This window comes from Seriola aureovittata, chromosome 6 (assembly GCF_021018895.1).
Source record: "Seriola aureovittata isolate HTS-2021-v1 ecotype China chromosome 6, ASM2101889v1, whole genome shotgun sequence".
NCBI classification, from domain to species: domain Eukaryota; kingdom Metazoa; phylum Chordata; class Actinopteri; order Carangiformes; family Carangidae; genus Seriola; species Seriola aureovittata.
In genome coordinates this window covers 12,855,737-12,994,693 of record NC_079369.1, presented here as the reverse complement: position 1 = coordinate 12,994,693, position 138,957 = coordinate 12,855,737, and the positions used below count along the sequence as shown (strand labels likewise).

The following is a 138,957-nucleotide window of genomic DNA, read 5'->3' as shown; positions in this document are numbered from 1 at the left end:
AGCACGTGCGCGCACACACACACACACACACACACACATTTCTGAACCTCCAGCACCTGGCCTAGCTGACAGAGCAGGGGTGAATATGTGACCTGGGTGGGCAGACACCATCATCATCTCATCTCTCTTGAGATGTGATCATGAGATGATAGGTGCCTGCACAGCTTCAAGTGAGACACAGGACAAGAAACACACAAAACGAAGGTGGTTGCTTCCCTCGAGCCTCAGCGGCGAACAGATGTAACAATGCGCCTCGTGTTGTCAGGGGTGTTTCTTTGCCTGGTGAAGTGGGTTATTGTGATTGGAATCCACTTTGCGATGCTTACCGTCTGACTGAGTTCTTAAGGTGATTTACATCGTTAGAGTAGGGCTTTCTTAGGTCTGATGAATCGCATTTGGAATATCCCATTTTGCAACACAAACACATGCAAAGGTGCGGACACATACACACACACACACACACACACACACACACACACACACGTTCTCCCCCAAGCAGTCTGATAAGGTTGTCTTATCAGAAAAGAAAGGGGAGGGAGGAAGGGGGGGGGGGTTGCTGTGTGATAATGGCTTTCACCAAATCCCTCCTCTGTCACAGATTAAAATGCCTGCTTGGAGAGCATTAGCAATCTTTCTTTTCATCTGTCTCCTCTTTTTTTTCCTCTGTCGGTGAGTGCCATCGGATTTCTGGGCCAATCTATTGTCACAGGCCTGCCACACATACAAGGAGAAGTCAACCTCAATCTGATAGGCCATTGTCTTATTCTCCCCATCGCTGATTCCTGCTCATGGTATTGATCGCAAAGCTGTCCCCCTCACATCTCATCACATCGCTCTGTGTGGGGGAGTGTGTTTTGGTGTGTGTGTGTGTGTGTGTGAGAGTTTGTGCCTGTGTCAGTCAGTCTGATGGAAGATGTGGTCAGTGTCCCATTGGAAGAATCTTCCCACTGGGAGAAAATGCCCAAATTAGAACTCTTTTCTGTAATTACACAGATCTATAGGTGGCGGGATCACATGCTGGAACTATGTAGAATTGAATCCAGTGGACTCCCACCTAATCGGGTCAGCTCAGGTATCAAGAGATCACATAAGTGGAGAGAAGAAGCAACTTGAAACTAACTGACAGCCACCTCAGCCACCTTCCCAGAAACCTCCCCCTCCCCCCATCGCCTCCTCCTCCTCCTCACTCTTGCGCCTCCTCCACCATGCCTCACAGGCCCGTCTGTCACCCCTCTATAATTATGAGGAGTGAGAGTAATGTGTTGCAGTATGAATAGGATTGTCGGCCTGATTGTGATGTATAGGCTTTCATTACCATGTCCAGGCCTGTGCCCTTCGCCATGTAGGAAATCCTATTTAGGCCCTAATTTGGGAGCCTCCCCGACCGTCCCGCCTGATAGCAATCACACACAGTAATTGTGTGCTGGGGCAACTGACAAGAGTGGAGGCTCAGACATGGAGAGAGGGAAAGAAAGAAGGATAGGAGGAGGAGGGAGGAGGAGGTCCTGACAATGATATATCTGCATAGTTTGGTACATTATTCAAGCCATCCTCTGCAGAATATGTATGTTTTTGTGTATGTCTTCTTATTTTAAGGTGGTTTGTTAGCATGACAATAAGTTAGAGGCAGTTACAGTAAAACTGGAGAAATTCATGTGTAGGATTTGATGTTATTTTTTAATGGGCAATTGGAGGGCTTCCCCCTTTCCCCTCTCTCATTCTACTTCAACAATGCTACATAGCTAATTGGGAGGAGAGATCGTGCTAACTCAATAATTATGATTTATGAGATAATCTCCGGTGGATATCGCACATTCTCCCTGATTTGACGACAACATGTAACCAGCCCTCTAGCAATAAATATTTGTACATTCTCCATGTCTAAGTTGTTAACTTTTTTAATATTTCATTAGTTCCTTCTTAGAGGGGAGTGATTCTCTGCACCAACATTTATGCAGATCTGACTCCACTTATAGGCTTGTAGATAATGAATGTCTAATTGACTCATTTAAATACTGTTTGCCTGCAGGAGAGCCTTGCATTAAATGTTTGATTGCCCTCATATTAACTGTCATTAATCCCCTCTGCTCTTAATAAGGACTTTATGAGGCTTTCTTAAAACTTCTCATCTACCTCACTATTCCCTTTGCATAATTAAGTAGAATATTCAAAAATATGGAAATGAAGGAGCTCTCAGGATTTGACTAATGGTCTTTGTGCCACATAATTCTAATTATAGGCAAACCTTTGCATTTTTTGCACTGCATTGGGTCATGGTTCATTAGCTTGGGTCAATGCGGGTCAATGCAGCTAACTCTTCTCTTTAATGTCCAACTTGAGTCAACACGCTGCATTTGACCGAACTGAAAGAAGCTCCTATACCTGCTGTGTTTGCCGCCACATGAGGTGTGGCACAAACAGGCAGTGCAGTGTCCTTTAAAGGAAGATGTACAACATAGAACGAACTTTTGACAGCCATTACAAACTGTCACTGCGCCAGAGTGGGTGAGAGACACAAACTTGTCTGTGTTTATAGCTTAACTGATCCTCTTATTCCTGCTACTCCTCCAGTCTCTCTGCTCTGCCCTAATCTCTCCGGGGGTCTTACTGGCCCAGGATGACAAATGGGAAGGAGAGGCCAGCCAAGCGTGGGCTCTGTGGAGAGGCTCAGGCCGGGGCCCTCACTAAGCCCCCTCAGCTCCGCCCTGGATCATCTCTGACATGGCCTGCACTAACCCCACGGATGGAGAGGCCACACACACCACACACAAACCCAGGTATGTATACAAGACATGCAACCACACATATATGGCTCCACAGATTTAAGATTACACACAGAGAAACACAAGAAGAGAGAAACCTCTGATCAGTACACTGCACCTGATTGATTTGTCCCACAGACCCTCTAGCTGCTAACTCATATCAAAGTGCCCACACACACACACCTACAACCTCTCACACTTCTCAGTTGCTCCAACAATCCATGTCAGATATGTGAGTTTCAGCTCAGAACTGTTGTCACCAGATAAAACCCAACCACCTCTATTTTAGTATATACAGTCCAGCTCAATAAGAGCATGTACTAAATGACTGCAATGTAATGAGTGGCTGTGTGGCTGTACTCAGAGCTGTGACACTGACAGCACATGAGAATGTAATGCGTTGAAGCCTCCTTCTCTTCCCCCCTTCTCTCGCTCGCTCTATGCTCCTCTGCGCCCCACTGCCTCTCAGCCGCGGGATCAGCTGCAGGCGCTAATGAAACGTCAGTCAGGTAATTGAGGCTCTGGTGGTGGCGGGCCAGCCAGGCAAGCAGTCAGCCTGTGTGGGTGATGACACCGGGACGCTAGCAGCTACAGGATCCCACCAACCCCCTATGGAGCATCGCAGGAACTGCTCCAGGACCCAGCAGGGTGGAAAACATTGCATTTATGCTGACATTTCCCCATGTCTTCCTGTTTGTGTTAGGGATAAAATTGAGCAATAAAATTGAGTAGTAAGGTGTGTGCTGGTAAGTTGAGTCATCAACTCAACCGGAGATTGTTAACTAGCTTGGTGAAAGCTGCTGTTGGTTTGGAGGATGATCTGCCAGCAGCCCAAGTGAAGGAGTCAGAGGTTAAAATCCTTTGTTATTGCACCCCAGAGTGATGTTACCATCCCTGCCATCCACTGACCTGCTCAGCACCCCCAGTGAGTTATGGGTAATGTTTAATTCCCCAGCTGTGACAGCTGTGGATCCGCATGGTAAATTGGATTTTTCCCTCTTTGTTAGAATTGTGCTTGGGCAGGTAAAGAGAGGGAGAAAGACATTCGCTGTACTGCTTTGGCGAGGTAACTCTGTCACATATTGTCCACAGGCGTCTCTATCTCTCATTGACAAATCAAATCAAACCGGTTTGTTTCTGAGGGCTGGTGGCAGAACAGAGTGAGGCTGATCTGTCCAACCTGCTCTTGTCAACATGCAATCACTGCTCTGACCTAAACAGGCCGCACTCTGCTCACCCCGATGTGCCTCCCTTTGTTCATCATGTACACTGAGACCAAATTTGCGAATACAGGTACAAGCTGAAGATAAAATTGAGTCCAGTAAACTCATACACAAGTGCTGTATACTGTACAATTATAAGGTCAGTGCTGTTCCATCATCTTCCAGTTGCCCATCACTTCACCACCACATCTTTCTTTGTTTTAATTGAATTTTGATAGTTTTGTTTTTAAATGAGTCCAAATAACATATTTTGTGATATCTTATCATCTTCTGGAGACCATGAATGTTTCTAATCCGTCCAACAGTGGCTGACATATTTCAATTTTGGACTGACCTACTGACAGACAGAGACAGACATCGCCATTTAACAACTCAAACAAAAATATATTTTTAAACAATGTGTTTGTTAAGCATCTTGTCTCATATGTCAATACAGGTACATTTAGTTTGCTACCATATGTGCTCTGTCTTAATAGATTGAATAAAATATGCAGGGGAAAAAATTGAAAAAATCGTTCACGTGAGGCTGTTTTGTAGGAAATTGTCTTTTGTACACTCTGTGTATATGAATACATATGGAAAGTTCTCCTCCTGAAATGACTTTCTTCTATTCCATCCCTACCATGTTCCTTCATTTCAAGGTATAGGACACCTTGAAAGACAACACCACCTGACCGGAGATGTTCCCGAGAGCAGCACAGTCCTGGGGAATAGGAAGTCTAGATTTAGTCCTACTCTCTCTGCTCTACTCCACTCCACTCTCTTCTGCCTCCCCGGGGCTTTAATGTGAAGAGTGGACAGTGGGGTTAATGCCTAGCTGTAAGCACTGCTTAGCACTAGTGATTGGGTTTGTGTTGTAGCAGGCCTTCCCCCACAAGCAAAAAATCCAGTGGAAATGACTTCCACTGTCCAGGCCTGTGGGCATTTGTGATTTTCCAACCTGCGGTTTTGAGTCCCTTCCTTTTTGTTGCGGCTCAGTGTCCCAGAGGGCACAGGTGAATTTGATGTGGAACAATGATTAAAAGTTTTCTCCCTCAAGGTGACCTAAATACTGGAAGGGGTGAAAGTCAAAGTGAGAGACATGGAGATGAGAGAGGGACATGGAGGTGAAACTCTGTTTTGGACATTTGTTATGGCCCATATAGAAAGCACTCACTCCTGAGCCCAGGAAGGAAATTATCCAAACCCTGTCCTTACACTCCTATTGCACCATCCCTGCCTCTTTTCCTTGTAGTAATCAGTGATTGTATGTGACATGATGGGTATAAAGCACTCTGCCACAAAAAGGAGGCGTCCACAATCTAATCATTGTCACATCAGCGATTACCTCAAGGTGTGATGTATTTGAAGAGGGTTCTATCACATCTGCTATTACCTGCCTCTTCCTGCCTTATGTCCCTCAGTACACATCTTTTCTCTTAACTGTGTGTTCAATCACCAACACCAGCTTCGCCTGCCGGTGCGGCCGGGCGACCCCTCGACAGTGACGTATGCCAGCGATTAGCCTGGATACAGTTCAATTATGATAAACAGCCAGTGCACCTCTTAGGCCGTGATTAAAGCCTCAGCCTGGCCTTGATAAAGAGATCCCATCTCAATGCCATCACAACCACATTATAAGACACTATAAGACGCTGGTGTTCTGCTTCATGCTTTTCACATCAGTGTTGCAGAACGTACACTATAGCCCGGATGGAGCTCATGGCAGACGGACCTAGATGGTGGCTGCTGGGGGTCTTTATCATTCACACATGGCTGGTGATGCATCCTTGCCGACCTCTTTTCAATTTGGACTATTATTTATTAATAACCTCCACCTTCTTGAAGCCCATCTTACAAGATACCTGCCATATAACTTAAGACTGGCTTAGATATTGAGAGATAGAGAGGAAGAGCGGAGCCCCAGTTTTGATAAATGGATGAGCAGTGATGAAAAGAAGATATCAGAGGAGCATGAAAGGAGAGAGGGGAAGAGAGCAAAGCATTAATCCAACACCAGGCTGGTGGAGAGGGAGCAAGAATGAGAGACAGAGAAAAAGGGGAGGAGAGAGGGGAGGAGGAAGCAAAAGAAAGATAGCCTTTCGGCTGTGTTCTGTCAAGGGAGAAATTACACATTTACGGAGGTTTTTTCAAGCAACGACGGGTTCCATAGATCAAACCACTGGATTTATGAGCCAATTTTCAACATGAAATATAGACACAGAGAATCCATTTTACCCATGTTTACTTGCCTTCTCTCACTCCTTTTCTTTCTCTCTCTCTCTCAATCAAACAGTCTACAGTGTGTGGATGGGTTTACTCCTGCAACTTTAGCAGCGCTGATTAGAGCTCATAATCAAGATGTTTGGTTGTGGTGATGTGATGGTGCAACTTTCAGTGGCTACGTTGTTGAGTGTTTTCACCAATGATAGTTAAGTAAGGAACCCTCTGAATTTGTTAGAGGACCAAGACTTTAAAAAAAAAGGTGAGATAGTTCGGTAAAGACTTGCTATTTTCTAGCTGTTGAGAATTGTTTCTTTTGCAATAACTAACAGTCAAATCAACAATAGAGCAAATAAGAAGATCCAACAAATGTTTGTCTGAATTATGTGTTTGTATGCAGATTGCAGGACTTGGAAGATTATATAATTTTGCAATGCATATATCTAGAGGTAGATATATTAATACGCACATTATGCCCAGATAACAGTGATCCCCTCTTCTGGGCAATCATATTCAAAATTTGCATAGAAATTAATGACTAAGTAGGCTAAACGACATAATTGACACGCAATTAGCAATATTATGGGGAGGAGACCTAATGAAGTTTCAGTGGCTGTGCCAACCGAAGAATGATCACTGCTTAATTATCATATTAATGAAGTCATTAGTTGTCACTTAACTTAAATGACAGGTAAGGTAAGAATGTCATGATCCTACAATTTCCTTGGCAAATGTGTATTCAACACTAATTACCTCCAAGTTAAGATCTCATCTGAGAAAGAGCTTGAAATATAAAGGGAATAACCACGGCATAAACATGCATGGAACAGAGTAAGAAAAAAATACAATGAGGTTTATTGAATCATTGACTAAAGCATCTTCAAGGTCACCTGAGGACAAACAACACAAATCAGTCCTGTGAGTCCAACATAAAACACGGGCAGCAGATGGAAGTGGCATCTCTTTCCTAGGTCGAGAGGGAGCCGGTACTACAGGCTAAAACAAAAACACATTTCCAGTAAACACTATGGCATGATTAGGCTACAAAAAACCCTCAGATGGGTCAAATGAACATTGCGGCTGGAGGTCCTCCCACTCACAGAGTCTCTTCCTTCATTCCAATTCATTTCAATTATCCAGTCATTCCCACCTTCTTCCCCATGTCCCGATTAGCTCAGCCCGGCAATTTACAGTTGATCTTTCCTCATCTAAAGCCGAGCAATGGTGGAGGCAGGAAGACAAGCAGTAATGGAATGAAATGTCACTCAGTTGTTGCCTTTGTCACAAAGATGCTGGGCGAGCCAAATGGGGAGGGGTTGGAGAGGTCTGGGTAGAAGGTGAAAAGTAGTGAGTGTGTTTGTATGTGTATGTGTGTGTGTGTGTGTAGTCAGTGGTGAACAGCGATATGATGTCCTGCTCCCGTCTCTCTTTTGTCCCCCCATAAAACTTGTGCATCTCCACTGTGACCAGAGTAGCTCCACCATGTACCAGCTGGCGCTTTCATCTTCATCAAGGCTTCTTCACCTTTTTCACTGAAGACGAACTCGATGCCGATTCTCTCCGCTTGCGCTGTAATGTGATGCACAAAATCACATAAGTGTGTATTTTTAAAAGGAATTTCCTCCTTCTTCTGCATGCAAACCAGTCACAAAGAGTCTAGTGCCTAGTCTAGTCTAGGTTAGATCGTCCTGTTATGACTTCTGTATTAATAAAACCGTTTTAAAACCCACATTAATTGTGAAATACATGTGAGTCATAAACTAGAATTGATTAAACATTTGCAGAAGGTAGATATCCTCACCCAACTGTTAGTGATGTTTGGAAGAGTTTGGGTCTAAGCTATATAGACTTACTGAGTTGGGGGTAAGCGGTGCTCCTACAACGTCGATGATCTGCTCCTTGGCTTCCACCTTGATGTCGTCTATACTGGGCCAGGACTGAATTTCACCCCCTGGGGTGGATGCTGAAGTGCTGTTGTTGGCATTGAGTTCCCCACCTGGTGCTGCGATAGCTAGTCCTGTCCCTGTAGTTCCACATCCACCTCCGCTGCCAGCCTTCAGTAGAGCCTCATAGCGGTGACGCAGCATCTGTTGCTCATATTCACAATTGCTGTGTGCCTGCTTCAGCTCATACAGCAGCACCAGGTCACTACGCAGCTCATTGAACATCTGTACAATCTCTTCTGTGGGCATGGGGTTAAGATCTGGATGCACAAACATACACAAAGGTAAAGCTGATTAAAAACTATACTTGCTTGGCAAAGCCTTTGTAGGTCATCCCAGCAGATATATAGCAGGAAGTATCCTTGGTATGATGAATGCAAATGACAGCCACATCTTTACGAGATTACTGACAACATGACGACACATTCTTTGAGATTCTGCATTCAACTACTGTGTCCAGGTGGAGATGGTGAATGAGAAGCTCTTAAGTGTAAACTTACTGCTGTTAACACACTCTGCTATTTATACACAATTCAAAAACGTTATTCGAAATAAAGAAATACATACATATTTCCCTGCTGTGCTGAAACTAAATGCATAATTTAGGATCATTATATTGTAAATCTGTTGCAGAGTTTAAACGCAAAACTTCGAAATGTTTATTCACACTCACCCACTCCTTGCTCTATGAGGATCTGTTCAATGGCCTTGATCTTCTTCTGGCCTACTGAGCTTGGCAGTTTCATCTGAATCACACACAGAGAGACACACACGGCAACACACACAAGGGTGTGATTTAAGGTGCTGGGGATATTAGGATAAACAGCTCCACCTCGGGGCTTTTAATTCGTATGAAATGCACTTCAGCAGGCCAGATCAAAATGTCTTTATCCACTGAACTCTGTCTGACTGATTAGCTAGAGGGGCACTCCACTTCTTTAGCCACACTAATGCATTTTCCATAGAGAGCTGCAGCTCCTCATCAGTCTTGAAGATGAATAAGAGCTCCCTTGCTAGATCTTACAGATATTAGCTAGTCACTACCAAAATTAATCATCACAGTGCTAATGAGAGATGGCAAGCCCATGTCAGACTCTCTGGTTTCTCACATACATCAACTGCAGGTTCAAGCTTCACTAAAATTCTTTTGACATTAGTAGTTGTTCAAACAAAACTCAGCTGATCTTCTAAAAAAAAAAAAAAAAAAAAGTTCCAGCTTTTTAATGTTTTTACATCAATTCCACAGCACAGTACAGACAAATACAATTTCTTGATACAGATCTATGGGATTATCTTGACAATTGTAGTTTCAGGTTCTTTCTTTCAGATTAGTAATCTACTTTCTTCACTAGTATTTGAGAACCAACGTAGTGAAGTTTTAAATTGAATGTGTGTTTCAGAATACTCTTTTTGTAGTTTTAATACCTCAGTAGGATCTAGCTATACTCACCCTCTGACTGCGCAGCGTGACTCCTGCTGATTTGAAGTCAGGGAACTTGATCCCTGCAGTCTCTGGAACAGCCTAAAGAAAAAAGTAATAACTGATGAAAGATGAGAAGCAATTTTTATGAAATAAATTGGGCCTTTACAGTGATTCACAAACTGAGACAAAGAGCTCATAGTTACTCTGAGACACAAAATATTGAGACTGAGCTTAATCTTGATTATTTCAGTGTACCACTGCACTGAATAACCACTACCATGTGCTTGACAGCTGTGCCATCTGATTAATTTTAATTTTTTTCCTTTTAATGGTGCTTTAATTAGTTGGTAAATATTTCTCAAATGCTTGTGCTCCTTTTGTATGGGTGAATGTCGTACCGGTTTTTCTGTTTCTCTTTTTTGTGGAAGCTTCTTCTTGGAAACCCTCTTCTCAGCTCGTCTCAACTCTGTGGTTGTATCAGCTGCTTTAATGAGTTTCTGCAGATCCTGGGCCTTCTTCTCACGCTCTTTCTTCCTAGTCTCAATCTTCCTTAGTTCCTGAATAAGATATTCCTCTTCTGCCACCTGTTGGAAAAAGGAGAGAAGTGCAATCTTAATGTCTAAAAGGCTGGTGAACATCTTACTGTGGTTTTAATTGGCTTGTGCTTGACATGTTCCTTCTCATCTTGACTGGTCAATTTTTATGTTATGAGAATTTAAAAACTGTATTAACCACCCTAATCACATGGCAAAATTACTTACTTGTTCAGGTGTGCGATTGAAGAGCTTCTCCAGTTGCTCTTTGCGACGCCTTTCATGGCCAGCATCAAAGATGTAGATCTTGGGCTCTGTCCCTGAGGGTGCGCGGACCTTTGTCAGCTTACCACAAATACTGTAATACCGTTCTTTCAGATCCTCCACAGAACGTTTCTGAAAACCATACATGGAAGAATGTTACGAGAAATATATGCTTTAACTTTCAGGATTATGATTTTTGCAATATATCCTCAGTGGGTACTGGAGGTTAGTAACTGATTACTCTGTATTGCTGATGGTCGTAACGGTCATGGACAACTATGAAGCGCAGGTCAAAGCGCTTGCACAGATCAAACAGATGGTCTGTCTCCGCTTTAGTCCAGCCATCGTCATGCAGATGCATCTGATACTCCTGCTCTGAGTACACTGGTACCTGCACTGTCTATGAAAGGAGACAGAGAAGAAGAACAGAGAAAATACATGCAACCGGGTTGAGAAACTGAAAAGAATAAATGAGTGAGCATGCCTGAAAAAAGAGATGACAGAGGATGGGTAGCTGAAAAAATCCATCAATTGTTTATGCTTGTATTGCGTGAGTGATTAGACTGAAAAGGAGACTATAGTCATCCCTACCTTGTTGAAGCGAGCAAAGGGGTAGTCCTTGCCCTCCTCTGCTACACGTCTCCAGTGGTGGAATATGGCCCCATCCCTGCGAGCAGGATTAGTGAAGGGCATCCACTTCCAGGGCCGCACCTTTTTACAACCCAGCTTGGCTTTCACTGTCCTGTAGCCTTGAGTAGTATCACTAGGCAGCAGAGGGGGTGCATCTCTGGAAATTAACAGGAAAAACAAGTCTTTGTTATAGAATATTCTAAACAGACAAATGATAGGCTCTCCCTTTCAGTGATACTTAAACGTGAACCCCTCCAATGCTTCACTGAACATGCCAATCACTTGTCTGTCTTTGGTCATAGCTTTTGATTTAGACACTAGATTTAGACTCTTTTTCTGAATTTATAATGAACAATTATTATTTATAAAAGAATGTAAAACACTGATCCAGTTTTCACTCTCATCCCGGTCCCTTCCTCATGCAACTGAAAAACTTTAAGAATAAAGCAGTGATTTCACACATGATTGAATCCAAACCTAAAGGGTAACTCAGTACATCAATTGAAGACAAACTCATAATCTCAAAACATGAGACCATACTTCTTATCTGAGTAGAGCAGAGCATAGACCTCTCGGTGCATTCCCTCTGGTCTCTTGAAGGTCAGCGTTTCAGTCGTCTTTTTGGTTTTTTTCTGAGACAAGATGGAAAAACAGATTATTTCAAAGAAATATTTTGGTAATACTGTCAACCACAAAATAACAAATATTCTAAAATAATCGTCTCAATTTCTTGCTGTAGAAATGGCATGATTTTGGGTTTGACTAACACAGTATGTTTAACTCTTCAAATACTGGATAAAAATTTTAGAAAAGACAAGTCAATTAGTTATTACATGTTTGAGGTGTAAACTGTGGTTTAAGGTTAGTGGTTGTTCAGAGATGTTTACAGTCCCTTCACGTCCTGAGATAACTTTGATCCACCTAGTCAACGTTATGAACTCCACAGCTAATGCAGTTTTAAGAGTAAGATCATTGGGGAAACTTGTGAATACTGGGACCGGTATCACTGTGGATATCTTTTCATATTATTACTCACCTTGTCTGAGTTAATGAGGTCTTTCTTGCTGATGGGGCCATCATTATCCCCTCCGGTCAACTCCAGAATATCCCTAACATCAGCTCCAGTAGCCATGGCTTAATATGTTTTTAATTACTTCTCGCACCCTGCAAATTGTAAATGCTGTTTGTTCATTCACAGGCGCTCATTCAGTTATGCGGTACTATCCAACGAATACGCTTCTAGCTAAAGGCTAACGCTAACGTTATCATTTCTAAACTACGCTGACTTAGCACAGAGCCGCAAACAGCCACTTAACGACTTTATAATATTTATTTTGTAGCATTACCGAGAACGTTTTTACTATAAATGAAAGCAAGAGATGTAGTTAATAAAGAATATTCACAAGCTATTGTTAAGGCTAGGTGAACACTAGCTGGCCAGCTGAACCGCCATTACTTCCGGTCGCCCTGTCGTCTTTGTGTCGCCCCCGTGAGGTCTGGCGGTGCACTGCAGAAATTATTTATTTCAAAGAGAAATTTATATTTAAAAATAATAATAAATGCATAGTTTACCCGTGCAACTGAACATGAAACTGTAAACACCAGCAGGGTTGAAAATTATAAAGTTATTGCTCCTGCTGGCATCTCTGAAACAGATGCTGTTCTCCCTGCAGACCATAATACATTGACACTCGCTCCCATAGGCTGGTTGAAGATCTCCAGCATCTTGCTGCATACATTGGAAGACGTAGTTCCTCAGAATGTAGAGTTTGCTCATTCTTGTGTATAGTATAGTATAGTATAGTATAGTATAGTATAGTATAGTATAGTATAGTATAGTAATGTCATACTACGAACAGTAGTGTATGATAAATCTATTATGTTAAAAATGAAAGAAAGTCACAAAGAGAGGTGAGACACAGAGAGATTCTGATACATTTATGGCTGTATGACATAAAACAGTTAAACAAGTTATTTCTTCAATGTGAAGAAAGACTATTGAAGGTACAGCTGCATGGCCTACCAGTGTAAATCCAAGATGTGTAAGCACTCTGTTTTCTGCATACAGCTGAGTATACTATAATGAGGGGCATGAAAACTAAAAACCTGCTGGCAACTTGCTGGTCTGGTTTTGTGAGCCATTACATCTGTATAAGTACTCAGTTATCATCATATGGAAACAGGCGAGCTTTTAAAGAGTAGATAGATAAATAACTAAATAAACTAAATACACATATTTCGTTTTTTCTGAAAAACACGAAAGCAAACACTCACAAAACATACATTTTACATTTAAGTTTTAATGTTTTAATATGTTTGTCTGGACTCGATGCACTTTTATTCTGAAAATCCCTTTATGGGCCACGATATTTTTTTTATACAGTCTATAGCCACAATGCGCTTTACTTTTGAAGGAGACACCGGATGTAGACCATTGTGTCACTACCTTTTTAAAATTCCCAGCATCCGTTAGTTTGGCCGGGACTGCACACTCCGCCATTTTCCCAAGCTGATGTCGCAGTAGTGGTCGGCGCAGTCATTCATCTAGCTGTTGTCTCTACTGTTAAGGTCAATTACTCGCAACTTAATTAATTTCAAGAATATACCATTTTCAATTTTTTGCAAGACACTAAACTGCGTAAGAAGATGTCTAACGAGCAGGCCGAAAACACTACCGAGCAACCAGGCCCGCAGCAGCAGCAGCAGCAGCCGCCGCCGCAGCAGCAGACGCAGCCGCCGCAGCAGCCGCAGCAGCAGGGGTAAGTCCATTCATCCCGGGTCCTTTGTTGGCTCCTACTTGCTAATTAATGATTCTGATACACGGGAATGTCGTACTTTGACCAATATTTAATGAAAAAGCTCAAATAATTGTATCCACTCGAGGCAGTCATATATTAACGACCACAATGTGTTTAAATTTCGTCGTTTTATGCGTCCAGGCGGCGGTGTATGGTGCCCGTCTTTTTACAAGGAGAATCGGCCCATTTTACGTAACGTAATTTTAAGTAGCCTAACGTTAGCTGTCCGCTTACTTAGCCACTTAATGCCAATTTACCGACCAAATATGTTCACTATTTGGTTGTATGCATGCAAATTATGAAACGATAGATTGCTAATGTAATAAAGGCCTAGTGCGCCTTTAGAGCGGCCTTGCCATGCGACTTCAGTTCAATCATCCCGATTGCAACCTTGCGTTGAAGGCTATTATTGCAAGTCAAACAATTGTTCTGGTTTTTAAATAAACCTGTTCTCAAAAATATAAATAACTGTTTGTATCAATAAAACAATCTATCTAGTGGAATAGGCTGCTAGCATTAACAGAACAAAGGAAACTCTTACTACTGGATTGAGTTACAACAGTGACCCCATTTTGGCCTCCTATAAAGTAGCAAAGATACCTTGATGGTATTATGTTTTAGTGTGATTTCATTGGTCCTAACCTGAATTAGCAGATGTGTGTCCACTGTCACCTTTTTTTCCTTTTTTATTAAGCCTTTTAGGAATTCACTTCTCAGAATCCAATTGTGCTTTTACTGGGTTCTAAAAGAAAGTTGACATGCTAACATGAAATGTGTTTTTGTTCCTTACATTTATCCAATGCATTAATTGATCTCTTTATACAGAGAATTGAATGGGAAAGCCAAGCATGAGTCCAATTCAAGCAGGAAGGAGAGACCCCAGAAGAGAGGTGGGGGCGGGCGCTACGAACCCTATGGAAATGCGAACAAAAGATACCGTGTCTTTGTCAGCAACATCCCCTATGATGTGAAATGGCAAGCCCTCAAAGACCTGATGAAAGAAAAAGGTAAGGTGTCTGGACATGGGACCGACTCAGTCAGCTTTGGACATAACAAAAAGATCCATGGTCATTTTGTTTGACCACTGCAGCTTTGAAGGGCTTTTGGGAATTTGTTCAGGTACTTAAGTTGTACAATGTTGCTTGAGATTTCGTGGGAGTTATTGGAAAAGGGTTTTGGATGAAGTCCCCCTTACTTGTCCGCCAACAAAAGAGTTGCTGCAGACTCGCACAAGTGCTGCGAACCTGGATGGTAGACTGAACACTTACTCTCCCTTGAGACTACTACAACCCTTTGTGGATTTTTTTGTGATGTGAAGGTTGTACATGTGCAAAGCTGGTGAACTAATGTGAAAGTCCAGTGGTGTGGGATCATAAGGGGCACAATGAGATGCTTTCCCCCAAGAAATGTATGAAAGAATATACAGTACTTTGCTGTAGTGTAATTATTTTGCCCAGGAGCAAGGAACAAGTTTCTCTGTTACAACATGTAACAAACAGTAAAACCTGGGCTCTCATGATTTATAATTTGGTCAAAATTTTGGAGACATGTCCAATGAAATCATTTGTATTTCAGCAACTTTGAATTACAGCAGGTATTAGTTTAAAGTTTTCTCTTAAAAGTACACTGTGGATTTTAATGTGCTGTTATTCATGTGAAAGTAGTTGTTTAGTGATCGGTTTTGGAAAGTTTCAGATGAATCATAAGCATTGCACAACATTGGCATTTTAAGTAAAAGCATGTGTCAAGATGGGTACAATCCTCTTTCAGAAGGAGTGCCTGGTGTTTGTTTTTTCAAAACTGACTGTGGAGTTAAATTGCATTTTCTTTTTTAGGTTTGACCTTGACAAGCAAATGTTTTCTCAGCAGATCTCCATGTTGTGCCAAACACAGCTATGCGTTGGGGATTTCTTTGGGGTACAGGTCTACAAAATGAAGCAGCTTCTTATGCACTGTCCTTGTCTCTAGAGGTTTGGTCACGGATGCCCATTCGTTGATCAGAAACGTGATCTGAAACGAAAGCGTGGCTGTGGTCGACGCTGAATCAAAATTCTGATATTGTGCGTTCCAGGAACAGGTCTAGAGAAGTTTCTGTCCCCTAAGAGCTTGTCATCATTAACATTATGGTTAGTTTTCTAGCTGTAGGTTTCCTCTTAGGCTCAGCTGATGGGCAAATGTAGTGATGCATTAGCCTGAGGTTTAAAATGGCGACATCTGACAAAGAATGCGCAGGTTTGCAATGAAATGGACTGAGGCATTGAATGGGTTTTGATGACTTGAAATTCTTTGGTTAATTCTCTTCATATAGAAGGTGGTGTGCGGCATTATATCCAAATAGGAAGGCTGATGGCCATTTCAATAGTTGTTGTCCTCAGTCTATTGCTTTTGGTGCTTCGGGAGAATTCCAACAAGGACAGGCTAAGAAGTCTTTATTCTTTCTTAAAAAAAATAAATAAATAAAAGACCCAAGCTTGCTTTTTGTAGACCTGTACCATATTGTGCTGCTGCGGTGCTGGGGGAAGACTCAGGACTGGCAGTCCGAGCTCACTGTCACCGGCCGCCCTACTTGTGTTTCTGCTCTAAACCCCCATTGTTCTCTCGGCTTCTCTCCCCTTGGTGTGTGTCGTCTCTGGAATCTGATTTGTAGTGGGTGAGGTAACGTACGTGGAACACTTAATGGACGCAGAAGGCAAATCGAGGGTAAGTGCAAATACATACAAATAAAAAAAATATGAATAATCCTAGACAAACCTGTGTTTGTCAGCTTTGGTTTCTTTATTTTCATTGTTGGGAATTGTTCAGATTCAGAAGCCTGGTGGAGTGTGTGTGAGATGGTGACATGCCAGAGGCGTGTTTTATTTGGTGTCGTCTGTGGCACTGTCTTGAGGCCATCCGGAGGGTTGATGCTCTTATAACAGGTCTTCAGCTTTCTTCGCAGCCAATCCTGTGGTATTGCAGTAGCTGACAGTCTCCCTTTTGGTTGCTGGATTTGCTCCTTATGAACTAAAGGGATCTAGTATGAAAGAGGTTGTTACAAGGCTGTTAGATGGTTGTTAAATAAAACTCATTCTGTAGAACTGCTTTACTGGAAAAGTCACCTCCAATGTCTTAGTAGTCGGGAATCCTATCTCACTGTGGATTTTCTGCCCTTTGGATGTTGGAAAAATACTTTGTATAGTCACCAGACATGCCTGCATTGTGTTAGAGATGGGGAAAATGTGACACTTTAATAATTTATTTGGAAGAACAGGGCTGTGGCCAAGGCTGTAGGCTTGTGTGGTGTTGAACTTTTGATTGTGCATGAAATTCTCTATTTTTGCTTAATTTTTGTGTCAGTTAAACATCTACTATAACTATTGCTTTTACTAATTTGAATTGTTCTTTACTCCTCTTGGTGCGGCCTCTTCTGACTTCAATCAACAAAGGGTTGTGCGTAAGTATTCTATTCATTTATCATTTACAATTGGTTATGTTGGCACCTCAGATTGACAAAATTGAAATGTTAAGAGCAGATCTTTGGACGGGCTCGTCAATAAAAAAATTTGTACTCACTGGATATATGTTTGTCAGTGTTGTTGAGTTTAGGACTGAAGAGCTAATGAAAAAAGCAGTGGAGAAGGTAAACAAACACAACCTCAATGGACGACCCCTAAAAGTGAAGGAGGTAGGCCACAGCAAGAATAATGAGAAACAACTTGTGAACTTTTCCCATCAGACTGATGTAAAATTTGTGAATTTGCTGAAGTCATATTTTCATGTGGTTTGTTAGGACCCAGATGGTGTGATTGCTCAGAGAGAAATCAACAAGGCTCAAGGTGGAGGACCTCCAGGAGGCCATGGCGGGATGGGAGGAATGGGAGGAATGGGGGGAATGGGTGGAATGGATCGCATGAACATGGATCGAATGGGCCCTGGACCAAATGGCCCCATCAACATTCCTCCCAGCCTGATGAACAACCCCAACATCCCCAACGAGATCATCCATGGTCTCCAGGCTGGCAGGATTGGCAGCACTGTCTTTGTGGCTAATGTGAGGCTTCCACATTTTTGTCATTGTTTGATTCTTGTTTGTTGTTTTATTATTTGAAAACTACCCAGTAAATAATTGGTATTTGTGCTTGATTAAAAAGTTACTTGATAAATTGGTTAAAACCTTTTTTCCTTGTAAGTCAACTAAGCACTTAGAATGACTAATGGTATCAGCAACTGTAATTTAACTATTATTTATGTGTAAACTGTGTAGTTTGCGTATGGACAAACAAGTAACCATTTCTTAAATTGTTCCCTGTGCATATAGCTTGACTACAAAGTGGGCTGGAAGAAGCTGAAAGAGGTGTTCAGCATGGCAGGCATGGTGGTGAGGGCTGACATTCTGGAGGACAAAGATGGGAAAAGCAGAGGCATGGGCACAGTAACTTTTGATATGCCCATTGAAGCAGTCCAAGCTGTCTGTATCCTTTTGAAAAATGTTGGCAGAATGTTTAGTCAGTATAACCACATTGCTTCAAGACGTCTGGTACGCTTTCCTTAATGATTTTACAGCTATGTTCAATGGGCAGCTGTTGTTCAACAGGGTCATGCATGTGAAACTGGTATGTTGCCTAAACCTCTTTGTATATTGGATCACATTATGATCTGAGAGCATAGTCTGAATATGTTTTTTATGGGTTTTTTTCAGGATGAGAAGTCCCTGCCCAAAGATTTTGGACCACCTGATAGAGCTGCTGCTCTTCCTCGTAAGTTTACTCTTCATTAGGATAAAAATATTGAAGCAAAGACAAGTGCACTGTAAATATTATGTAAAGTACTTAAGATTACTTTTGTGAAATCCAAGGTCTGTATTTACAGCCACTTTTGCTGGGGGACCAGATGGCACTTGTTGTTGTGGATAGTTTTCTTATAACCACAGCATCCCATGCCAATTGAAATGTATATCAAGTTACCTCAAATTTGTGCATAACGTTTTATATTGAATGAACATGTCTGAGATCCCCTTGATACTGAAGAATAGTAATACTGTGAATAAGTCAATTTCTGCAGACTAAAATACTGTACCCATTTTCTCCCAGGTGGTCTGAGTGGTGTCGGTTTGGGCCTGGGGCCTGGTGGCCAGCCCATTGATGCTACCCAACTCAACAGAGGAGGTGGTGGTGGAGGAGGAGGAGGAATGGGCAACATGGGCCCTGGAGGTAATTTGCTGCAGTGTTTTTGTTTAACTCTTGGGAAGAAAACCCCATTGGAATCTGACTAATCATCACTCCTCTCACTTGTAGGAATGGAAGGAATGGGCTTTGGCAACATGGGAGGACGTATGGGAGGAGGAGGAGGTACGTACCAGAATGTTGCAAGTGGCTGTGGCCCCTTACTGTATTTATGTCAACTGCCACTTTTGATGCGAGAGCAAACTCAATGCCTCTCCTAACTTGTCACATTTAAAACGTTAAAACAATTCATGACATAATCTCATTCAGATCCCTAAAGTAATTGGGAAGCATTTGCAGGAAGGTAATCTCCATTACAAGCATCTTAACTGTGGGAGCGCATGGGGAAAAAATGAAAATGTAAAACCATCAGTTTTATATTTTAAGCTCCCTGCCTCAGGCATCAGAATTCCATACCCGGCCTGTCCATGTATTTCTGGTGTCCCCTTGTATTAAGACTTTCTTCTCTTCTGTTGTAGGAATGGAAAACTTTGGAGGAATGAACAACATGGATCGTTTCGGTTCTTCAGGGATGGGCAGAATGAACGGTAAGGAGATGTTTGGAGCTGTGCTAAGTACTCCAAAGCAAGCGTGAATGACTTTCACGTTTTGCTGGACACTTCTAATGGTTTCATCTCTTGCATTGTCAGAGATGGACCGTGGGATTGGTGGTGCTTTTGACAGGGAGTTTGGGCGAAATGAAATGGGAATGTCTCGCAATAATTTTGGAGAGTCCTTTGAAAGAGGAATGGGTTCGTATTTTCAGGATTTTGTTTGAAATTCCTCTGACAAGTACTCCAATAAGCCTCATCAATGTAATGCCTATTTCAGCTGAGGTGGTCTACGTAACCTTTCTTTAAAACTTTTTTTTTTTTCTCCCCCCACAGGAAACTCCCTGGGTATGGACCGCATGAACTCTGGAATGGACCGGCTGGGAGGCAGCATGGAACGCATGGCAGGGATGGACCGGATGGGCATGGACAGGATGGACCGCGTGTCTGACCTGGACAGGCTGGGTTCTGGATTTGACCGGATGGGTTCGGGGATGGACCGGCTGGGGCCCAGTATGGACAGGCTAGGACCTGGCCTGGACCGTATGAGCTCCAGCATGGACCGCCTCGGCCCAGCTGGGTTTGATCGCTTAGGCCCGTCTGGTTTGGATCGCATGAGTTCTGGCCTGGACTTTGGTTCCCCAATGAATATGGATCGCATGGGCAACACTGGTCTTGACAGAATGGCCACCAGCTTCGACCGCATGGGCTCCACTGGAGGACTCGACCGCTTCCCCTCAGGTGGCCTCGACCGCATGAGCTCTGGCATGGACCGGATGGGATCTGGAGGCGTTGGCGGCCAGTTTGATCGCTCTGCTGACCTGGATCGAGGATTTGGTGGTAATTCCTTTGGAGGAGCTGGAGCTGGCGGGCCTGGAACCGGGGGAGGCAATGTCAGGAAGGGATGCCAAATCTTTGTCAGAAATGTAAGTGTTTATCTATAGGTTATTTGGGACTTAATTCATTTGACCAGTATCTTCTTGTGTATGATTTTAATCTGTTTTGAATTACTTTTGTTTTAGCTCCCATTTGACTTCACCTGGAAGATGCTGAAGGATACCTTCAATACATGTGGTAAGAGTAGTCATAGTTTGTATATAAAATTAACCATGAGTGTTAATTTCATATCGGAATATTTCTAACACTGGAATTCTTCCCTCTGCAGGCATGGTCCAGTATGCTGATATTAAGATGGAGAACGGCAAGTCCAAGGGCTGCGGTGTGGTCCGCTTTGACAACCCTGAAACTGCTGAGCGCGCCTGCAGGACAATGAACGGCTACCGGCTGAATGGAAGAGAGATTGATGTTAGGATTGATAGGAATGCATAAGTTACTTGTCTGTGTTACATCTGACTTCTCATTTAGTTCATGTCCAAATGCTCTGTATCATCTGAATTGTCCTTCAGCATATATACACTTGGATTGTTAGATATTTGTAACAGTGCAAATGTTATTTTAGTTAGTAATTTGTAACAGTGAAAGTTCATGTTTTAGTTCATGCCTAAATTTTACTTTCTTTCTTTTGTTTTTTTGTTTTGTTTTTTTTAGAGACCAAATTTTTAATTTTTTTTTTTTTTTTTTTTTTTTTTTTTTTTGTCATGCTTCACCTGTCATTGCCTTTGTTCTATAAGGTGTTTTGATAAATAAACCTCAATATTTGGAGTGCTTTGCTGGCTTTTTGTGTTATTGCACTGTGTCAGTATAGTGGACGGTTTGTCACATTTTCATAAAATGTGAGTACGCCTACACGCATATAATATTGCATAACATGCGAACGTAGTGAAATGGTGCCATGTGGAGGGAAATCGCACCGGGGAGATTATGCTTTAGTGGTGTCACATGACTCTGAAGACCCTCCCCTCGTGGACATGGAAGGTCACCACCGGAAGAAGGTCAGAGGCACTACATTCAAGATGGCGACCCCCTTGTGTCAGTGTTATCAGGTGAGTGCTTGGAACATTTTGTGTTGAATATCAACATTTAAAACACGACTAAATAATAAAGGGGAACTTAATCGGTAGTTTCGAAGTGTCATTTTTTATTACTGACAGTTAAATGTTACGAGTTTTGCTAGGCAGGCTACTAACGTGGCGTTAGCTAGCTGAGTTAGCTTTGAATGTTAAGATACCCAACCGGTGTTTGGACTCTGGCTCAGGACAACGACGGGAAACGTAACTTGCTAGTAAAAGTTCAACTTTGGTAGCTCACGTATTCACTCTCAGCTATGTCTTCTAAAGAGCCCGGTTTTTATGTTTCATACCTACAAACCTGCTTCTTCACAAGTGATACTATCATATTTTGATGCCGATATTTGATCGAAAATTATAAAAGTTCGTCGCATAAGTCATTTATCAGTGTGATGCACAGTTCAGGAGTTTGTCCTTGACCTGATTGTCACTACATGACCAGTCCACTGAAGTTTGAGGCTGTTTTTGCACCTGTCTCCAGATATGTGTGAGAAGAGGCTTGGTGGCATTCCCTTCCTCTTACCTGCTACATCACAACAGACCCAATGTCTTCAGGATACGTGGGTTCCTCACAAGCTCCTCACAGGTACAAACACCTGACGTAACCTATGGATTTTAGAGTAATAGATATGCAGCATAGACAATTCAGTTGATGTTTTTAGACCTGAAGAAGACAACATAAGCTCTTGTAATAAAGTCTACTATGCTGCATATTTGTCATTCAAAGGTGCTCCCATTCTTTGCATGTTATTACACTTGGTTTCTACATTTACTTCTACTCGTCCCAGAGCACATAAGCAACACTAAGGACATAAATCCAAGTTTAATTTAACTGCTCCAAACATGCTTTGAGAAATTGCCCTTAATGTGGTTTCTGCTTCATATCACCCAGGTGCTTCGGCCACCGCCTCTGCAAGTAAGGTATTTGTCAGGGGAGAGAGGTCGTGGCAGAAAAGGGTTCTTGGGGGAGTTTCTGGACAACCTGAAACAGGAGCTTAACAAAAACAAGGAAATGAAAGAAAGCATCCAGAAGTTCCGAGAAGAGGCCAAAAAACTGGAGGAGTCAGACGCTTTGAAACAAGCTCGAAGGAAATATGTTAGTATATGGCTACACTACAGACAAAGTTTTATTTGTGTTCTTCTGAAAAACTAGTGTTAGGTCTGCATTTGCATTTTTTTGCCAATGCTCCTCTCCCCTGTCTCTCTCCTAGAAAAATATAGAGTCTGAAACTGTGAAGACCTCTGAGGTTCTCAGGAAGAAGCTGGGAACCATCTCTGAGACAGTTAAAGAGGTAAAAGTGACATGTACCTCAATCAGATGCAGTCTTTCTTTTTCATTGTCATATGATAGATGCTGTTCAACTTGATACTTGACACATCCCCCCTTACAAGGTGTGTGTGTGTCTGTGTTTGTTTTACAGGGGATAGACGAGGTCACTCGAACAGAAATTGGGAAGAAAATCAAAGAGGGAATGGAGGAAGCGGCCAAAACAGCTAAGACTTCTGCAGAGTCTGTCTCTAAGAGTGGAGAGATGTTGGGGAAGACTGGTGCGTTCAGAGCAATATCTCAGGTATGGAGTCACTTTACTCTCTGTGGTGCGGATACAGAATATTTTACTGTTAACAGAACTTAAACTTGATTAATTGGTTTCTATGTCTGCTATATAAAGTAAAGATACATACGCATGAAAACATAATCCTCAGCCCTTTAATGTAAGACTGTGTTAACAAGGGTATCATTGTAAGAATGTAGTTAAATATTAAGTAAGTAATCCACTATTAAGAATAAGTTACAATAATGACAAACGAGTGTCCTGAAAATAATAAACCTGAATATTGTTTTCTTGTCTGTTACCTAATTTCAGGGCATGGAGAGTGTGAAGAAAGAGATTGATGACCTGGGTCACACTGGCCCTTATCGGCCTCCTGCCAGACTCAGGAAGAGGAGTGAGTTCTCCTCCAAGGGGGGAGGCGATGACAGCAAGGTCTTCGAGGCCAATGAGTACGTGAGTGCCCACTGCTTTGCCCTGTTAGTGAGAGGCGAACACTTCTTAGCTTCAGAGATAGCTAATAGCACACATATGGCCTCACACTGTCTAATCAGTCACTCCACACTCACATCTCGTCAGGTAACAAGAGACAGAAGTAACCATTTTGAGATTTTTGATACAGTATTTCTGAACCAGCAAATTCAAACTACTATTAGGAATCGCAGCTTGCAGAGATAAGAAATTGTGGTCTAATGTTTTTTGCCAGAAGCTGGTGAGTGGTTGTTCTGTGATTTAGGATAGCATCGATCGATACTTTTTAAGAAGTCAATCGAATAAGTCGGATGAAGTCCAGCGACAGGTAGAAAACCACAGTTCGAAGGATATCAATAACACAGCTACAGAGGGGGAAGATGAGAGTACAAGAGGGGATGCAGCTGAGACTGAGGTGAATAGGCCAGTCAAGGAGAGAAATATGGAGCAGAAAACTAGAGTAAAATGGCCGAGGGCAAATAGCAAGAAAGAATGGGAGTCAGTCAATAGAGATTTGTCAGCAATTTTAAGCAGACTAAGAGGAAATGCAAGCGATAGACTAGAGAAGATGGGGGATATAATTTACTCCTATGGTGCAGAAAGATTTGGGGTGCAAGACAGAAAGAGGGTTGAAAGAGCACAGTTAGTTAAGTCTAGACGGCAAAGGGAAATGGAGAAATTAGTTAAGGAAAGAAGACAATTAAGAAAGCAGTGGAAAAGGGCAACAGAGGAAGAGAGGGGGGGAATTAATGTGTTGCAAGAAGATTTGAGAGGCAGACTAGCAGTACTTAGAAGGGCTGAATATCTTAGGAAAAAGAGAAAGAATAAAGAGTATGTAAGGACAGCGTTTTACAGGGACCCTTTCAAGTTTGCTAAAGGATTGTTTAACCAGGAAAAGGGAGGGCAGCTTAAGGCAACAAAGTTAGAAGTAGAAAAATATCTAAGAAACACATATTCAGATTTTGAGCAGAATAGAGTAATAGGCCTTCCACCTGACATGCCGCCAGTAGGAAAGATAGATCATGAGATGGATGTTAGACCACCCAGGTGGAAGGAGGTTGAGGAGGTAGTCAGGAGTGCAAAGGCTTCTTCGGCCCCAGGGCCAAATGGAGTCCCCTACCGGGTTTATAAAAGCGCACCTGATATCCTAAAGTTTTTGTGGAGGCAATTAAGAATAGTTTGGGAGAAACAGGTTATTCCCAGAGCATGGCGTAGGGCAGGAGGTGTTTTTATCCCAAAGGAGAAGGAATCCTCAGACCTGAGTCAGTTTCGAATGATCTCTCTCCTAAATGTAGAGGGGAAGATCTTCTTTAGCGTAGTCGCACGGAGATTAACTAGTTATTTAGAAAGGAACAGCTTAATTGATACTGCAGTACAGAAGGCAGGAATACCAGGGTTCGCAGGATGTTTAGAGCACACTAACATGATTTGGCAGCAGATTCAGGCAGCCAAGACAGAGAAAAGAGACTTGAATGTCATATTTTTGGATTTAGCAAATGCGTTTGGTTCAGTGCCACATAGCCTTATTTGGGAGGCATTTGATTATTTTAAAGTGCCTGGAGTAGTGGTTAATTTAGTAAAATTGTATTTCCAAGATATTAGGCTGTGCTTAAGCACAGCAGGCTTCACAACAGGATGGCAGAGGCTAGAAATAGGCATTATGGCAGGGTGCACGATTTCTCCATTGGCATTCACAATGGCGATGGAGGTAATCATTAGAGCTTCTAAGTGGGTTGTAGGTGGAGAGAGGCGGCAGGATGGGATGCGCCTTACACCAATTAGGGCCTACATGGATGACATGACGTTGATAACTACAACGGTGCCATGTATGAAAAGAATACTTGAGAGACTTAATAAAAACTTAAAGTGGGCCAGTATGAAAATCAAGCCTAGTAAGTCTAGAAGTATCTCAATAAGCAGAGGGAAGTTAAGTGATAGGAAGTTTGTAATAGATGAAGAGGAAATTCCAATAATTAGGGAAAAATCAGTAAAGAGTCGAGGTAGGTGGTACAAGGCAGACTTGAATGATGGAGAACAGGTAGTGCAGTTTCGGAAGGATGTTGCTGAGGGACTGGATAGAATAGATAAATCAGGGCTTCCAGGAAAGTTGAAACTGTGGTGTCTGCAGTTTGGGTTATTTCCCAGGCTGATGTGGCCACTGTCTGTATATGAGATTCCAATATCCACTGCAGAAAAAATGGAAAAATTAGTTAGCTTTTACATTAGGAAGTGGCTAGGTGTTCCTAGATGTTTAAGCACAGTGGCACTGTATGGGAAAGACATACTTCAGCTCCCAGTAACTAGTCTAGTGGAGGAGTTTAAATGTACCAAGGTTAGGACAGAGCTCCTGTTATCTGGGAGCAAAGATGCGGTAGTTAGTAAGGTGGTTCCAAACCCAATCAAGGGGAGAAAGTGGAATCCAAGAATCGCAGTGCAGGAGGCAGAAGCAACGCTTAGGCATACAGAGATTGTGGGTAATGTCCAAATAGGCCGGGGAGGCTTGGGGCTTGGCCCAAGCAAACCGGTGTGGAGTAGAGCAGGTCCCAAGGAGAAGAGAAAGCTAGTCGTGGAGCAGGTTTGTAGACAGGAGGAATTATTAAGGGGTGCTAAGGCAGTGGCCCAGGCTAAGCAGGGACAGTGGGTGAATTAGGAAGGTGTAGACAAGAAAAAGCTTAGCTGGAAAGAACTCTGGAGTATGGAGGAAAGTAGTATTAGATTCTTGATAGGGGCAACTTATGATGTACTGCCAACTCCCCAGAACCTAAAACTCTGGGTAAATGGAGACCCACTATGTTCATTGTGTTCAGGTACTGCAACTTTAAAGCACATTCTGTCAGGGTGTAAGGTTAGTCTGTCGCAAGGCAGGTATACGTGGCGACATAACCAGGTTCTAAAAAGCTTAGCTGCAGGAATTGAAGAGTTACGGAGGCAGGCAAATTTAGGAGGACCTAAAACAAAGAAAGTTGCAATCAAGTTTGTTCAAGAGGGAGAGAAAGTTGATAAGACAACAAGAAGGCAAGGCAGCTTAGAAGGTGCTTGTGATTGGGAAATGCAGGTAGATTTAGGAGGAAAGCTTGTTGTTCCCCAGGAAATAGCCATTACAAAGCTAAGGCCTGATATAGTCTTGTGGTCTAGGAGTAGAATGAAAGTATATTTCATAGAGCTGACTGTTCCGTGGGAGGCCTTAGTTGAAGAAGCATATGAAAGGAAAAAGCTCAGGTATGCAGAGTTAGGGGCAGAAGCAGAGCAGCGAGGATGGAAAGTTAGGATTTGTCCAGTGGAAGTAGGATGTAGAGGATTTGTAGCAAGGTCTGTTGTCTCTTTGGTAAGGGAGTTAGGAGCAAGTGGACAGAGTGTGTGGAAAATTGTAAAGGACATGTCAGATGAGGCAGCAAGATCCAGTCAGTGGATTTGGATGAGAAGGAGTAATGGTAGCTGGGGGCCCAGCAGGGGGAGCACTTAGGATAGACAGACTCTTAGGAGAAGCAAGGAAGAAATCCAGGAAGAGGAAGTGTTTTTAAGTGGGGGTGTGGCCTGTGTGAGCCTCTTTGAGACCATGCGGTTAGTCCAGGTGAGGTGGCCTGTATTGTTTGCTTGTATTGAATTGGTTTGTAGTGTGTCTTTGGCTGTTTAGGTGAGTTTGATTGTTTGTTTGTTTGATGTCTTGGAGAGTGGGGGAGTAGGGGCGGGTAGAGCACAGCCTAACCTGGCGGGGGAGAGTTTAGCTCAAAAGGCATCTCTCCTTGACTCTACCTCCCTCATTCAAAATGGCCGCCACTTTCTCCAACTGTTTAGGGGAGTTTGTTTGCTGAATCTGCTTAATCTGCTAGTGTGTTTTGTCAGAGTTGATGATGGTGTTGTTTGTGGTAGCATAGGCAAGATAAAGAAAATAGTCGTGGTGTGAGGAGCAGTGATGGCTGGCATTAGGGGAGTGACTCTGGGACGCCAGTGATCACTGTCTAGCCTCCTGGAGGTGTCGTGGGACCAACTAGACGAAACACTGGTGAAAGGAGGTTCCCACCTGATGACCCCAAAGACATGTTAGTTATCACTCCTCATTAGTCTGTATAGCTAAATTAATAGTTATCATAGGACATGTTAAGCTTAGGGAGCTATTCACTGAGTCTGGTCCATTTTCTGTAGCACAAGCTTCTTGTGTTTATCTTAAATTAAATAGGAGTAGATTTTGTCGGAGCAGAACCTTGTTACTATTCCCAGAATTTCCTTTACATTTAGTTTATTGTTCTTGATGTAATATGTTTTCCTTTCTGTGTTGAAATATGATGGTCAGCATGAATGCAGCATGTCATCAGTGACATCCATGTTCCTTGGCCTGCTGTTCAAAACTTTTTACTTTGTGTGTTCTTCAGGGAAGCTATGGGTGTGGTGCTCCATAAGGACTCAAAATGGTACCAGCAGTGGAAGGACTTCAAAGACAACAATGTGGTGTTCAATAGTAAGGAATTACTCATCTCTGTATCTTTCTGTCTGTCTCTGCAACCATGGCTGCTTACTTACAGAAAGCTTTTAATGAGTATACCAGCATTTTCCATTGCTGATATGCCTAAAGTAGCATAAAGCCAAAGACTTAACTTATGGAAATTTTCATGGGAAAAGAGTCACAAATTGAATGGGGGACCCCTCTATTTAACTGCAGAGTGGGGACAAAGTTTAGCTATGCGGCAGGCCTTGTTTAACAGGTTGCAAAAGATTGGGTGAATCCACACCATTCGGCTTTCTCCTGCATGTGATTCTGCTATTGTTGGAGGTTACACAGTTCTGATGAGATAAATTAATCTTGCTGTAAAAGTTGTCGAAGTATTAAAACACATGCATCATATATTTGTATAAAGCTTATGAGGCTCTCCACTATTAATAATTTGCTGAAAGAGGCAATTAATAGAGTGCTCAGTGTGAGAGAGATGGAGAGTGTGTGGAATGAGCACTTTATAATCTTTCATCACAGGTTTGATTTAGATGATATTATGCACATTGGTTAGGGAAACAACATTGATGATTAATAATATTCAGACAGGGAAAAAAAATTGCCTGGGTTACAGTTAGGACATTTGTCAAAGTCAACAGATTTGCAGCTATGTAATTTTCTATTACAAGCATTGCAGTACCAGCACTTTTTACTGTAACTTAAATATTAGGGTCGGAAGGTGAACCAGTGATGATGAAATCTGTGGCAGATGACTTTTTTGGCTGATTTGAAATCAGCAAAATGATTACCCCTTGTCACTTCAACAGAACTGGCAATATGTGGCTTCATTCACTGATTACCTCTGTCTGAACAATATCCTGCACAGCATACACCAGCAGCACCCCGCTGTGGCTTTTTAGTGGCATCACATGGCCTATGTTCTGTTTAAAAGCGCTTTGTTTATTAATGCAAAATTCAGAGAGGCATGGAGTCCAGACACTGCCTCTTGAATCCCAGTGCATCAGCTGTTGTTGCAGGGGTGAAGGTGTCCATTGTGAAAGCTTTGCACCAAAACCCAGCTCTGCTAAATACATGTCCATGTTTTGTGTGTGAGTGGACTGAAGAGATTTGAGTGTGTGTTTATGTTTATTTATCAGGATATGTAGTGGATTACTATGATAATTCATCAGTCACCCAACAGTGATGCACAGCAGCCTTTTGCTGAGCCTCGGTTTTACCCCTTTCATTCCTCACGTTGTCTGGAGGGAATTCATATTTCTGACAAGAAAAATGATGCCTGACCTCTGTATATGAACTTACTATGAATTTTTTAGGATTTGCTGTTTTCTCCCGTCTCTCTCTGACTCCCCTTATTCTTATGCTCACTGCAGGGTTCTTTGAGATGAAGATGAAGTACGATGAGAGCGACAATGCCTTTATCAGAGCATCGCGTGCTGTCACCGACAAGATGACCAACGTCATAGGTGAGAGACCTTTGGTTTGATAACTGATAAAAATGAGACGTCTAATGCAAGGTATTTATGTTTCATGTCTTTATTAAAGGTTTTATGTCATTTATATTTCGCAGTTTATAGATATTTCTGGGTAGTAGTTTGTTTGTTTGTTTGTTTGTTTGTTTTTCATAAAGGTAGGTTTATTTAAAGGAGGAGGAAAATATTGACAGTTGAAGTCATTTGAGTCAGCTGATCACAAAATGTTTGCTTTAAAAAATACAGGTAATAGCTACAATAAAGTGTAAAAAATCTTTAACCTTTAAACTATGTGTCTCTTTCCACATGGGCATGTGCGTTTAGGTGGACTGTTTTCTAAGACAGAGATGTCTGAGGTGCTGACAGAGATTTTGAAGGCGGATCCTTCCTTTGACAAAGATTCCTTCCTCAAGCAGTGTGAACGAGACATCATCCCTAACATACTGGAGGTATGTTGGACTGTAAACAATGCTGATACCAGCTTCTTAAGAGTCAAGCCAGAGGCTGGATCAAGAAATGTTTTATTTTGGTCAACACTGAATTTCAGTGGATGCAGTTACATACTTTTACATATTTACCCAAATTAACTACATATAAAGCAGGTTGACCTACAGTTCTGTAAGTGATTAGTTCTTGATCCTTCCAAATGTATTTCGGAAGTTTTCATCTTATTTTTTCAAGGCTGGGTTTGTTCTGTCTCCATGCAGGCGATGATCAGAGGGGAGCTGGAGGTACTGAAGGACTGGTGTTATGAAGCGGTACGACCTTTCACACACTTGAAGTGTTGAAACACAGATGCCATATGCTTCTTTCAGTATTAACGTGTGCAGGCAGTAAGCCAAGTGCCCACATAGCAATGTGCAGTTAACAGTCATGCACATGTTGGCTGAAGTTGATTAGGTCTTCATTAAATGTGTAGTCATAATATCTAATCTTCTTTTTCACCTTTACTGGGTGTGTAGACATACAGTCAGCTGGCACACCCAATTCAGCAAGCTAAGGCCATGGGACTTCAGTTCCACTCTAAGATCCTGGACATTGACAATATTGATGTAAGTAACACCAGACTACACTATACAAGATTTATAATAAAGTTGCGAGTATTAGCACTCAAATTTGCAAATATGCAGAATCAAAGTATAGGCTGACAACCAAGTCAGGCAAATATCAGTGTTGTCAAACATCTTGAAAAGTTACAAGCAAGTTTCTTCGTTACTTTTTAACTTTCTGTATTTTGTGTTTGGCTGATACTATTCTCAGGCTGTATGTAAATCTTTGCATCAATTTCTGTATTTTTGAATATTCATGACTCCACTATAAACCTTTTTTATATTTGAATGAATGTAAAAATCTTTTTTGTTGGTTCAGTAAATTGTATGTGTATCTTCTTCTCTAGTTGGCCATGGGGAAGATGATGGACCAGGGTCCAGTATTGATTATCACCTTCCAGGCTCAGTTAGTCATGGTGATCCGAAACACCAAAGGAGAAGTTGTAGAGGGAGACCCTGTAAGTAACACATATTTGAACAAAAACAAAAATACCACTAAGAAAACAGTCTTTGAATTTTTTAGATCTGCCATATGATAACAGTAAAAACAACATCTTAAAATGCAGCAAATCCAAATTATTTGGCATTTTGCTGTGTAATGCTATAGAAGAATACAAAACCATAGGTGGCATTTGGTCATGATCACAAATTAGTTCTTACAAATGAAGCACCAGGAGAATGCTATGAGACAATGGAGCCACCTTTTACTATTTGGGCATTCATTTTATTTATTTAGACCCAGGACCCAGACTACAGCTTTATAGGCTGTAAAGCAGCCATGTTGTCCACTCAGGGCTCCTCAGGGACACCTGTAATTGGTAAAAAGGTGTCCACTCTGTACCATACAGTTGGCTCCTGCCCAGTGTTCAGATTAATATACTCCTGCCAGAGGATTAATAGTGGATACACTGGTCTTCTGAGTTTTGTAAGCTGAACCCTGAAGCCTGGGCATTAGATAATACACTCTGCTCTTATGGACTTCATACCCAGCTTCCCTTTGCTTGCCATTTGTTTTGTCACAGACTTTAAAATCCTTTTCTTCTTTCAAACTTTATTGGTTTTAGATACATATGGGACATCTGGGTATTGACTCGGCTAACTCTAAAATAAATGTTTATATTTGGTTTGTCTAAAAAACCTTTAATAATATAAAATTGTTAGTTTTTTTACAATGATTAAAACAAACTGAACACTTACAAATAAATGCACCCATCCGTTTTTCTTTCTCCAGGAAAAAGTGCTCAGGATGATGTATGTGTGGGCTCTGTGTCGAGACCAGGAGGAGCTCAACCCATATGCTGCCTGGAGACTACTTGACATCTCTGCATCTAGCACTGAACAGATCCTCTAAGACTCTTTGATGAGCACAAAACACACTCACCTAGGGAGAGAACATACTGTACCTGAACATGCCCTGGAGCTGGATGGGAAGAAAGGGAAGGGCTGGGGCTGGGGGAGAGGAAGGCATGTGGAGATGAGGGACAGACAAGTGGGGCAAGGGCTCACTTCACAACAGAAACATTGTGGGGGAAGTGCTGCTTAACACTTGCTTCTTCACTGTCTCTTTTTTTTTTTTTTTTTACTGCCCTGGCTTTGGGTTCAGTTTTCTTCGAATGCTTGACACTATTCCTCTGGCTCACACTAGGGGGCGGTAGCCTATCAACAACTGTCATCAACTGTACTTTCTGCAATGCCTTCATCGCAGTCCATTTATTGAATCTGTATGGTGCAGGACAGCTGTTGTTGGATAAATTAAGTTATTTAACTTAGGTTCAGCTCTTTTATTATAAGTATGAGAGAAGAAATTGTGAAAATGAAGGGAGTAAATTTCTACCTGAGCCCCTCAACTGCAGTCTGGTCTTGAAAATCTCAAACATCTATACCACCTTCCTCTGTTTAATCTGTACCTTGTACTCTATCTTCCTCTCTAAGGCGTTGTCATCTCGGTGGTGGTGGTTGGTGGTGCTGCAGCCAATCAGTGCTCTCCTCGACCCTTTTTGTATGATAATTGTCCAATATAATTGTTTAACTGTGATAAAGTCTATATTTATTATGAAAAGTAAAGATGACCCCTGTTTTTCACACCAGCAGATATTTTTGAAAATAAATTCCTATCAAAATATTTTTGCCTCTACCCAGCAAATGGTTAAGCTTGCTTCAGATCTGGAGGATATCATGGGATTCCTTCTAGGGCAATTCTTAATTATTTTTTTAAATTAAGTCCCAGAGTGTGATTTCCGTTTGCTATAATATTTCCTTTGGGGAAAAGGCTACTTTTGAGTGAATTTTTATAGTAAAATTCCAGAGCACTTTGAATGAAGTTTAACTGCCCATGTAAGGTAAACCTGATTGCAGTCAGGTACACACCAAATCACTGAGCCTGAACATGTTCATTTATATGGCTGTCCTGGTCGAGGGGATGCACAGTAACAAAAAGATCAGATTTTTCTGATGTTACCGAGACCGAAATGGACTCATTAGATTTAATGTTATCTCTGTGTACTTTCAAGTTTTGGGCTCATCAGTATCAATAATCAAATCAAATCAAGTTTACTGATATAGCACGTTTAAAACGACCGGAGTTGACCAGAGTGCTGCACACATTTTGGTTAAAGACACAACCATAGCACAGCGAGGGAAATGACATCAGTCTTAAATGCATAAGTAGTAGGAAAGACACAAATAACATCAATAATATGTGGTTATTTTCACTGTTTTCTGGTCCTTTGACCTTCTGTGTTGTGAATGGTCATAAGTCACTACTACATGTGTTCAATGTGCTGTGTCGTTGCACTGCACACCAGAGCCATAAGGCCTACATTCAGCAACCCCGACCTCCTCTCTTGGACATGTGGACAACAATGGGGGTTGCACCGACTGCACCAAATCTTGCCAGTAATCTCTCAGATGTGTCACATTAATCATCACATGTCCAGGATGATGATGCTGGGTAGAGTTTGAAACAGTTTGCATGTCTTCTGCTAGCTATGTGGCAAATATCCATGTATTTCAGTGCAACATATTTACTAGGAATGTGAACAACGACAAGATTTGTAACAGACAACGAGATGTCATTACAAGATTTTTTTTATTTTGTGTTGGAACATTATGGACCTTTTGATTTGTCAAAGAATGTAGTTTACACACAAAGCTGCGTGACATTGAGCCCTTGAGTCCTTCTCTTGTCAAGCCAAAGGAAATCATACAGTTTTCCTTCTCTGGATTTGGCCCATTTCCACTGTAAGATGTCACCAACTTAATTAAAATCTCTGAATTGCAATCAATACACTTATTTTTGTGTAAATGTGAAAATAACTCGATTGGTACATAATGTAACATGTCTGTTTTAGCTAGCCTTTTGCTAACTTCCTGTTACCAATTTAACAAATGTGTTTGGCAAATGTTGCAATGCTAGCGTGGGCTATTGGTTGTAGCTGGAGTGTTTTTTGGTGGCTCTCCTGTGCACAGGCTAACTTTATTCAGTTGTGCTTCTTGTGTGTTTAGTGGCCGCTTCCACTTCGCTTTGTAACACCTTGCTGACTGAGACTGAAGAAATGGGGGGGGGTTGTGGCCGACAAAGCATTTGTTTTGGTTTAGGATACTGAGGGTTTAGTGCGACATTTACTGGCAGTGACGATAGTTTACAGAACCTTCAATGTCCCCAAGGCTGTGTTCATCAAAGAGCAAATTAAATTTATCAGACACAGGGCTAGACCTTCATTCAGGACATGTACTTTACTTTTAATGTGTCTGAGATGCTTTTGGGTAGAGGGTGCAGATGAAAGGGTGTGATCGCACCACAGTAGCTGTTCACCATCTGTGGCAGCAGTCAGACAGCTCAGTACAGATGGTGGGATGCAGAGCATCATGCAGTGTCATGTGAATTTGGACTGGCCTGCTCTTGTACAGAAGGATTGATTGCAGCAGCCTTGGCTGAGAAGGTAGGGGGTGGCATATAAAACAAGCCTGCTTGTTGTGTGTGCTTGCATGTGTACTGTCTGTCTGTCTGTACATGTGGACCAGCAGCTCCACTGTTCCAGTGCTGTCCTAGATGATGGATCCTCTCTGTTGCTGAGCTGTGCTGAGGTTGCAGCTCCCCAATGTTGTGCTCATTGCTCATGACACACCCCTGCAACACACATACGCATCGTTCTCCACACAATTATTCAGAGGAGCCATCACAGAGAATTCACAGCTGGGAGCGGTGGTCAGCTGGATCCTGTCAGACACCTACTGACCGAGAGAAGATTTGACATGCATGTGAGTATACACCACGGTTTTTTACAGTGATTTGATTTTAGACAGATTTACATATCTCCAAAGCAGTGTGATAATGAGTTTGCGGAGTCCTTAAATGTGCTTGCTCAAAGTAATCCATCACACTAAGTATTCAGTCACCTTTAGTTTTTGTTACAGTTTATTATTGCCTGGCACGGCTGTTTCCAGGAGCAGCTGTTGTGAAAACAGTTTCTTGTTGGTGCTAACATGCATGTGGATATGTTGTCAAGAATATCAAAACCTGGACAGTGTAAATAGTCCTAAATAATTAATTTGGTTTAAATGTTGTTGCTTTGATGCGTAAGTAGGTGTTGAGAATGTTAGGACATGAAACTAAAATGTCATTTGACAAAATAAGTCTCTTCAGGTTGATTTTCATTACATAGTGTCATGACCTGCAACTGTAAAGTGAAACCAATGGATGCTTGTAAGGTTGGAAATCATTCTTTAAAGCTATGGATTGGAAAATGGTTTCTACTACTGTTACGTATATGTTAATAGGATATACAAATATTTGTATGGTCCTTTAAAGTACCATCTTCCCAAATAATCCCATAATTTAAACATAACTTTAACCTTAAAACTAATTTTAATGCCTAACCTGCTATATGCAGCTGTAGATATATAGACTCTTCCCTAAAAACGGTTATGGGAGGGTTGAACCTTACAAAAATGCTCCATCTTTGAAAGATTTTCCTGATTTTACTGACTAAGGATTTTTGGCACTCACACAAAAGTGCATACACTCACTGACACACTTGTACACCCAGTGCATAAATGGGATGTACACACGAGTAGTTAACAGTTTGCTCTGACTCACACAAACACAGGGTACAAACGTCACTGTCTGAAGAGCAAAGAAGGTAACAGCCATGCAGCTGGTCCACCGGGGGCTACTCTCTCTACTCTACTCTTTCTACACACACACACACACACACACACACACACACACACACACACACACACACACACAGAAGTGGTGCTAGGTCAAGTCCCAGGGAAGTGGGGCAGAAGTGTCACATAGACTCTCTCACTTGACGGGTGAGTGCTGACATCCCACTCTGGCCTCGGATGCAGGTTGGCAGCTGCAGCAGGACTAACAAGCGGAGTGACAATAGCTGAAGAAGAAAGAACTTCACAAAAAAAAATCACACGTCATGAAGCATGATCAATATGGAAGCAGCTATTAAGAATTTATCAAATATTTTTAGGACTGTTAGATGATGTTAAAATGATTCCCAGACTTACAAATTGTCTCTTCAGCAATATTTTTCTGGACTGTATTTCAGAATTAATTTCAGAAACCAAACGACAATGAACAAACAAACTGAAAAACAAACAATATCAGTGATGAAAGTGATGCCATTAAAGTAACTGACTGTGGTCATCACTTGCCCACCACTTATGGTTAAGACTGTATTATTCCATGGATATTACATTAGCTATTCATGTTTATATCACTAATGGAAATTTTCCAACACACGTCAAGTGTTTCTCGCCTGTCAGCCGTCCTTTTATTTAACATGCACACCATTTCCTTTCTTCCCTGTCATATGTCTAATGCCCCATTAACTGTGCTGTCCTTGAGCTCCCCTGGCACTCAGTGTCCTTAAGGACGATTTAACCAGCATCATTGTTTTCCCAAGTCCTCCTTCCATCTAATTATGTATTTTAATACATTTGCTGTTGGGGCAGAAACTATTCAGGTTAAGCATACTGCATCATTTTTCTGTATCTGCTTATATCAATTACAGGCAGCAAATATAGTGACAGGGAGCAATACCCATTTTACCCCTCTGAGCGACAAAGAAAAAACAATTTTATGCATCAGATGTTTTCAGATGGGCTTAATGCAACATGACATTGTTCTTATTTGATCTAAAGTCCAACACTGGATGCTACAACAGTTTCTCTGATGTGCCCGATGCACAGCAAGTCTTCTGGAAAGAGCTCGAATGAAGGTCGCCAGAGTCTGTGTGTGTGTGTGTGTGTGTGTGTGTGTGTGTGTGTGTGTGTGTGTGTGTGTGTGTGTGTGTGTGTGTGTGTGTGTGTGTGTGTTGCATTGTGTGTGTGTGTGTGTGTGTGTGTATGCATGTATGAGCACTCACTCTGACCCAGATTCACCGGTGCAGTGGGGCACTGTGCCAACATGTCAATTCATGGGCACACAGGAAAGAGCACACACACTCACATTCATACAGGTGGTCAGACAACAGTGTGGGGAAAGGTCAGGAGGGTGTCCTGGTGAGAGAGGGATTATGTGGGACAGTTGTGTGCATCAGAGAGCTGCTGGGGCACAGTGGTTGAACAGAGGACAAGTGGGAGCCGATTTCCTCATGTATAGAGACTGACACTCTAGGGGGTTTTATTATTGTATTTGTGTGTGGGGCACGTGTTATTCCTTGGTTATCGCTGTGTTTCTTTGTCCATCTCTGTGTGTCTGACTGTTCCCAAACCACGTACAACATCACGGTGCCCAGGCAACCTGCTAATCACCAGAGGATTGCAACATAGCTGTATTCTTGTCTGGGCTTGCAACACTTTCACAGTCACATTTCCATCCCTTCTCATTGCAAGCTGTTATCTTCTCCACAGCCTCAAAAAAATATTTGTTAATTGGTAAATGCAGGTAAACTATTTCAGCGATTTTAATTTAAAGAATTAGTTAACCCAAATAAAAATGCTCCAAGCAGCATAAACAAATGAAGGACAAATAAAAACAAAATTATCTGTGTGGCTAATTTGGCTTAACTTAAGTACTTAAGTACCTGCTGAATGTTGTAGTGACCAGGATGTGTCTATTTTTTCCTCAACACAGCAATCTCTTTGATTTTTCTCAAGCATACTATGACAAAAGGTGGAGTAGCTTTTGTACCTTTGGCTGAAGACAGTTCAATAATAGACCTTTAAGGTTTTTGTTTGGGGATATTGCCTCACATTAAAATGACATTTTGCCTATAAAGGTTATCCTGCAGCTCTCACAATATTCAGGATCTAATATAGAGTAGCTTTGTGTCTTCCTATGAAAGTCAGCGGTCAATATATCCTTATCTCATTTTCATATCGCTCCAGTCCCCTAAGATCAGACAGCACAGCAATATCAAACAGAGAAGGGGAGCCAACTTTGGACATGTGTTATGAAGGAATCACTTTACCTTTAATAAAAAATGAGAGGGATGGAGATAGAGAAGTGTGGTCAGTGAGAAAGGGAGAGACAGAAAGGGAGATGAGGTAGCAGGACTGACAGGCAGACAGACAGTACTTGTTTAGCATTGTAAATGAAAGCGGGCGGCAAATTTATGGAAGGTCAGGTGTGCCTGTTCAACAGTAATAGGCAGTGAGAGTGCTCTAACCAGCCGCCTGTCTCACCCAGCCATGCACGTCCAGAGACCAGCAGGACGCGGCGGGCGTGCTGGAACTCCCAGAACCAACATTAAAGCAGAAACGTGGGATGATGGCTGTTACAGTACGGCTTTGTCAGGCACAGCTCTGTGTGTCTGCATGCGTTGGTGCTGATAAATAGTCACTCAAGCTGGATCACGCTCAGCGTAGGCACATACAGGTCAGCCCAGGTCATGAAACAGACTCCTCTTTTTCAGATGTTACTTTCACTTTCCTATTTTTGGACAAGGCTTCTTCCTTTATCCGCCTTTCTCTCTGCCACTGTCGCATCAGTGTTCAGCTTGATAAAAAAATATATGTTTCCAAAGCATTAATCAGATAAATAATCGAATCGGCTGATTCTGCAAATATCTGTAATGTAAAGCCAAGGTGTATTATCATATTCTCTCTTTTTCTCTTGCTCCATTCACATCAATTGAATTGAATTTGCTTTTGGCATGAAACTGGAAAAAATGCATCTTAGCCAGAGTTTATTAAGAGAAACCACTTCTTGCCTCCTGCCTCTGGATATCTTTAAAATTCAAGTAAACTCTAATCAGTAGACTCACTGATCAGCATTGTCTTTATTAACACAATTAACTACATGTGTAGTACACTGAATGCTGTTTTCCGATGCTGATGCCATCCCGCCACAACCACCAGCGTCATGACACCGTCCAGGTTTCCAAAATGGGGATGTATCACCATAATTAAGCATTAACCTCAGTCTTCTTTTTATTGATCAAATATTGAAAGTCATGAAGCTAGCACAGTCAATATCAACACATCTCTGATTCAAAATGATAAATGTATAATATGAATAGGAAAGACAGTACATTCTAGAGTAATGTAAAGGTTCAATGTAGTTTAATTGTTCCTTTCATTTAATCAAATGTTATCCCTGTATTTAGGATAAAATATGAAAACATGGGCACCATGCACACAGTACATATATAATGCCAATTCATCAATATATATATATAGACATATTTGTCAGTGTAAGATACGCCACCACACAAAGACTGCTGCTTCTTTACAGTACATGTTTTCCTTCCTACCTTTTTTTAAAAAAAAAAAGTATATAATTTTTTATGCTTTTCCATCCTTTTGAATCTCATGCATCAGCCAGTCTCCAACAATTTCAATTCCATTATCACCTCTCTCTTTCTACCCCCTCACCCTCTATTTCTAAATCTAATCCCCTGTCCACCCAAGACACCATCAGCGAGTCCAGCCTAATTGCTGGGAGCAGATTCTTTATGAGAATGGCGATTCTGCTGAGAGGAGGGAAAACAATGGAAGCAAATGCTGTTTCTATTGATCAACCAATGTCTCTGTCCACCCCCTCCAGCCGGCTGTGTTTACTGTCCCTGTTCTGGGGTCTGATATGTCATAAGATTTAGTGGCCTAGGTGCCCATATTAGCCTCTGCTGGGAAGAATTTCTGTAGACGAACAGAGGGAAGCATGGCTGTAAATACAGGCCGCTCTCCTAACCAGACGCACACGGCTTCATAAGCTGTCATAAGCATCAAACATGGCCATTAACTTCTGCCCCCACACAGTGCAGACAACACAGAGGGTAGGTTGAAGAAATTCATCACTCTCTTTAGAACATGGAAAATGAGCAGCCTCTTAGGGCAATACCAGAGTATATCACAGGATTCATATTGAAGTGTGTGGTGGAGAGGAGAGGAGAGAAGAGGTATGTTAGAGTTCAACATAATAAAATGACTCATTTTCAGTGAGTGTGCCATGACTCATATGTGTTGTCCCCTGTACCCTCTCTCATGGGCCTAGTGGGCAGACACTATGACACATCGCCTCACCTGCAGTGACAGCTAATCCATAGGACTAAATCAGAACTGGGCTGTGTAGCTGAGGTGGGTTACAGGTTCTGCCCTGCTAGTCTAGTTGCCCTCACTGCTCTCCACCGCCTATCAATAACTCTAATGAAGACAGAGGTACGGTTAGATTAACTTTCCACACTGTTTCCATGTCCTATCAAACATGGAGGCCAGCAGGCTGGGGAAACAAATGTTAGCTTGTCAAAGGTTTTCATTAGCACAGGGGAAATTACGGACTGCTGCTCATTAAAAAAAGAGGATTTCTGGCTGCACTAAGAGAAATCAGAGGTCAATCCAGGACGCAGAGGCCTGTTCCATAGGAGTGAAGGTGCCACTTATAGGCAGTGTCTATGTATTTCTCTTTTCCTTCACTCTCTGCTGCTAAATGTGGGTATGTGTGCGTGTCCAGCCTGCACACTATGGTTGGTTTGCTCTTCTCTCTCCATCAGCTTGACAGGTAGATGAGGTTGTGAATAAAGAGTTCCATCCTCTCATCAATAGTTATCAAGGTCAGGGTCAGAGAGACAGACAGGTAAGGTGATTTATTACTGGAGGAGGAGGGTAGAGCGTGAAAAAGGGAAAGTGGGGAAAGGTGAGCAACAAGGAGGAATAAAAAGCCTTTAGAGGAACATTGGACATCAAATAGTACAAACTGACCCAAGGTCAGAGATGCAGAGACACCTGTACATGATACTGGCAAATGTTATAGCAGCTAAAATGCTCTGGGTTTGGGAGGACGTGTGCATACAGTTTGTTGTTCCTTCATGCATTAAACTTCAGCTGTGAGTCAGATGTTCTTACATGGAGAAAGGTCACATGCTTAGATGATGGCGAGTCCCGTAAATCAAGAATGTTCAACATGTCCACCGTCCACAAATTATCAGCAATTATTAAACCGCAAATCTCTTCATTAAGGATTAGTGATGTTAGATTACGTGAGGATTTTGCCACTTGGATGACCTATGATTAGACATGGTTCAGCACTGCTAATTAGCCCAAAGGTTTATTCTTCTTCGTGTGGCTTCCTTTATTGCATGGCTGTTTGTAATTAACTCAAATGACTCAATTCATTGATTGAGGATTTATAATTAGCCCGCAGAACCACACAACACAAGTCACATTAATATACGGTAACTTGTATGTTTCTCAGCACAGTTTTCCCTCACAATCCCCCGCCAAATTACACAAGTGTCAGGCTGACATAGTTAATCCACCGCGCTGTTCTCATGAGAATCCTCCACAAGCTAATCATGCTTCAAAGAATAATTGCAGTCATTTAAAAGCCATGCGTGAATGGTATTTGATAATATGAGTTCATTTTCCCCACGGACTCATATTTCCCAGTGATCCTCCACACCCTACTTTTTGCCAGTGGCAAGGACTCTGTGGGGTCTTATAATTGCTCGTGAATGTTTGTACGACCATAAGATTGGGGTCCTGTCCCTTTGTGTCACACCTATATGCAGACCACTGCTGCTCTGCATTTCTTTAGGTAAAAGAATGTGACACTGAGATGATGTTTAATCAAAATGTATTCGCGTATTTAAGCTGACACTATACCTGGTTTCTGTAATTGGGATAAGAGATAAGAGAAACTTAATTTCCCACCTGGATTTTTTCTCAAGAATAGGTCTAGCATTAGGGTTTTTGCCTTGTATACATTTGACTAGATTTCAAATTGGCTATTTACAAGTATGCATGTTCATGACATAAGACTGTTGACGTGCAAATTAAGAGTGCAATGGCTGGAGGAAAGGAATTTAGCATGAAACACAAGCTGAGGCTGATGGGAATGTCATTAGTTTTGCAGCTATTTGGTCATAAAAAGTAATAATGGGAATCATGTAATAAGACACTTAGCTGAATTGGGTTGCTAATGGTGAATTGAAATTGAAATGGTGAACAAACAGGCATGGTGTCGTCTCCTGTGCCCACACACACACACACACACACACACACACACACACACACAAAGGATTTGAAGTTCATTTTGACTTCAGTTCAAAAATTCAAAGTTGCTTTGTAATAATCAATTTAAAACAAAGTATATTCAGTTCAATACAATTTAATAACAACATGTCAAGGAACTTTACAGATAAAGTCCAAGACCTTACAATATAAAAAACAAAAACAGTGCTCTCCTCCTGCCTCATTGCAGTTCACCTCTGCCTCTGACATTTATCATTCCTCTTTGTTTAGTCCAAACAAGGTCCTTATTGTCCTCCCAAAGTATTTCCAGATCCTCCTCAGCCGGCTCCTCTTCACTTTGACAAGTGGACCCTCCTCAGTTAACCCAGCTTTGGGTGGTGCCCCCTCAGCTGGAATGACTGTAACCTGGCTACCAGCTGTTTCCTCCACAGCTGGGCCAGCAGCCTCTCCTCCCGCAGCACCTTGTGCCTCCTCCAATAGGTGAAGCATGATTTTAATGCTTAAGGCTGAGCCCGCGTCATCTGATTGTGGTATGACTGAAGGCGATGCCTCCTCCGCCAAGTCTTCTTTTTGACAAACTAGCATTTTGTCAAAAGAATCTGTGACACTGAATAAAACATGACAATAGATTAATAGATCAATCAGTGAACGAATTACTCCACTAATCCAGTTATGTATCTATCCAACCCCACTCAACCCAAAACACACAGTCACTTACTACAAACTGATGTCTTTTTCATTCTGTAGATGGGCCATAGTGACGAAGGGGTGTGTGAGAGCCTTCTCTGGAGTGATCCTCCTCCCTGGATCTGTATGGAGAAGGCATCTCAGGAGGCTGACAAATGATCTTTGATCCTCCAGCTCAGTGGATTCCTGGATGTCTGGGTAGTGCTGGATTGAAAAACAAAGTAGGTGACACTTCAGTTCAACTGCTTCCTTTATCTCAGCGACAGAACAAATTGGTATGAATTTATTCTGTAGTCATGAAATGTTCCCTTACTACTATCAGGTTATCCAGGCGTCTAAAAGCCCCCCTCCGTACTCTAGGCTGAATGCCATTGGCAAACTGGTATTCTGTTGTTGTCTACAGGGACAAAAAATGTAGGTTAGATACTTCTTCCTGAATGTGTGAGACATTTTTTTAAAAGAGTTGTTGTCTAATTGGGAGATTTAAAAAAAAAAATTGTGAACAGCTGAACTAGGTAAAAAAATACCTTAAACCACCATCTAGGATTGTCCAAGTGCTGGTTCTCCGTAAAGAATTTGTGTGTGAATATTCCAGCGCAGAGGAGGTGGTCATCTGGCTGCCCCACTGCATCCACAATGCCTTTCAGCTGAGGAGACAATATAAAGAACCACATCAGCCGACATCCTGCATCAAGTCCCCTCGTTGGGTTTGGGCATGTGTCTGGGGCAGAATGTAACTGCCTTTGCATTTAAATCTAGACGTATTTGGTTACTTACCGACTGGTACTCGCAGTGGATTGAAAAGGGGTGTATGCCGAGGTACAAAAACAGGAATACACAGCCAAGACCCCACATGTCTATGGCCTCCGAAATGGGGAGGCCCAGGATGACCTCGGGTGCCCTGTGTGTTACATACAGGAATCACAAGAGCTGTTAAGTACATTGTGAAATTCAGCACGTGTATTATAGATGGACACAGTTTCTGCTGGATCATTTACAGCATGAATACACAACTGCAAACATGTTAAAATATGAGCTTTGCAGATTAAACCTACCTGTAACCCAGAGGCTGAACTGTTTCCCCACATATCTCCTCAGAGGTGGAGAAAGCCAGGCCAAAATCTATTACTTTCACTCTGAATGGCTCACTTGGGTGGTTTGTGAGCATTATATTGGATGGCTTCAGGTCAGAGTGAATGACACCAATACCCTTCAGGGCGTCAAGGGCTGTCAGCAACTGCAGAGACAAAGGACACAATGCAGATGGTTAAATATCCAACTGTCCAGGGTGCAAGCTTAAAAAGATCAAGTGGAAATACAGTTGTGTTACTTCACTATGTAACTTTCTCAGCTGGCTGAGTATGTTGCCATTACTGGCTGATCAAAGCCACAAAGTCTTTACCTGGTGTGTTATTGGCCGTATCTCACAGAGAGACAGTGGTTCACAATTTCCTTCAGCACACAGTTGAAAAAGACTTCTGTCCAGCAGTTCAAACACGAGACAGGTGTGTTCTTCGAATCTGAACGCCTCATAGAACTGAACCACGTTTTTCTTGACTGGGTCAAGTACGCTCACTATTTCGAGCATATTGATCTGTGGACAAATAGGAAAACGCAGCATGGTGTCAGCAGTTCATTTCATAAACCACACATAAGCAAGAATTGTGAAAAAAAATCTTAATCATCCAAAGGAATTAAATGATCTACCTCTCTATCAGAAGTCTCCTCAGTTTTAAGGACCTTTAGGGCCACGTGCTGTGATGTGATTAAATTCACACCCTTGGCAACCACACCAAAGCTTCCTTCTCCAGTGTAGTTTTGCAAGAGGTAGCGATTTGTGCTGCTGCACAATATGTCACTCCTCTGCTCCTCAGAACGCTCCTCTTTTTTGTCTCCACCCTTCACTGCTGACAGAGAAGCAGTACATGAAGAGACAAGGAGAACATGTGAAGGTTAGCGACAACATGGAGTCAGCGGGGGATCATTCAGTCCACACAGCATTCACAAATGTAACCGAAGCATTCATCATGCTCATGTAAATTAACAACTGATCACCATTCTACGACAACACGAAGGAGAAATTGTTTAATAGTGAACGCGGCATCATTGAGTGGTATTTAAGAAGCACAAAATAGACTGAATGAGAAAAAACATGATCAAAAGCTACACCGGTCTTAAGTGTTCAGATAATTTACTACAGTAGATTAATCAATACCACTGTCTTAAAATACTCAAATACAAATGAGATTTTTGTTTTGTAAATCATGTATTAGGTTCATATTTTTAGAAAAATGTACATTAACCGATAAAGCAATTTTTCAAACTCTTAATCTGCAAAGTCAGTAATAGTTTCAACTGTTAGATAAATGTAATGGAGGAAAACCATTTTTCTCTGAAATGTGGTGGAGTTCACATGTGAAGTAGCATAAAATTGCAATACTTAATATAGTATAGTTCAAGCAAGTACTGTACTTGAGTAAATTTTAGTTTAGTTACCCCTCATTACCCTGTTTGAGTGTGTTCAGTTTCCTTACCTGTTTTATCTGATTCAGAACAGCTGTCTGAATCAGAACTTGATGGCATACCGCCACAACAAATGCTTTTCAAAAAGCTGAATGTCTTCATGGTAACTTCGTCAACGAACTCTGGTTTGTAGGTAATGAAGTGTGCGCAGCTGAAGGCAAACTGACCAGTGTAGTGAAATGTACGAAGAATATAGCACAGAGAACTCTTGATGTCATAACTGAGCATCGGTTCCATTCCAAAGACAATTGGAAGATTGCATTAACACTGTGCATCCTTTAAAAAATTACACTAAATGGCAGTTTGTGTATACCAGTGTTGTTTTTTATGAAGATAAAAGAACAAAAAATAATATATATAAGAAATGTTGTACATTTATATTTTCCACTTTCACTGAATACATGTTTTAAACCAACATCAGCCCTGATCATAACTCATCACCCTGATCAAATTCATTCACTTCCAGGTTTTTAGCCCTTTAAATGTTTGTTTTGTTTGCATAATGCCAATGCTGTTTGTTGAATTATTTTCAATGTAATGTACTAAATGCCAAGGGGAAAATTTGAGTTTGCATGTAGGCACACAGGTACACATTTCAAAAAGGCACACAGTTATTCAAACAGTCATATTTTTTTAAAATCTCTTTTACAAACACAAATCTTTTCTATACACGCACAAACTTTAATTTTGTCATGCAGATGTATTTTACAGGTTTACAACTATGGACACTGAAATTATTTGTGAACATCACTTTACAAGTTCAAAATCTTTGACCCTAATTGGGGCCATAGATGGCTATCTCTAGGACGAGTCTAAGTGGATCCACAATTATTGAGGCCACTGCGCCCTGGGAACACTCAAAGATTTAGAGATGGTTTTATACCTTTGCCCTTATTAATGCCATAGTTTTATTGCAGAGGTCTACAGAAAGTTGCTTGGACTTCATCCTGACATACAGTGTGAATTGTGGGACTGTAGCCTATATACACAGGTGTGTGCCTTTCCTTTGTCCAGTCGATTCAATTTGCCACAGGTGGCCTTGAGTCAAGTTCTAGACACATCTCAAGGACAATTAAAGCAAACAGGAAGCACCTGACCACAGTTTTGGAGTGCTACTACAAAGAATTTGAATACTTTTGAAAATGGCATTTTTAATAAATTTCCCCCCAAAAAAAGCTAAAAGCCCCAACCTGTTTTCACTTTGTCCATATTGATTATTGAATGTTGACTGATGGCCAAAAATGGCATATAGCCAACAAGAATTGTTATCCAATATAGTGGCCACTATGAGAGGGTTGGGAATTACACCTGCTTTATTTTCTTCTTCCCCATCTTCCTCCTTTGTCTTGCTTGCTCCTTCTTTCCCCCACTCTCCATCACACCTCCCATGCATCATTTTCTTCTGTCTCTGCATCCATCTACCCATTCATCCATCCTTACAAAAGGCCAATCAGGTGACTAGAGAGATGTTTACTAAGGAGCAGCTCGTGGCTCTATAAAAGGCATGACACAGAGTCAGAGTAGTCGAGCCCGGATTGACGGATTGTACCGGGCCTGCCTGGCGGAATAAATAGAGGCATTAGCAACTCTACAGATGGCCCATGCTACTGCTGAGGCTTACTGGCCTATGAAATGTGCAGCATGGCAGTGTCCTGGGTCTCTCCACTGTGTGATGAATGGCTTATATTCCTCTGTAAAGCATATTAAAGTCAGATCGCATGATGGATAGCAGGCAGAAGACACCAGGAAAGGAGGAGAGGAAGGTGGGGGGGGGGGGTGGTTAAGGAAGAAGGGGAGAGGGCTTTTGATAAAATATGTAAAGGGAGGAAATTAAATCCCAGACAAAAATATCAAAACTGGCCCCACCCCTTCACTCCTCTACCTTACATTTCTAGTGACTGATGAAGAGAGCAGAGGCAATTTTGAATTTTTAATGAGTCCCCTTTAGGCCCCAGCACAATGTCTGGTCTTTGTATGCCTCTTAGCCTCAGCAGAAAGGTCCTTGTGCACTTGCTTCACTTCACACGGTTCTATGTGCTCCCAAAGGCAATATTCAGATTTTACCCATGATTCATAGTGGTCCCCAGGTAACTATGCACTGTTCGCCCTTTGGTGAACTTGAACTCCTCTGAACTTCAGGATCCATCAAAATGTTTCTAAATCTGTTCAAACTGCAACTGCAAACAAAACACGCCTTTGCTTGTTTTTTTATAGGCCTTCTGCTCCACTGAAACTTTACCATGACAACTTCACACGAAGCTTATGAGGAGTAAGATGCATTCATGTAAAGATTACAGCTTCCACTCTGAACCTCCTTCCTGAAACTTTTACTCTTACAACACTACAGGATGTTGTGACTGAACAAACAATTGTGAGAATATATTAGTCAAGTTGTTGAATTGAAATTGAAATATTATACAGTATCCCTGCAATTCATTGTTATTTCTTAAATTGATATTTTTGACAATTTGGGAAATAGACCTATTCTCCTTCTTGCAAATTGTAATATGGGAAGAATGACTCTTCGACTCTTTAACTGATCTGCTCACAACCTATGAAAGCTGTGATGATACACCTTTATTTTAGGGGGTCACAAGCCAAAAGGTTTGGGAGCCACGGCATCAGGTGAAGGGTACAACTCTGATAGACCACAGGTCTGTTAAAACATTAATACACAACAGTTAGCATCTAGAAGTCACCTGAGCTGCATGTTTTTAGACTGTGGATGGAAACCAGAGCAAATGAGTTTGGAGAACATCCAAACTCTATTACCACAGGGGCACGGATACAAAAGGCAAAAAGATAGCATGGGCAACCTGTCTAGATTCAGAGATCATTATGCATACATTGGTAAAGCATCCTCCTGAATACAGATTAGGCCGACACTGTAAAATGATGTCTCAGTTTTGAGTAAGTGGAGGTGGGTGGGATTAATTCAGAGCTTCTTGTTTTTTTCTTCTAGGTGTAAATCATTTGAAGACATCATACTGGAACTAAATACCGCTGGGTGCCAACCAGACCTTTTCAACACTAAGGGCTTTCCTCATCCTGTGTGAATGGTAGAGTTCCCTCCTGACACGAATCACTACAGGCACAGATGAGTCACACTACACACACACAGACACATGAAAACTACTGCAAAACAGTCTGAAGATAAAATAAAGTAAAGAATTATTTGTAAAATAAGATCATTGATTTAATAATGATATGAGGGAGGTATGAATGAACTAATTTGGAAATTCCATAATTATCAAAATCCATTAATAAATGATTTTGTCATTATTCATGTTCTCCATTCCACCATTACTTCGATTCTGAAAAAAGTCATAATTACATGGAAATTTCCATTTTCATTAGTAAGCTGTCATCACAAGCTCCGTCCAGTAATTGCTTTTTCACTGTGCAGATCTGTTGTCAGTGTGATGAGTGGACAAGTTTCCTGCGGGCTGGATGCAGAGCAGTACTGACAGTGATGGGACGCTGAAGCAGACCTGCACATGTAATTTCCGGGCTAGTCGCTCTCTCTGTGGCTGGAGAACCTGGCACTCCACTCCGGTGTCAGTGGGGATCCATCGACAGATTTGGCAGAAAGGCTCAACAACTCAATGACTCAATCACTCAGCTGATCAAACCCTGATATCTTCATTGGCACAGGAACAACACTGCATGATATTTTAGAGTCAATATTTCAAGCTGTCGCATGGATCAGAGGAGATTGATCTCTGACCTTGTCTCTTTAATCACAGGTGAGAGATGGCATCGACTGAGTGGCTCTGAAGTGGAGAAGTGAAGGGTTAAACAGGCCACATCGACTCCAGTGCACTGAGTGAGTCCCCATGAGAAAATACGGGATGTGTTGAAGAAGCCATGAGCATACATGTGTGTTTGTGTAATACCCTGGATGAGTAAATCTTGTAAAAAATGCAAATAACAAATTTGAAAGTGATGCATTGCAGCAGCATGGCTGGTTGCCTTTCTGGCAAGGCTTATCCTTCATTCATTATTAATATATTTATTATTTGTTTCATTACTTTATAGAAATGATCAATCACCTTAAATGTAGCCAGAATTAATCCTCTGGCGATGCTAATCGTGTGGAGAAAATTTGAAACGGTGCATCATCAGTCAACTGGCTCCATCAGACTCTGTTATCTGAACCAAGTGTCCTCTCATTTTAATTTAATTCAACCTCCCCTCCCTCTCTCTCCCTCTTTCTCTCTTGTTCTCGAAGAAGGAAAATTACACCGTGAGTAGAAGTACAAAACGATTTTGGCAGCCTGCTCTGACAAACTCCTCCAATCACTGTCTAGTTCTTCAGGGTAATCAGACCTTTACAGCTTTACACTTAATTTCCAAAGCTGATATCAAACGGTCATCAGTCATTTTGCTTCAAGTTTTGGAATAATAAATGAAAAGACTTTCACTGGGATCTTGTTTTCCTACTCTAGACCGGGATTGTTTACTACTGTTGAACAGCTATCCATAATTAAAGGTCTTATGAATAACTAAGACCATGCATTTAACCATGCCACATTCTCCCTCAGGACAGAAGATAAATCCTCAGAATGCTCTTACCAAGGTCAGGGGTTGAGCTAATGTCTCATTAGAAACTCATTTTCCCATCATGCCATCATGACAGAACGGGGAGCGATGGACATCTTCAAGGTATTGATCTAGGCTCTTAGGCTTTAAAAACACATGCACACATAAACACATTACATCATAACAATTTTTATGTCGCATCTCTTCCTATAGCTGTACATCCAAATAGCTTAGTTAGTATGAGACACAGCATTGTCCTGTAGTGGACTCACACACACACACACACACACACACACACACACACATTATCAAACTGCCGTGTTTACATCCAAGTTGCTTAGTTATTATGAGCCACAGCGTTGTCCTGTAGTGGCCTACACACACACACACACACACACATACACATACACACACACACACACACCCTACTAAGACCTTGGAGCTACCTGGCTGGACACTTTAGAGTAATTAAACAAAAATAGAATATCAAATGGACCGTGAAGTGTGGATCTGAGAAGAGGAGCAGCGTTGGGACTTGGGGACTGATACGTAGAGGTGTGTGTGTGTGTGTGTGTGTGTGTGTGTGTGTGTGTATGTGTGTGTGTGTGTGTGTGTGTGTGTGTGTGTGTGGGCGTGGGCGTGGGCGGGGGGCAACCCTGTGAGCTTGCAGGGGTGGCACCAGGACAATCCAGGGTGAAGTTGTGAAACTGTATGATGAATGTTGTTCCGTAACCATGACTGAGGTGGAGCGATTAAACCCTTCTCACCGACCACCTCCCCTGCACCCTGAACGAAAACCATCAGGGAAACGCAGCCTCTGCTCTCAGCAGCCCCGACAGCAGAGGACGCACAAAGACACAAATATATACACACACACACACAAATTCAAAAATTCATTTCTCCAACTGCTGACCCTTGTTGGTTTAAACATCAAACATTTACTAGTGTTAGTGATCCAAGTGAGCACAGGAAATATAAATATTCAGTAAATAACTTTGAACTTGTTATATAAAAGTGTTTGAAATTCAGTGCTGATAGCTACATGTAATTATACATCTAATCCGTTGCTTGTTTAGAGGACGTGTCCATGCATGCTGGGAGAATTGTGCTGATCCAGCACTGTGTTTCGGCCAATAAAGCATCTTTGCTGAATTTCATTTATATTTGTGCATTTATTTGACTTATTCAACAGCCAATGATGGATGAGCATGAAGCGGTTAAATATCGTCCTCAACAGCACTTTAGTACTTCACATGGCTGCTAATGCAACCACAGTGTTTCTCTTTGGGGACTAAACTTGTGTCCTTCTGCTTACAGGACAGTCTCGCTAAACTCAGTTGAGCAAGGGTCCTCTGCGCTACTCAATCTGCCAAACACCCACAGTAAATTGCACAGACACACACATACACTCACACATACAGTAGTAACACACCACAGGGGAACTGACATGGCTCTGAAGGTCACTGGCTACAAAACAGCTCTGATTCCCAGAGGTTTTAATGACTTTCAGATGCCCTGCTCACTTTTCCACTTTCACTATGAAAACAGCGGCCACTGGCTTTTTCTGTATGTGATTGTGATAATCCAAAGTGCCGGTGTTCAACATGAGGGACAGCGACCTTCCAGGAGGGGGAGAAAAATTGTGACGCTTAGCATAAACCCCCACAGTTTGATCACTGTAAAAAAAAAAACCTAATTGGGTTCTACATATAAAGATTAATAGATTGTATATACATTTATTCTTGTGAGATGGAGCACCAGAATACTTGAAATATTGTAGATAGATATTTTCAGAAAGTAATTTTAACTGCTGTCAATCACGATAATGCCACACTGCTCTGAGGTTTGTCTGTCAGACTGACAAAAATCACTTTATCTGGTAACTTTAACAGACAGTACGTAAGAAAGGATTTTTACAATCCAAACTCATGCATTTGCTAAGTAACTGGTGCCGCTCCTGCAGTAAAGTACAGTGAAATCTTATCACTGGCTTAACCTGATGCTTCATTGTAACATTTTATTCCTTACAAAGAGGAAGCTAAACTTTCAGCTTTATGAAAAACCACCAAACTGCTGCTAAAACACTACACATAACCAGACAGATGAACTTTTTTGGACCATTTGAGAAATTACAGTATATTCTCCATGGAGATGAAAAGGTTTGTTTGCTTAATCGTGAAAGCAAACAACAGAACATGTTGGAGAAAAGTAAATGGCATCTGGTCGGTGTGGTGTTGGCTCAAAAGGTTAATGAGGTGCGTGTTCGCTCGGAGGAGAGGAGACAATGATGCTCTTTACGGAAGAGGAGGCGTTGCACGCCCGAGGGGCCACCATAATGACACCCCTCAGATCTCATTATCAGGCTTATTGATTGGTCATGGCCACCTGCCCCTTCGCCCACACATACAGAACCAGACACACACACAATCACAACCACAGATGCAAAATTAGAACATTTTTTCACTTTCATACAGTAGGATCACACACACACACACACACACACACAAACACACACACAGAGACAGACAGACAAGTTTATACACACATCCCTTTACGTTTAACAAGCAGGGAAATTCTAGTCAACTTGCCATGTATGGGCTCTCCAGCTCCATTCACAGCCTCCTACGCACACATACACACATACATTTAAACAAACACACCTGGGAAAGTGACACACCACATCTGTAATGCACTTACACACACCCACACAGCCACTCCGCAGGGTATTAACACACACACGCACACGCACACGCACACACACACACACACACACACACACACACACACTTACACTTTAAAATACATGAACGATTTCAGCTCTTAATGTGAAGCTGCCATTTTGTTCCAAGAGAAAATTGCTTTAATTAAAATTAGCACAGTGATAATAGAGGTACGTCCAGCTGGGTTGTCAAGGGTTTGAAGACTCAGCTGTGTCAGCCCACATGCCATCGCCATCATGAAATGAACCAGCGGGGAATATCTGACATTGTTAAATAACGTGCACTTTTTGAGAATTCTGCTCAGAAACTGGAGCGATTATACAGAGGACATGTAAAAGGTCATTAAACACAAGCTTGGGTTGGTTTGCTTCCATCCTTTCCAAGTGAACACCTAACACTTCTTTCAGTTTCTGTCCTGATGAAACGCAGTAAGAGGAATCACACTATGTCATACAGTGACAATGACATCACTACTGTTGAGGTGAGCCTCCGAGGATCAAAAGAACTACAGTGATAAATCTAATAAAGGCCTCTTCGCACACAGGACCCATCTGCCCCTGCTTTCATGCTCCCAACTCCCACCTGCCACAACACTTGAGCCCTGACCTGTTCTACTGGCTCTACTGACACAGGCTAGGCGGCTGGCAACAGTAGCACCTGGCAGCGGGATGGAGGGATGGCAGCAGGTGGTGCACATTGCACAGATGCCACCACTCCACTCCCCCACACGGAAAGCTCATACTGTACGAGCAAGAAGAAAATGGAGAAGGCACAGGTGGGTTGGCCAGGTTAAGAAATGGAGGAAGACAGGAATGAGGCACATAGAATGATTTGAGGAGATGAAGAGATGGGGTGAACCAATGTGATGAAAGAACTGAGAGGATGTGGAATAATTTTTACATTTTGATTTGAGAGGTTTTTTTTAATTGTCTCACCCAGAAGAGTTCAACATGGAGGTGTGACTTCACCTCCTGCTGCAGGAATCCTGAGCAATCGCTAAGCTGTGTGTTAACCCAGTATGTCTGAGATCTGTCTTCTACAGGAGAATGGGGGGAAAAAACATTTTTGCATCTACAATGCATGTAAATAACTTTTCAATATATGCTTTTGTTTTTCTTAATCAAGGAGCGTGAGACAGATTTTCCACACGGTAAGATGAAGGAGGAGGAGGCGATGTAACAAGCTGGAAGAGCCATTTGTGTGAAGAACTGTGAGAGAGACTCAAGAGTGTGGCTATTCCTGCACCACATTGTGTACCTTTGATCCCACATAAAAAGGTGGTTCATTACTGATATTCATTAGTTTTCACAGAGGCACAGATAAATCACACTCATTTTCCCCACATTACAGGTGTGTCATAGGTCTGCTGCATTTGGATTTTATCCAGGTCTGGTCTGAGTTTCTACAGTTTGAACATACACTCCAGAGAGTGTGCAGTAATGTAACAGGTCAGTCATTTGTCAAAGGCACGAGACAATAGTGAGTTTATACAACAGTTAGTTCCGACCAAGTAATTTGATTGGACGAGAGGCATTCCATGAGTGCTGATTGTAGAGTACAACAGCACTGGGACTTCTAACTACATGTATCACTCCGCTTCACAGGTGTTCAATTAACCAGTAATCAGCGTTACATTAACGGTCGTCATCTATCTTAGATTGTAACAAACTTTGCTAAGATGAATATATTTCTAGAAATAACATTTGAATTAAATGACGTACGGTCTTCAGAAGAGGATGAAGGGAAGGAAAGAAGCCTGAATACTCCTGCGCACACCTGAGGTAACGTGTAAACAAAGTAGCAAGCTACTGTGCATCGTGCAGGTCAGGAAAATGTTTGCGACAGTCCGGTACCAGTCCAGTTGCGGAAGTATTTGTGTTGGCGGCGTTGCCAAATGACCATAACCCTAACCGAAATGATAAAATAAACAAACAAATCATAATCTGTTGGTGCTGTGATTCGGTCATAGGTTGAGGCCGCACAGCCGTGTTGATATTCAGTACAACATCACGACCTCGAGTGTGATATTGCTTAATTATACAGGGAAGGCAACACTCATAGGCTGCAATATTCCTTCTGGAAGTACAAGAACAGACAAATATTTGTTTAAAATCCTGGCTAATATGATGTTTTATTGTTTCCCGTCATGATACACTGACAAGTACAGGTGTTAGTATGACTACAGGCAGTTGCGTTATGTTTGAATTATTTATTATTATTGTGTTGAGGCTACCTTTGTGATTGGCTGTGTGCCGCGGGGTGGGGGAGGCCGGAGTGGGTGGGGAGCTTTAAGAGCCTCTCTCTGCTTCCCGTCGTGTCTCCGAGCAAAGCGACGCCGAGCAACGGCAGAGGCAGCAGGAGGAGCAGGAGGAGAGGGAGAAAGAGCCGAGCGCATCCCAAAGTTTGAGACTGCAGCTGCTGACACAGCAAACACCGGGACCGGTTTATGTGGAACAAGGTTTGTAGAATATTCTAGCAAATATTTACAAACACACTGTTTTATAATGCACGTAATCTTAAAAAATCAGCACAATCAAAGTTCGGTAAACCTGTATCTGACATAGATTTATAGGAGGTGAGATGTGAAACACTGTCCACTATGACTTGCATGTCTCTTAGTGCCGTTTAAGATTCTCGGTATCGATAAGTTTAAAACTCCGTCGTCGATTCCGGTATTATTTGTGTCAAACTTTAGAAGTTGTCCTCTCGTTACAGATGGTCTATTCTCTTGCAGCCCGGTCCAGTCTGCCAAATTACTATTAGCTGATCACAAGAGTCCCACTGCCAAAAAGCAGCAGTAAATGCCTCTGTTGGTTTCGAAATAAACAAGAGTAAATGCTAGAGATGGAGGCTTGATGAGGCAAACTTTTAAGTCCAAATAAAAATGCCAGAGGAACACTCCGGGAAAAATGTATAGAACTAGCTGATTGCTGTATCAGCTGAATTTATTTTCTCTTGTGGTATTTCATCAGAAATATTATAATCTGTATATCAGGCTTTGTGTCTCTTCTGGCAAACAAATCTAATTTTTATCTGATCTTATTTGTCAATATGAGATCAGAAGCAAAGAATAACACTAAGGCTCCTGAGGATATTTGTTTGTTTTTTTTGTTTTTTACCAAACCTGCTTACATTGATTCATTTGAAACCACAGAACCACCAGATTACTGCATCGTAGACCAATGTGCCATGAAATTGCTATGACAGTAGCTGTGGTGGCAAGACAGAATTCCTTCTCTCCTTTTTGCCCCAAGCAAAGCACCTTCAGGAAATACAGACTGAATTATCATGCTGAGATGGGGGTGTATTTTTTTCCCCCCCTCTGAACACCCCATAGGTCATTAGGGTAGCACAGATGCATACACCCTAAACAGGTAGCAGTGCGCATGTGAATTTAATTTAGAACTGTCACTCATAGTGAAAATCTATTTTCCCTTATAATGTCTTTTGAATTTCTTTTGCGCTTTCAGGTTTAAAATTGATGCTGATGGGGGGAAAAAAACTCCATAAGTTCTGTGTTGTCAGTGCATTACTCTCTACCTGTGATCAACTCCCATTAGTTATTGTGCAATTTGATCCGCTTCCTACATGGAGGTGTGGGCTTTGGCCCATCCTGCACCTTATCATTTACCCACCACAGGGTTCTGAAATCTGTGCCAGGCGTTTGATATGCCGTAGGCTTCCTGTATTGTCTCACGTTACAGTGACAACTACTGAATAATTAACTGTGCCTTGTTAACTGTAATGAGTAAGATGAGTTTTTTGGTATCTGGAATCTGATGGAGATCCAGTGCCGTTCTAAAACCCATCTGAGCTTTCAGATTAAAATCTAAAGGATACCCACAGCTGCTCAATACTCTCATCTTAAATGAAAAGTAATCGGAGTACTCACCCAAGTATACATGGTATACTGCTGAAAGCTGAATTTAGATAAGATCCTATATTTGACACTTCTTTTGTGTTTTATTTGAAGTCTATCCATAAGTAGATATATTTGTGGTTTCAAGTAACAAAAAACATCTTAATATAGTTTTACATCTCCTACTCCACATTTCTCTCTGGAGCTCTAGCAGCAACAGGGCGTTTTTCAGCCTCTTTTCTGATTGGCTGTGTGATGCAGGAAACCTACTGTAGCCTGGTAAAATTTGGTGATTGGTCACTCACCGCTGAAATGAGCTGAACAGATGGTCAAATTTAGGCTAAAATGCTCTGGAATTTCACAGAAAAAATTACTTTTGCCACTGGCTCCTAATTTTACTATCCCTGAGGAGGCCGTGCACTGATATGTTGGCTTTGCAACATCCAGTGATTGTGCAGCATTTCCTTAACATTTTTCTATCTTGTAGCTTGCTAGCTCAGCAATGGAATGATTCCTTGATGTTGTGTTGTTAATAAAAAAACAACAAAGAATAAAGACTGGACAATGGGTCTGTGTGCTTGGGACATGGCTGAAGGCAGTGACTGTGTACTCCTGACAACTCGTTTTAAGGCACAGTTTCTGGATACTGGCTGTGTGAATTTCCCCGTGGATTAAGCACTTTAATACTTTCACAGTATTTATATCGCACTTAGACCTGCTGTTTAATCACAAAAGATATGGAAATCTCACCATCTACAGTATGAGACCTATTGTATGTTTCTCAGTTTTCATTTAAGCAACACTGCAGCAGGGTTTGTGTTGATTTATTGATTTTATTTATTTGTTTTGCCTTCATTTTGGCCTGATGAATGAAACACCTCAACAAACAGTGGCCATTGGGCAAGTCATACAAACTCTACAAACAGAACTCTCAATTCAAGTTTAGTGGAGTGGAGTTTCCAAAAATACTAAACATGTCAGGCTGAATTTAGGGAGATCTGTAAAAAAAAAAAAAAAAAAAAAGCAGCCACAAAAACTTGTCTTTATTTTTTATATTTAACTCAGTGTAAACATTGTGTAACTGTACTGTAAGACACAAAAAGATAACTTTAAGAAAAAATATTAATAATGCAAGGCAAGAAAACAGGAAAAATGTTTGTTAAAGGGTTTTAAATCAAGTCATGAAAATGAGAACATACAGTCTGTAACTACTTTGCTTTATTGACCACTCTGAATTGACCACTTCTGATAAATACACAGCACTCTGTGGTAATGCTAATCAGCAGGAAGCTGTCAGCGTCATCATGTAATGAACTGTAATGAGAGGAGAGATGGAAAGGAAAGAGAAAACCCAGGTGGGTTTACCCTCAAAGCCGTCCTCGCATGCCTGTCAGGATATACAGTATTACATGGAGCACATTAGTGAATCAGGTTCTCCAACACACAGCCTTCACGCTGTGTCACTGCCAATCACTGTGATTGCGTTCGATATCTTATATCCTTATTCTGTATGGCTCACAAAGGTGGTGGCTTTATTGCATTGTTCAGGCATCGTTTAAAAGCAGTTGAGTGAGGAGGTGCAGTCACTAAAGTGTCTTTGCAACACCGCTCTGATAGCCATAATTGAAATTTCATGCTGTCGTTCGGTTCTGAAATGGATTTTTCACGTGGAGCCAGAGAACAAGAAATCACCTGTACATTTCATGGTAACTCAATGTATTGCCCTTGAAATAATTGCAATGTCACACTGAGCGTGATTCAATTTGGCTGTATCTAATGTGGCAACATAGCACATCGGGTCATAAACACCCAATTTTAAAGAGCCACCTTCCTGCTCACATGAACACAGAACCAGCAGGGAGGTGGAACAGCTTCTCAGGAGATGACCCAAGATGACTCTTGGGTCTTCAACCTTGACAAGTAAGAGTGAGGTGAACCTTCAAGACGCAGCGGTTTTGATTTCCTGTTGAAGATCGCTCATCAAATATTCATCAACCCCATAATCTATAGCCCTTTGATAACTGACACGGGCCGCAGGATTTATTGTCTCTCTGCTCCATCTCAGCTCAGAAATAGGCCCTGAGACCCCAGAGCAGCTCCCAGCACGAGTCTATTAAATGTCTGGAAACACTAGAAGGGGAGAAGGGATGAGGCCAATTCACTTATTGGAATGAAATCTGCTGATGGGCCATGAAGTAAAGTGTGCAGATAGGCTCTCCTTTCTCCTGCTCTAGATGTGTTTGGCCTTGCCTTTTCTGGTCTGCGAGGCTTTAGGGCCCCTCCAGCTCCCCTCTCCCTGCACCCCACTGTAAGCTCAGTAATCAAATCAGCTGAACGGACTACCTTCCCTTCAGCAAGGTGATATGTCCGTGTCTTTGTGATGACTTTTCTTCTGTGTTTAATCCGTGCTTAGGAGTCCAACTGGTGGCTTCTATTGCAGTGGGGATCAGAGCAGTCAGCAGCTCCCTGCTGAGCAAAGATATTTCAGCTTCACTGTTTGAATCAGCACTTTGCCATTGTTGAGTATTTAAAGCCCCTCTTTTTATTAAAAGGTGGACTGGGTTTACTGGGCATTTGTACCCTGATATTGTATTCTCACATTCATGGGTGTGAGCCATCTGCTACAAGTTTGTTTTTGCATCGCTGAGTGAAAATCATTGTTTCACATCCTGGCTCATGGTTCCTCTGACGTCTCAGGTTATTTCCTTTAACCGTCTACAACAAAGTCTCTGGCTGTTTTAATGCTGACTGTAAAGCCCTGCCACCTTGGTTTTGAGCAAGTGTTGTTGGGCAGGCCATGTAATATATATGGCCCTCATCGTGGGCCGGTTGACTGGCTGGCACAAGCTCTGTTCTGTCCCAGTGGACTTGACAGAATGGCTGCCTGATGGAAGGAAAGTGCTGTCTCCTGACTTTAAGAGTGCTGACATCTCCATATTGCCTTACCCCACATACACCTCCCACTTCCCTCCTCCTAAAATCTCATCTTTCTTTTTCTTTCTCTCACCTCCCTCCTTTTTTTTTTTTTTTTTTTTTACCTCCAGATGTATCTGATGGATGCCACCTGACCCTCTTGTGTTCCCCGGGTAGCCGCAGACCTCTGCTCTGTCTGAATGCGTTCGTAAATCATGGCGATTACCATTCCGCTCTCCACCTTTCCTCCCCGCTTCTGTCTTTTCTCTCGCTCTGTCTCCACATCCCTTTTTGCCCATTCTTGTTCATCTCTTACCTCATCTTTCATCTGGCCACCTCTCACCTTGCCATCGGGTTTTTCCCCAGTGCCGTGTTGCGCTGTTCGCCATTGTGACAGCAGCAGGGGGTCTTTCAAGGTGAACTATAGAGTTGGACTGGCCATGCCAGCTGCTCTCATGCACACTTACGTCCTCTTTCTGTCCTCTCAATTGTCCTTTTGTCTTAATTAATACACAATAATCCTTTCTCTTCTCTTTTTTTGACACGTTTTGACTCTTTCTACTCTATTGACACTATCTTACTCACTCATCCACACTTTAATCCACTCACTGGTGACCTGCCACCACTTGTGGACGGGTCTCTTTTCATCTTCATCATTCTGTGAATATTTCATGCCTGTGATTTGTGAATTAAATATAGGATGTAGGTGGATATGACTCGGCTGACATTTATTCACCCTGACTGGTGGGACGGCAGGGGGTGTGATTTTTGAAGGAAGTAGGGTGGTATGGGGGGGAGACAATTTCTAAAAGGGGAGAGAGGTGAGTGTTGTGAGGGATTGATTGGAAGAAATGACAGAGTTGATTAAGGTGTCGGTGGTTAACAGGAGAGCGAGGTGGTTCCTTTTGCTGCCTGCCAGCAACCTAGCATCAGTGAGGTAGATGACTGGAAGCGACGAATTAGTCTCAGGACTCTGTGAGTCTGCCCCCTCCACCCACCCACCCACCCCACACTCGCTGAGCCTCAAGGGCTTCATAACAAGAAAAATCACATATAGCGCTTCGAGAGTCATGACTGGGTGAAATAAAATTCACAAACAGCTTTGCTCTGCAGGTGCGTGCCTTTTTAGTATTTTTTATTGTTTTATAGCTGATGATATTTTTCTGTGACATGAATGCTTTATTGATCAGGGCACAGCGCACACACGGCAAATTACCAGACGTGACATTATAAGGTCTCAGATATGCAGTTTTTTAGTTGTTTATTTTTTTCAAATTAAACCAAGAATTATGTAAACATTTTGATAACAACAAAAAATCTGAGAAATCAAAACAGTTTTTCTTGGTATCCTAGGACAAATTTTAGAGATCTTGAGTCCTGTTCTTCTTGTAAATAACAGTTTATGGAATTCACAGGGACCCCTATGTATCCCAAATATGTACTAATATGCAGAAGCTGGGTGTATACTGTACATAGACGTGTCGACATGCATTAACTCCATAAACCACCTTCTCTATGAGTATAAAGTAACATATTATTTAACAATAGACTGTTTATCCCAGTGTTCTTTGAGGTCCCACACTATTTGCAACCTTGTTCTAGTTGACACTAAAAGTTTGATCTGTATGTAGACATGTTTGTCCATTGTTGTCATCAATGAGAATAAAATGTTTAATTGAAATTTATGATGGCTCAGTCGAGAATAAACCCAACATAGTCGGGGGCAAAGAGCAGGATACATATGATGCATTATTGATATATATATTAATATTGTATATAACTAGGATACATATACACCTATGACTGTATGACCAATCACAGGATGCATGTTGGGTTTGTGTCGGCACATCATTCTATGCATGTGTCTCTGTGGGGGTTCAGCATGCCAAATGCATTTGCAAGTTTTGAAGAGTCTTGATCAGCATCCAGCCCCGCTCCTCCGCAGAAATGCAGGATCGACTCCCTCTGAACGTTCCCCCGGTGGCAGTCAGACACACCGGTGCTTCAGGCTGTCAGGCAGAGTGACACAAACAACCAGGAGAGAGGGCGGACTAGATTGGAGACTAAATAGAAGGGAGCCCCCCTCCCTCCCTTCCTCCCCCACCTCCCTGCTGTCTTTAGATCAGATCCTCCTTATTTTTTTTAAAGAAACGTGCGGTCTGCAGCAGACGACTTTCAGCTGTAATCTAAACCAGGCCTCATTGTATTTATAGGGTAAAAGAGAAAGCTTGTCTCGTACAAAATGAATACTGATCTAGAATCTTGAATACTTTGAATATTGACGCAGGAGCGACCTTGAAAAACCCTAAATGTGCTGATAGAGAAAATAGACTGCATGTTCAGCTGGGGCTGGTGATAAAATGATAGATTGCAGGCAGCTTGGAAGATGGAATTGCTCAGCTGTATTGCTGCTGTTGAGAATCACAAAGGGCTTGTTTTGTCTCTTTGCTCCTTCATCTGTGTACAACTCCATTTGTCTTTCCCTCTGTATCTCCATCCCTTGTTCATTTCTCCTGGTCCGCCACAATATAAGTTTTCTGTACGAGTACTTGCCACTTTTTCTCTTTAGAGACGCCTGACAGTGAGATCCGTACCTCAGCCTGATGAGGAGGGAGCAGTGGGAAAGCATGTGCGTTCATGACGACGGACAGGCTCTTGAAGAATGTGTGGATATAAAATGTATTGCCCTCTCTGTTGTGTCACTGTACCTTTTGTGTTTTAAAAGGTCAGCAGTCTTGAGTGCTTTCCACCCTCACAGCACTGCCTTCTCATTTGCATGTACGCTCAGTAAAAGAACAGGGTGCACTCTGTCTCTCCCAATGTGTCTTTATATCTTGCCTCTCACGGACAAATACACACCTTTTTTTTTTTTTTTTTTGTACATAAGCAAGTGTGTATGGAGGGCAGAATGGCTAGCTGCATTGGAAGAACAGAATATTTAATTACCCAACTTTATCACCATTACTGTAGCTACTGACTGTCTGCCAGCCTAATTATGACGGGAGCTATCGGAGGAGCTGGTTCGTCGTGAGCTGAGCTGAGAGCCAAGCGTATAGAGAACGGACTCCACAGACACTCCGTCTCTCTCAGGTGCTAAAAATACCTGTGAGGTGGTCGGTGGTGTTTTGGTCTGTAAATTTGAGTGTGCATGTTTGCATACGCAAAAAAAAAAAAAATGTGTGTGTGTGTTTGCGTGTTTCACTCAGGACATAGCTGAGCAGCTGTGAACTGCAGGTTAAGCTACTCATGTTTAAAGTTAGAGAAGGTTGGTATTTGGAAGACGTTTTTGTTGTTGTGCACAGCTGAAGGTGACCTGGTCCTCATTGTTCTCATTAGCCACAGACACGCCGCAGATGGCAACTCCCAGAGGTGACGAATGAACCCTGACAAACTCCCAGGAATCACCACAAAAAGAAAATCAAACGTATCAATAAGGCTGAATGATGGATGGTATCAATGCATGGTATCGCACAGGGGCCTCCCATCGTTTGATAATATGTATTTATGCAGCTTATGTGTCGTGTATGAATGCTGTATGTTTTGTAGTGATGTGGACGGGGATTCCCACCTGAGCTTGTGCATCTCATGCAGCTCCCCTTTGCCTTTTCCTCAGGTCCACTTTATCTTTATAAGCAGCAAATTGGAAAGGGTTAATTCAATTCCCAGCAGGCTGTGGCTGAGACTGGGAACATTTACCATCTCTCTCTCTTTCTCTCTTTCTTTTGCTCTTGCCACTTGCTCTCTCTTTTGCTCTTTTCTCCCTTTGTCTTTGTTTCTAAAGTCTAATTACTTTTAGAGAGTGGCTTTACTCAGGCTATAAATAATGACAAATCAAGCCTGTCTGCACTGCACCTTGTGGAGGGCGGCTTGTGTCGGTTGCAGGAGGACAGTGGTGGTTCTGCAGTCCTCCCGTTGAAAAGATTATGCTTAGCACTGTGTGGGTGAGAAATTTGTGTGATTGTGGGTATTTTTGTTGGTCGAAGCATTTGGGGCAGAGAGAGAGAGAGAGAGAGAGAGAGAGAGCAAGCAAGCTCATGTGGTAAAGACAATGTCACATGATGGAAATATCTTTAAATCTGCTTTGTTTTTTTTTCTTCTCATTTATCAATCGCCTCTAAATCATAATGTGTGTGTGTGTGTGTGTGTGTGCGCGCGTGTGTATGCATGGGTGCATGTGAGAGACAGCGGGAGGTGGATAGAGGAGGGAAAAGGTGACACCCTGGTCACCTGAGAAGTAACTATATTATTTTCAGCTCCGTTCATTTCATTTACCCTGATGAGTTCTGTCAACGTTACCTTGACCAATGGCTCTGTGAGGAAGTGATGACAGTGGTGCAGAGTGTGTGTCTGTGTCCGTGAGGTGTGTGTTTCAATGCATCTCTCTATCTGTATGCTGTATGTGTGCTGTAAGTAAATGCAGAAATACTTCTAAGCGTGTGTATGCTCATGCCAGTGTGTGTGTGTGTTTTTGAATGTGAATGAGCTGCCACCAGTGCACTCCTGTGTGTGTGTGTGTGTGTGTGTGTGTGTGTGTGTGTGTGTGTGTGTGTGTGTGTGTGTGTGGGTGTCCATTTAAGGGCTTTTTGATGAAGACTGACGAGTGTCCGCTTCGCTTCCCCTCATCTCAGGGGTCTCGTCGATGCTTCGAGGAAGTGTGCTGGAGGAGAAATGGAGTGGGCGAGAACTAATGCGAGTTGAGCAAGACGAGGCTGATGGACGACAGAATGTGTGTGTGTGCATGAGTGCGCGTGCAGTTGTGTATGTGAGTGAGTGTGTGAGGCTGATGGAGGGTGATGGTGGGAGTGAGACTTAACGAGGAGGAAAATAAGCTGAGCAATCTCTGTCTGTCCTCCCTCTACCTCCCAATGACTTATTCACACACACACACAGACACAGAGAGACACAGACACACACACACACACACACACACACCCCGGAAAACCATGGCTGAACTATCTGACCAAGGCTTGCTGCGAATGCAGAAGAGACAGTATCTTTGCTGTAAAATCCACCACTCTGTGAACAATATCTTCTACACTTGTAGCTATTAATGGCTCCAGTTCATTGCTCAGATAAGTCAATATACGACAGCAGCTGTAGTAATAGTATACCTGTTATTGTATAATATGATGGATCGCACATTTTCGAAAAGAACAAATGCTTTCTCTCTCTCATCCTCAAGTCCATTCCCTCTCTCCCTCAGTCTAGTTATCATCCTCTCTCTCTGTGATGAGTTGGTGAGAGATATTGGAAAAATGCTGCCACTAAATAATCAAAGTTGGGTAGGATCAGATGAGGAGGTTGTTTGTTCCTTTCAGTCGCTCCTCCCACATTCGAAACGGAAACGATTCCAATGTGTGGGTTCGTCAAAAGTGTGTGTGTGTGTGTGTGTGTGTGTGTGTGTGTGTGACACAGAGAGAAAGAGTGGGCAGTTGACAGTCTCTCAGCAGGATTAGACCGGTCTCTGATTCCTCTGTGTTTACATGTTACAGTAGAGTTTTCTCTGTGCACTGACCATCTGTTGTGGGTACAGTTTGGAACACAACCTACAGATTTAAAAAAGAGAGACAGTATCAAAAACCATACTGACAGTTTTCATCACACAGGTATATTCACTTGTTGCCTCTTCTGAGGGATATGTGGCCATGCACAAATTGAACTTGATTGACAGTTCTCTTACCCTGCTATTAGTTTTGCTGCAGCTGTATGGGTGGTAGAAATAAAACCATTCTTAGTTGTGATGAAGGATAATAAAGGAAACTAACTGACTTACTAAGTTGGTTGACGTCATGTAAAACAAGCCTTTTCACAGCAGACATTTTGAGCTGTCATAGCAGGAAAAGCACAGTTCTAATTGATAACATTATAAATAACCGCATTCCATTTAGGTGAACTAGTTCCAGGGTCCTGCTATTGTTCATGCTGGCTCAGTGTAATGGTTTATTGGGACACCTGATGTGCTTCTCTAGCTACGACAGGTCAAAGTGTCTGCTGTGAGACAGGTCTATACCTATATTGACCCTCTGCCATCTCATTTGATTGTCTGAGTTCTGACGGAGAAATGTATGTGCCGATAGAAATTCCTGTGTCCATGGCATGTATTGCTTTCTGCTAGCAATCCCACAATACAATCTGTCATATTATATAGATGCAAAGATTACTGTTGGCAAGTAAGAACATAAAAGAAGAGTTATAGAGTAACTGATGAACAACATTACCCCTAATAAGCTAAAAAAGTTTGATTTCAAAACTATCAACATAAAAAAAGTCTCACAGCAGTTGATAAGAGTTTGAAAGCATTTCTGACCTGGAGCTGCAGCTGTGTGACGGTGTCAGTTGTAATAGTGTCCTTGAAAACAGTTTCAAGGTTTTCTGACCTATTTTTGAGTTTTGCAACTCACATCACTCAGAGGCAGTGACACACACACACACACACACACACACACACACACACACACACACACACACAGCAGGTCTGTTTGTACACACACAAAAGTGCACATTCATTCACAGTGTGAGTGCCAACTCCCAGGTGTGTCATCCTGCCGCCAGCCTGAGTCTGGTGCACCACACACCCTGGAGACACTGGCTGATGAAGTAGCAGATAGAAAACCTTTGAACTGAATGAGACAGAGAGAGAAAGACAGAGAGTGTATGGAAAAGGCATTTTGCCATGGTCATGCAGAGGAGAGTCAGTCCACTTTGTGCCAGCAAACCTCTCCTCTCTCCTCTGTACTGCTGCCCGTCCACCACAGGAACTTCTGCTCTATTCATCCATTTTTACCTCCTCTATCAACCTTCATGCTCTCTGTCCATCCTATGTTCCTATTTTTATTTTGATACATTGAGTCACTTGTCTTTCTTTTTATCCATAATGTTTTCTCGTCTTAAAGACAATAACTAATGTTATAAATTCAAATCTACCTTCTCTGCGCCTCTCTTCATCAACCCTCTTTAATAAATTAACAAAATTTAAAAGCACTTACTATTAATGTCTCTTCCCCCCTCTCTCTCCCTCTGTGTCCACTCACCTTTGTGTCTCCTCAGCATCTCCCCACACACACACACACACACACACACACACACACACACACACACAGAGTGCTCTCCATATCTCTGCGTATCACGTTTGTCTAAGCAAATAGCCCCGTCACCACTCTATTCAGACGGGCGAGCAGGTAAAAATGGTTTGCATATCGCATTTCCTCAATGATTTCAAACCTGATCCGCTACACGAGATGTGATTTTAGATTATTAATGAACCTCCACGACACTTTGTCTTTCTGTCCATCATGTGATCAAATGAACGAAGGGGGGGTCAACTAGTGAACAAATGGCCTACTGTAACAGTGCACTGACAAATGAGGGTGATGTATTGCGGTATCTGTGTTTATAATCACGCATTCAATATTGCTAATGTGGCAGTAATGACACCATAATCGGCTTGCTAATTGAGTGTCATTACAGGGGATGCTGGTGCTGTGTTCTCACCACAGACGGCTAATGTCACTGTCACTATCACTTATTGCGCAGAGGGTCCTAATAATCACATCATATGATGAAACGAGGGAGGAATGACTTAATCTTCTCCTCATGGTAGAAACAATAATGGAAAAGTTGCGCAATGCCTGTAGTTTTATTTGAGGGATTTGACTGTGCACTGATGTTATATGGCACAAAGTAAATGTCCTCATTAGAGCTTCATTAGTTAGTCATTAGTGAGATTTTTGGACAGTTATCTCAATTCTTTTCTAACCAGGTGGCTCTTATGCTTGCAGATGGTGATTTTTAAGGAGCTGCAGTGATTCTTCGGCTTAACCAGCAACATCTGGCGACAACAACTCTGTTAACATCCCTCCGTCATGTCGGGAACACAGTTGGAAGGGCTGCCCTAAACACATTCTGCGTTCAGTAGACTGAAGATCAAACTGGATGAAGCCACTTTTATTTTTCGACTCACGACTTCACCAACACAAGCTCACCTCCTCAGAAGATTCTAACTAATTTTCTACCTCTTGTTGGTTCTCTTCTTGACAAGAGAGGCGGTTTTTGAAGAGATCATCCCAAAGGGAGACAGTGAAAGAAACTTATTTCAGCACCTGACAGCTCTGACCCACTTATCACGCTCCAACTAGCTTTGCATTTAGCAGCATCAGAAGAGGTGATTCACCGTTTTATATTCAGGGCCATCGATCCACTAACCTCCTGATCTAATTAGCCACACACAAACACCTACACATGTGCGCACACGGACCAACACCTGGGGTTGCTGGCGTCTGCAGATGCTTCAGATAATCTGGTGTTTATAACACTTGTGTCTGGCTGTTATTTCAGTGACACAACACCCAGACACGCACTTAAACAGCTATACACAACTGGGTGTTAGAAGTCCATCTGCACAACATTAAACACCCATCGAGAACTGACCTTGACTGTGATCAGACACGTGTGTTTTCATTATCAAGAGGCAGTGTCACATCCTGTCTGCTCTGATTGAGAGTGAGAATGAGAGCCAATGTGGCAGAGTGGCCCTGATAAATACTCAAAAAAAAAAATTTGCTGCCTGAGGGTCGGCCACTCAAACTCAAACCATAGAGCTTCATTAGACAGTTTAGTCAGTTCTTCAAAATGTGTGACACTAAAAAGTAGTCCGTATTGTATTAATAAGTGCCTGTGTGTGCGTGTGTGTCTGTCACATTGTCAGAGCAGATTAGGGTCAGGCCTGTCTGGGTCATGCCACTTTGACTGACCTAGATTTGACAAAATAAACTGGCCACCGGAGGAAAACGTGTGTGCAAGTCCTGCTGTCTGCGGTCCTCTTACTTCTTAACTACCTGCTAACTTAGGCTACCTAACATCTTAACCCAACAAACAGTCTATAATACAAAACTGGTAAACTTCCTTTTTATTTAGCCTCAAAATCAAACTCCCAGTCTCCAGTTTGGCCTCTGTGTCTGCGCCGCCCCTCATGAACACCTTCCCTTCCTTCTCTGCACCTCCTCCCAACACACCAACTATCCAGTCAGTGTGCAAGCCCTGCCTTCGGGTCCCGTGGAGGATGAACGATGTGCCCACACTTGACTACGAGTTGCTGCTGTCCCCGGCCGGCTCCTCCCTCCCCGGCAGTCCTGGTGGCAGCAGCAGCAGCCCCCCTCTGGCCTTGGTCGGGGTGGATACTGAGCAACGCACCGCCTTGGCCTTCGTAGGCCTCCTCATGCTGTTCCTGGTCTTCCTGCTGGTCAGGTGCTTCAGGATCCTGCTGGACCCCTACAGCCGCATGCCTGCATCATCCTGGACTGACCACAAGGAGGGGCTGGAGAGGGGTCAGTTTGATTATGCACTGGTGTAGGGTGATGTGTCAACAGGGTGTGGAAGAGGGAATATTTCATTGTTCACAGACATGATCCTGTACGGCGTAGTCTAATTTAGAGGTGTAGATGGACAGTAACAATGCAAATGATTGTGAATGCACTCTTAGAGGGAGGTTTACCTGATGTTGGAAGATGCCTGGTTTATATCACAGAACTGTAAATATGCAGTATAACAAGTCTGGTTCATCAAGAGCCACACCCTGCAAGCCAAACACTCACTCGCCCAAACTCGGATGTTTGACCGGGAAGAAAACAGAAATAATGAGCTGCACAGCTGCCTTAACCTGACCTAATGTACAAGGCTAACATGCCGCCACTTCACAACCTCACTTTAGGGCTAGGTTTTTCCAAATCCCACCGCTTGTCAGATCACAACGTAGTTTAGAACCTCAAAGCCACATTTTTGATGAGAACTCTCAACACGCAGGACACAGGCAGAACTTAAATGAAGGAGTTTACACTTAAGCAGATGCCCCTTTAATGAACCAAGGTCCATTACAAAGCATCCTTATGTTAATTGCTGATCACGTCGCACAAATCCTCACATTTGTTTTGATTTGGGACACTGATCCTCGAGGCAGCACTGCAGTTCCAGATGCTTTTTAAGGCCAGAGCAGGTAGTTTATGTCTCCATAAAATCTTCCGTGTATCTGTCCGTGTATGTTTTGTGTGTTACTGTGTCTATAACTGAGAAGCCATATTGAAACTGTATAATCTCTTATTACCGCAAGTAGAATTTGTCCTTTGCTTTAGTCAGCCTGCCAAGTGTGGTGATGAAGCAAACAGCAACCTCTAGGCAAAAAAGGCTTTATTTTTCTATTCTTGACTCGAGTTTGGGAGTCTCCTTTTTGCTATCTTTCTGTCCTTTTCCTCTTACTGTATTGACTAGATAGACTAGATTTTTGAGGTAGTCATGCAGCCACCTCTTAGAAGGAAGCAAAGCAGGTAGCTTTGCTTTTTTTGTGTTTTATAATTACATATTTTTCTGACTATCTGCTTTGTTTTTGATACACTGCGTTGAATCAGTGACAATAAAAAGATTTTCTTCTTCAATTACTCTTCTCTAATTTCCACTGAGAGCTGGACTGTGTGGAGGGTCCACATTGTTCATGTTGGAAATTAAATAAAAACGATTACTACTTACTTGTCATCGTGTGTCACGTTTGTAAGCCATGAGCACTGAGAGGAAAGAAAAACTCTGGCGCACAAGACTTAAAAATATAACCCACAATACTTTATTGCCATTTATGTCACTGGACAAAAAGTTTACAATATGATATGAATCACTCTAATTTTACAGACTGCCATTTGGTGTCACAAATCTTTGGTTTTCGTCTTGCACAAAGATGATCATTTAGGATATTAAAAAATATTCCATAATAGCTGATTGATTTATTGATCCTCAACAAACAGATGTGGTGTGACTGGGTGATTGTCATTTCAGCTTTCAGTTAGACTTCAGTATAAACAGGCTTCAGGCTTGTGCTGAACATTTGACCTACCGAAACATTAGACTCCTTGTTTTCTGAGTTATAAAGCAAATGATATTTCAATGCAAGCAGATGATGACAGTATATTGTTTCAAGTTTGACACTGAAGCTGAGATACAGTAAGCAGATGCAACACAATGCCTTCTTTTTTTTTTTTTTTAAACATAGTGGCAAATAAAAGAAAAATTACAAACTGACAATAAAGATACAAAGTATACAAAGGCTCCCAGGTTAGAAAAATGGTTATGTGTTATAAACATTGCCTAGGCTGTGGGTCAGTGCAGCAACCTTGACTGTTAAGAGAAAAAGATTATCCTTAAGCACCATAGGTCGTATCTGGAGATGGTTTTGTTTGAATTGATCATTGCATGGTACAGACAGTGTAAGCTTGTATGATAATAGACGATGGGAATGTCGATGATCTCAAAGTCTGACATCATCGTCAGTTATCAACAAAGAAGATGCTGCATTTTCTTTTCTTTTTTTTTTTTCTCAACAAAACAAAGTCAACAGCACTAAAGGCCTTCAGTCTTGGGTTTACTGTGAGTATTTGTTTCGGCAGCCTTGACGTTTTAAAAAAAAAAAAAAAAAATCTACATTTCACTTAAAAATATACAATTTAATTTTCAAGAAGCAAGTTTGATAATATTGGTTTTTCAGCACCAAGACAATACAAACGACAAACAAACACAACAATAAAACCTAGCAAAAAAAAAAAAAAGGTCACTTTTTGCAATCCAGATTCAAGACTGCACTGTCTTTGTACAGCGTAAGAGATGGTATTATCTAGCACCTTTTTTCTCTTTGAGAGAAAAAAAAATCATGAGAAATGAAAGATGACAGACCTGACAGATATTTGTTTCGTTTTTTCCGTGAAGTTTCATGTTCACCTGTGTGTGCACTTACACTGTAAAGCACTACCTTTAGTTACAGCTTATGTAATGTTAACATGTCATGTACCTTTGAGACGGTTAGTGTATTCAGCTGTGTGTCTCTTTGTGTTGCAGACGAGGCTCAGACCTCAGACATCGAGCTCACGGTAAGGTCAGATAAAGTCAGCTTATTGTCAAGTTCAGCCTCCCAACGCCAGCTGTCGGCCGCAGCTCTGCATTGATGTTCAGGAGTTTGTAGTAAAAACGCAGAAAAAGGAGATGCTACAAGTCTCTGACAAGCCGACGAGCGAAAGAGACTTTGGACTTTGGAAATCTGGCTATCAGGTCCAGAATCAGTGCACCTGAAATCTTAATCCCTTAAAGGATAAATACAAACGTGACCTGATCTATCGTCTTTTAAGTCTACAAGCTACTAACTGGTGTATTCCCTGCTCATGATGGATGCTGAGGGACACTAGCACCCTCTTTAGTTTTGAAGTTGGCATCACAGCATGGTGTCCAGTACTGAGGTAACCAAACATGACAGCACACGCACGCAAACATGCTGATCCCTGCTTGCCGCTGCCCGCAGGCGGGACAAAAGTCGGTCACATCAGAGCAGAACAAAGCTTGCTTGTTTTTCTCATGTGAAAATTGGTTGGCATCCAGCTATAAAACAGACCGCTATGGACTTAAGAACCTGAAATGCTGTGTAAATGTTGCAGTCCTTCGTGTTAACATTTTTCAAACAGCACAAATACATTAAATGACACACTACAATACTGAGAGGGGCCGACTTGACAAACCTTGTTCCCCAGTGTTGTGATTTTTTTTTTTTATTTCATAGCGAGATCACAGAGAGGTGAACGAGTCCTTGGACCACCATGACGGCACCTGACCTCTGATCTCTAGCCTTAATATAACTTCTTTATAATACACAGTGATTTAAATACCACCATAAATGCTGCGTTAAGATAATTTTGGCCACTCTCAGCACTTCATTTCTGATAAAAAACTTGCTTGTTTACCAAAGTGCTTCATGGACTTGTGGGCCATCTGTCTGCTATTTTGTCTGTATAAGGTGCTGTGGTCCAAGCACCAGGACACCTCTCTGCCATCGCCTCCACTGGATCTCTCAGTGGAGAATGAGTGCTAGGTCGGGTAGGAGTGGAGGGGCGCAAAAGGAAGTGTAGTCAGGGTTAAAAAAAAAAAAAGAAAAAAAACACAAAACATGAACATATAATAACATGAACAGTAACAAAGTGGTGGTAGAGTTGGGCTGATTGACTCAGTCTTTCAAAGCCCCTTGATTAATCACCCCCTGCTGGTGGGGATGTTCCTGCAGGGGGCGGCTGGGAAGAGGAGTTATTGGATAAAAGGGCAGGTTAAGACTCAAAGGCTTTAGGAATCAGTCCAGGGCAGGATTACGAGAACACTCTGAGCTCAGTGCAGGTGGATGTGGAGCTTGATGCGCAGGGCGTCTCCTATTTCCCCTTGTAGGTAGTCACTGTCATGCTGCTCCTCCAGCTGGGATAGTCTCCGGGGCCCAAACAGCCGCAGGCTGGCGATCTCCAGCCGGTAGGATCCTGCAGGAGGCGGCCTCTTGCCGAGTCGGAGCACGCTCTTTCCGTCGCGGCGTTCCAGCAGGCGGAAGTGTTCATTAGCGTTGCCGTGGGTGATGACGTAGCGTACGTGGTGCTCCAGGGGCTGCAGGGCGGGAAGGAGCTCTAGTAGAGGCTCCTTGTTGAGCAGTGAAGCCAGGGAGATGTTCATGGGGATGGAGCCCTGGGTGTCCATGCTGGCCATGCTCACTGCTGGCTCCTAAAGTGATGACAGGGCCAGAGGAGATCACTGAATTGTTTAGCAAATCTGAAACGGGCAGGAACTATGACCAAAAGTAGAAGAAGAAGAAGTTTGTGAACACACGTACCCGGTTTAGCTCATTTCCATCAGTGTTGCGTCTGTGTCGTCCACTCTTTCCTCCTCCGTTGATCTTACACTCGTAGCAGGCCTCAGGAGACAGACTGTCATCGTCCTCACCCTCCGCAAACTGGCCTGGGAAACCCGAGCCTGTCATACAGTGACTGGATGGAGACAGACACAGAGTAACAGAGGTCAGTGTGCTGAGTATGAGGAGTGAACTTCACGTCAAATTCATTGACATGAAACAGGGTGAAATGTTTTCTTGTGGTAAGATGTTGCAACCAGGAATTAGTCAAAAAAAAAAACTTTCGTGACACCACTGTTTGATTCCCTCACCCCTGTCCAGCTCTGTAGAAACCTCCAGGACAGCCACACAGGTAGCCTCCATCGGTATTGGAGCAGCCGTAGATACATGGATTGGTGCCTGTGGAACATTCATTCACATCTTGGCAGCCGCCAGCGCCCTGCTCAAAGTCAAAGCCAGAGGGACACACACACTTGAAGCTGCCCAGTGTGTTGTAGCAGGAGGCAGAGCCACACACCGTTCCTGCCTGACACTCGTTTTCATCTTCAGGAAAGAAGAGAAGAAAAAGTTTAGAGACGGACGATAAGGTGAGTATGTGATTAACAATATTTTGCATGAAGCAATACTGTCACATATAGCAGACATATGATGATACACACAATTGCTTTATGCTATTTGGTGTGTTGGTAGAAAGATGAAATTCCAGTGCACCGTCTATATAATGCCTTCATATTGAGAGAGGTTAAGCAGAAAATCTTGTTTTTTGTACCATTTGTTATTATCCATCCAGCATGAAGCAGAGCCTTTAAGCCAGGTGAACAGCAGATGCTCTAATAGGACTGTTATATATTAATATGATATGATTATCCTGACATATTTTCTTTTTTTTTTCACAACTCAGGTGTACAATTTGATAAAATATGGGCCTATGATAATAATATATTTCAAAGTAACAGGGAATTTGATGAATCAATTAATGGTTTAATAAGAAACTTGATCAGAGAGTTGTTTATTTTTGAATTTCTACCACATTTCACAACAGGGCATTGTACATTAAATTACACTACACACAAACATGTAGTTGCAGTCTCATAGTAAGACTTAAAAAAAAAACTTTTTTGTTCATTACTGTCATGACGACAAAGTCACGGACTCAAGAGTCAGAGCAACTCACCCACACACTGGTTCCACTGGTAGTGCTGCACGTAGCCCTGAGGACAGCCACAGCGGTAACCTCCCAGCATGTTCTGACAGCCGTGCTGACAGCGGTGGTTGCTGCTGCATTCATCCACGTCTGAGGGGAAGTAAAATAAAGACTTATTATAATAATTTCTCATTATCAGCAGTGACACCTAGCCTCCCTTCCCCTTCCTCGGTCACAAACACCTCAGCAGAACTCTCTGAACTATGTCCGACCAAATATAAGGGTTATTGGATCTGCTCACCCTCGCACTCGATGCCTGTGGTGTCCAAGGAGAAACCTTTCGAGCATTCACAGTTGAAGCTGCCGGGCGTGTTGACACAAGAGGCCCTTGAACCGCACGCGCTGTTCTGACCCGTACACTCGTTGTTGTCTGCAAACAGAAAAGACAAGACTTAAGACCTTAATACAAACTTCTTTTTGGGGGTAGAGTGACACCGATCGTCTCCTGTTGTGGACTCACCGATGCAGGCGGTCTGGTGCTGGGTGAAGCCGGGAGGACACTTGCAAGTGAAGCCGCCAATAGTGTTGACACAGAGGAACTGGCAGTTATGCTGCTTGGTTGAACACTCGTCCAGATCTTGGAGGGAAAGAAGCACGAAAACCAAAATTACATTAGAGAGATGAAGCCTCCAAGCCGTTGAGCTTGTAAAGATGATATTAGAGCAATTATCAATACAGTGAAGCAATAAACAGAACCCAGACCCCCTGTTGTGTTGGAAGTAACACGATTACTACAATAGCTGACTATAAAAAAGATCATTAAAATAATATCTCATAATGTTTATGGAGTTATTTACCCATGGATAGCAAATCAATGTTTTAACACATGAACAAATACTGTCAATTAAATTAATACCTTTGCAGGTCTTTCCATCAGGCTGTAAGCTGTATCCTCTGGGGCAGGAGCACAGGTAGCTGCCTTCAGTGTTTTTACACAGGAAGTTACAGGGCTTCGGAGACAGAGCGCACTCATCCATATCTGAAATACGCAGACAAGAAAATGAAAAATTTTCGTAAACTCATACCAGCGTTATCAATGAAATGTAGAAATTCCGTGGCAATATTATCTGTATCTGTAAAGACTTTTAAAACCAAAATGAGTGAAAACAAGCGAGATGGAGGGACAGGATACAGATCAGAGCTCATACCAACACAGGAGGTTGCTGTGAAGTCAGTTTTGTATCCCACATTACAGTGGCAGCGGAAGGATCCAATGGTGTTGATGCACTGACCATTTCGACACAGATCTGGCATCACCTGGCACTCGTTGATGTCTGGAGGAAACAGAAACATTTTGGAAAGCGATCCAGATCAGACAGATACTCACAGTGTGTCTGCTTTCTTTCTGTAGCTGCATTTCACTTGTTGTACCTCAACTCACTAGGTGTAGATCCCAAATGCAAAATTTAATTCTACCTATCTAGTTAGTTTAACTAATTTATAAGATTATTGTGGTTAAAATAAATAAAATTTAAAAAAAATGGAATAAGCAAAGATGTGAGAAATAAAACATACGTTTTGCTAAAACTATATTATCACTTGGTGTTATAGTTTATCCTCACCTCTTCCGTCGGTGGTGTAGCCGGGTCCGAGTGGGCACATCTTCTTGTACTGAACGGTGCCAGGCAGCGGGCAGAGCTCACACTGTGACCCCCAGCCTCGGCCCGCGTTACAGCAGCACTCAGACTTGGTCACACTGTTCCTGTTGGTGGACGACTGCTGGCACATGGTCTGCAAAACCTCAGAGTAACAGAAGCCCTTTCGGTTGTCTGAGGAAATGGAGGAAAGACAGACAGATTATTCATCTATTTCAAAAAACAAAATAAACCAATTGAGATGAGACTTTGGGTCAGTGAGGGAGCAACTGTCTACAATTCTTCAGCTGAATTTCAAAGAAGAGTGTGAGCACAGCTTCAGTTATGGCTTCTTCACCCCCACAGTCTGACAACATGTTCTCCAGCAGTAGCGATCTTACCAATACATTCAGTTCCAGTGGAGCTCGGCTCAAAGCCGTCGTTGCACTCGCAGCGGTAACTTCCCACCGTGTTGACACAGCGCCCGTTCTTACAGATGCCAGGCTTGGCGCGACACTCGTTCAGGTCTGCCAGCACACAGAGCAAAGGATGGGAGGATGAAGAGAGTGAAGAACAGGAAAAACAGGACAGCAGCTACTCTGCGAGGACTGATGTAAACCTCTAACTTTGCGTTTTTTACTCACCCATACATCCCTCTCCGTCTGGTCGGCGCTGCATGCCGGGAGGGCAGATACACATGAAGGTACCGATTAGGTTTTTACAGGTCATGCCCTTGGAGTCACAGTCATCAAGACCCTCCGAACACTCGTCCTGGTCTGGAGGGGGACAGTGAGAGATGGCCAATAGGTATGACTACAACAGGCAGCTAAAATGAAAACTGTTAAATCCTGTTTCAGTGTTGTGAATTACTACAACACAGAAAAGCAAGAGGAGTCCAGCAGATAAACGTGACACAAGAAATCTCTCTGTGTCCTCTCACCTCTGCACATGCGTTGGTCGTCTCGCAGCACATAGCCAGCGGGACACATGCACTCGTAGGAGCCGAAGGTGTTGACACAACGGAAGGCACAAAGCAGGGGATTCTGGGAGCACTCATTGATATCTGAAATCAGTGAGAGAGAGACAGGGTGGTTTCATTTTCATTTTATGACTTATAAATGATCTTGTGCAAATGTGTTGAGCGATGACTGACCTTCACAAGTCATCATGGGTCCGGGTTCGAAGCCCTCCTGGCATGAACACTCGAAACCTCCCACCACGTTGGTGCAGGTTCCATTCCCACATGGGTTTCCGATGGAGCACTCATCAGTGTCTGGAGGAGACGGAGAGCAGGGGTAGATAGAGGAGGCAATCAAAAAGCAATGACACATTTATATTGTACCATAGATTTTAAAAGCAGTCACTAGTAGCTTAAATGAGATCAGGCTGTAAAGCAGGAAAAAGCCGAACTCGGGCGCTAGGAAAATAACATCAGACGTGGCTGCTAATATTGATTTTGGTGATAAAGGCTGTGGCACAGCAATAAAGCTCCTCGAGATTGTAGTTCATAAAAAGAAGTCCTGTGGCCATCGATTTTTCTTTTTCTGTTCACCTGCTAATACTCAAAACACTTGATTCTTCTTATGTGAATCAAGGATTACTAAAACTGTTATGTTATCAGTTGGTGGCAGAGCATGAATTATGTGAAAAGCATGCGAAGAGCATCTCACCAATGCAGTTGACTCCAGTGTAATCCAGGTTGTATCCGAAGGGGCATTCACAGCGGAACGAACCATCTGTGTTGATGCAAATACCATTCTGGCAGATGCCCGGGTTATCCAGACACTCATTCATATCTAGAGAGAGCAAGAGTGGATTAGCATATTTAAAAAAAAAAAAAAATTTGTACAAGACCTCCTTTAGATTCGAGGGATTCGATCAGTGTTGCAGCACGCACCTTCACGAGCGTCACCCGGTCCAGGCAGGGCTCCGTGGCCGAAGGGACACAGAGTGTTAAAAGCAGCTGGAAACACCAAAAAACAAAAAGAAGGTCAGCTTTATATACTCTACAGATATCATAGTGTGTACATATATGACTTCATTACAACATGTGTGTGTCCGTGTCACACACCATCGCTCTCTCGTGGGCACAGCTCACAGGGGAGTCCCCAGCCCTCTCCAGGCATCTTGCTGCAGCAGCACTTGGCCTTGGTGGTGTTGAAGGCTTTGGGGACGGAGCATTTCCCTGCGTCGAACTTGGTGAAACAGAAGCTCTCTCTGGTATCTGCCAAAAGAGAAAAAAAAAATTCCAGTAAATCCAGGATTCTGTTTTTTTTTTTTCTATGAACAGACAGTTGCCTATTTATTCTTCAACACCGTCCGCTGTGCCCTAATGTTGACTAACAGCTTGTCTCACCGTAGCAGCGCCGTTTGTTGTCAGAGAGAACGAAGCCCGGCTGGCATGAGCACTGGAAGCTGCCTGGGGTGTTGGTGCAGGTGCCAAACTGGCAGATGTTGGTCTCCTCACACTCGTTGATATCTGGGAAAGGAGAAGAAAAAGGGGGATGGTGAGGAGGAGGAGGGGAGATGAGAATAGTGGTGTATGCTCGGTGTGTACTTCTTGAGTGTGTGTGTGTGTGTGTGTGTGTGTGTGTGTGTGTGTGTGTGTGTGTGTGTGTGCGTGTGCGTGTGCGTGTGTGTGTGTGTGTGTGTTGGAGCAGATGGCCTCATCACTAATGTCTCTGACTCCCTGATGTTTAAGTACAGGTGCTTATCAGGCCTCTGGCTATTTGAACAGGCTGCTTTGAGTATGTGTGAGTATTTAACTTGTATTTAAGTGTGTCTGTCCCTGTAGGTGTGTGTGTGTGTGTGTGTGTGTGTGTGTGTGTGTGCCTTACCTATACACTGGTCATTTTGCACCTCATATCCAGGAGGGCAGATACATCTGAAGGATCCATCCAGATTCTGACACGTTCCTGGAGAACAAGTGCCGGGCAGACTCACACACTCGTTGATATCTGTGAAAAACAGGACAATATAGGAATCAGAAAATGCATGTTTGTATATGTCAGACAAACTGTACTGCATTGAAGTTTATATATACCCCCACCTTGCACTTACAGTGCTACACTTTTCACATTAAAACTGCTGACTTACCGGCACAGTTCTTCCCATCTGGAGTATTCTCATAACCCTCGTGGCAGAAACACTGGAAGGAACCAAGTCCATTGATACACTGGCCGTTCCTGCACACTTGGCCCTGGAGGGCACTGCACTCATCTGTGTCTGTAAAAACATGAACATTGAGAGGATTAGGACTCTCAAGGCGTTCCTCTGATTTTGGATACCCATAAACAACCACATCAACAACAGGGAAAAATCCATGATTTTCCTGGCATCATCAAAGCTGGCTTGTGTTACACCACCAGAGTTCAAAGATATAATTTTAAACGTACTGTGATACATTTCCATAGAAAGCCAAAGAAAAGTCAAAACACAGTCGACTTTTATGACTTTTATGAATTTCATTTCATGTCAGTCCAAATGTAATGCTACAAAAAAAGTATATGAAAAATATATGGCAGGTAAACACTTTAAAGGAAAGCACTAGATGAGCAGTAAATGATCCATACCCATGCAGTCGTTGTTGTGTGTGAGCTCGAACCCGGGGAAGCAGAGACAGTTGTAGGATCCTACTGTATTTTTGCAGGTTCCATTGCCACACGGCTGTCGGTCACACTCATCGACGTCTAAATTAAACACAGAGAACAAAATTTAGGATCAAAAAAGGTTAAGTACAGTGCTAGAAAACATAATGGCACATGTAAAAAATGTGTTTATTATGTGGTGACTCTTGATACAGTCTGCAGGATTACATGAAACAAAGTGTTTTGTGTATAACTATAGTTTTACAGTGTCCTTCTCACCCATGCACATGGTCAGGTCAGCAGTAGCTTTGAAACCATTGTGGCAAATGCAACGATAACTGCCCTGTGTGTCAATACACTCTCCATGGCTGCACACATTTGGAATCTCCTGGCATTCATTACGGTCTGAGAGAAAGAAAAAGAAATGGAAAGTAGATTAACATATTGCAAAGGGTTGCAATTAACAATTATTTATCTATTAAACTGCTGATTCATTTTTCATTTCACTGTTTAGTGTTTAAAATGTCAGAAAAAATGCCGATCAAAGGTTCAAATGAGTTGTTCTGTCTGACAATCAGTCCGAAACACAATGATGTTTAATTTACAATCACACAAAACAGGACTTAAATAATGATTTGGTTTCCATATTGTTAAGGATTTCCTGTCACACAACTAATACTTTCAGCACTAATATTATACACATTACATCAATCCCACTTTATATACACTCAATTCATAAACTAGAGTTAAGTAAACAGCCAATATGAACTTACCTATCTCAGCAGCTTTCCCACTGTTACGTAAATGCAATTGCTAATAATTTTCTCTGAACAAGAGATGCCCCTGTCACACATTCCTCACAAACCTACACAATCAGTCTATCTGTCTTCCTCCTCGGTATCTTAAGATGGGAAACCTCTGTAAGGCCTGTCAGACCAGGCTGCACTCACCCAAACAGGCCCCGCTGGGAGACAGTTTGAAGCCTGGCGAGCACTCGCAGCGGTAGCTGCCGGGAATATTGATACAGTTGGCGTTACGTTGGCACAGGTTGTCCCCACTGTTACACTCATCAATATCTATGGAGGGAGGGAGAAAGAGAGAAACAGTGGACATCAATCACAGGATCTATAACTGTCTGGTCAGAGCAGACTGTCAGCTTGTGGACAGCAGGAGAAAAAACACCACAGTGCCATTTTGGCTCTGGTACAGATCAGACAGTCGCTGGCAGGTTCTGGATGACTGAAGGTCCTGGCAGGTGTTCCCATTCAGAGCCACTACACTTGTCTTTACAAGGGCATAATTCATGTGGGAAGAGGCAGCAGTACCTCTGCTGAGTGGACTGCTTGTAAAAGTGCCTCTTGGCCAGTGAGTGAGTGTATTTGTATTTATGTGTGTGTGTGTGTGTGTGTGTGTGTGTGTGTGTGTGTGTGTGTGTGTGTGTGTGTGTGCGCGTGCCAGCAGCAAGTATATACTGTGTAGTATATAAGTGACACATTAGCAAGCAGTGATTCAGCAACGGGGTCAGAAGATGAGGCGCTGTGTGGTGGGGTAAAAGTGTGTGAGCTTTTATTCATGGGGTCTGAAAACCAGGATCCCACTATACTTGTGGGGACCGACAGCTTTGCAGAGACCAAAATGCTGGATTCCACAAGTTTAGATGTTAAGACTTGGTTTGGGTTTTAGGGTTAGAGTTAGAAACAGTTTGGTTTAGGTTAGGGTAAGGGTCAGTGACGAATTCCCACTAAGACAGGTGTACGAGGTGTGGGTATGTGCGTGTACGTATTTGTGTGTAGGTAGAGAGTGAGACACAGGAAACAGAAAAAAAAAACAAAAAAGAGCAGGAACTCTGTGAAACATCACCATGCACACATTATCTCATGCTAACTCTGTGTGGATAAAAATGACATTTCAGCTCAGGTAGTTAATGTTCCCTTGTTACAGGAGACACAAGGAAGTGAAAAGGAAGCGTGAGGGAGAGGAGAAGGTGAGTTTTACCTTCACATATGAGCAGTATGTTGTTGTAGCTGAAGCCCATGGGACATTCACAACGGAAGCTCCCGATCTGGTTTATACACACTCCATTGGCACAGATACCCGGGATCTCCCTACACTCATCAATGTCTGCACAACAACAACCACAATCGAAGAACGTTATCAAAAATAATTCACGCCGTTTAATGTGCACAACTTGGTTTGAGCATGTGAAGGTGACCTTACCAATCGGCTTGCCAGTGTGGATGTCAATGATGAAGCCAGGAGCCTGGTTACCACACAGTAACTGGTACTCAGCTGAAACAGTCAGGACAGAAGAGACGTAGTGAGTGGAAGAAAAAGTATTCATACAGTGATATATAAACAGTTGTGTTAGTGTATGTTGGTGTGAAGCGGTGGTCCCTTTGTGTCGGACACTCACAGGTAGCAGGAGTAGGACAGGCCTCGCATGGCTTATTCCAGGCCTTTCCCACATTGTAGGCGCAGCAGCACATCTTCTTGGTCATGTTGAAGGACAGCTCGTTCTCACATGTGTCATTGAAGTTACGGTAGCACACACTCTTCCTCATGTCTGCATTACAAGAAGGACAGATGACAGAGTCAGTCCCAAAATAATAACTTTTAGAAACGTAATTCTTTTCTAAGAATGAACCTTCTATTGTCCAAGAGACGTCTCTCACACTCACCCATGCAGTTGTTTCCTCCATTCACTTGCATGTACTCAGGTGGACACACACAGGTGTAGTTGCCCAGAGTGTTGTAGCAGGTACCAGGTCCGCAGATCCCAATGTGAGTTGTGCACTCATCAATATCTGCACATAATGATATGACGACGGAGAATGTAAAAAAACTGAAGTGAGGAGACGGTGACAACATATTTTTTAGTCAGTACCGTTTGACTGAGCTACTAAGAGTTATTGAGTGCGACTTGTCTTTCAGTCCTTACCCTCACAGATGCGAGTCTCCTCATTGAGATAGTAGCCTGCTGGACACTCACACTGGAAACTGCCAAAGGTGTTGACACAGTTTCCACCCTGGCAGAGACCTGGCAGCTCCTGGCACTCATCGATATCTAGAAAATAATGGTTAGATCCATAGATGTCACGGATGTATTGATTTTATGGTAGAGTGTATGGTAGATTGATAGTACAATTCTGAAAAAGAGACTCAAGTTTAGTGTTTCGGTGCTACAGGTAAACAGAGAAGGCTGGGTGGTTTACCTTCCAGGATGACAGTGATGGGGTTGGGTCTGAATCCCTCTCCTCCGGGACAAAGAGTCTTATACTCCGCTACAGACAAGAAAGAGCAATTACAGCAAGTTAGCTTCAATTTCCATTTCATAGTGGAAGCAAGGGCATAAAAACTAAAAAGTAAACATGAAAAGTAATAAATAAATGTTGCTAAGACCTAAAGGTAACAACTCATCTGAGCATTTTAACTGTAACATATAGATGTGCACTTTGCAGTACATGTTATGAGTAATCGTTTGTTCGAGCTCGTGTTGTACATACTGGAGTTGGGGGCGGGGCACAGTTCACAGGGGTTTCCCCAGGCTCCTCCCAGGGAGCAGCAACAAGACGCTCGGGTCACTCCGACTCCAATCTCGGCACTGCAGGAGATTCCTCCATCACCACGTGCAAGGACATCCAGGAAGCAGTTGCCAACACGGGTGTCTGGGAAAAATACATATTCACTCGTATAAAGACGCTTTAATGTAACAGGATGTTGTGAGTGCAAAAACTGTTTGGCTTGCTCCTACTAAATATTTTTCAGATATACATTTGGATGCTACCATTGCATCTCCTCACTATGCTCTCATGTTAAAAAACATACTGATGTATTGTACTCATTCTATTCATTTATATTGGATGGTCACACTGTTAATGGCATAGGGACGAAATATCAAACTAACCAAAATGTACTAAAATTATATTCATTGGCCTCATGGTGGCACTGTAAGTGAATACCCACCTCTTACAGTTAAAAGTATGAAAGACTAGTCTATTCTATATTTCTTATTCATTCATTCATTCATTCATTCATTCATTCATTCATCTCTCGTCCCACACTGTATCACTCATTGAGGACAACATGGAGTTCTTCATTAAAAGCTCATTATTTGTTAAACCTGTCAGCTCCGTGTGACTCACCCACGCAGCCCACTCCAGTGGGGTTGAGCTCAAAGTCAGCTGGGCAGTTACACAGGTAGCTCCCTGGAGTGTTCACACACAGGCCGTTGATGCAGTTCACGGGGTCCGCACACTCGTTGATGTCTGAGGTTTACAGCGACACGCAGAAGCTCAGCAACAACACACCAGATAACAGTCATCTTTCTCAATGTACTACTTTATATTCTGCTGTAAACACAGAAGCCAAAAATAATGTATCCACTCAAAATGACTAAAATCTTGTTTATACCACAAAGTAACTGCGGTTGAATTGAGAGTTAAGCTGCACAATGAGTAAGAATCAAGGGAATAAACAGATGACTACAGTAGATCTTTGGTCTAAGAATTATGAATAGTAAAATGATGCATGAATGAATTTTATTACTGACAAAGACACTCAGCCAAGTGTTCTTTCTAGAGATACAGTTACTGACCAGTGCAGTTTCCGCCGCTGCGGTCCAGTTCGTAACCATCATCACACACACAGCGGAACATCCCTGGAAGGTTCTGGCACGTTCCAAACACACAGATGTTCTGGAAATTACACTCATCAATGTCTGTGGCAAAGGCGACAAAGAAAGGGAAAAAATTTTAGTAACAATACCTGAATGAAAAAAGAACCGGAGAATAAAAGGAGAGAACGAAATGGGACGGAATGAGTTCAGCACCTTGACAGGCTTTGCTGTCTTCTGTAGGCGTGAAGCCCATCTCACACTCGCAGCGGTAGCCGCCCGGAGCGTTCAGACACTGGCCGTTCTCACACAGGTTCACGTTGTCTGCACACTCATCCATGTCTGAAACAGATCGGATTAGTGGATTATAAAAACTCTGCGGGCATGAACCTCACTGCACGCACAATAGCTACTATACTTAGAAAGTTCTGACAGCCTTACCAGAGCATGAAAAGCCATCTCCATTAAAGCCCTCTTTGCATGTACACCTGTAAGATCCTGGTGTGTTGACACAGTCGGCGTTGGGGTTACAGTTGTGATCCTCTGCAGAACACTCATCCTGATCTAAAGGCAGTGAGAAAAAAATAGACTTAAATCAACACATATTCTAGGGTTCAGGAGACAATTTTGCTCCTGTATTTTCTCTTTTAGACAAGTCTTGCACGGCAAATCTTCAAATCACATCACAGCTGAGATAATCTGAAGACGTACTCACCCACACACTTGATGCCGTCTCCCGACCAGCCGTCTCGACAGCGACATTTAAAGCTTCCAGGAACATTGATGCAGGCAGCATGCATGTCGCAGTTATGAGCCCCGATCTCACACTCATCAATATCTGGAGGGATGTGGAGATAAATTAGCCAATGGAGACACAGTAAAAACTTTTTTTTCAAATAATTTCCCGTGGCAGCCTGAATAACAAAAGAATATAATATTATAATACTAAAATGCTCCTTTGTTTAAGGACATCGCAACTTTGCTTTTTTACTACCCACTGCAATTCTAATTCTGTTCCTGGTCTCCAGATATGGTAAAGTATAAATAAATCATTCACTTCTAAAACGTAGACCTGGAACTACTGTATGCATGGATGACCTGTCTCAACTCTCAGATGCGGATATGGACACGCAGAGGCCCAGACCTCTCAGCGACAGCTCAGCCCCCGGTATTCGTATGTGTGTCTGTGTGTGCATGTGCACCTGTGCAGCCCGTGGATCCCTTCTTGACAAAGTATCCCAGCTGACAGTGGCAGATGAAGGAGCCTTTGGTGTTCTCACAGTCGCCGTGGAGACAGATGTTTGGGTTCAAATCACACTCGTTCACATCTGGGCAAGACAGGGATGGACAGACACAGATAGTACGTGAATGTTCTGGCCTTTGAGATAAAGTGACAGATATTGACACTGACAGAGAAGCTGGACAAGCAGAAAAACATATTAGATCAGAGACTGAGTGAATACATTCATGTGGCAGACAGAAAAAAAAAAAAAAAGGCAAATGTAAAAAGATAAAGATGTCAGCATGTGTTTCTCCTCTCACCGATACAGGTCCTCATGTCCATGGACGCCATGAAGCCATCGTAACACAGACAGCGATATTCCCCGGGAATGTTGGTGCACTGGCCTCCATCACAGATATCAGGTGTCTCCTCACACTCATCAATATCTAATAGAAACAACAGAAATACATTTAAGTGTTATATAGGTGGAAACACTGTAGAAGACCAGACAGAAAAATATGAATATTTTACTGTTTATTTTCATATGATTGCTTTGTTTAAACTTTTAATAATACTTTTTTTCTGCGTAAAGAACTGCCTGAAATACAGACAAACTGTACATGTCCTGTGTTTTATTACCTGCACAGGTCCTGAGATCAGGCATGAGAGCGTAGCCCTCACTGCAGCTGCACTCGTAGCTTCCCTCCGAGTTGGTGCAGTGGGTCTCACAGCCTCCGTTCATAATGGTGCATTCATCAATATCTGAAACGAGAGAAGTCACAGTTACAGTTTAGACATTCAGGTCTCTGTCTCAGTGAAAACAGACACATTTTGATAATTACAAACATAAGTGTCAGACTCACAATAGTTGAATACACTACAAGATCAACCGTCAACAGTGTGCTGGCTTGCGTGTAAGCAAACTTGTATTTTTGTATCCCACTCACCAACGCAGCCCTGTCGGTCTGGCGTGGCCTGGTAACCAGTGTCACAGGTGCACTGGTAGGTTCCTGGCATGTTGACACACTGGCCGTTCTTGCACAAGTTGTCACTCAGCTGGCACTCATTCACATCTGAACCGACAAACAAATAGAAATGTATTGTACCTCGGGGTAGGAATGAAAAACAACACTCTTTCCTCAGCTGGAGAATGGGTTTAATTATTCAAGGCTTGAACCTTGTCAGCGACATTACGTGAGCCAAAGAGAAAAGATCAACAAGAGAGGTGCGAAAGCTACTTTTCTTTTTTGGGACATGACTGATGTTATGAGTGCACTTGCTTTTGGATGTGCTGAGAATGATATATAACACCCAGGGAGCCTGTGTGTGTGAATACATATGTGTGTATGCTGTATGATATATGACCAACCTTCACAGGCAGAGCCATCGGTGCTGAGCGAGTGTCCGGTGGGACATTCACACTCATAACTCCCCTCTGTGTTCAGACAGGTTCCTCCACGACACAACAGGGGGTTTCTCTCACACTCGTCAATGTCTGTCAGCAGAGAGGAGGAGATGGAAGGAGGGATGAGGAGGGAGAACAGGAGCAAAAGGGGGAAAAAAAAAGAATTAAAAAAAAGGAAAGAACAGAGAAGTGAACTGGACTGTGATTTCACATTGTGGGTATTTATTCAAATGGAGTGTTTCCTTTGAAATTGTGTATTTGTGTGTATGAATGTGCTTCCAACTCACCCATGCAGTTCTTCATCATCATGAAGCCGCTCTCGTAGCCCTCGAAGCACTCGCACTCAAAGCTGCCGGGTGTGTTGACGCAGGTACCATGACCGCACAAGTCGGGGGAGATGCGGCACTCATCAATGTCTGAAACACAATGATACGAAGAAAAAGAAAGCTCGCTAAGTGCTCTCTAAGTGTGACAGAGATACTTCATGAATAGTAAATCTGCCCCTCTCTCACACCTGTGCAGTTCCTCTCTTCAGCCGTCAGAGCGAAGCCGTTGTTGCAGCGACACTTGAAACTGCCGATGGTATTTCGGCAAGTACCGTAAGTGCACAGACCCTGGAACACCTTACACTCGTTCACATCTGAGAGACAGACAATGGTCATTAATACTCACATCGTACAGACACAGACACTAAAGTATATCTACAGACATCATCCATTTGACAACACTATCCAAATCCACTAAGATGAATTGGCGTTACACCATGTTGATGACTTCAATGCAGTTTCAGTGTGATTGTGTGGATGGCCACTAATAACGATGATGTGGTCAAAATAATACAGTTTTCATATAGTTTACATGAGTATTGTAGATGTTCTTCTTCATATCTGATCTGATACATACAGCATGACAAATTGGATGGATGTGCCCATGTCCAGGAAGCTGAGAATCCCCATACCTTTGTAGAACGCCCTGCCGGTAAGAATATCTCCTCTGTTGGCGAAGCCGGGCCCTCTGGGGCAGACGGCTTTGTACTCAGGTGTGTCTGGTTTGGGACACTCCTCACAGTCAATACCCCAGGCAGCACCCACTGAACAGCAGCACATGTCCACGCGATATCTCCCTGGCAGTGGCGCGCCACACTCATCCTCATGCCACTTCAGGTAGCACTGCTCACTACGCATATCTGGAAAAGTTGGTAAAATAAACTTTTTTAAAAAGTCACCTCTGTTTTAAATTTTGGCCTTATAGTGAAGTATGTTGACAGCCACTGGAAGTAACTGTTTAATCAGCTGATATAATGTACGTTTTCTTACCCACACATGTGCGTCCAGTACTGTCCAAGGTGAGACCCTCAGCACACTCACAGCGGAATGAGCCCTGGGTGTTCACACAGCGGCCGTTTGTACACACTCCAGGGAACACCTCACACTCATTAATGTCTACAGGGACAGGGACAATTTTAAGAACCGTGATTACAAGGTGAGACACACAAACACACACACACACACACACACACACACACACACACACACTAACAAATAAGGGAGAACATTAGGGCACGTTAGAAGGACAAAAAGATGAAATTACTCCATGGGTGTTGATGTTGGATATAGATCAAATATTCTTACCTTCACAGACAAGGCCTTTCATACGAGCAAATCCTCGAGAACAGGCGGTGTCTGAGGAGCATGAGAAGATTGAGAGATGTGAAAAAAACATTTAATGTATTCTAATGCCAAACTATTGACTTTTAGTTAATATTTGATTGATTTGGTCCAGTCACGTTCACAGTATGGTGACCAAAGCTGCCAAAAACGAATGTGGAAAATAATGTTTTATCTCCTTCCTTATTCTGGTGCTCATGAGTTATTAACGTATTGCACTTAAAGTCAGCAATTGCAAAATAGCTCATAATTTAAAAGCAGTAATACTTTCAGTCTTCCCCTTGAATTGAATTGCTTCTTTCCTAAAAACATTTCTTTCCATGCTGAATTTTGCTGTTAAACGTTGAAATCTGCCATGGCACAAAATCTTAATGGCTTCAATTCAAAACATTGGTATCAGACTTAAGGAACCCATATTTTATGACTGTGTGTGATTGAACTGACCGATCTCGCAGGGTTCACAGGGGCTGCCCCAAGCGGCTCCCAGTGTGGAGCAGCACTCAGACTTTAGTGTGGCTCCGTTGATGTTGACTTCACAGCGGTTGTCCTGTTTTGTCAGCCAGCACGTACTCTTCATACTATCTGTTGAACCAAAGTCACAGCAGAGAAGACTTGATTAAAGGGACCCTGTGGAATGTCTGCATCCTTGTGGCATAATATCAAATGCATAAAACATTTGCAAAGTCAGTTTCACTGAATATTTTTCCTTGTGCGTGTGCAAATAGAGCACTAGATACAAACAAAACAGAGATTTTCTCATCAAAACATAGCTACATAGCACCACTAGTGGTCAAAATCTTTAACTATGGCAACAAAATACAACACAAAAACAATCAACATGTCACCTTCAACTCTTTTTACTGCCATGAAACTTGTGTCTGTGGCTACAGGCTGAGTAAAGCTCATGTGCTGTTACATTTAATCCTATGCTACTGCATTCCTAATGAACTGAACGAGTGTACAGTCATAACAATGACACCTTCTCTCCAAAACAACAACACCACCCAAACACAAAGCCACAGTTTACATTCCCTTTCTTCCCCCCACGAAGTGATGGGATCTAAAACATAAAACAGAAATGAACCAAAGCAGAGGAATTTGAAGACCTCTGACAGAGCCAGCTCATGCAATATGCATGAGTGTTTTTGTAATGACTCATTCTCCCTTTCAGTTACAATAACATCTGTATTCTGTATTAGCATGTAGCTTTCTCAGAATGATTTCCCCGAAAATAACAAACCTCCAAACAAGTGGAATATTTAACCTCAGCAAGAGAGTCTTACATACCACACGTCAATCTGAATCTGCGGCAGATCTCTATGAAGTAAACCAATCTCCATGTGAACCAAGGCCATGCATGCAAGTATTTATCTAATAAATCATCTGTGTTTTTCCCAACATCTGAGGATAATAATGTCTCTGGATGGCTCCTGGAAACCTGAACCACCTCACTGTTTATTTACAAAAGTGGAGAGTAAACCTCGATTTAAAATGATAAGACAAAAGGACTCTTGCACCAATTGTTTCCCATTGACGTTCATGTCTCAGGGTGCAATCATTATCAGACACAAGCTGTTTCTAGGACCCTGTGGTGCTGCTCTAATTTGCGGCAGACATGTGGGAGGATGGATTTCTTACCCACGCAGATGGTGTTGGTGGAGTCCAGCTTGCTGCCGTGGGTGCATTCGCAGTTGAAGGACCCGGCCACGTTGCGACATGCTCCATTGATGCACGGGCTGGACTCGCATTCGTTGATATCTGGAACATGTGCAAGTGAACACCTGAGATCAGGGCTCAGAGGCTGATTGAAATGGATCATCATCACCACTTGGCAGTTATGAACACAACGTTTGTGCCTTCTTCCCATGAGCTGCATGTTTACTTGAAACTAAATGCAACACATCTGGTAATAATGTCACCTTATAATGACCTTGATTTGTTGGTGAAAATAACACATGGGAAGCAGAGCAAACATGTGAGTGTGTTGGGGTGTCAGAGAGAATGTGTGTGTTTTTGTGTGTGTGTGTGTGTGTGTGCGTGCTCACCTTCGCACGTCTCTGAGTCAGGTTTGAAGACAAATCCTTTAGGGCAGGAGCAGGTGTAGGAGCCAGGAGTGTTTCTGCAGAGACCATTGTCACAGAGCAGACGGTTCACCAGACACTCATTGATGTCTGAGGGGAGAAAAGAGGTCAGCATGATCATTACATCAATTTAGAAAACACTCAGGAGTAATGTTTATCTATGTCATTTCTAATTAGAGGAGTACATTTCTCAACCATCAGCACCGTCCTGTAAAGTGAGACTGTGGAATTTGAGAGAAAAAACAATACATTCTATCACAAATGGCATCTTGAATCAGTTTAATGAGCACACCGGCTCAATTCAATACACTCAGTGCTTTTGCTGCTGCAGTGCTCCTTGGTCTTGTATGACTAGTAGCTTATGGTGGCTTAAGTAAAGCTAATGTCAGCAAACTGCTGAATAATCAACATTATTGAGTAAATTATGGAAGACTGAAGAGTCTTCTCTACTGTTGGACTATTGTTTTAACTTGTGGCCAATATTAACAAAAGGCTACATAGATTCACTTTAAAATAGATACATGGCTAACTTTGCACTGAGGTCGATACTGTGTGTGTGTGTGTGTGTGTGTGTGTGTGTGTGTGTGTGTGTGTGTGTGTGTGTGTGTGTTTGTTTGCATGTCTGTGTGTGTGTGTGTGTGTGTGTGTGTGTGTGTGTGTTTGTGTGTGTTTTTGTAAACCAGAGCGTCATTAAATCCACCCACCAACGCAGTTCTTGCCACTGGTGTCAGACTCGTAGCCGATGTTACAGATACAGCGGTAGCTTCCTCTCAGGTTCTCACAAATGCCGTTCTGACAAATGTCCGGGTCCAGGGCACACTCGTTGATGTCTAGAAGAAGTGAGGTATTATCCAGCAGATGTAGATAAATGATGACATGAGCACTTCTTAACAACACAGTGGGAGAATTCACATTCATGAGCAACATACTCACCTCTGCCATCAGCTGTAATGCCAATGCCACTGCTGCACACAGCCTGGAACTCAGCTGAAAGATGAGAAGAAAACACATTTAATGAGCTGGATTAATTTTTTTATTTATTTCACTTTCACAAAATGAAAAAATAACAAAGAACTGAAATAGACAGTCTAAAGCAAATCAAAGATGTTACCTGAGTTTCTGGAGGGGCAGGGTTGGCAAGGCTCTCCAAAGCCATGTTCAGGATTGGCACAGCAGCACTCAGACTTGGTCACTGCACCAGGGAATGGACGCGAGCATGTGCCCATCTTTATGGCGCCGTAGCAGGTGGTCCTCATGTGTGTGTCCACACACACTCTCCCATCTACATCAATAGCCAGGCCTGGTGGGCACTCGCAGCGGAAGGAGCCCTCAGAGTTGATGCAGCGGCCGTTCATGCAAATGCCGGGTGTCTGACACTCATCGATGTCTGATGAAGAGAGGGCAGATTATTAACCATCACATGTCAGTTCATATGTTTACAGAATGATCCATTTGAATTAGTAGATTGAGGAAGTAAATATGGAAGTATCTACAGAAACAGATTTCATTCATGTTATGTAGGTTTGTGCTGTCATAGGACTATATTTTCACTGATCCTACAGCTAACTCACAGCTAACTGAAAATACGGCATAGAAATGAGGAATCAGGTCATGGGGAGATTGGTATGTGTTATATTTGGGATGTGCACCTGTGCTGTCTGCGTTATGGTGTGACCGCAATGGAATGACAGCTACTCTCGAAGCTTCCAGACAAAATCTCTCAACAGAGACTCAAAAATTAATCTATCTATCTTTTTCTGGACTGCGCCTAATAGCACCCTGGGGATGTTTCAAAAAGCCTGATTTCTGAAACAAAACTGTGCACAAATGGGTTCAAAAAGGGGTCTGCAGGATTTCAGAGAACACCAAATCTGTCAACACTGTGTTGAAGCAGTCTGTTTGACTCTGGCCCAAGTTTTGAGGTCTGTGTTTGTACATTATAAATCATACATACCAGTACAGTAGCGTCCGTTAGGTGCTAGTGCAAAGCCAGGCTTGCAGATACACTTAAAGCTGCCGTCCTCATTGATGCACATGCCGTTGAGACACATGTTGGTGGTTGCACATTCATCGTGATCTGGAGAAGGCGAGAGAATAGGAATTAGCTCAAATTTGTAAAGGTGAAAGTTCATGTTGAGGTTCAACCTGGTCATGTGCTGGTTCCTTACCAATGCAGTTCTTCCCATCAGGAGTGAGCTCAAAGCCAGCATTGCAGATACATTGAAAGCTTCCCTCTGTGTTGACACAGCGGCCGTTGCGACACATCACTCCATTCACAATACACTCATCGATATCTGAGGGGAGGAGAGCAGGGCTTAATCAATTGTCTTTTAAACACAAATCATGTTGAGTTGTGCATTTAAGCTTTAGTTAAATGCTTCTTAACCGGTTTAGTAATACGTGCGTACTAAAGTAGTGTTAAAGAAAAATCTTGATTACAGTAAAACAGGTTGAAAATCAGACATACCAATACAGGCTTGTTTGGTAGGTGTTCCCAGGTAGCCCTCGTGGCACTTGCAGTGGTACGAGCCAGCTGTGTTGACACAGTCTCCATTGATACATGGATTACTCACACACTCTTCCACATCTGGAGGGAAAAAAATAAAGTCAACAAGAAACCACGACCTCTCCTGACTGTCACAGTGAATGGGTTTAAACACACACAACACATCACAAAGAAACACAATTCACATTTTAGCAGACTTCTCCAGCAGGCGTCAACCAACACTTGTTCCCTATATCGGCAGAAGATGGCAGTGCAGTGCAAACTATTATCTGTGGCACTATCACATAGTCGCTGCCCATATGGCTCAGAGAGATTAGTGAGAACTGAGCAACATTATACAGTTAACAATGTGTGTGTGAGCATGTTTCCTACCGATACACTCCCCACGAACATCCTGTCTGTAGCCCATGTTGCATTCACAGCGGTAGCTTGTGGGTGTGGGAATGCAGCGTCCATTAAGGCAGAGGTTGGTAAAATGTTTGCATACATCAATGGAGTCGTTCACAGAAACAGTGCCTGAGAGTACACACACGGGGGGGGATTATCAAAACACAGCAGACACACAAAAATACAATGCAGAACTTATCTATTCTAACTCTAGAAATTAACCTTTGCATCTAATGTCACATTTAAAGACTCACCTATGTGTTGGTGAGTCAGAAGTCCTCCTCCATTGCCTCCAAAGCCTCCTCCACCGTTGCCACCGATGCCTCCGTTACCATTACCGTTGGGTACACCGGGGAACTTGGGACCGTAGTTGAAACCATTGCCGTTGCTGGGGAAGTGTCCGTTGGGGTAACCATGAGGGAGACCGTGTCCCTGGGGAACACCCACAATACACAGACGCCTGAACTCGTCTACAAGAGAAACAGAGATCACAGGGAACAAGTCAGTGTTTGCGGACTGCTGTAGGTTATGATTCATTTGTTACCAGCCAGATGGAACTGAGCTAAAATATATTTATCAGGCCCCAAGTTGTGCCAAAAAAAGATTTTGTGTTTAAACAATTTAGATTAGAACAGTAATTCAGACTCAACAAGTACTCCAGATCAGCCTACCCATTAGAGGTCCTACAGTGTATGTACTCAGTGTTTCCTGGAACTCTGGAACCTCTGGAACCGGCCATTGCACTTTGCAGTAAATTTTGATGTTCTCTTGTTGAAGTCGGTTACAAAGCTGACTGTCTACTGTAAGAGTTTTACTGGTTTCAGATATGCTTTGACTGGAGCAAAGCCTGACCAAGTAATAAGAGAAAAATGTGTGCAAATAATTACCTGCTCTGCTCTCCTTTGGCATGTAGTTACAATAAGTCTATTGTATGTTTTTTTGTATGTCTGTATGTATGATTTATGTATGCTGGTGTGTGTGTCTATTTATAGTATGTTTGTTTGTCTGTATGTTTTGGACAGTCACAATAAATCAAACACACCCATCTTTTGGTGGGGCCAGAGAAAGAAACAGAACATTCTGTAACACATCAGTTATGGATCACACTGTCTCACGCAGAGGAAGAGTTTTCCCAATTCCAGCTTGACTTAGGAGATGATGGGTCATTATCTTCACACAAATCTTTTCCATCTTTCTCTGTTTGGTTTGTGCTCATGACATCATGCTCATCAGTCTGAGTGGATGCCCTGGCCTCTCTTGTCATGACACTCACACAAACTCAAAGCAGCCTCTCTCTAACAATGTCAGTCTTGTCTAGTATTACTGTGTTAAATTCATTTGGCTTGAGAACCATTTATGCAGTCATGGCTTTATTTACTGCCTGCGCTCATGCCAAATCACAGACAATGTATTGTGGGGACTGCCAGTTTTTTGTCAGCAGAGGAGGAAGGTGATGGATGTTTTGTCCTAATTTTTCGCTCATATCCGTCTTTTTGTTTGCAACAACACAGATGTTGGTGGGCTTAAGTTTGGTTGTCAACAACTGGGAAATGGGATCTGCACATATCTTCTGTCCCCAGTATCTTTCTTTGTTTTTATGTTTACTCACCAGAACCCCTGACTGGGCACATCTCAGGGATCTGTCCCAAAGCCCAGCAGCGTCCCGTGTCACAGCAACACTGCATCTTGGTGTATTGACCGCTCAGCTCCGCAGCACAGCGGCCATTAGCCAGAGCAGAGAAACAGGTGCCCACACGCTGGTCTGAAAGAGGAGGAGACACATGGACACAATGAGAGGACTGGACAAGCAAATGCTCTACTGTTCTGAAGTATGAGCATACAAATGAGTCAGCAGACCTGGAAAACAACACTATGAGTTAAAATTCATAAACACTAGTGTATATAGAGTTGCTAGACCAAATAGAACATCATGACAGGTAAAGTATAATAATTATATATAAGAATAAGTTGACACAAAAAAAATATTATTTTATTTTCTTATTTAGATTGGATAGCTTTGATAGATTTGCTACACTGTTACCTGAATAAAATCTTAAACAACTACTTCACAGACTGCTGACCTCCAGTGGTTTAACGTCACACCTTGCTGCAGTGATGTAAGAGTGTACGCCAGGTTGTGTCAGTACACTGTGATATCACTGAGGTATGTTCGGTCAGAGGTGCAACAGATTTGAAACTTTCAACAAAAGAGGGCAGTGAAACACAGCTTTTCAGCCTGGTGTTATGTTGTAACATTATATTATACATGGGAAAAGGTTACAGGTAATAAACCCTCTAAAATCAACAGTGCAGTACGTTAGAAGGCTGTCCTGCCCTCTCCATGGTGGCTGAAGAGGACGCTTTTTTAATGGGTTAGCAGTGGGAAAGGTTGCTTGGGGTCTCGACTAACTGCAGGCATCTGAAGGGCCTCCAAAAAGGGGGTCTTATTTGTTACAGTTTGCCAGGTCAGGGTCAATGGGGCAGGAGAGGGGCCTGGGGTTCAAAGATCATGTGTGAGGAGTAAATGGAGTGGGTGAACGGGGGGTTTCTGGGTATTCAAGAAAAACACCAAGAGAAGAAAAAAAAAGAGTGAGAGAGAGAGAGAGAGAGAGAGAGAGAGAGAGAGAGAACCAGGGCCACAGAGAGAGAGAGAGCTAGAGAGAGAGGATGCATGTGTAGGAGAATTTTAAGTGAATATACAGAAAAAAGTGGGAGAAAAGGGAAAAGCAGACTAAAGGGAGGTGGGGTGTGGGGGGAGGAGGGAGGAGCACAAGTCGATTAACTCACTAATGAGCCAGCAGTCTGGAATTAATCAGTTCCATGTGGAGCAATTCTTGCCAATTAGATAGAACATGAGGGGCTGTGCTGAGTCTGGGAGCACACAGAGTACAGTACACACACACACACGCCTTCACTTGTACATACACAGACAGATATGCATTCCCTTATATATACACAGGCACACACATTTGTTTGTACAAATGGATACACACACACACACACACATACATATACGCATATACACATAAACGCAACACCAAAAACATCCCATAGGAATGACTGAGCTGGTGGTATGATGGAGGAGAAAGGAGGGGAGAAGGGGGGGGCGGTTGCTGATGAGGATGATGATGACTTAAATTGGATCCAGACCTTGGTTTGCTCACCAGTATTGCTCCACTACACAAGCATATGCTTTCATTTGGTGAGGTGTTTTTACAGACTGACTGGACAGGTCTTGTGTTTTTTTCAAGCTTCCACCGTGTGACAGGGCATTAGGCTCTGATTACTGTCAGGCCCCCCAACAGCTCCCACTGGCCTACTTCACCACAGTACAGTACATCCCGCAAAACACAACAGGGCAATACACAGGGACTTACACAGTATAGCTTACCTACAGCTAAAACATGAGGGTAAGCAAGCAAGAAATTGGCCCTATACAAACAATTTATTCACTTTATGTTCTGACCACAAAATAAAAATGCAAACAGATCATACAGTATGAGAAATTTCATCAAAGGGTGTCAGTCACATGAGGAGGAAACAAGCAGAGTTTATTATGTCTCTTTTTTCCAAGCTCGGATTTGTGTGTAAGTGTACCTTTAGATCACTGGTCTGGAATATGACCTGACCCAGGGCTGGTTTCACAAAGACAGACTTTGACTATGGCTTAAATATAACTGATAGTCAGACTTCAGATAAACATCTAAATTCATCCCTTGCACAAAACAGTTTAGTTGACTATCTTAAATCTGACTGTGGTAAATGAATTATGGGTAAATTAAGACTTTTTTCAAAATAAAAAAAATGGCCGACCAAGTCACCACATCCAACCGCCGACCTCTATTTACCCCAGCAGAAAATGTTTGTCTACTGGAGGAATTTAACAGTTACAAGGACGTTTTACTAAAAGATATTAAAAACAAATATGGTACAAGACGCAGAGAAAGAAATGTTTAAAATACGAAATCATAAAACAGGAGGATGACCACAGGAAAAGCTTAAAGACACTAGACACTAGTAGAAATTGTACTGAAGATATACGGTGGGCAGTCGCCTCTGTTTTGGGGAATAAACAGTGGACGAGAGAGCGGAGAATGTGGGGTCAACAACAGTGCGAATGGGGCTCCACCACCCACACCGGCCGGTGCTGGAGGTGACAGCAGCCCACCAGCAGCCTCCCGTGAGGGACAGACAGAGGCCGGCGACAGTCAAGAGAACACAGGTAACATTAGGTCAATAATGTCTCTTGTTATTGTTTGAATGACCGCAGTCAAAAGAAAAATGTTTTACTTTGTAACGGTGGTTTTGGTATGCTAACGGTTGAGCCGGTAGCTAGCTTCCGGTAAGTTACATGTCGACAAACGTTACAACTTGGCCTTCAGAATAAATTGGTGCTGTCGGTGTTTATTTTTCTTAGCGACCCTGTCTTTGGACTGTATGGATGAGACAGCAGGGGAGGAGAGGCAGTTCCTGCGGTCACTAAAACTCTTTCCCCTTGCATTGCTCTTTCCATAACGATGTTAGCAAACCACAAATAATTATCCATGTTTTGTTTTTGTTGTTGTTGGGTGCTACTGGCCAGCACAGGTGTCACTGATTGTAACCACCGTAACATTAGTCTTAGACCTGAGTTAGCCTGGGGGTAAGGCGTCTAATTTTTTTGGCTTAAAATTAGTCAGTCTTTATTTTTGTGAAACAGTCTTACTTGCATTGGACTGATCTATGAGCCAAATTAAAACTGGTCCAACACTACAGACCAGTCTGAGATACGTTTGTGAAACTGGCCCCCGGTCTAGTCTGGTTTTGTTTGGGTTAACTTATCTCTCCCTCTGTCTCCTCACAATCTGGTCCATTTTGAAAGAGGGACAGAGACAGAGACAGAGGAAGGATATATGGGGGTTGTGTCTGGCACCTGTTTATTTGCTCTCTCTCTTTTCCGCAGAAGAGCAACTGGAAACCACAACTAAAGGAAGTGAGGTGCAGTATCCAGATGGGAGAAAAAGGGAGGAAAAAAAAGGGGGCCAAGAGGAAACGGTAAGATAGATAAGGAGGGTGAGAGTGCGAGAATGCTTCAGTTTTGGAGATAAGCAGTTAAAAAAGGAAAAAAAACAGAAACAGCCTGAGGAGACGGAACAACAGACAAGGTCCAAACGGAGATAGAAATGTGCACAGTTCCAGAATAAACAGATTCTACTGTAAATCACTGAGCTGTTAGCTTTGGTGTGATCCATGCTTATGGATGCTTTCTGCAGAAGAAAGATAGAGTGAGAAAGTGAGAAATACAGCGAAAGAATGATATATCGCTTCACAGAAAAGAAGAAGAAAGGGGACAGCAGTGGAGAGGGAGAAAAAAGAAAAATGTGGACACGCATAAAGACAGACAGATGGAGAACTTTTGGGTCAGGGTGATTGGAAGACTGCTTCAATGTGAGATTCCCTGTCTTTAACACAGGCAGACCAGGCTGCGAGGTAGCACTTTATTCCTGATGATTCTGACTGTCTTTAACTCCTCTCCAATGCCCTACCTGTTTGTTTAGGAAAACACAATCCAGATCATTTTAATAGCAATTTAATTGCATCTTTAATGTCTTTCCTCTTCTCCTTCCATATGTTGTCTGTTTTTTAATATTTTACTTATAATTTTTACTTCTTATTTTGCATGTTTCCTCTCATTACTTTTTATGTTCCCATGAAACTTTTTTCCCCCTTGTCCAGTGCCTATGTATACACTACATGGCCAAAAGTATGGAAACGGCCCTGTCTATATATGTTTGAGCACTGTAGGGGCTATATTTCATGGTTTGGACTGAGTTCCAATTAAGGAAAATCTTAATACTTCTGCATATAATAATAGTATGCTTCCAACTTCATGGCTTGTGGAAGGGCTTTTTCATTTTAGCTAGATCCATAAAAAATGGTTTCCCAGTTTTGGTTTAGAAGAACTTGACTGGTCTGCACCGAGCCCTGATTTCAACTTTATCCAACACCTGATGAACCGGATCGCTACCTGCCAACAAGGCCTTATCAAACACAAGTACCTGCAGTCACTGATGGCTAATTACCCACTGTGGCTGCAGCCGTTCCAGCTTGTTGGGGTTTATGATGCCATCTTTAGTTTATTTCTTTACTCTCTGCCCTCTCTGATTTCCCTTAAAACAACAGCATATGCCTGTTACCTTGAAGGCTAGAACGCTTCAGGCAAGCTCTTACACTACCTGTGAGATCAGCCTCCACCCTGTTGTGCATGAAAGGGCACATGTGAGCTCGGGAATTGGGAACTGGGAGTTTAAATATTCTCAACCCATTTTTGTCTCGTACTTTTTCCAAAACAAAAACAGCGCAGCTCATTATTTTCTGCAGATGATGGGGAACGGTTCACATTAAATCTAGAAAATTACTTAAACAGGGGAATTAAAATGTATAATGAAAGATCGAGCTTAGGGGAATCATGTATTTTCACTGGAGGCGATAGGGTGAAAGAGAAAGACCCTGAGCTGTCAGTTTTGGTTCTAAATCTTGAAATAATATATTAACACCTGGTTGTGTTTCACTGTGGCTGCCATGAGGGTTGAGAATTTCAGGAATACATTAACACCTGGTAGTGTTTCATGGGACATGTCAGTTAGGTATGTGCTCTATGTGTGTCAGCGCGTGTGTGTGAATGAGTCAGAGGAGCACTAACATTAGAGTAGGTTAATGCTGTCAAGGCCAAATAGTGCGTGCAAGTGTGTTTGTCTGCACATGGTGACCACAGGTTTGACTCATCAGAACTCCACTCACAGGAAGCAGGGAGGGAAGTTACTGGCTAGATGTGAAGCCTTTAGCTAGCCAGGGGGTGAGGAAATGCACAAATGAGAGAGAGAGAGAGAAATGCTGGTAATATGTGTGAGACTCACCCACACATCTGGAGCCATCTGTGCTGGAGATGTAGCCTCGCGGACAGGTGCAGACGTAGCTACCAGCAGTGTTGGTGCATTCTCCTCCATCACAAACACCAGGGATGGTGCTGCATTCGTCAATATCTGAAACACACACAGTCAGATCAAAAATAGCGCTCATCACAGAACACAGCTGTCGAGTGGTTACGCCTGACGCCAGCTTCAAAAATTGTTCAGTTTCTTTGTTTGAAGAGATGCAGTAGCACGCTCCAGTAAAACTTTATTGCACTGGAGCAACAATTTCTCCCTTAGGGAAAATTAAACAACTCCAAATGGATCTGCCGTCTACCAAAGTGAAACTACTTCAGTTCTTATGTGTTCTGTTCAGGCAAAGCCTCAGCTTGTGAGATGTGACATGTAAATGACAGGAACAATCTGATAGAGTAAACTGTAAAGCTCAGTGAGAGAAGAAAAGCATCAGCACTGTCCAATGTAAGATCTTCACTAGAGCAACTGATGCAAACAATCGCTTCCAATCGACAAACTTTGAAATTAGTGTCCATACTAAAAGGGAACAGAGGGAACAGGTTAAAGTGAAGTAAACTGACCTGATTTAAACATGCCACGGTCTGACTCAGAAACGTCTACAACATGTGACACTACCTGGGCACGGTACTTGGCAGGGCCCACCTCGGTGTGGTGCACATTATCACAGCATTAAGTTGTATTATTCAGTGAGAGGGGGCCTCATTGCTCCATGACGGGGGGAACCCAAAGTGAAGTTCCAGAAGGTATTGGGTTTTTATGATGTGTCACGCTTATTTATACGCATACGTAATTGCTGCGCCACTGCGGGACATAATTACAGAATAAGTGCAGACGTGGTGCATGTGGTACTGTGTGTGTGTGTGTGCCTTTCTTGTTCAGTTGGAAAAGTGAAGGGTGTGTTCGTGTTTGTCTTTCGAGGACTAAAGAGGGTGTAAGTTGTATCCATGCGTGTCGTTCTGCGTGTATGTGTCTGCGTCTTAGTGTGGATGTGTGTAGTAATGCCTGGGAAGCTAAGAGGCTGTTCTTCCCCTGCTGACTTCTGTCTGACAGCAGTGGCAGAGGGCCTAGGTGAGGCTGTAAAAGCCCAGCCAAATAAACCTTGTGTCAGCAGCGACAACAGCACGCCAGACATTACGCTCCACACAGACATAGCGCTGTGGGGCTGCCTGTGTGTGTGACGGGAAATGTGTGTCACCTGGATAAATGTCTGTGACTGACCCACCAAATCTGCAATGTGTGTGCAACTGTGTGCGCACATCTTAAACACTCATCAATACGTGAAAAAAATAAATAAATAAATAAATAAAAAACTTTAGATAATGCATGTGTGTAATTAAGCCAGTGTTTCTAGTGTGTTAAACTGTCTGTGAGTGTATTTGTACAGCGCAAATGCGTGAGAGTCTACAAGTGTCAGAGCAACGAGGAGGTCTGTGTGTGTAATGAGAAAGTCTCCCAGATGCTGTAAGTGTTTCTTTGTTCAACGCTAACAGCTGGTTTTCAGCCAAAGGACTGTATTTATGGAAGGAAAATGGAAGGAGAGGCACAAAAAGCAAAAAGAGGAGGAGAACGGGAAAAAAAGGAGAGACTGTTAAGCAAAGTCTGAACTAAAAGCCAGCCATAAAACCAGGTGCCTTGTTGTGCCCAAAAACAATCAGACACCCAGGATATCTTAACTGCACTTTATCTTAACTACTCCAAAAGCTCACTAATTTCACTGTGAAAGCTCTCAGTGAGGCTGTTTGCGCATTAGCTAGAAGGGCATTTCAATAAAAGCCTCCCCCAGAGGACCTGTGCTGATTGTTTGCGAGATTTCTCTAAATGCGGGTTTCCTGCAGATCCATGACTTAAGATACACGTCACAACTGCTCTTTTGTTTTTACGAGCTTTACAAACACTGAATTCTTTCTCTTCTCACTCTGCATGGGTCAAATGACTCAATAGTGCTACATATCCTAACATCAACAAATCAGCACTAGAGCTGAAATGTACCACAGTTCATTCTTCAGCTTACGAAAATATGGCTATTAATGCAAAAGTGGTTTGCCAATTATATTTCACATTATAAGCTCAGCTACAATTTATTTCATATGACTGTAAAATAAAGTAATTCCTTGATACACCAAAACATTTTTATATGCTATATGTTAGTCAATCAACAATTTTAATAATTAGTAATTAGGTCACTTAGTTGATCAAGCAAAAACTTCAAACCTCTGCTGGTTCCAGTTCCTAAAATGTGCAGATTTGTTGCTTTCCTTTGGTTCATGTAATTGTTTTTCAGACAAAATAAGAATTTTGAGTCTCATCCTCGATAATAGGAAATTATACACTTTGTCTCTTGTTCTGGCATTTTATAGATTAAACTATTAAATTGAAAATATCTGGGAGATGAATCACGGATGAAAACAATAATTGGTTGCAGCTCTATTCTGCAGAAACCATTACTTTTGCTGAAGAAAATAAAGCTAACACTGTATATAAAGTGGTGGAAAGAGGTAGAGGGTGTGGAATATCTCCCTCTATTTCATCAATCATCACATAATCACTAGTAGAGCGTTTTGCTCAATAAAGGAAATTATTGTAACTAGACAAATTTGGTGACCAAGGAGGGGATAGAAAGGTTACAGGACTTATCTCTCACCCTGGGAAAGTCCTGTGTTTCAGCTTCTCTCATTGAGTGGTCTGTGGTCTAACTACTCAGCTCTGTCTGTGCTGTATGACACCAGCTGGAATGTGGCTACAACATCCACACCCAGATCTCGTAACAGTGCCCAGCATCTCTGGAAGCGCTCATTCTCTCCTTACAGTAAGTCCTGAAGTGAGGTGGCGTTCACCCAGAACCACAACTGAAAGCAGGACTCAGTCAGCCTCTCTGTTTCCTCCTTCATTCATTGAGACATAAATCACTTTTTGTGTGTATTGCAGTAATTGCTCCTCATGAATCTGAAGGTGGAGATGCCAGTTTCCAGGAAATAATAGTTGTATTTTTCCTGTATCTGGTGCAGCTCTAAGCCGTGCTACATGTTCATAAAAGGAGAATATAGATGATAATTCATATGCTGATACACTGCGATAGCCAGTGCAACAGTTTAAGAGCTGTAGACTAAGAACACATCGGCTTCAGTCCAAGAGTCACAAACCCTGCCTGGCTAACTATCAGACTGTTTAGCCTGGGCATTGTTTAAATTCCATCCAATCAACACATTGTAATGTGAGTCCACTCTGCTGTGTGCGTGTGCTTTCATGTATATATGTGCGTTTATATGCAGACCTCTTAAACTATCAACGTGTCATCACTTTTTAAAAGCCCTCAGAGTTTTGTTAACTGGTCCGAGCAAACCCACGGTTATCATAAAGTGCACGGCCAAATGACTGTCTCACCATTAACTCAACAAAATCTAATTTAACTACCAATCAGTTCTATTAAATTTCCAATAGGTTAACATCAAGTTCTCTGCACTAAAGTAAGGTTGATATATTTTGCAATACTTTGTCAATTCAAAATCAAAATTTAGGATCATTATCTCAGTTCATAATGAAGTTTGTAGCTTCAAAATGCTATAATTGCTCAAAATGCTAACATTAGCTTGCTTTACTTTGCTTCATATGAATTAATTCAATGATGTTTAGTGATGCGAGAACAGATAAACAGTATCTTGCTCAAGGACCCCTTAGTTCAACAGATGTTTACCATAATAGATGCTTGTAATTGTAACTGTCTCAACATGTTTGGTCCTCATTACGGATATTTCCTACTTAATTGTTGAACATATCTCGGTGTTAAATCCTTTTTAGATCCAACTCACCTTCACATTTGTGGCTGGTTTCGCTCTGACGATGACCGGCAGGGCATTTACATTCGTAAGATCCCACAGTGTTGATGCAGTTACCTCCGGCACACAGACCTGGCACTGCCTGACACTCGTCCACATCTGAGAGAAGGAAGGGAAAGGCACAGAAATTGGTCATTGGAGACAAAAGCAGATAGAAGCAAAAGCCAGGATAATTACTGGCATTGGCAGACCATTGGTTTAGGAGATGTAGTACCTTATTTTTTGGAATACACCAATAACTAACTTCAAACAATATGCAGTTTATATGTTTATATGTTTCTGGCACATATTCTGTTGCTAAACACTGTTTATTCTCCTTGTCATTTTTTTTGCAAGACGAATTAAGTAAAAATGAGAAGTAGCTTGGCGCCAGCTGTGATGTCTGATACCTCTACTTCTCCAGAAAGACCACTTTAATTCTTGTTTGAACAGGAAATTACTTTTTAAATGTATGTTTTTTCCCAGCATTCAATGTGAGTCACTTTTACCAGTATTGGGAATATGTCAGTGGGCGGGTTCCTGTAAAATGGTGTACCCTCTGGGACACACACACACACACACACACACACACACACACACACACACACACACACACACCCACCCACACACACACACACACACACACACACACCCACCCACCCACCCACCTACCCACCCACCCACACACACACACACACACACACACACACACCGAACACACTGCTGCGTATATATTCACTTCAGCTTCAGTCACTGAGCAGGATCCAGGCATTGTGAATATGCAAGATATGCTCAAAACAAAACAAAAAAAAATCCTAAACGTATTTACACACCTGCATGCTCAAGCACACTCAAGCACACACACATATATAGACATTAATCATGCGAATACATTCAATCTCTAATCCTTTTACCAAAGAAAGGCTGAAAATACTGTCTAATGTTGAGGAGCTCTCTATGCCAAAGGCTGGGAGAGAGAGAAAGAAAGCAACTACTGGCCAACATCCTGATGTGGAGCCTGGAGTGCAATCCTTACATTTGGATTCATGGTCATGTGTTCTTTGTACTGCTGCCAGCAAGACATTGCTCCAGGCTCTCTGGCGATTAGGTGTCTTTAGTGTTTGTGTGTGTGTGTGCGTGTGTGTGTGTGTGTGTGTGTGTGTGTGTGTGTGTGTATGCGTGTGTGTGAGAGAGAGGGAGAGGGAGGGGAGTTAGAGAGAGGGGAGAGAAGACAAACAGAGATTCAGAGGTAGAAGGAAGCACAGGCAGACAGTGAAAAAGAGAGTGAGAGGAGGTATGTGAGTCACAGAGGGATGAGTGATCTCTGGTGTCTCACACTGGCATACTTCTAACATATGAGCAACCTGGCAGCAACATCCAAAGGAAAGGAAGCTGTGGAGCTAAATGCAAACCAGTTACTGATCCCAGATGTATTACCTTTTTTGATTTATCCTCATAAATAATGAATCCAGACTTATACATATAGCTGGGTGGATCATAGTATCATGGAAACTGTGTTACATCCCTTTGATTTGCTTTAACACATGTCTATATATTTGCCAGGCATATGCATGTCAATAATTGGTGGTACATACAAACTGTTTATTTTCCAGACCCATGCTATTGGACTTAACTATCTTCAGTGCTACAGTACACAAATCTTAAGAATGAATTGAAGTTTTAAAAAGTTTCCCCAAACACAAGTTGAGAAAAAAATTAATTTGTGAAACTTTAGCACATAAAGCCATTTTCACATGCACCCATATGAGCAAAAAATCCATCTGTCCTTGTGTATATGACCTTTTTATTAGTCTGACAGGAATAGTTATCAGCCCATCATGTGTAACTTTCTATTGTAAATGCAAACAACACTTGAGTTTGCACTTTGAGTTTTCCAGTATTAATACACAAATTCATTGTCCTTAGCTCTGATACTGTTGGAGGGTGGCAAAAAGCATCAAAAATACTTCATACAAAAACAGTATCCCTCTGTGACGGTTACAGCTAGATATCGACCATCACAGTCTGCCTAGGGTGATGCTGGGTGTGTCTGAGTGAGAGGAACAGGATAGAGGCAACAAAGAGCCTGGCTGGGCTCATTTAACAAGGGACACGACCTCCACATGTGTCATATATTGATGCAGTCTTATTGCTTAGTCTGGTCGGGGCCATAGGTTATTAAACAGGCATGCAGAGAAAGTTTGCCCTAGTCTGACAGAGTTTTGGGACACCAAAAGGACCGATGTTGATGAAAAAGGGTGAATCTCAGTTCATATTTGCCTTGTTCTCTTAGCCTGAGTTGCCTCATTATATTATGTCTATTCTGAATAGTAAAGTTTGCCGAATAGTGTGAGTGAATACTGTGTCTAATATACTGCAGATGGTTTACAGGGGCATGCCAGAAATTTAGAGTTACATTTCCACGAAGTTAAAAGACTTGGAACAGACTTCTTAAAATAAGAATGGTCAAAAATCAATTCAGCAGAGGTAGCGATATCTTAATTTGGGTGAAGTCTCATTAACACTGGATGTTACTATTCCTATACTGTAACTCAATTAGATAACTCAATAGCATATTTCAATAGACCCTCTGCTCCTGGTAAATGCCCACTTGTTTTAACTCCACATCCCCAGTTTGTAATGCAGACGTTCTGTTCAAAGTTTGGAGTCTCCGAGCCAAAACCAAGATTACAGAAGTAAGTAATTTGGAACTTGACCGTGTTCCTCCAGAGCCACAGGGGGTATTACGCAACTGTTTTTACAGTCTATATACCAGTCCTAGTAGTCTAGTAAAGTAACTTTGACATGTAACAGGTATCAGAGTGCCCTTTAAACAACAAGAAATCCTGGAAGAGACAGGACAATATTTCTGCTACAATAAATCCTTATTCCAGCATAATTCTTACATCATTAAATGACAGAATCCATTGTGTATGCTACATATGTAGATTGCACAGGATGAGAATAAACTCATGTCTTGACTTTGAGAACGACGATACGATGATACATATAACACATCGTGACACGTAATTACTGCAACACCTAAACATGTTTAGTGTTTTGGCAGTAGATAGAGATGCATGTACATAGCTCCTGCTGCATAAGAGCTTAACAGGAAATACACGCTTGTATCCGGACTACTGTGTAGATGTAAACACCCTTCGGTGATGTTAACACTAGTGCGAGGATGTTATGGGTTGGAAATGCAGCTGAGATGATGATGGATAAAGTAATGGTTACAGTGTTTGTTGTGGCTGTGTATGTGTGTTTGACTGCATGACCAGGTGTGTGTACTAGAAAGACAGAGAGTGCTTTTGTATGTGCTCCAGTCTGACCTTGGCAGGCTCCTGTGCGGATGTTGGGGATGAAGCCTCGTCTGCAGGGGTGTGGCTGGGCAGGGCACTGCTCACAGGGGTGGCCCCATGCTCGGCCAATGGTCGCACAGCAGAGGGTTTTGGTGCAGACGATTCCACTGAGCTGGCCCTGACACATCTGGTTGTTCACCTGGGTGAAACATGGCCCAGTCCGGTAGTCTGTGGAAGGAGAGAGGCATGTATCCTTTGTTAGTCAGTGACTGATTGAATATTTGAAGGATTAAATAATAAAACAGTGATTCATCTGGTGCAGCACTAAATGCAACCAGATTAAGCCATAGATGAGAAATAACTTAGGCATTTTTCCTGTAATATCTAACTCACTGACTGGTGAGATCTTTTTTCTTGTTGATTTCACTCAAACAACAAATACAGGAATGGTTGTGGAAAAAACTAAAAGCTGGCAACGCATTACAGGATTATTTTGAAGGATGACTCACTGGACCTTTAAACACATCCTTCCAGTTAAATTGTTTCAAGTGTTTAGTCTTTGGATCAACAATCAGCTTTCAAAGAGGAGCATTTACAAGTAGTAGGTTTTACCACGACTTAGGAGGAACAATATGAGAGTTGGTAGCAGCATAACGGATCACGTCAGAGCACGGGATTGCAGGAATTATCCTATTAAACCTGCTCAGATTAAACTGCAAAACACATCCACACATAAACAGGAACATAGCAACAGGATTGGAATGATTGCTATGTATTTAGTCTCTGTGATAATAAGTCAACTCACTGGACAGACATACTGAAGCTCATTCCCGTACTTTAACTAGGAGTCGATGGTGGGCCGAACAGAGATGGTTTCTGTTTCCATCTGACAGTATACACAGCCAATGATAGCGTGATTGTCAGTAACAATCACCCCATGACAATAATTCACTCTAGAAGTGAAGATAAGGCTGAGTAAATACTCACACCCGGTCAGAGAGATGTTGCATGCAAACACATTATGTTAGAACAAAATGAGAACAATATGTCCCTGGCTTCAGCGATCACCTGGCCTCCTCGCTGCAGTCCTGTTTGCCAGCAAAACTGTGGCATAATCTTGTTAAATGCACTTCACAAATCAGACACAATGACCTCATGCTGAAACCATCTCAGCAATACAATGTTCGTCCTTTCAGTCACATATAGTCTAATGATGGCTTCCCTCGTGGGAGAAACCCTTATTAGGTTCCAAACTTAATATAGCTTTCATTAAAAAAAAAAAAAAAAAAAAAGTAGATTGTTAGATTGTCTCAGTGAAGATGAAAGACAAAGTGCATGGTTGGCTAGCCAAGGCACTGACAGTGAGATGTAGAGAAGGAGAGTGGCCTGTTCAGCTCTGAAGGACAGGATGAGATGGAAAGATATGAATCAGCGGTGGTGTCTGGTGGGAGTCCTTCTCTAGACTTATTGCCCTTATTGGTTCCTTGTGCTACATGAAAGGGGATCACGGAGAACGGGGCAAAAAGTAGGAGACGCAGAAACAAAAACAGAAAGAGAGAGAGGGGGGAAAGTAAAGTAGGTCAAACTGAGCATGCAGGTTGGAGCTCACAGCAGTTCTCCCTCTCAGCCATCTGTCTTTATTTCTTTTGCTCACTAAGATCTTCCTGTCTGTCTGTCTGCCTGTTTGCCTGCTACTCCTCACCTGCCTATCAGCCACTACTTGAACTTCCATCCTTATATGGCCTAGTTGGCACCGTGTAGTGGTAGACCTATACAGCAAATGCATTTAGTCTTGCTCTGAGCTCAAATACAAAAAAATGTCCTTATACAAACCTGTACACAAATACACAAATAAATTTACTATATGGAAGTAGTGGATTTGTTTGAGGCTACTTTAAGCCATGGATTAAAAGACCTTTGGTCTTACTGTGGCCGCGGTAATAAAGGGAAATGTACCCCAATAGTTTATGAGACAACAGTGACACAGAGGAATAAGCAATATTCAACTTTGGCTACACAAGCAACACTTGTTTGCCAGTTCATTGTTGGTCTCAGTTGATAACAAGATTGTGCCTTATCCTTAAGCAAAGCTTAATTATACTGAAAGCAACTGCTAGTACTGTTCTTTACCCATCTATAATGAAACAATCTACAGTTAGGCTAGTTTTAGGACTTAACAATTTAAAATAAAGAGACCAGAGAAGAAGAAAAAAAATAACCAGGAAAACAAAAGGAAAAAAAATTCATGGTGCTTCCAGCCTTTAGTCTTTGATTTTGAGAAAGAAAAAAAAAACACTCCCCTCTAGGAGGAAACTAGACTCTCCCACACTCTGATCATCAAGCAGCACCAGACAGCCTCACACAGCAGCCAAGTTCAGCAGTGTATGCATGTGTACATACACATGCTTCTTCACTCTCTCTGTCTCTTACACACACATGTATACACAGGAATGCACATATGTGTCTGTGTAGATACACACGCCTGAAGGAAAACACGGCATCTGTCTGAGCTTCAGCGTCGAGCCAAACAAAAGATTGGAGCAGCTTTCTTCAAAAGCGCAAAATAACAAACTGTGAAGAAAAGCTGCCTGTCTGACTCTGTCCCGATCAGTGTGTGCGCTCCATGTGTTCAGGCTTTTGTTTGTCTTGTGCATAAATTTGCATGTGCACAAAAAAACCCCATTTCATGCATGTAGTCTTCAGTCAAGAGGTTAACACATGCGTTTGAGCACGACGTTATGCACATCTGTATGTTATGCATGTAAATTCAGAGGACACATGCGATCATGGGCGCGGGCACATTAGGACAAGAGCACAATCCAGCATCCTGATTCCGTCCGGCTGACAACATTGGGAAGCAATTTTGTCTAATTAGTGGTCAAATTGCTCAGTAGATCAAGAACATTCACCAGATCCTCATCCCTATCCCCTCCCCATTCCTTATTCTTAAATCCACTGTTAGCAGCCTCTGTCCCTCATCCAAATATCTCTGGTTTCATTCATAACCTCCAAGCTATGTAAAACATCCAGCATACCTCACAATGAATGAAGTCCTTTTGCTCCAATAATAAGAACTTGTCCACTTTGTGCTAAGACTTAATGGAGTCTCCTCAGCTTTATGAGTATATAATGCTTTTATTTTGTAAACATCAGCACCTCTAATAAAACTTTCCCAGGAATCGCTGCAAGTTGTAAGGCAGCTCACAGTTTGCTAAAGCCGCCGATGCACTTATAACCTTTCACCTAGATCAGTCCACATAGATTAGCCAGCCATTCGTTTCAGGCGATGTTGACGGGATCTGACCCTTCACATATGATGATGTTCTGTTTTCAAGCCAACCATATAAGAATCTGATATCGCAGAAAAAATGTGATCACTCATCAAAGCATATTACTATTTGCTCTGATGAGAGCTGGATTATAGGAAGATAAAATACTGTAAAGGCTATAGTGAGAAAATATTTAATCCTGTCTGGAACGTAAAGCCCTCTGGAAAAAAGATTTTCCCATCAACCCTGTCCAGCTGTGGGATCGGAGAGATGGGACAGGGCACTGACCTGACCACTAGGATGAAAAGAGAAATGGTTTTGAGAGAAGAGGAAAAAGCCCACTTTGGATTCATTAATAACTGCTGAAGTATTTATAAAACTCCCAGGAGGCGTGGAGGTCTGGGAAGATAAGAAACTTGAAATATGAGTTGATTACATGAAAATGAAGCCATTATCATTTATACATACTTTCCTCTGACAAGAGGTCAATAAGTCAAATGAATAAAAAGAAGAAATATATGCACACACAAGCCTGTGGATGTGTGTGTGTGTGTGTGTGTGCATGTGTTCATGTCTGGTTGGTGTGTGCAGACTGAACACATGTCTGGCGGGTCTTGTGGAATTTCTGATTGCATTGTTTTGTTTGTGTCCGTGTGTCCTTCTGCTGATGTGGATATAAATAAATGATTCAGATGTGTGGGCTTGTTTGTTTGCATGTCTGTGTGTGTGTGTGTGTGTGTGTGTGTGTGTGTGTGTGTGTGTGTTTGAGAGGTTTTATCTCCATCTTGGCCAACTGTAGCAGTCTCTGTTAGTCATATCAGCGCCATTATCAACAGGCTTGAAATCTCTCTTTTCCTTTCGACCTAATCACTCCTCAAGGAGTCTGTTCCTTTCATTTCTTCCACACCAAAAGCAGCCAGCCAAACGTGACTAAATGTTTAACATAGCACAAACACACACACGCACTTGCAAGGGCCAATAACTGTGGGAGAATGGCAATGGGAGAGATAAGCCCTCTGTGATCTACCCAGATCTGAAAGCCTGCAACCTCAAGCTAACTGCTGTGTGTGAAGTTCAATACACAGAACACACATGACTACGAGGAAACAACCAAATAGTAAAATTTCAATAATTATCAGGCATTTTTAATATACTAATTCTGAATATACATACTTGGTGAAACTGTGATGTCATATCTTGTGGCATTAAGTTGTCGATCAAGCAGTTCCTCTGTCATTGTTTCTATGTCTCACCCATTGTGCTGTCAAATCTATCTTGACTTCTACGGCTATTTTCGTCTGTTTTGGGAAACTTCCCGACACAATACTGTCCAGCAGTGGAACAATAATGCAGACTCTATTGAATGCAGACACCGACAGGCAAAAACACAGTCGGGGCAAGTGGGCTCCAGGCTCCATCAACAACTACCACTCATGAGACCTGTTACTTATTCAGTGAAGGGAAAGTCTTTGTAGTGCTTTCTTGAGTGCAGTGAGTAAATCAGCCCATTTTTCATCAGCCCACATCAAAGACAGCCTTCTAACCATCCTGTGAGGCTAATCCAATGCTGATTTGAACAAACCAGACCCTCTAAATTTGGCCTGGGCATTGGTGAGTAATTTCCTCACCTTTTTGTTTATGAGATGGATCATCAAAAGTGCCCCCATGAAAACAGACATTAAAAGCAACTTGTGAAATATGACATTACTAACTATACTTAATATATATCATGATGATTTAATTCAGAAAATATAATCATACATAGTATTTGGATGAAGCACTGGGCTCATTATATTAGCATAGTCCAGAGCAACACATTTCCAGATGTACACATTCCTCCTTGGTTTAAAAATACTCTCAGCCAGTTCTGGTGACTGTCAGTTGATATTTGCTCCTCTGTCGCTCAATAGGGTTCATTGTGTTTCTTATATGGAAATACAGATATGGGGTCTCCATTATAAGGCAACATCATGTTGCATTAGTATATAATTTATAGACTTGCTGTAGATCAAATTTAGCAAGGCTCTGAACTGGCTGACTCAAACTAAATATATTTTCCACAGAGTGACCTGTGTCTGCCCCCCGAATCCCACCCATCTACCAGCGCAGCCTTCCTTTCCAGCCATGTTCAGACCATTCTTATCCAGAGTCAATAGAACAGAAATAGCACAACTTCCACCATTTCCAGCACCTCAAAATGCCCTTGACGTCACCACCTGCTAGGGGGCAAAATTACTCCTCTGCGATTAGCGGTTTATTTGGTCTGGACTAGGCCGCAAGCTGGAATTGGAACTGCCCACAGAGGCTGTATAGGTCCACTGAGACGGACTGGACCGGGTATTACTGGAGCAAAGCCAAATCTCTGGGAACACACTTCAACACCACTCCCTCTACATGCATGTGCAATCGTGTGAAAATAAACATTAATACTCATGGTAACTCAATAGGAAAATATAGTCATTAAAGTCATTACGATTCATCCTCACAGGGACATGAATGTCTGTACCAAATAAAATGCCAATCCATCCAATAGTGGGTGAGATATTTCAGCCTGGACCAAAGCAACTAACCGCCTGACCAACCGACAGACACCAACATTATAAACACTGCTACCATGGCTAAAGACAAACTCACATAAAGGTATAGGTGTAGGTATCCATGCATGCACACATACTGAAACAAAACAGTGACAAGCACATATATAGCTGTTTAATAATGACTGGGTACTCATGGCAGAGATGATGGTTAATGTTTTTGATTTAAAGAGGAATGACTAACTCTGACTCTCATGCTAACGCTAACTAAAGTCAGCAAGCCTCAGGCACACATAAGCTATTCACACATAAATGCACATGCACACACGCTCCAGACACGCAAGGGGTTTCCCATGACTTCATCCTGCACACCCAGTTCACCCATACTGACTGACTTTCACTGCCTTTGCAGTTCGGCAGCAGTCCTCTCACTGAATCACGCAGTAAATCTATTGACTCATGGCCTCGGTTACACAAACTCTAAAAACCACAATATACAACTGTCGTAAGCACACCACAGATTGCACCAGGGAGTCTCCAGCCGTTTTGGGCCAAACTCAATATTAAGGAAATTTACTAGTCATTTATCAAAATTAATGTGTGTCTAAATTTGAGGTTTTGGGTGTGTGGGGTGGGGTGGTATTTGAAAGTAAAATGTTTGAATTTCCTTAGTGACCTGTTTCGAAAAGATGCAGTAATAAGTTAAGTGAAAATAAATATATTGTAGCTGATTCAATTCAAAATTTTGAGTACCAACTTACAATTTTCATATCCAAATGCTGGGATAATTTTTTAAGTCACTAATATGATTCCTTATGAATTACACAGTGAATTTGACAAATTGAGCCCAACTTCTCTTCCACTGTGAAGGACATTTGGCACAAAAAACATACACACAAACAAAGATTTAGAAGTGTTTCTCCTGTGACTACCTGCAGCTCTAGCGTTCTACCCACTCCTCCAACACGGAGAGTGTTTGTACTTCCCCCAAAAGGCTTTGTGTACACAGCTGGGGAGTCCATTTTCATTTTCACCCTATCCCTCCCTTCCTCCCTCCATCTCTCTCTCTCTCTCTCTCTGCCTCCCTACCTTGCTCCACTCCTCATCAGGAAATGTCCATGACCACTCCACAAAGAAAGTCTATTCTGTCAGTCCTGTGGGGATGTTGGGGTGGAGGGGGGTATTTATTGCCAGATGTCTTTGCGGCTGCCTATGACAAACTCGACATCCTAAATGTTGTATTTCCCAAGAAAACAAGACCCTGGAGTTTCATGGAGAAATACGATGAGGGATGGAGAATGAGAGGAAGGCTAAAAATGTATACAGAAATCGTATGCAGAATTTTATTAAAGGTTAGATGTAATACTCAGAAAGCCTTTGTTATTAATGACACAGGTGGCCGTTAAGTGAACTGCAGTCAGCATCTCGTTGCTCATGCTAGCGCATGTGCTCATACTCCATAGGTAGGCACAAGCAAGCATCCTGGGCATCGGCCAAAACAGCAATGTAACATACACGAGACCGAACATGACTGACCGCCATCATGTTGATAGATAACGTAACTAAAGTAAAACTGTTATTGCAGTTTGGCTATAAACTATATTTGAGATGACAGACTGTATTTGCCTCTCCAGTGCTGGAACAGCACTAAAAGTGTGGAGATGCGTCTGGCTATGCAAGACCATAGTTTGATTAACTGTGTTATGTGGTAATGTTATACCCTGCCGATGCTGACCCTATATTTAACCCCCCGTGACAGTCACATTCCTGTTTGGCTGGACAGGCTACACTGTATAAAACTTTTTTTTGTTTTTTGTTTTTTGTTCTTATGTGGAGTTTGTGTTAGGGTCTGTGTTGTGCTGGGAGCCTGTTGTTTGTTGACGTTAGCAGACTCATAGAATAAATGTCACATCCTTTTGATTTTCCTGGAAAATTCATCCTGAGTCCTTTGCATAGAAATCAGTCTGTTACAGGCAACGGAGAAAGTCTGGGAAGGTCTAATTTTTTAAGTTACATTGCAATCTGTTCACACATTAGGGAATAAGGTAATAATAAGGTAATTAATACATATAAATTCCTTCACAATCTTCACATTTGGTGCCTTTAAGTGGTAGATAAAGTTACATTTATAGAGAAGACTGAAGAGAGGAAGATTAGGGTTGAGTTGGGAAGATAGAATTCGAATAAAACAGAGGTTGAGTTTTAGAGACTGTTACACAAACATAGATAAATACAATTTATGTAGGTAGAAAAAAAGGAATGCGGAAGACAGGCTGAGATGAATGAGGTGGGTGAAATTACAGGCCAAGAACTTTCCTCTACCTCAGTTTAGCTAACAGCAGGGGGGAGGAAGAAGGAAGGGGGGTGGGGGGGGGGGGTGGAAGGTGAGGGCCACGGAAAGGCGAGATTGGTAACAGAGAATATCTGAGGGTGTAACAGGCTTTCTCCTTCTCTGAAAAGGTGAACTGAGGTGAGCGACCATCGATTCAGACATATTTTCATTCGCCATGGGACTGTACCACCTACTTCCAACACCCCGCCGTCACTTCCCACCACACAAATACCACAGGCTTCTGTTCAAAGCTCAGGAGAAGAACACCCACTGTCTGTCTGAGCTAACCGTATGAGGTCATCCACGTTAGCAGAGCCTGCTCACTTAGAGCAGAAGTAATGAATTAACAGAGTATGTCTGGACTGATAGGAACAGCATGGCCACATCAAAGCCTTCCTGCTTCGATATTCTCCTTAACACTTGTGTATGCGTGGGTCGGGAGTGTATTGATGAAAAGCAGGGACACAACATGGTCTTCCACCCCTCCAATCTGGCTGCTTGGCATCCATTTTTTGGCCAATCAGATCCTGGCTGGCTTGACTTCCAAGCTGGTTAAATGCCATCTTAGTCACATTACACGAAGTAGTGTTTCATTTACTTGAAATGTATTATTTTCATAGGTGTTGCCATTATTACTCACTGTGTTACAATGATTGCTGAGAATCAAACCAGGCAATGCACACAAGCAATCTGATGGTCACACAGATTACAAACAATTTCCCACCTTACCCATATCCTTTGGACCACATTGGGAATTTATAATAGACAGTTACAATGTTTGCCTTTGTTTTTGTGTGGTAAAACTGTGGGTTTGTTCACACATGGGCTGATTGTCTAGCTCCACCAGCAAGCCTCTATCCCAGCCATACAAACTGAGCAGAAAGGAAGTATACATAGTAGCAAAAGTATACAGGAGACACTACGGTATCAACGTAGAAACCAGGATGAGCGCTCACCTCTCTCGCACTGCGGACCAGTGAAACCGTAGACACAGGCACATCTGTTGGGCCCAATGCAGCGCCCACCGTTCTGGCAGCCATTCTCACACACAGCTACAGGAGAGACAGGAAAAAAGAGTGAATCACAGGGAATTTACAAACTTAGCACACTCTGTCTCTTTCTTTCTCTTTCTCTATCACAGACACACACAGAAGTCTTTCATTAAGCTTCAAATGACTTCATCTCAGAATTACTAACACATAAACACATGCAGCATTGTATATTTGTATTAAAAACACATGAAGATTTTCATTGATGACATCAGTCCTTTAGACAATAACACCAACTCTCTTCACTTCATGTCTCACTTTGAACCTTGCTTTGACCACAAAACATGGCCAAACTTTCAAAAAGTAAAGGGATAGTCTGAAAAAGTCCTAATGTAGTGCTGAGATCCAAATATAAAGACAGACAATTTGCAGAATTTCCATCGCCCTTTCATCTCTCTTACAGTAAGACTTTTGGTCTTTCTGATCAGACATTGTAGCAGGTGACACGGTGCAACCAACACCACAAACACACACATTCACACCCATGGGTGCTGCAGCAGCTTTAACTCACGCTGTCCACAGTGGCTGCCTGTGTAGCCCTTCGGGCAGGAGCATGAGTCCTCTGCACAGCTGCCTCCATTCATACACCTGACGTTACAGGACTGAACTGTAGGAGACAAGAAAGAGACAAGGGGAGAAATGATGATGGGGTGTGGAGTGGAAAGGGCACAAAATGAGAAGGAAAGAAATGAACATCAGACCTTCACATCCCTTGTTTTATCAAAGCACAAGCTGCAGCATTATCACAGGATGAATAAAAAGAGGAACATTGAAAAGGCTTTGTTATTTACAACCTGTCATTATCAACCAAACCTAGATTTGTTTTTTAAATGAGAGTGTGTATTAACTGAGTGACTAAGTAGAATTCTTCATTAAATTATTACCCAGTAAAAAGGCACATTAAGAGTTGTTTCCAAACATCTGAGCATTAAATAACTATGGTCACTTTAACACATTATGAAGCTCTTTACACTTCAGCTGAGTTTGCACAGCACTGGTGTTTCTTTGTCAGCTTTAGATCAGCAGACAAGGCTCAAAGGCCCCAGGCCACAAAACCAAAGCTAATCAAGCAGACTGAGGGAAGGCAATTAGTCGAGCCAGCTGTACGCTACAGTCAGTCAGTCATTCAGGAATTTGCTGAGAGGAGAGGGAAACTGGGTAAGGGGGGTAATCCAAACATAGCAGGATGCACAGAGGAGAAAGTCTAAGAAAAAGAGTGTAATTTTGAATAGTGGATAACCAGACCAGAAATGTTGCAATGGTATCAGCTATTATAACTAAGCTATTAATTATGAAGCAGGACTTTCCTGGCTGACAGACTGTTTTGCCAGAGTGTGAGAAGGCCAAACTGACAGTCCAAAGTTAACCCACGTAGCACTAGCTTCCATAAGAGAAATTAATTGGACTTCCTGTCTGACAAGTAGCTGTCTGCTGAGCCAGGTTTTTACTGTACACAAGAGGAAAGAAGACACCTACAGTGCTGGATGTTAGCTGACTGTATTCTCTGAGTGTTTCCTTGCATCCTCTTTTTACTTTCCCCCAGGCTCAAGTGGATATTTTATTGTCCTTCACCCTGTGCTTTTATTTTTCTTCCTTCCTGCACTTCTCCCTATTCTCTGCCTTTCATGCTCTTCTGTCCATAACTTAATCGCAAGTTCAACATTAATTTCCTCTCTCTCCATCTGCCTGTTTATGTCTCTCTCTCTCTTTATCATTTCTGGCATGCAGAGCTGTGCAGCAGAGGGGAAATGGCTGAGCTTCCCCGTAGCTGAGTTTGTCTAATGAGACTTTCTGAGTTTGCACACTTGCCAACAGGAGGCATTTCAGCCACTATAATCCACCCACTTATTCTGACTGTACCCAAACACACTTAATATGACTTGTGTGAGTCACGGTGAGTGAATATACTCTAAGGTAGTTTTTCATTGTGATCACCTACACCGCCTTACTGGCAGCTTACATAGTATAGACTTCAGTTACATGAGTCAAACCAAATATCTTGGATGTGGATCCTGTGCTGCGGAGTTTCCGTAAATGCAAGGCAGAGTGTGTGATTCGCTGCAACTGTCAACCAAGCTTTCATTCCTCCACATATTTAATGTATCTAAAGTCTAGAAGAAGTTCCAGTTAACTTTCTCTTGTGCAACACTTGGCAGACTCTACGTACAGATTTGGCAGAAACTACTTTTTGTCTGGATTGCATCTCATAGCAACATGTGGTTATAAATTAAAGCAAATAGTTTGGGACTCTGGGGCAGGCTGGGTTTATAGGTTAGTGTACTAGTGTGCTGTCTCTTTCTCTTCTTCTCATTCGCTCTCATGGGAGCTCGGTCACTTCTTCTTCTCAGGTTTCAACCTCAGCTCTGTTCAAGACATGAGGTTAACGCTGTACGCTCTTTTGACTCGCTTTTCTTCTCTCAGGCCAACAAAAGGAGCAGTGATGTGAAACATGAATAATGATTGCACTGAGTGATTTCAGTTTTCCCTGCTGTGGAACAAACCTTGGAGAAAACTGTTCCAGCGCGCTGTAACCCAGACTCCCCCAAAGCTGAGGGCAACTTGGGTAAGCTCATCCATTTTTCAACAAGTTCCCCTCCCCACAAAAACGTATTTCTAAATAGGTCAAGGAAGTATGGTGAAAGAGTTTGGCTAAGGGTTGATTGGAAAAGAAACATTGCAGTAAGAGTCTCTCTGCCCACTGAACTCTCTGCCCTCAGGAATAGAGGATGATGGGTCAGGTGCTGGAAAGATGGAGATATATTGGTGGTGTACGAGAGAGTAAGTTCATGTCGTGTTTTTTATGTAACAGGAACTAGATGGGAGAAGGAGGAGAAGGAAGCAAACAAGCACATTCGGAGAGAGAAGATGATCTCATTGGCAAACTTTGCACCTCCCTCCCCCTCCTCATGGCACTCCATCCCCCGCAGGTGGAGGGAGATGGTTTGCCCCAATGACCTGTGCCTGGAAAGCTGCACGTGCAGAGCAGCAGCATGGGGGGATGTGTGTGTGTGTGTGTGTGTGTGTGTGTGTGTGTGTGTGTGTGTGTGTGTGTGTGTGTGTGTGTGTGTGTGTGTGTGTGTGTGTGTGTGTGTGTGTGTCTTCCAGACACTGAGCAAAAGGAGCTGGGTGTTGCTTTACAGCACCACAATGCACCTCTGTATTCTGGTAGTGTCGTTGGTGAGCTGCTCACATCTGGGTGTTTTTTACGAGAGGCTGCGAAACACAGGAAGTCCAGGCTTGTGTGTTGAATGTGTGTATGTGTGTGTGTGTGTATGGGTGCATGTGTGTCTGATGGAAAACCGAGGAGCTTTATAGCTGTGTTTTGTCCTGATTTACACACACACACACACACACACACACACACACACACACACACACACACCCCAGGGACAAGTCAGCTGCAGTTTCAGCATGGATGGGCAATGTAATGAAACAAAGCTGCATAAGATGCTGTCAAAGTCAGTTGTCATCCAAATGCAAAGATTTCTTTCCATTTTAGGAAATTCAGAGTCCTGCACCTTGTTTTTCATGGAGTGGAGCAGCATGGCTTCTAATTAAAAAGGCCCTCCCTGTTTTCCCAGCACTCACCACTGTTCCTAGTCAATAGCCAGTGGAAGCCTGTCAGTCTGAAGACAGCTGTTTCTCAGCATTAGGGCGAGAACATCCGTGGTAATGATTTTGTAATTATGGTTATGGGAAGACAAGGTTATAAAGACAACCCTATACGATCGTCAGCACAGCTGCTCTGCTCTAAACTGTCAGCGGGTTTCTTTCAAGGGTGACTTACAACACTAACCCTTTTTGTCTGGGAAGTGACATGTTTCTATAGGATCTATTTCATATAGACTTTGCCCTCTAAGAGCTGTGGCTATTGGGTTTATCTCCGCAGTCGTGAAGACTTTCTTTTGAACTGAGCCCAGAAATTTTCCTACCAGGTTACGATACGTGACCAGCGTTATCAGTAAATGTGACTTATGCAGTTACTATGCCACCATGGCTTTTCAAAAATTCGGTTTCATGTCAATTTCTTAAGGTGTGCCAGGCTATGCACCGGAACACGTGCTTGTATTGTTAATCGAAAACAACAAAGCTTCCAGGAAGAGTCGTAAAAGAAAAAATCATATACAACCATCTGTATGGACATAACAATAATCACAGACATGTGGATAACATGTAGAAAACCACAAATCTGTTGCTGATTTATTTAAACCTCTGCATTCCACAGGCAAGACACGAGACATGAAGATGCTATCTATAACCCAGTGAACCAGGGTGCTAGAATCAGGCTGTATAATTAAGGCAGAGGAAATTGGTGTTTCCAAACGGATCTCTATAGAGCTGCAATTTATTTCCAACTGCACTGAATTATCCTATTAAAGGGTGGACTCTCTCCAAAAGCTGAATTTGGGAGTTAGCACATTCGGGAAGACAAGATCTACGATGTAGGGTGTTTGCCTGCTCTTGGCATGGCCTAAAGCCTCAGAGACAGATAATGTTGCGAAAACAATTTTCAGCTAAAGTAATTTGTTGGACACACCTAAAACAGTGAGTGTGGCTCAGTGGGACTTCAAATCAAAGCTTTATAACCAAATATAAAATGTAGCGAAGACAGTTGGAAACATCCGACTACAATAGTCGAGATTAGTTCAGAAGCAGTTAAACATAAGATGGTGAGCAAAGTAACAGATACATATTTAGGTTATAGGGATTATAAATTCATGTTTAAAACCACTAATTGATTGAAGAGATGGCAAAGCATTTCCACATAAAGTGACCTCCATGGTTACGCATGGTTACACTGATGGATTATTAGTTTATCTCAGGTCATGAAGCTATTTGACCTCTGACATTCACTGACAAAGAGGCCAGAGGAAAGTCTTTCCAAGTGATAAACACCACTCTTAACAGGCCATTCAAGCATTATTCAAAACTACTAATGAACTGATCATACAGCATCTCAGCGGCTTCATTTCCTGCCTCTCCACTGCCTGTAACCCTGTCGAAAAAAGCCACCATAAATCCCAGGTGAGGAAAGCTGAGAATGACAAAGTGTGACAATCAGTTCGGCTCAGGTCTGCTAAGCTCTTGCTCCAATTTATCACTTCACTTTTTCACATCGTTCCTGTCTCTTAGGAACATGACTTCATAGCTCTTGCCAAAGCACTGACTCTGCAGGAGATCTGTGCGTATCCTGCCACACAGGTCAGAGGCTGTTTTTCTTCACCCCACCCTCCGTGCCCTTCCTCTAAGGGTTGTCTTTACTTATGGCTGGAACAGATCCCGTTTTACACCTCTGGGTCACAGCCAACTGATGCTCACTGTGTGCGAGCGTGTGCATGTACATTTTTTTTTTGTTTCTGTTTGTTTAATAAGAGTGTAAGTGTCTACGTACAGTATGTGTGTTAGCAGGCTTAATGGAATGTGAGCATGTGAAAGGGGTCTGGCAGGGGCTAGGCGTGACTGACGAGCTGACTTTGGCCTATTAAAGCGGTGAAGCTGAACACATCGCATGCTACTTAATACACACATTGACACACACTTTGCATGGTCCCAAAGTGCAGCTTAACAAAAATGTTTTCGGCATGTCCTGCACATATTACCTTCATATTTAAACCCTGCACACATTTCACTAATCTCACTAAGACAAATGAGATTTCACACACTCTGCGTGTGCTGTAAAACACCTCTACTACAAACACACACACACACACACACACACACACACACACACATCCTGAGTGGTCTGTAACTAAGCCCAGCAGACTCAGCTGGGGCAGCCAGACTCTTTGCTTTAATCCTGACAAACCCTGTGACCTGCAGGCTTTAGCACAGGCCCGGGGCTCTATACACTACTATTACACTGGCTACAGTACTATTCTGGCTCCCCTGAGAGAAGGGTGGAACCATTACCTTTGGAAAATAGCAGAGCAATTGAATAAGTAGGAGCTGAAACTGTTCAGTGTAACAGGCAACATCATTTGGTCAGCAGTTTAGGCCACTTAGCAGGATCACACAGTAAAGTGAGATACAGCTCGAGGCTATTTGGAAAAATAATGGGAATGCACTGTTTCAATACTTTGCATTACAACAATGATCTACTGGTTTATTCTGCCACTACTTGTGTAGAGTAAGGAATCAGATAAGGTGCCGAAAAGGCCAAAGGCTATAGCCAGAAGTTAGTTAGCTTAGCTAAGCACAAAGACTGGAAACAGGGAGAAACAACTAGCTTGGGTCTGTCCAAAGTAATTAAACTCTGACTACCAGCACGTTTAAAGCGCACTAATTAACACATTACATGACACCCAGTTTGTTTAATCCATACATAAATCCCCCACTTTGTGTGCGGGTTTGTGTTTTGCACTATTTTTTGGCTGGGGGCAGTTGCCAGGTAACCAGCCATTTGGAAGTGCTGGTAGGCAGACTCATGTTATCTTTAGACTTAGCTGGGTTAAGTTAACTCTCCTGCTGGCTGTGGCTTCATAGATATGACAATGGCTTAAATCTTCACATCTTACTCTCTGCCAGAAAAGTGAATAAGCATCTTTACAAAAATGTCAAACTATCCATTTCATCATATGGTTTAGGGCTGCAAGTATTGATTATTTTAATTATCAGTCAATCTGGCAAATTCTTTTTGAATTAACTGATTAAACATTTGGTCAATAAAATATCAGAAGATATTAAAAAAAAAAAAATCATAATTTAAAAACACGTATAATCATAATAGGGTTAAACCTAACATCATCAAATGTCTTATTTTGTCCAAACAACTTTCCACAACCTGAAAATATCACATCATATCATTTTCTATCACATAAGACAAAAAACGGGGACCTGGAGACTGTTTGGAATTTATACTTGAAAAATTAATCGAATGACAATTCAGTTATCAAAATTGTTGCTGCTAATAGTGTAAAAGTAGAATAATTGACTAATTGCCTCAGCTCTTACAGCAATGATGTTGATTCCCAAAAATGTGTCAAAGTATCCTTGAGCAAGACACTGCTGCTCCTGATTCGTCCTGTCCAAGATAAATGCGATGTAATGTATCGAATGCAGATAAACAGCTATTCACTTACTTTATTCTGTTTATTTGTTGCCACATTATGATGGGTTTGATGTTAGATGAAGATAAAGTTATGTGTGTGTAAAGAGCGGCACTACTGACCTCCTGCTCCTGCTCCACAGCTGGGAGAGAGCTGGCCATTCGAGCAGGTACACATGTTGGGTCTGGAACAGAAGCCATCGCCACACGAATTCCTGCAAATTGCTGGAGAGGAGAGGAGAGGAGAGGAAAGGAAAGGAGAGGAAAGGAGAGGAAAGGAGAGTGGAGTGGAGTGAATTTAATTGGTTCATTCATTTTTCAAGATAATGATACAAGCAGAATTATCCCAAGTCTGTTTGTTATCTTTTCCACTGGGCTTTGTGGTATCGAGGATTTAAGGATGAAGCAACTTACGAACAATACACTGGTTGCCTCCCGGCAGAGTCTTCCAGCCTGGACAGCAGTATGAATGGAAGCGAGAGCCACACACATTGGGTCTGACAGAGACAAAAAGAAAGAACAAACAAATTCACTACTCACCCAGACCTCCCAAACATATTTCAGTAAAACCCCTAAACAAATACACACAGTTATGAGTTATTTTCTGAGCTGCCCAAGACCTGCACAGCCCCTGCTTTTAGAATAAACATAACAAACTTTGATACAAAGCCTCCTCGGGTGATGGATGGAGGTATTTTCAGAGAGGGCAGGAGGGAAAGGAAATGCGAGGGGCCTACAACATGAGGAGGAGCATTTTGTTTTCATTCAAGGGTGAATTTAAACTTGGAAGGACAGGATGTATAAAGTCCTTTCTCCCAAATTCCATGCCTGGCTGTGCTGTTCTCTGGCAAATATCCAGTGCTGCTCCCCATCGCTGCCCACCCCTCTCAGTCAGCTCTGATTCCTACTGGTGGAGAGTCTGCAGGGAACTTTGACCCTGCCTGACATATGTAAGAGTCATAATGGCGTATGGAGTGCTTGATGGCCTGACAGGTTAGCCACAAAGTATTCCTTTGAGGAAATGGCTAAACCACATCTCAAGACGACTGACTCGGCTCACACACGCACAAACACACACATAAACAAGCAGCGGTACTGAAGTCTGCAGCTGCCTTACAAGCTGATGCAAAGTGGACTTCAGTTTCACTTTTTATCGTCCATGAATAATTACACACCCACTTATAACTCAGTTTATTTAGAAATGGAGTAAAAATCCCAACATGCATCAATCCCAAAGCCCAGATCCACGCACTAAGGAAGTGTGCACAAATCATTGTGTTCACAAAAGAGAAATATCCCAAGTCGCTGCATAAAGCCATTTAACAAGCTGAAGGGATTCCAACTATGTGGTTGTAGTAATGATATCCTTAGTGACCTTTCAAAGCGTATAATAACGGGTATATCTGTGGTCATCTGCGATAGTGGTTAGTTGTTTGCATTTGCTGATGGCATGACTAGGAACTGAGTGACCACAGCTTGGTAAATTGGGAAAAAGCGTGATCCAGATGCTCATGGTAAAGTCATTTGCCACAGGGATCACATCTCCTTAGTCTAGACCATTTCTGCCCCCAGGACATAATTTATGACTGTTTAAGGTAACGCTAGATTACCCTATGTTTTCAGACGCTGACCAAGGACTAGTGAAGTTAGACAACAACTTAACACGTCTTTAAAAGGCTACCCGGGGATTTAGTATTGCACTTTCATAGAGTCGAGGGACTTGCTGGTGACAATGTTTGTTTTTTTTTAAAGTCAGAAGTTGGTATAGCAGAGGCTAGGATATTCTGATTTGTAGTCACTAGTTTGAATCAAGCTTCACAAACACTGGATTCTACATCTTTCTCATGATGCAACTCAACTGTTGATTGAGTGTCTGTTTCACACTCTATGTCTCCAACATATGGCACAGGTTTAATCCTGATGACAACATTTGACTTTTTTTTTTTTTTTCAAACTTTGCAAAGCTGCTTCTAGAGCCACAGAAGATATTTTACAAGTGTTTTCACAGGGTGAGTGGTACACCTCATGGCAAGTAAAGTGACCATGATGTATAAACCAATGTTGCTTCTTAAAGGGAAAGCTTTTACATCTTCATTTTGGTTATTTTTCTTGAAACATGAGTACTTTTACTAACTAAAACTGTCATTTTTATTCAAGTCATACAACTTGCTGCATATTAGTTGTAGCAGTTTTAGTTTGTCAATTATTTCAAAAACAGTGAAACTTTACATTTCTTATTTTGTCAAACCAGCAGTCCAAAAGCCAAAGTTACAATATAAATTTTAGAAAGGCAAATCCACAGATTTAAGAGGCTAGAAGCAACCACTGGTTTACATTTTTTGCTTGTTTAGTGACTTGAAGGAACAGTAGTCGGGAAATATGCTTATTCATTTTCCTGCAGAGAGTTAGATGAGAAGATACCACTCTCCTGTATGAACCAGCAGCTATAGCTGGTAGCTTAGCTTACGATAAAGATTGGAAATGGAGGACACATCTAACCGGATTCTGTTCCATTATCCACCTACCAGCACCTCTAAAGCTCACTAATCAATATAATATATTTTGTTTGTTTAAGTCATGTGAAAACCAAAGTTAAAAAGCGACAATTCAAACTTTTTCCATAGAGTAACATGCCAGGCAATTTCTTGGGACAAGGTACGAGGCAACTACCAAAGACTCTAGGGAATGACAAGTACAGCATTTCCTAAAAAAGTAGAACTATTCCTTTAAACAATTAATCTATTATCAAAATCGTTGTCAATACATTTTCCATAGATTAGCTAATTGATTAATTGATTAATCATTTCAAAAGCAGTAAAAGTTAACATGACTGAGCAGTTTTTGAATAAGCGTTCAAAACAGGGCGATTAGAAGAACAGTGCTAAAGTGGGAAATTAAGTGTCAACCCTGATGAACTTCTCAAGTTCCTCCTGCGTGAAAGAGATGACCTGCGTCTCCTCCTCACCAGACAGTATCCGTAGTAACCCCGGGCTGTCACCAGGGAGATGACAGCTGTGGTTTGAATCTCTGATGGATGAAGAGCAGAGCACACCTCCAACCACATTACCAGATGGCATGTGGGGGGGCAGAGAGACAGACAAACAGGTGGGCAAGCAGACGAGAGATATTTATGTAGGTAAAATTGGTGGCCAGACAAAAACGAAAGATAAAAATAAAACAGAAAAGGGAGAAAATACAGAAGCAGTGGGTTCTTTGGGACATTTCCAGAAACTGAAACGTGAGGGTTGGCTTTAGAGAGAAAGTGCGAACGGAGTGAGAGAAATGGCGGTTAGGAGGAGTGAAGAGAGGACGGTGGGAAAAGAACAGGAGATCAGTGGGAGGGAAAGCAAAACAAGTTTATGTTGAGAAGAGGAGGAAGTAGGAGGAGGAGTGGGAGCGGAAAACGGAGGATATGGAAACGAGGGAGAGAGCAGCATAAGCAAGAACAGGCCAGACCCTTGGTGGGGGTTGAATTTCTGGGGCAAACACACAAACTAAACAGGGCTTCGAAAAAACGTCAGAAATGTACAGAGCGAGACATCAGCATTCCAACACTTAATGAGCAGTGAACCAAACTTCTTCCCTGATCTATTTCTTCACAAAGCGTTGAAGATTTTCCACTGTTAAAGACCTGGGGGATGTCAATATATGAAGGATTATAGGGGTCTGACCCTGAGGTGCTGTGGTTTGTTATTCTTCCTCTCTCTCTGCCTCTCTCTCTCTCTTTCCTCCAGGTCAACGCCTGGTCTCCTATCACAGAGACGAAGCTTTAGACAGTGGACTGAAGTAAAACAGAATGAAAGACAGCCATAAAAAAAAAGAGTTTAAGCCCCAGGGGTTTTCCTCAATATTGAAATGTCCTACTGTTCTCAGGGCACAATCTAAAGGAGATTAACTCTTCTGTGGCCATGTTGCGGCCTTTGAAGTTGCCTCCCGGCCCGTGGATCGCTCATTAACTGCCATTAATAGTAATAAAAGGAAAATGGGTGCCACCTCATCCAAGGGGAAATATGAAGAAGAAAAAAAAAAAAAAGGGGTTTCTGTAGTCAGAGTTCAAAGTCGAAAGGGACTGCAGTATTGTAGAGTTTTTCAGAGTAGGCTTCTATAACCACAATAATCACACAGTACCACTTATCTTACTGTTATTATTACTTATCTTGTAATTTCAAGAAACTCATTTAACTAAGACTAATTTTAGAGCCTGAACATTTTATATAAATATGCTAAATGCTTTTTCAGATTGCTGTAATTTGCTGCTTTTCTTTATCATATAAGATGGTAAACTGAATATCTTTGGGTTTTGGACTGTTGATGACATAAAACTAGGTATATTAATCAGTCACGTTTGTGTCTGGCAAATTCAAATTTTCAATGCATGTTTTCACCGTTTCCTTTCCTAGTTGCAAATCTAATTTTCTCCGTGGTTGTGGTTTCTTTGGGTTTTAGCAAGTTATAAAATTAGAAAATGCAAAATCAACAAGGCTGTTACGAGGCTGTAGCCTGAGGGTCCTCTTCCCATGCAGGAATCCACAGGGTCAAAGGTTATGGCAGTTCAGAGCAGAGGCTCCACTGACCTACAAGGAAAGGCAGAGCTGGGCAGGCATGGAAAATGACTACAGACAGTCTGTTTCCATAAAGAAACAGCCCAGAAGTTCACAGTTGCCAGGACTCCAGGTCAGGTGTCTGTGTCCGTGTATGTGTGCGTCAGGGTACTGGTCATAGGTCAAAGGTCATCTGCCTGGTATCTGACCCCCCTCAGGACAACTCGTAAACGTATTGCTGCCTCTAGCAACACCTGGGCCTGTTGCTCTCCTATCAGATAGAGGAGTGGGGATGATAAAGGAATGTAGTGTATAGTCGATGACCCAACTACAGATGGTGATAAGAGAGATGGATACTAATCAGTGGTGGAATACATATTATGCCACTAAGAAAATAAAATTCTGCATTAACTTCAGTAGAGGTGAAGAAAGCAGGAGCTGAAGAAAGCAACGAAAGAAAGGAAGGACAGAAAATTACAAGGGTAAATGAAGGGAAAGTGGAAAAAAGAAGGGGAAAAGGCAGGACAGCGGAAGGGAAGGAAAGAAATAGTTATGTTGAAAATATTTTGTGAATTTGCCTTATGTTAACTGTAAAGTCCTTATCAGCAGAGGATAGTAGCCAGACCGAGATATATGCAGTGACGGACAAAGTGCAATATTTCAGTCTGAGGTGAAGTTGAAGTACGACATCTCACGAAATAGAAACATTCAAGTAAAATATCTCAAAACTGTACTGTTAGTATAGTGCTCACTTTCTCGGATAGTGATAGAAACAAGAGAAACAGTTGATACATTCTTGTCTTGGCAATGTTGTCCTGCTAAACTCATGCCATTAAAGGAGTTATTTGTATAGGCTAAGTGTTGTTATTGCTACATAGCCAACATTAGTATTAACAGCTGTTTACTTACCAGTCTTGCCAAGAGCTTCAGCTGTCTTAAAAGACAAGAAGTTATAATATGTCCTCTGAGCAGCGTTATTTCTTCAGGGCAGCCTACTGGACACTATTGACTCAGTATCAGAGAGTGATGAGATGGGCCAACCGTGCCAAAGCTAACTGGTTAGCATGCTAACTTAAGTAGAGGAAAAGAAGTGATGGAATCTGAATTTTTTTTTTTTAGACTGCTGGAACAGCTCTTGGTAATTAAAGGAATGACATTTGATGCTGTAAACATCTGTTAATGGGTTAATAACGTTGGCAATGTAGCAATAGCAAAAACTTAAAAGTATCTCCTTTAAAGAAGTATAATTGAATTTAATTGAGATACAGAGATAAAGGGGGAAAGAGTGAAAGATTGTTGGCAGTGTAACAGAGAAGGGGAATTGCTTGTGTTTGTTGAGCTGACTCCTCTGGCTGAGAGACAACAAAGGCCTGTACTATGAAGCAAGTTCAACACACCCAGGAAACCTTCCATCGTCTGGCTTAACCGAACTGGATAACCGGTACTACAAAGCTGGTTATCATTTAGCTCGGTTAACTCTAGGTTTTCCTCTTTGACTACAAGCACGTTCATGTGAAAGAGGCGGAGTTGTTAATTATAAGCAACATCAACAGAACCATGAATAAAGTATTTCATATGACATGAAAAGCTGGAAAATTCAGTTATAGTGACATTTACTACTCAACTGGATGATATGTAAATAGTATAGGAATAGGAACTAGAATTGGAAAGAAACACTAGAAATATTTCCAAGGCTAAGGATATACTGTAAATACATGCCTAAATGACATAGCTTATTGCTAAGTTTCTTACTTCTTACTTTATTTAGTGTGATAAACTCTCCATGCGTTTATTAGAAGCTCTGTTTTAAAACCAGAATGGACACATGCAAGGTCTGGAACAGCAAGATGATTAGACTGAAAATGTGTACTGCTTGTTATTATTTATCACTTAATTGTGAACTCTTTTGTTCCTATTGGGATCCTGTAGGGATGATGACTTAGTTTTTCCAGTTATCTGATTGGTCAGTATTGGGCTGTTGACAGGTTTTGCTCTGATCCTCTGAAGTTTCCCCAGAGCAGATTAGGAGTTCAGTGTAAGTTACCATGGTGAATTACCTCAGTAAGAAGTAACCCACCGTCATAGGATTTAGTTAAACCTGAAGTTACCTCACTAACCTCAAGCTACAGGTCTCCAGAGATAAAGTTCTCTATCACAATTAAACTTAAACTGTGGTCTACCATACGAATCCCAGAGGGGACATTTGAATATTGCTGTTTTCCATAAAAATGTATGTCATCACCCAAGATCTTTCATAACTCAGATGATTTGTGCCAAAGCTAATGTTGTTTGTGATCAGCTATAGAAATAACTGTAAATCACACACATAAATAAGCTTGTGTAATGTCTTATGTGGCATGCATATGATGTTTGTTTGATTATGTATATGTCAATGTGTGCAGCAATGTCAGATGTGGGAAGTAAACTGATGACTAAATCTTTTTCATAGACTCTGACATTAAGTAGAAACCACTTTATTCACAGACCACATGCCAGTCAGTGGTCCCAGATAATCCCGTCTTTACAGCTCAGTCTTAGCCTGCACATATACAGTAATCATAAAATTCAGACACATAAAAACCTAAAATGGAACCTAATGCACATAAAACAGAAAGGGAAGCTGGCAATTAATCACTCATCCCAAATATAAATTCTTCTCAAGTTTTTTTCTTTTTCTTTCTTTTTCTTTACTTTCCTTTGTCCTCAAAACACTCAGATAGAAGAAGTTTGTCCAATGATGTCCTAAACAGTGAAATGCTTTTATTCCTTTTCAAATTAAACACATGCCAAGGCGGACTGTAAATAAAGGTCCCTATCCAGACCATCGGTGTGGTATTGATATTATTCTGGAAGGGACATGAGTGACTAAATCTAATTCTCTGCTTTGGGGCTGACTGTCTGCCAAGTTAGCCAGCATCCAAAGCGTCTCTCCTCAGCAGAGCTGGGCAAAGCCGGGCTAAGTTAATAAGGCGGGTGGCTGCAAAAAGAAGTACTTGGCTGGATTCTTTCAACTCTAACAAATAAGAGATCTTATTAAACTATAAATATTCGACTCTTAGAAACATTAGAAAAACAGTGAGAGAAATCAAAAGCAAAAATGCTCCGTCTCTGCCTCACACTTTCCTTCTCTGGTTCTACCAACCAGACAGTCAATCACCCATCAAGTAAAGCAGAGCAGGCAGCTGGCCAGCCAGCCAGCCAGCCAGGCTATGGTCTGATCAGATGCCGCCCTTGAGTGGACTGATGCCAGGCTGCAGTGTGCTGTAGGAGCCAATAAATCAGAGTCAGTCAGCATAAGACCCGGCACCATGAGAGACAGACCAGGGGATATGGAGCTCTAGCCAGCAAATAAACACTACACCCCAGCCCAAGGCCAGTGTAATGACCATCATTAAACTAACCTCCCTCCATCTCCCACACAGGGAATATGTGAAACCCATGATTGGTGCAACTCGACTCGACTAAGATGAAGATTATGGTAAGACACAAGCATGGGTTTGCACGTATTATAGTTTGTCGGGATGAATGAGTTGTAGTAAAATCTGTCGACTCCTGTGTAAAAACATTTGGCCCACACTACACAAAGGTTTATCAACAGCCAAAACACTCACTTACTCATCAGAAATGTGATTTCTTCACCCTAAGGCTTCTGTCCAGAGGTGGTTGGATGTAGATGACTAATTTTACCCAATTTCAGATGAACTGTGATCGTTTTCAGCCAATGTCACTCAAACAGTAACTGAAAATAAATCCAACACATTAGGCCTATTTGCTTTGGCCAGCTTGTGCCGGCGCATGGGAGGCACTTTAAAAGTTTCGGAATAATTCAAGTGACAGTTACTAGGCAACACCCAGAAATTCAATGAAAATAATCAAAAAGATGTTGAACATTTTGTCAAATAACTCCAGTTTGTGGTACTCACATTGGTCAGAAGCCCAGCGTGCAAGCAGAGCTTTTTAGCCTTAACAGACCCGGAGTTTCAATGATGCTGTGCAATCTCATCACCTATTTGCTTCAGTACACAAAACTACCATTTCACCCCTAACACAGTAGTGTTTCCAACTTAACAATGTAATGGAAAAAGTCTGCAGGCTTTTGTTACTTGTTCTCATGAAACCACACACTATTTGATGAGAATAATACGCTTTTGTGCAAGGTCTCCTGTTTTCTCTCTCCTGTGGCCGCACACTGTCTGTTAGTCAAACTGTGAGTGTGAATTATTGCTCAGTCAGAACATATATTTAATGTCTTCATTTCAATGCCAATCGCTTAATTTGTGGTACCAGTGAACACTTGATGTGTCCAACAGGATAATGGTGGCTGTAAACAGTACAATGGACATTACAGTAGAAGCGTTGAAGGCCATGTTCATGCAGTCTTTTCCATAAAACATCGTAAATGAAGAGGGAGGACAGCTTTCTTTATGTAACATTGACAAATGCCTTCCATATTGACCAAACTAAAGGCAGACAAATCTATTTCTATTACGCAGCAGGAACCCTGGCCGAACATGTTTTCAGAGAAAACACCAGTTCTAGACTCTATGTGTGCTTTACCATGCGTTATTAATAAGCCTCAACTGAATACAATTCACCCACTTTCATTAGTTCTGTCCATCTCCGTCACTATCGCTCTCAATTTCTTCTTCATCTCATCCCTCATTTCCTCATGTGCTCTCCTTTCTTCCATATTTTTCCTGTCATCTGTTATTCCTTCTGCTGCTTTTGTCACCTACAGCAGTGAAACAAATGCCCCTTTTCATACCCCCCTCGGGTGATACGAATACCTCATTTCCTGTGGCTTGGCACTGGGGGAACCATAAGCTGGGACAGATGGGAGTATGATTGGAATAACTGATGCAGACACTGAAAACAGGCCCCAACAAAACATCCTTTGTTTTCGGAGAAGTGGCGAAATATACAGTGAAAACTCTCTGCTACACTGACATACATCCCACACCCAGATTCATGCTGTTTAGGTAACAAAGTGGAAGAGTTGGACTGCAGGAGAGAGAAGGGACGGGGGGGGGGGGTTGCAGCTGGTGAGAGGTGATGTGATCCCTGTAGTTAATTTCACTAGATACCCCCCACATACAGACATTCAAATAAACAACACCTTTAAAAACATACACATGCATACATGTATGGTCATATGTACCCACACACTCCATTCTCCCCATCGCTTGTCTTAACTTAAAACACCGGGGCCAGCAATATCCCCCACAGCAAGACCTGAACTACTTTCTCCAGCTTAACTAATACAGGCAGGGGAATTTGGGTCATGCTTTTCTCTCATCATCTCCTCATGAGATGTATAGAAAGCTGCCTTTTCCTCTCTTCCCATGAAAATGTCAATTTGCTGTAAATACACTGGGAGATTTCAGTGAGGCAAGCAGCCTGTTATGGTTGAACATGTGCTGTTTTTGAGAAAACAATGTGGTAGTATTCAGCAGCATAATTTGGTATAAGGCGAGCTTGGCCTCAGCCCAGGAAGCACAGCAGTTGAAGGAGAGCTGCCAGGAAAGCAGAGAGGGGAAAGTCGTTTATATTTTAAACCTTCTCCAGATAGAGCAACAAATGTTTTGAGTTGTGTATGCAAAACCAAACTCGATTGTCTTCTCTTCATTTCAGCACTCTTCTTACGAATGCGTCTACAGTGTAATATGAACAAAATCAATACCAAACTGTGTTACGCATTGCTACTCATTTGGATTTTTCACAGTGACACACACATAGTCTCTCATCCCTACCCTCTCAGTGTTTCCTGGCCACGGCGTCGAACCCGCTGCACCTCTCTCTGGTCCACAGTGCCGGTGAAGCGGCTAGCTTGGTACGGTCCATTCCCAGTTTGACCACATGCCACATGAACCGCCGCAAGACACACCGCCGCCCATCTCAGCAGCACCTGAGCCAGCTTCCCTGATCCCATTGGCCCGTCTGGCTATCCCTCCAACCGCAGCACCTCCGTGTTACTGCTCACTCTCTGATTTCTCTGTTGAATGTGTGGACCCAGGCTGAGTAGAGGGACCTAGACCTGGATCCAGTACTGGTGTGCACTCCAGAGTAGGGGCTGGAGAGAAGAAGAAAGGAGACACATGAAACAACAAAACTTTTTTTGTCAGATGTTTCCCCACGGCCCTGAGAGATGAGCTCCAATATCCACAAATGAGTCCATGGAAATGGATTATAAATTGGCTATTATTTGACGCCATTAATTATATAAAAGCGGCTCCTTTTGCTGTTTTTCATTCAGCAGTCTTTTTGGTCAAGTTTGCACGAGTGGCAGAAGCTGAATGTTTCAAACATTTATCCGTTACTTTTCGCTAACGATTTAAACTTCTCTGCCTTTTTGTTAACTGGTTTTTAAGCAATCTCAAGTGTCATGGATTAACTGACTCAGGTTGATGGGCAGTTTACTGGAGACTATGAATTTACTAGTTAAGTAGATTAAGTTTTCCACATACCTCCTGGCACCTACTGAAGTACCCCACGGGCACAAGTACATCTGTTTGGAAATCAATGATCTAATGGATCGAATCAATTTTATCCTCGTGATACAGCTGAAATCACCCTCACACATTTTCCAATCTTAAAAAATCTTGTAAAAAGGACATCATACCTTTGGTGGTTATATTGAGATAAGAGAAAACACATGAGTTGGAGGTGACTAAAGAAAAACATGCCAGAAAATAGAGACACTTCAGTCCTGACTTCCAGCAATCTGTTTTCACTACTGCACTTCTAAGCAGTCTCATAAGTGGTTTATCACTCCACGGACACCAAATACTGTTATGTACTAACTGCAGACTACAGAGAGAGAAGTCATAAACTGATTAGAGAGACATGCTTAACGTCCAATATCCAAAACTGTTGAATATTACATTTTTTTTAAAAATGAAAAGAATTTTATTTTAATTGAAACATGTCTTAGTGAGATTGTTTTTGCGCTGTGAGGTACTGCACTGCAAACAAGCCTCTCCACTTATATACTGCAACACGTGCAATGTTTTAAGCATCATGGCAGTGCATTTCATTCCAAGCCTCCATCCATCAGTGCATCCATCATGCTGCAGTATTTTCCTTCGTCAATGGTTCCAAAACTGGGGGTCAAGACCCCTGAATAGGCAGCCATATAAATCTGAGGGGTAATGAGATGCACACATTATCTTTATTCTGACCTCTCTCTCAACTTTAGTTTTTATTGTGAAATACTGCATATGTATGCCTCCGTAGGGCTCTTAAAACTATTTACATAAAAAAAGGGGAACATGACTCATATTATGCCATATATGTAAACTGTTACAAGGGGTTATGAGTCATGAGCTTTGATTTACAGTAAAAGCTGGGAACCACTGCCCTAAATCATAGCCATGTGCCTAGAGGGAGCCAGAGAGACAGTGGAGGGAGGTTGGTCGAAAGGAGAGGCGTAGGAGTTAAGTAAGAGTTAAATGGTCACATGAAGATGATCAATTAGCTCAAAAGACTCTCTCTCCATTGCACTTTTCACAGTCAGAAAGAAGAGTGGGGACATTTAACTATTAACAAAGACCAATTACTCGTCCACATGAAGTCACAAAATTAAATTACGCCCATTATCATTTCTTGTAGAGTCTGAATTTCGGAATCAAATTATTTCCGATTTTCTAGCCCCATACATAGCATATATAGTCTCACCAGCCCATCCTAAGTGCATTAGGGTATATTAAATCGAAAAACATCCAGTGACCGACTGGATTGGACAGCCATGAGGTTTATTTTCTCTTCTCCACCTCATTATAGACCACAGGTTTAAGAGTGAACTGAGGGCCCCTGGTGATATACAACCTCAGCAGACCCAGCCTCCAGCCCTGAAGCCATGGGTCCAACCACATTATATATCTGGGCTGGACAAAGAAAAGGGAAAGAAAAGAAATATGGCTCCAAATCCTTCTGACTCAGATAAATTTTTATGGAAGATGAGAGATAGATGAGCCGTGAACTCACTCCAGCATGCAGAGAAGAAGGGAACAAAACAAAGGAAAAAAAGTTGGTTGGCAAGGTGTTAAAGAAATGCTAATGTGAAAAGAATTGGCCATAATTATTTAATAGTTTCCTATTCTTAATGCCAACACAAATAACTGTTAAAATTTATGTCTGGAACAACTACTCTGTGATGGCCCTTATTTATCAGATATCTATTGTATCACCCGATGCACATTTTCTTCTTGAAAACCAAATGATAAAAAAAAAAAAAAACATTTTCCCATTCAAACACGAAGAAAAAATAGCTGTGGTTGTAGCTGCTTGCAATAAGAGAAGAGGATGGAGGCGGGATCAATGTTGAACAAAAGAAATGCCTGATCAATTACCGAGTAGGAGCTCTGCTGAGGACTTCTCCAAACTGTGCTGTCAAAATAAAGCAGGAAAGCATCCATCCTGCATCAGTGTTCACTCATCTAAACACTCAGGACAATACATTTGTTGTAATCGTACAGTAAAACATATGAAAGCACAACTTTACATTAGTGGAGGAATATGAATGTCAGATGCAAAAGCATACAGTGAAATAAGTTTACTGTAGATTCACTATTGAGATCCATACACACACACACACACACACACACACACACACACACACACACACACACTTCAAGTCCATGAAGCATATCAAGTTTCATCTGCTACACTTGAAAAATCTAACGCCTCTCACTAAGCAGGGTGTCTAATATAAGCTGACAGAAGGACAAATACGGTTTTTTCCACAATATTGCAGCACTGAAACGAGCTCTGCGTGTCACCGCAACTTTATGAATGGAGAAAAAAAAAAAACGCAACATCAGCTCCTGCACGCTGAAACACAAGTTAATGCCAGATGGGAAAATAGGTTAGTGTGTGTTGTTTTTTTTCCACTTTATTCGCCAGGAAAGCTTCTCCCAAACTAAAAGAGCTCCAACAAGGCGAGCGATCAAACTGTAAAACGTGACTAGCCTGTCGTTTTTTTTCCATGCAGTTTCCCAAGAAAAAAAAAAAAAAAAGCCGGTCAAACAAAATATGCAACTTCCGCGCTTCATCCATTTAGGAACAATTGTTAAATTTATCATCCACCTTACTGCAACTCAAACGTGCAACTTTAGCTCTATCTACTGAACAGACATGCATTAAGAGATAATGCCCGTGAAACAACGGGCTTTTCAAACAATAGTCACCATCAAAGCTATTGATGACTTGATTGTACTGTTGTCAGAGATCACTAATGCACACAATACCTTGCAACAATTCGGAGTGCCTTGGCGTCAAGGAGTCCAGAGTCGGAATTTGAGACAGGATATGTGCTCCAGGATGGAATATTTAACTGTAGCCTTGTGAGAAAAAGAGAAAAGTTAGGGAATTGCCCTGTTTGGGAGAGGGGAGGGGACACAGAGAGAAGCAGAGACAAGGAAAGAGAGAGAGAGAGAGAGAGGGGGTAGTAACGGACTGCACGACAAACCCACATTCCTCAAGACTCCTAGAGTTGTTATAACAGGGGCCAAGCAGCTAAACCTTCATACTGTGGCTAACATGGCTCCACTATCATCACCCTGCAAGAAAAAAAAAAATACACCCCCTCAGGCTACCTGAGTGATGAGATAAGAGTCTCACCAAACGTAAATTATCTTTGATGATTGCTAAGCAGCATTTGCATTAACATCAGGCTGTGGCCAACAATGGCAAATCAATAGGAAAATTAATGACACGATTAGAGTTTGAGCAGAGATGAAAACATTTTTTAAATCCACTGTGATGAGTTGCCATAGTTCAAGTGCTAAATCTAATGTCACAGCCTGTCATGTAGCTCAGCACGCTGCTTACATATGAATGCAGTCAATTTACGAATAAACGAAGTTAGCAGCAAAGCATAAAGAGCGTGTTACTCTGTCACAATGTGTTAAATTTACGTTTGCTGTTCAAGTAGTCCTACTATTTACTACTTCAGCCCACTGGTGCTTGTGATTGACACATCCTTGTGCTTTGTTGCCACAAGTGCTGATAGGAAGTTAACATCGAGAGAGAGGCCATCTGGGTGGTATATTGGTGAGGACAGCTGAGCACATCTCAGATGTTGCTACCTACTGAGCTGATCTCACCACTCTCGACAGAAATGGTGTCAGCGTAGCTCTACAGAGGAAATTCTCTTTGGCTTGAACAAAATGAGAAAAGCAACATGCTTGTTCTCGGTTCAAATGTATTGTTACTGTTACAAAAGTAATGCAGCTTCATTTCTAAACTTAATCAGACCACAACAGCAACCGGATTGTTCTAGCATATTCAGCGTCACATTTACCCTAACCATCTGCGCCTACGAGTGTGTCCACTCAGACATCAATAAACTCTTGGGTCGTGGTCGGACAGGACATCCCATGATCGTCTTTTGAATCATGAACTTAATATACAGTACTTTAGTTCATTTGCTTCAAAGGTTTGTAGGGGTAGTAGTAGCTTTGTTAGTAGTGCTATCAAAGCGAATGCTAAAACCTCTTTAAAAAACACGATTTGATTCCACAAAGAACCAGCAGATGTTACATGGTACCACTAATGGTTCTGCCAGTAGAGGTAAAGAAACTTCTCAATGTTCAAATGGTTCTTCAGTCAGTGATGACGACAATTTAGCCCTCAAAGGACCCTTGAAGAACCACTGTTTATCGGAGTGGAGACATGTTAGTCACTTGAAACCTCTTTGGGGGACAACAAGCAGAGTCAGTGTTTACCAGGGACAGGGACTTTTGAATTGTCTCCTTTGTCTGTTCAAACACAAACACACAAAGGTTTCCTAAGGGTCATAAATACTTTTTTTTACACAATAGGGCATGATGTAGACTTAAAGGCTACCTGGAAATTCTCTTATATATCTTCCCTGGCATCCTCGGATGAACCTTAAAAGGACTGAGATGTTTTGTTGTGATGTCTTCGGCCAGTTTTCAAGAGAAAGATTAAAAAAGTTGGGTAATTACAACCATGTGCACAATGCTTTTTGTCTCTGCTGGACTTGGCATGATCTAAATTTACGAAACTGAATGTGGGGGTTCAGGATTTCCGGAGATG

The 138,957-nt window shown here is 42.2% G+C and overlaps 5 protein-coding genes and 1 long non-coding RNA gene across 7 annotated transcripts; 4 read left to right on the top strand and 2 right to left on the bottom strand.

Moving 5' to 3' along the window:
• Positions 1 to 7,014: 7,014 nt before the first annotated feature.
• dmap1 (DNA methyltransferase 1 associated protein 1) lies at positions 7,015 to 12,442 on the bottom strand. The gene is made up of 10 exons (XM_056379597.1): positions 12,017 to 12,442; positions 11,521 to 11,612; positions 10,942 to 11,137; positions 10,592 to 10,750; positions 10,315 to 10,482; positions 9,952 to 10,137; positions 9,581 to 9,652; positions 8,804 to 8,876; positions 8,041 to 8,390; positions 7,015 to 7,756 (listed from the first exon to the last, which is right to left on the bottom strand). Exons 1-10 carry the CDS (start codon positions 12,110 to 12,112, stop codon positions 7,697 to 7,699), a joined length of 1,452 nt encoding a protein of 483 aa, XP_056235572.1. The 5' UTR covers positions 12,113 to 12,442; the 3' UTR covers positions 7,015 to 7,696.
• Positions 12,443 to 13,447: 1,005 nt separating this feature from the next.
• On the top strand, positions 13,448 to 21,192 carry hnrnpm (heterogeneous nuclear ribonucleoprotein M). The gene is made up of 16 exons (XM_056378110.1): positions 13,448 to 13,739; positions 14,604 to 14,785; positions 16,426 to 16,478; positions 17,204 to 17,211; positions 17,349 to 17,442; positions 17,548 to 17,808; positions 18,076 to 18,229; positions 18,321 to 18,370; positions 18,457 to 18,514; positions 18,848 to 18,967; positions 19,052 to 19,105; positions 19,459 to 19,527; positions 19,630 to 19,731; positions 19,867 to 20,456; positions 20,553 to 20,604; positions 20,696 to 21,192. Exons 1-16 carry the CDS (start codon positions 13,627 to 13,629, stop codon positions 20,857 to 20,859), a joined length of 2,124 nt encoding a protein of 707 aa, XP_056234085.1. The 5' UTR covers positions 13,448 to 13,626; the 3' UTR covers positions 20,860 to 21,192.
• A 105-nt stretch (positions 21,193 to 21,297) lies between these two features.
• Positions 21,298 to 33,763, top strand: LOC130170624 (mitochondrial import inner membrane translocase subunit TIM44-like). The gene is made up of 13 exons (XM_056378109.1): positions 21,298 to 21,473; positions 21,979 to 22,083; positions 22,390 to 22,593; positions 22,709 to 22,789; positions 22,919 to 23,068; positions 23,363 to 23,499; positions 27,889 to 27,974; positions 29,336 to 29,428; positions 29,759 to 29,883; positions 30,142 to 30,192; positions 30,397 to 30,486; positions 30,831 to 30,941; positions 31,715 to 33,763. The coding sequence occupies exons 1-13, from the start codon at positions 21,315 to 21,317 to the stop codon at positions 31,832 to 31,834; spliced, it is 1,512 nt and encodes a 503-aa protein (XP_056234084.1). The 5' UTR covers positions 21,298 to 21,314; the 3' UTR covers positions 31,835 to 33,763.
• Positions 33,764 to 54,036: 20,273 nt separating this feature from the next.
• Positions 54,037 to 69,674, top strand: LOC130170659 (cortexin-1-like). 2 transcript variants are annotated; one of them, XM_056378173.1, is made up of 2 exons: positions 54,037 to 54,169; positions 66,939 to 69,674. In XM_056378173.1, exon 2 carries the CDS (start codon positions 68,129 to 68,131, stop codon positions 68,507 to 68,509), a length of 381 nt encoding a protein of 126 aa, XP_056234148.1. In that variant the 5' UTR covers positions 54,037 to 54,169; positions 66,939 to 68,128; the 3' UTR covers positions 68,510 to 69,674. The 2 variants fall into 2 exon arrangements, with proteins under 2 accessions (XP_056234148.1, XP_056234147.1); XM_056378172.1 differs by lacking the exon at positions 54,037 to 54,169 and adding an exon at positions 54,706 to 54,846.
• Positions 69,675 to 69,743: 69 nt separating this feature from the next.
• fbn2b (fibrillin 2b) lies at positions 69,744 to 137,476 on the bottom strand. The gene is made up of 65 exons (XM_056378171.1): positions 137,145 to 137,476; positions 133,650 to 133,969; positions 123,773 to 123,855; positions 123,482 to 123,583; positions 116,825 to 116,920; positions 116,221 to 116,316; positions 107,160 to 107,357; positions 103,819 to 103,944; positions 99,983 to 100,108; positions 94,696 to 94,848; positions 93,341 to 93,556; positions 93,072 to 93,215; positions 92,661 to 92,780; positions 92,362 to 92,487; positions 92,148 to 92,270; positions 91,305 to 91,580; positions 91,127 to 91,180; positions 90,898 to 91,023; positions 90,158 to 90,283; positions 89,751 to 89,870; positions 88,557 to 88,694; positions 88,077 to 88,127; positions 87,762 to 87,887; positions 87,404 to 87,631; positions 86,960 to 87,085; positions 86,733 to 86,861; positions 86,410 to 86,535; positions 85,988 to 86,113; positions 85,680 to 85,802; positions 85,361 to 85,486; positions 85,021 to 85,146; positions 84,534 to 84,656; positions 84,260 to 84,382; positions 84,035 to 84,160; positions 83,801 to 83,923; positions 83,349 to 83,471; positions 82,710 to 82,871; positions 82,419 to 82,487; positions 82,145 to 82,270; positions 81,885 to 82,010; positions 81,620 to 81,769; positions 81,424 to 81,495; positions 81,202 to 81,327; positions 80,157 to 80,282; positions 79,486 to 79,611; positions 79,192 to 79,308; positions 78,716 to 78,844; positions 78,457 to 78,576; positions 77,976 to 78,098; positions 77,691 to 77,843; positions 77,517 to 77,582; positions 77,290 to 77,415; positions 76,773 to 76,892; positions 76,560 to 76,682; positions 76,264 to 76,395; positions 76,021 to 76,146; positions 75,608 to 75,814; positions 75,194 to 75,319; positions 74,902 to 75,024; positions 74,506 to 74,622; positions 74,287 to 74,415; positions 74,016 to 74,135; positions 73,153 to 73,384; positions 72,824 to 72,977; positions 69,744 to 72,714 (listed from the first exon to the last, which is right to left on the bottom strand). The coding sequence occupies exons 2-65, from the start codon at positions 133,826 to 133,828 to the stop codon at positions 72,337 to 72,339; spliced, it is 8,637 nt and encodes a 2,878-aa protein (XP_056234146.1). The 5' UTR covers positions 133,829 to 133,969; positions 137,145 to 137,476; the 3' UTR covers positions 69,744 to 72,336.
• On the top strand, positions 96,910 to 98,118 carry LOC130170660 (uncharacterized). The gene is made up of 2 exons (XR_008828027.1): positions 96,910 to 97,308; positions 98,029 to 98,118. It is a non-coding gene; the product is annotated as an uncharacterized LOC130170660 (long non-coding RNA).
• Positions 137,477 to 138,957: the final 1,481 nt, after the last annotated feature.

Excerpts from the sequence above, each read along its gene's own strand:
- fbn2b (XM_056378171.1), bottom strand. The coding sequence starts at position 133,828 with ATGGGATCAGGGAAGCTGGCTCAGGTGCTGCTGAGATGGGCGGCGGTG. Across the intron at positions 86,114-86,409 it reads CGATGGCTCTGCCTGTGAAG|ATGTGAATGAGTGCCAGCTG; the intron begins GTTGGTCATATA and ends TTGTCGGTTCAG. Across the intron at positions 83,924-84,034 it reads AGACAGCAAAGCCTGTCAAG|ACATTGATGAGTGTAATTTC; the intron begins GTGCTGAACTCA and ends CCTTTGCCACAG.
- dmap1 (XM_056379597.1), bottom strand. The coding sequence starts at position 12,112 with ATGGCTACTGGAGCTGATGTTAGGGATATTCTGGAGTTGACCGGAGGG. Across the intron at positions 11,138-11,520 it reads CTGCTCTACTCAGATAAGAA|AGATGCACCCCCTCTGCTGC; the intron begins GTATGGTCTCAT and ends GTTAATTTCCAG. Across the intron at positions 10,751-10,941 it reads CCTTTGCTCGCTTCAACAAG|ACAGTGCAGGTACCAGTGTA; the intron begins GTAGGGATGACT and ends CTCCTTTCATAG.
- hnrnpm (XM_056378110.1), top strand. The coding sequence starts at position 13,627 with ATGTCTAACGAGCAGGCCGAAAACACTACCGAGCAACCAGGCCCGCAG. Across the intron at positions 17,443-17,547 it reads GACCCCTAAAAGTGAAGGAG|GACCCAGATGGTGTGATTGC; the intron begins GTAGGCCACAGC and ends GTGGTTTGTTAG. Across the intron at positions 18,371-18,456 it reads GGGTCATGCATGTGAAACTG|GATGAGAAGTCCCTGCCCAA; the intron begins GTATGTTGCCTA and ends GGTTTTTTTCAG.
- LOC130170659 (XM_056378173.1), top strand. The coding sequence starts at position 68,129 with ATGAACACCTTCCCTTCCTTCTCTGCACCTCCTCCCAACACACCAACT.
- LOC130170624 (XM_056378109.1), top strand. The coding sequence starts at position 21,315 with ATGGTGCCATGTGGAGGGAAATCGCACCGGGGAGATTATGCTTTAGTG. Across the intron at positions 22,084-22,389 it reads TCCTCACAAGCTCCTCACAG|GTGCTTCGGCCACCGCCTCT; the intron begins GTACAAACACCT and ends CATATCACCCAG. Across the intron at positions 22,594-22,708 it reads AACAAGCTCGAAGGAAATAT|AAAAATATAGAGTCTGAAAC; the intron begins GTTAGTATATGG and ends TCTCTCTCCTAG.